This window comes from Muscardinus avellanarius, assembly GCF_963383645.1.
Source record: "Muscardinus avellanarius genome assembly, chromosome: 11".
Lineage (NCBI taxonomy): Eukaryota > Metazoa > Chordata > Mammalia > Rodentia > Gliridae > Muscardinus > Muscardinus avellanarius.
The window spans coordinates 74990148-75134326 of record NC_137797.1 but is presented as its reverse complement, the minus strand read 5'-3'; the positions used below and the strand labels follow the sequence as shown (position 1 = coordinate 75134326).

General features: G+C 43.4%; 1 protein-coding gene across 1 annotated transcript; it reads right to left on the bottom strand.

Moving 5' to 3' along the window:
- Positions 1-80410: 80410 nt before the first annotated feature.
- Positions 80411-143309, bottom strand: SLC38A1 (solute carrier family 38 member 1; the record flags this gene model as incomplete). The annotated part of the gene is made up of 15 exons (XM_080706380.1): positions 80411-80512; positions 82683-82780; positions 83128-83269; positions 84146-84264; positions 87364-87464; positions 89481-89560; positions 91541-91657; positions 91777-91835; positions 93653-93735; positions 95286-95367; positions 95674-95766; positions 97982-98055; positions 123663-123778; positions 131498-131573; positions 143188-143309. The coding sequence occupies 15 exons, from the start codon at positions 143307-143309 to the stop codon at positions 80411-80413; spliced, it is 1464 nt and encodes a 487-aa protein (XP_080562506.1).
- Between the last annotated feature and the right edge of the window lie 870 nt (positions 143310-144179).

The following is a 144179-nucleotide window of genomic DNA, read 5'->3' as shown; positions in this document are numbered from 1 at the left end:
GAGAGGCACTATGTGCATTTGGGGGACATTGTAGAAATGTAAGGGATTCCCTGATGGGCTTATGAGAATATAATTGGGTCTTTTCTATCAAAGGAATGGCTTGACTTGGGCTTCGTTTTGTAAAACTGCCATCGTATAAGTTATGTGTACTTGTATTTTTGTAAAGATAGCATTTTCTGGAAATTGTGAGTGCCAACCCCTCCCCCAGAACCCTTTTCAGCCAGTGGCATGCCAATTGTGAGGCTGTGTTCTCCACCCTGGAAATAAAATACCCAGCAATTTTCTGCCATGCTGTTCCTGTATACCTGACTTACGGGTGGCAGGATCTCTTTTTGCCAAAAGTAGAATTTGCTTTGCCGAGCTGCTTTCAAATATGTGTCTTTTCTTTTTTTTTCTTTCTTTTTTTTTTTTTTTTTTTTTTTTTTTGGTGGTACCGAGGATAGAATCTAGGGACGTTCTACCTCTGAATTCCACTCTCAACATGATTTTTATTCTTTATTTTGAAACAGGGTCTCACTGAGTTGCAAAGGGCCTCACTAAGTAGCTGAGGCTGGTCATGAACCCGGATCTTCCTGTCTCTACCTCCCAAATGCTGGGGTTACAAGCGTGTGCCACTACGCCTGGCTCAAATATGTGTCTTTTCCTATGACACCACAGAAATGTACTTTTAAATTTTTATGTAATCATCAGAAGTGCTATGAGAGACTGCAGCAAGGATCTTAGAGTCTGAGGAATGTTTGAATGTTTATTTATTTATTTATTTATTTATTTATTTATTTATTTATTTATTGGTGGTACTGGGGTTCCTGGAAGCCCTTCTACCTCCGGGCTACACTCCCAGGCCTATTTTTTTTACATTTTTATTTGGAAACAGGGTCTCCTAATCCAGCGCGCGCGGCTGGCTTCAAACCTGCGCGATCCTCCTGTCTCTGCCTCCCAAGCGCGGGGATTACAAGCGTGCGCCACCACGCCCGGCTATGTTTGAAATGACTACTTAGGGCACAAGAGGAATGGACTAAAGGTGCTTTGAAAAAATTGCTGAACTGTTCCTGGGGTTTAGCTGAATTTACTCTAATAGTCTTCTGAGAAGTTGATGAAAACTAAAATTCTCCCCCAAAGAACAAAAATGCTTAATCATTAGTTATAGATCCTCTAGTCATCTTATGAAGAGAGAATTATGTATATTAGGGTTATTCATGATCAGATCACAATTTGTAGCTATGCATCATATGAAAAAAATTCTGGATTCTAAACAATTAACTAAAAAAAAAACCATTGGCATATAACCCATTAACAGTTCTTCTCTTTTTTTCTTGCCTTGGTATTGGGATTAAATGTAGGGGCATTCTACTTCTCAGCAAGACTGTCATACCTTTTTATTTTCTATTTTCAAACAAGGTCTTGCTAAATTCCTGAGGCTGGCCTCAAACCTGTGATCCTTCTGTCTCGGCCTCTCAAGAACTGGAATTATAGGCATGCACCATTACATGTAGCTGAAAAAGAACTTATTCTTAAAGATTCTGTGCATGGTTCACCCATGATGACTTTAGTCTGCATTGAGAGCTCACTTCTCTGAATTACTGTATCCCGTATAGCTGTACTGAAATCTAAAAGAACCCTTAACTGGGAGTTACTTGATTCATTCTCTCTCTGTAGTTTCTCATGTGTAAATTTTCTCAGACCTCCTTCACTTGTTAGTTGGTCTTTTTATTGTCTTTTATGTGCCAGACCCTGTGCCACGTACTGGATATAAAGTCCTGGTCAAAACAGACATGGTCAGTATTCTACTTCTGGATTCCTCACATTGCACAGTGTAGTACAGAGCTCACAATGGGCCTCTAATAACACCTGTACTTATTAAGGCGTGGGACAAGATAGGTGTCAAGGCTACATTTGGTGTTCATGTTGGAGTCTGGAGGGAGGATCCAGGGCTCCATTGTTCTAGATATAAAGTAACATCCTTTCTCTTGAAAATCCATCAGTAAGCTCCAGATGCTCTCCAGAGGACAAAAAGATGCTGAGTAGAAAAAGACCGACTTTAGGCTTGGAATGCAAACATTTTAGGTGATAACAGACATTTGCCAGACTAATGAATAGGCAGCAAAACCAAAATATAGGCTGCACAAGATTTAAAAATTACAGGTCACCATGCTGAAAAAGAACAGAAAGGAACATTCTGGCTTTCCTGGAAACTGAAAGACACCCCAAGTTTACAATAATTTACAGTGAATTTGAAGGTGCCTATTGAGATGTTTTATAAGTAGTAATAATATAATTTATGGAGGTCCTAGGACCCACTTAAGGTGAAATTAAGCATATTAAAAACCCATGTGCTTAGGCTTAGTTGCTTAAGATGGGAGAAGAGGATAATGACCAAGGACCAAATGGTCCTCATGGGGTCATAGGGGTCTCCTTCTCCTGTGGTCAAAGAGGAAAGGAACTCTGAGATCAGATCAGCAATAGTTCTTTTTCTCTACAGACAAAGTAACTTTATGATGTGATGTGTTGTGTTGTGTTGTGGTGTGGTGTGTGTGTGTGTGTGTGTGTGCTCGCAGAGCATGAGGAATGCTACCTTTGTATTGTGGTGAGGCTTCACTGATAGACACTGATAAATTGTTACAGGACTGATGAACCGACATTAGATTGGATTCTGGGATGAGAATTCATAGGAAAGACCAAATGAAAAGGGAAGGAATGAGTGCAGGAGTTAAGACAAGAACTTTTTCCTCGCCACTCTCTCCCCGTATCTGTTTTTCTTTTTTTCTTGTTCCTTTCTTTTTTTGCAGTACTGAGGATGGAACCCAGGGGCACACTACCTCCGAGCTACACCCCTAGCCCTATCTTTTTAGTGTTTTTATTTTTGAAATAGGGTCTCACTGAGTTTCAAAGCGCCTCGCTAAGTGGCTGAGGCTGTGCACAAAACGCGATCCTCTAGTCTCCACCTCCCAAATGCTGAAATTACAAGTGTACGCCATCACATCTGGTTGTTTTTCTTTATTAATACTTTTTTTGGTGCCTGTTGAAAGCCTCTGCATGTGTGTGTGAGAGAGAGAGAGAGTGGAGCAGAGTAATCCCAGGAATGGGGTCTTGAAAGTAGTCAGGAGAAACTGGTATAGCAGCCTATAGAATTTGACCGATTTTTTGCGGGTCTGGGAATAGAACCCAGGTACATTTGACCTTTGAGCTACACCCTCTGCCCTATTTTTTATTCTTTATTTTGAAACCGGGTCTCACTGAGTTACAAAGGGCCTCACTAAGTAGCTGAGGTTGTCCGTGAACTGCGATCCTCCGGTCTCAGCCTCCCGAATGCTGGGATTACACGCGTGCGCCACCACGCCCGGCTTGGGAAGTGTGTTTTCTTTGGTGTTATGTATTGTGAGTTCAAACAGTGGTGAAGAAGAAAGAGATGTGGGTGCAGTGGCTCACACCTTGGGAGGCTGAGACAGGAGGATCACAGTTTGAGAACAGCTTCAGAGATTTAGCAAGACCTTGTTTCAAAATAAAAAAAAATTAAGCCCGGCGTGGTGGCACACGCTTGTAATCCCCGCGCTTGGGAGGCGGAGACAGGAGGATGGCGCAGGTTCAAAGCCAGCTGCGCTGGCTTAAGAGACCCTGTTTCTAAAAGTAAGAAAAGTATAAAATAGGTCTGGGAGTGTAGACTGGAGGTAGAAGGGCTTCCAGGAACCCCAGTACCACCACCACCAAAATAAATAAATAAATAAATAAAAATAAAATAAATAAATAAATAAATAAATAAATAAATAAATAAATAAAATAGGGCTGGGGATGAAGCTTGGAGGTAGAATGTCCCTGGGTTTAATCCCCAGTACAAAAAAAAAAAAAAAGAATAACTTTACAAGGAAGGTAGTACCATTACTTCTATTGTCTGGACAAAAAAGCTGGTTCCCCAAGTCACCCAGAGCTGGATGGACAATTTGGGAGCTGAACTTCACTGTTGAGCTACACCCTCAGCCCTTTTTATTTATTTTGAGATAGACTCTCGCTAAATTGCCTAGGCTGGCCTCCAACTTTTGATTCTCCTGCCTCAGCCTTCCAGGTTTCGAGGATTACAGGTGTGCACCACCACACCAGGCTATGAATAGTTCCAATGGACTAAAAACGGGAAAGTGCCTCCCCAAACTGAATAACTTTTTTAAATCAAGAAGGCTACGCTAATTGCTTTCAAAGCCCTTTCTAATCCTTCTGATTAGCTACAAGCGTTTCTTCAACTTTCTTCCTCGATTGTTTCTCTGGATGCATTGAAAGTTAACCTTCAGCACTGAGCCAAACTGTACATTTTTATTTATAATGGGCTAAAAATGTAACTAATAAATACCTTTTTTTTTTACCAGAAATATCCAAAAAAATAAAAATAAATTTTGAACCACAAAGTTCTATGTACTTGCATCTGGAGCTGCTAGGATTCTGATGCAGTCCTTGGAATGCAAACACAGGAAGTGGAAAAGAAACAGAAAGTATCTCTTCTTATACATTCATTCAAGTAATATTGATCCAGTAACCTCATGTGGTAGGCCTGCACACAGTGCTGGCACTATACTGGTGAATATGAAACATCAGGTTCCTGCTAACTCTTCTCAGCTTATGTTATTTCTTGTGTGTTGATTGTGAAACTTTGCTCTCTCAAAGCGTGGGCCAGCTGGAACCCTTCTCTCAGGAAAGGTTTAGACCCCTTTGTTTGATACGTGCAAGGTCAATGAGGGGAAAGAGAACAGATTTCTGTCCCTGTGAGAAATACCATTTGGAGCAGGACCATTCTCTCCCCCACAAAATTCCTTGGAGACAGAACATTAGATTTAGTGGACCACCAGCTTATCTTTTCTTTTTCAGTTACCTCAGTCTACATGCTAATTCCCTCCACTAATGTTAAGAATCTTTCAAGTGCTGATGGCTATGTTTAAAACAAGATAATCTAAACATCTTTTCTTGAAGTTCTCTCTCTCTCTGTGCACGTGTGCGCGCGTGCATGCGTGCGTGCGTGCGTGCGTGCGTGCGTGTGCGTGTGTGTGTGTGTTACTGGGGATTGAATCCAGGAGCATTCTACCTTTGAGCTACACCCCAGCCTTTTTCATTTTTGAAATAGGGACTCACTAAATTACTGCATGCTGGATTCAAACCTGCAATTATCCTGTCTTGCCCTTCTAAGTATTGGGATTACAGGCATGTGCTACTGCACTAGACTTGTTCTGAAACTTTTAAACCGTTGTTTGTTTTTTAAGTAATTTTTAAGTGTCCTGAGCTGCACTTTCCTTTAGTTGCCAGTAGGTGGCAGCATATTACTCATTCACTGTTTTTAGCGGTTCTTCAATAAACCCTGTTTTAGAAACACAGTCCTATTGAGAAAAATACAGTTTCCATATCTAATCCTCATTATCTCATAAAGGTACTCCTTTAATCTTATGCATTATTTTGTATTCACAAAGCTTTTATTTTAAATTCCATTCCCATCATCCCATCACCAACATGTCATAGCTTTATTTTGGTTTGAGCCATATAGCTCAAGAAATAAAATCCCTGAGAAATGGGGGATTGTTTTGCAATGTTACCTCTGAGCTGACCTAGTTAGGATATTCTATTCTAGTTTTGTAAAATGCTACCTTTGGTAGAAACTGGGTATGCAAATCTACATTTGTCTAAGTAGCAACTTCAATTAAAAAGTAAAAAGGAACCAGGCATAGTGGTACATGTTTGAATCTCAATACTTGGGAGCTGAGACAGGACGATCAAAGGTTTAAGGCCAGTCTCAGCAACTTAGACTCTGCCACTTAGTGAAATTCAGAGGTAGAATGTTTTTGGTTCCATCTCTAGTACCACACTGAGAAAAAGAAAAACAGAGGAACCAGGCACGGCGCCACCTAGTACTTGCTAGCTACTCAGGAGGCTGAGGCAGGAGGCTCACGGGTTTGATACCAGCCTGGGCAACAGAGTGAGATGCCCATCTCAAAACGAGCATTTTGATAATCAGACCAAGCATTATGCCTTGCTGTTTAGCTGACCTGGTTGACTGCTTAAAAGAGCTGACATGGTTCTGTCATGGGTTTGACATGGGTTGTTAATCCAGCAACTCTGCCGAGCAGGCAGCCTCTTCCTTTGTCAAGCTACAACATAAGATATTTTTTTCCTGTATCTCCAATTTCATGTGGAAATGTTTAGAGCAATGGGGCCTATGATGATTTCAAGCTCTTCTGCATCTCCTAGCTTTAATGTAAGGTCCAATTGAATCAGAGGTCGAATGAAAGAACTTTATATTTCATTTGTTTAAAAAACATGCTCTTCAAAGAATGGCTGTTGTAAGAGCAATGCTATTCTTTGAAAGGCTAGGTTAGGGGGTCTCTAGATTTTGTCAAAATCTGATCTAGATTGGTCGTGACTTGGCTGGTGACATCTGCAGACTGTTTTCTCACCCAGAGGATGTGAGGTGGTCCTTCCAGTGTGGTGGGACCTCACAGCTGGTACCAAGTGGCATCATTGTTGGCAGACCCAGCAGGACGCCGGGGATGGGGCGGTCATAGCTGTTCTTCCGCTTCGCCCGGGCCAGGACACACTGGCACAGCACTGTGAGGAGACTTGTTGTCCTGCACATGTGGCTCCAAGGGGACAGTACCAGGGCACCTCAGCTCTAGTGTGAACAGCCTGCCTTGCCAACAGACCCCAGCTCTAAATAACTTAGCAAAATCAATGTTTTTTGTCTTTTGATCATTTGATGGACTTCATTTTATGGAATCTTTCATTCCCCAAATCTTACTGAAAAAGTAGCCTCTTGATCATTTTGGTAGAGATTATGATTACCACTATTATTTTGCTACATTAGTCCTATAATAAAAAGCACGTGAATATATTGTTTACTGGGAAGAATAGACTCTGGTTTGCACATAACTTGCATTAAATGTGCACATCATTCTCTTATGGTCAGTGTTCAGGATGCTCTTCACACCTGATGCGCCTTCCCTCCAAAACCCTGAACACGTCTCATTTAAACCTAATCTCCCAAGCCAGGCATAGTGGTGCACATCTGTAATCCTAGTACTTGAGAGGCTGAGACAGGAGGATCACAGGTTCAAAAGCACCTCAGCAAGTAGCGAGATTCTCAGCAACTTAGAAAGACTCTGTTTCAAAATAAAAAGAAAATAGGGCTAGGGCTGTAGCCCAGGGGTAGAATGCCTTTGGGTTCAACCCGTAGTACCATAAAAACAAAAACAAAAACTGAATCTTCATTTGGCTGTGTCTTCATCACTTTAAAAACAATTCTTTATAGGAAAGTCTCTAATTATATAAACACTGACATTTCACAGATAACACAAAGATGAAGAGACTCTTTGTCTTAATCTATTTTCTGTTACTAATAACACAGATTAGATAAGTTATAAAGGGAAGAGGTGGCCAGGTGCACACTTGTGTAATCCCAATACTTGGGAGGCTAAGACAGGAGGATCACAGGTTCCAGATTAGCCTCAGCAACTTAGCAAAACTCTCAGCAACCTAATGAGTTCCTGTTTCAAAAAATTTAAAAGTGGAGTAGAGGGAAGGGCGGGGGTTTATCGTAGAGATAGAATGCCTCTGGGTACAACCCCTAGTACAAAAAAAAAAAAAGAAAAAAGGAAAGAAGGAAGGAAAGAAGGAAGGAAAGAAGGAAGGAAGGAAGGAAGGAAGGAAGGAAGGAAGGAAGGAAGGAGAAAGGAAGAATGGAAGATGGGTTTATTTTGGCTCATGATTCTGGCCCAAGGTGGAGGGCTCCATGTAGTGATGGCCTTCTTGCTGGAGGAGCTTGAGGCAGAGCAGAGAACTACTTGGGGAGAGGCAGTACATGAGGGCTAGCTGGATTGGTTCTTGCAGCAAACCCACTCGTAAGGTAACCCATTGGCCCATCAGTTAATTCACAAGATACTAAGATTCCTAACTTCTTGAAGGTCCAACCTGGTTCGACCTTTTAATATCTCATAACGAGGGTTACTAAGTGTCTTGGTAAACAAGAAACTTATCTTCTTGTCTTGAATCAGTGCATAGTTTAGATGTGGAGAGAGACAAGTAAAATAGGAGCTACAATACCGAATAGTAAGGGCAGAGCAGACATCGTAGGTGGCCTAAAGTTGGGGCTTGGTTGCTTTGTGTGTGTGTGTGTGTGGTACGGGGGTGCTGGGGTGGAACCCAGAGGCTTTCTACCTCTGGGCTACACTCCCAGACCTATTTTATATTTTATTTGGAAATAGGGTCTTACTAAGTTGCTGAGAGCCTCACTAAGTAGCTGAGGCTGGCTTCAAAACTGGGTGATCCTCCTGTCTCAGCCTCCCAAGAGCAGGGATTACAAGTGTGTGCCACCATGCCCAGCAGGCCTGGTTGCTTTTAAAGTATGAAACAAAACATTTTTCTTCTTAAGAATCTACTCTAAGCCAGATATGGTGTGCACACTTGCAATCCCAGTACTTGGGAGGCTGAGACAGGAGGATTGAAGTTCACGGACAGCCTCAGCTACTTAGTGAGGTCTTCGCAACTTAGTGAGACCTTGTTTCAAAAAATAAAAAATAAAAAAATAGGGCTGGGGGTGTAGCTTGGAGGTAGAATGCCCCTGGGTACCATCTCCAGTACTGAAAAAAAAAAAAAAAAAGAATCTACTCTGTCCATAGTTGGGCATGGTGGGACACATACCTGTAATCCCAGGATTTGTGAGGCTGAGACAGGAGGATGTCAGGTTTGAGGCCAGACTCAGCAACTCAACAAAGCCCTCAGTAATTTAGTGAGACCTTATTTAAAAAAAAAAAAATAGGTCTAAGGGTGTGGCTCAAAGGTATAAGATGCTGCTGGTTTCAATGCCCAGTACCAAAAGAACCAAAAGAAAAGAAAAGAATCTACTCTATCCATACAAGAATGGAGAATTCAAACGTGGGTTTAAAATCAGATATAGACATATTTGTAAATTTATTTGGTGTATGTGTGTGCCACATTTGAAGTGTGTTAGGGGAAAATGATAGAAGCCATATTGCAGAAAGTAGAATTCGGTATGATGAGTCAAATTTAGTAAAAGAACTTAAGGATAGAGGGAAGTTATTGCTTTACATAAAGTGTCTCAGTAGGCTCTGAATCTACTCAGTCTTTTCTAGCATTCTCGGATTTCTGTGTGTGAATGAAAATTCCTTTTGTTTTGAACTGCAGGCGAGCCTCCGCAGTGGGACCTCCGAAATATTCTATGACAGAGAATAAAGTGCATTTTCTTCCATTTGCAAGAGCTCACAGTGATGCCAGAGCATGGCGGAGATGTCTAGCATCAACATCCAGGGCATGGACAGTGACTTGCCTTACGGTGGGGACCATGCAGGGCTCGGAGTGACTGAGGCCAGGGCAGTGTGTGGCTTCAGCTGTCAGCAGAGGCAGCACTGGACCATCAAGTACCTTCTTTGTGGCATCTCTCTCTCTCGTTTTGCACCTTTGAACACTAGAGTTTCTTGATAATAGCACACACACACACAAATGGTGTGATAGAGACCCATGCAAATGGCGGCCTAACCTGATTCCTAAGTATGCGCAAGGCTCTTCCTGGAACGCCTGTGGTTGGCTGGTCGTTTGGTGCTGTATCTGGATGGAGCCTAGGCCCTGCATGCACACACACACGTGCTAAGTACTTACTCTACCACTGTGCCACAGCCCAAGGAGTCACAGATCTAGTATGAAGGGCTCCAATAAATCTGAAATAAATCTGAGAAAGAAAGGGAACGAAAACAAGCCTGGGTTTAGACTTTAGAGTTCTCTCCAAAGCCAGGCGTGAGAGCATTTGCCTGTAACCCCAGTGCTTGGGAGGCTGAGACAGGAGGATTGCAGAGTCAGTGCCATTCTCAGCAACTCCATCCCTGAGCACTTTGAGTCCCTTGTAAGCAGAATCAAAATTTGGTATGACTATTAACTGCCATTTTCAATCTGAGAAGATTCCTTCCTTCCTTCCTTCCTTCCTTCCTTCCTTCCTTCCTTCCTTCCTTCCTTCCTTCCTTCCTTGGATTAAACCTAGAGGTATTCATTCTACCTTTGAGCTACACCCTCAGCCCTATTTTATTTTTGTTTTAAAACAGGGTCTCACTAGGTTGATGAAAGTCTCGCTACTTGTTGAGGCTGTCCTCAAATCTACAATCCTGTCTCAGCCTCTCAAGTACTGGGATGACAGACATGCCACATGCCTGGCTTTGGGAAGAACTCTTAAGCCTAAACCCACTCCTTGTCTCTGTCCCTTTCCTTCTCAGATCCATTCTCGATCTGCTTGGTGCCCTTCATACTGGATCCATTAGTTGCTAGCTGTCTTTATTCTATTTCAAACAGGAATCCTGAAGGAATGAAGCCAAGGATGGATTTTCAGATGTCCACGTGTCATTACCTGTAGAAAGCAAGGGGAAATAGTGACAGTGACATTTTTTAATGGGGCCACCCTCAGCATCACCTTTGATGTGAGGTCATAATTCCTCTTCAATGTGTAAAAAAGGTGTTTCCCTTTTGTAGGTTGATTGACTTATTCTGACTTATTCGGGCATCTTCAATCATGAAAACAATTCCCCAGTCTAGGAACAGTACTTTGGAATTAGTCCAGCGATAAATATCAGAATTAAATTACATAGACCAATGGGAACGCAATAAAAAGAGGAAAGGACTAAGATTCCATGTTTACAAATGTTTTCTCCACAGTTACACAGTATGAATTTTCATTTTCAGGATAATAAAAGGGTACCAAAGGAAAAGAATACACGTGCAAAACCAAATCAGCTTGTGTTTTGCCGTATGTAAAGAAAGTATGAACTGTGAAAAACATTTTTTTCTTTTGGTGGTACTGGGAATTGAACCCATGGACATTCTACTCTACTCTCAACCTTATTTTATTTTTAATTTTCAAACATAGTCTTGGTAAGTTTATGAGAGTCTCACTATTTGCTGAGGCTGTCCTCGAACCCGTGAGCCTCCTGTTTCGGCCTCCCAAGTACTGGGATTACAGGTATGTGCCACCATGCCTGGCTTGAACTATGAAATATTGATTCAGTTATATTATTACCTAATTAATCCAAATTTTAAAATTACATCATATTATTTTCAAGTTTTCAGACTAATTAAAGGAATATGTCCTATACATTTAGAGGTAGATATATTATTTTAAATAAAAACTATTTAAAGCCAAATTTTCCTCTAATTTATTTTATCAAAATCATCATAGATGAGTACACAGGTTCTAGAAAGCTCAGAAGTTTTCTGCCTCGGTAGGGTTGTTGCCACTTTCCCCACAATCAAATGTCTACAGAGCCTCTTTATTAGAAGCTAAAACGCTTAGGATGAGCAAACCCTAACTCTTTAGTATATGTGGCCTGATTGTGTGTGTGTGTGTGTGTGTGTGTGTGTGTGTGTGTGTGTGTGTGGTACTGGGAATTGACTCCAGGAGCCTTCTACCTCTGAGCTTACACCTCCAGCTCTGTTTTGTATTTTACTCTAAAACTGGGTCTCATTAAGTTACAAAGGGCCTCGCTAAGTAGCTGAGGCTGACTGCAAACCTTTGATCCTCCTGTTTCAGCTTCCCAAGTACTGGAATTAATTACAAGCATGAGCCACCATGCCCAGGTGCCTTGATTCTTTAATGGGTTCCCACCCTTTTGGAAATTTTAAAGTGGGCTTTAGCTGGACATGGTGGCACTTGGGGGGCTGAGACAGGAAGATTGCACAGGTTTGAAGCCAGCCTCAGCTGTTTAGTGAGGCTCTCAGCAACTTAGTGAGACCCTGTTTCCAAATAAAGTATAAAATAGGTCTGGGAGTATAGCCCGGAGGTAGAAAGCCCCTGGGTTCCACCCCCAGTACCACACATACACACACACACACGCACACACACACACACACACACACACACACCAAAAAACCCCCACAAAACCCTGGGCTTTAAGTTCTCTGAGTGTTGTATGCAGGTTTAGCGAGAAATGAGAGACTTGAGTCTAAGGGAATGTGCCAATTGAAGCCTTTATTAGCTGGCCAGGGCAGAGCCCTCAGTCTAGAAATCTAACTAGAGAGGCGCGCTGACTGGCTGGGGGTAGGGGTTTATAAAGACAAAAACCATGAACGTTACATAAAGGACAAGAGCAGGTGCTCATTTCAGTTGAGGTGGCTCAAACCGTGTCGGGCATTGATTAGCTACTGCCAAGGTTCAGGACACCGTGGTCTGGGAATTGCCAAGGTTCAGAATGCCATGGTCTGAGTGCTGGGGCCTCCGAGGCCGGGATCGGAGCCTGCTGAGGGGTTAGGCTGGTGCTGGGGCCAGCGAGGCCGGCATTGGAGCCTGCCGTGAGGCAAGGCCGGTACTGGGGCCTCCGAGGCCAGGATAAGAGCTTGCCGAGGGGTTAGGCCGGTGCTGGGGCCAACGAGGCCGGCAGCGGAGCCTGCCGTGAGGCATGACCAGTGCTGGGGCCTCCGAGGCCGGGATCGGAGCATGCCGAGGGGTTAGGCCGGTGCTGGGGCCAGCGAGGCTGGCATCGGAGCCTGCCGTGAGGCAAGGCCGGTACTGGGGCCTCCGAGGTCAGGATAAGAGCCTGCCGAGGGGTTAGGCCGGTGCTGGGGCCAGTGAGGCCGGCATCGGAGCCTGCCTTGAGGCATGACCAGTGCTGGGGCCTCCGAGGCTGGGATCGGAGCCTGCCGAGGGGTTAGGCTGGAGCTGGGGCCAGCGAGGCCGGCATCGGAGCCTGCCGTGAGGCAAGGCCGGTACTGGGGCTTCCGAGGCCAGGATAAGTGCCTGCCGAGGGGTTAGGCCAGTGCTGGGGCCAGTGAGGCCGGCATCGGAGCCTGCCTTGAGGCAAGGCCGGTACTGGGGCCTCTAGGCCAGGATAAGAGCCTGCCGAGGGGTTAGGCTGGTGCTGGGGCCAGCGAGGCCGGCAGCGGAGCCTGCCGAGAGGCAAGGCCGGTACTGGGGCCTCCGAGGCCAGGATAAGAGCTTGCCGAGGGGTTAGGCCGGTGCTGGGGCCAACGAGGCCGGCAGCGGAGCCTGCCGTGAGGCATAACCAGTGCTGGGGCCTCCAAGGCCGGGATCGGAGCATGCTGAGGGGTTAGGCCGGTGCTGGGGCCAGCGAGGCCGGCATCGGAGCCTGCCGTGAGGCAAGGCCGGTACTGGGGCCTCCGAGGCCAGGATAAGAGCCTGCCGAGGGATTAGGCCGGTGCTGGGGCCAACGAGGCCCGCAGCGGAGCCTGCCGTGAGGCATAACCAGTGCTGGGGCCTCCGAGGCCGGGATCGGAGCCTGCCGAGGGGTTAGGCCGGTGCTGGGGCCAGCGAGGCCGGCATCGGAGCCTGCCTTGAGGCAAGGCCGGTACTGGGGCCTCTGAGGCCAGGATAAGAGCCTGTCAAGGGGTTAGGCCGGTGCTGGGGCCAGTGAGGCCGGCATCGGAGCCTGCCGTGAGGCATTACCAGTGTTGGGGCCTCCGAGGCCGGGATTGGAATCCTGCCAAGGGGTTAGACCGGTGCAGGGGCGAATGGCCAGCATCGGAGCCTGGCGTGAGGCAAGTTCACTCCTGCGGCCTCCAAGGTCGGGACCAAAGCCAGCTTAGGGGTTTGACCGGTTCAGGGGCCAGCGAGACCAGAACTGGGTCCTCCCATGAGGCAAGGCCGCTGCTTGAGCCAGCGAGGTCTGGATCAGTCCACTGAGTAGCCAGGCCACTACTGGGACCATCAAGAGTGGGATTGGTACTTGCAATGCAGCATGCATAGAGAAATATCGCAGAAAATATAAATCAGACGCTTCTCTTAATCAGCAATAACTAGGAGGAAAAGGGTAACAGGAAGAGGTTGAGCTATAGAAAGGGCCCTATAGTGAAGCAACTAATGTAACCAATCAGAGGGTATGTAATACTGGAGGACGGAGCCTCTTTAAAACGTAGGAGGTACATAAACAAATGTATCAAAGTAAATCACCAAAGAAGTGTGGGATGGAGGGAGGGGGAGGGAATGGGACGGGGGCTGGAGGAGGGCTAATTGGATGATGTGTGCTTGTATATCCTCTCAAGTCTTGTACTCCAATGTGATTGATATATGACTACAATGCACCAATTTAAAAATAAATTAATTAAAAAAATAAAATAAAATAGATAACCTCAAAAAAAAAAAAAAAAAGAATGCCATGGTCTGGGAAACAGAAAGTTGGTTAGTTCTCCAGGCTCCTGGGGACCTGACCTTTAAGCTGATTGGCTGGCGAAGGTTTAGGGGAATTTTCAGTTACTGCAGGTTGAAGGCAGGGGTGAAAGTGGGCCAGACATGGAGTCATTCTGGTTTCTAGTATAGTTAGGTTAGGTGGCTGCCTTTACATGACTCATCTTCCACTTAGAAAGCACCTGTATTTCCTCCTGAACCTGGGGAATTTTGAGAGGAGTAGAGTGTAAAGGGTGCTGTGTGGCTTCTGTGGCTAAGTCCCAACTGCTGTGCCGCTCCTGTCTTGTGTTTTGGAGGCATGAGCAGCCATGTGAGAAATCTCACTACCCCGTGATCACCACGTGGGAGAGGAGACACGCAGATCCCCTAGAGGGCAGTACCAGCAGAGCCCAGCCTTTCAGACATCCCTGCCAAAGAGTCAGATTTAGGACTGAGCCAACCTGAATCTTTCCAACATCCCCTCTGCCAGCTGACTATTAAGACCATCAACATCATAAGAAATCATGCAAAATGCCTCAAAATGTTGCCTCTGCATCTAATCTGAATTATTGCACAACATGTCATTTAAAATGCTCATTTTGGGGTACTAGGGATTGAACCTAGGGGTGTTTTACCTCTGAGCTATACTCCAGCCCTTTTTATTATTTGTTTTGAAACAGGGTCTTGATAAATTACTGAGGACCTATTTAAGTTGCTGCAGCCATCCTTGAATCTGAAATCTTCTTGCTTCGGCCTCCCAAGTACTAGGATTACAGGCATGTGCCACCACGCCTGGCTTAAAATGCTTATGTTTAATTAAACATTTAAACTGTGTGTGTGTGTGTGTGTGTGTGTGTGTGTGTGTGTGTGTTTTACTGTGGATCGAACCAAGAGGCAATCTACCTCTGAGCTACACCCCCAGCCTAATTTCATTTTATCTTATTATGTTGAAACAGGGTATCACTAAGTGGCTGAGGCTGGTCTTGAACCTGTGATCCCACTGTCTCAGCTCTCCAAGTACTGGGATTATAAGCATGCACCACCATGCCTGGCTTAAATATTTTTTAAACACAAACCTTAAGTTGAGAGAGTTGCTCCTCAAGCCTCTGACCCACAAAATTATAAGTTATAACAAAGTTTGAGCCACATATTTTGGGGATAGTCTGTTACCTTGTAATGGATAATTGAAAAAAATTCTCTTAGGAGCCTCTTTTGGGGAAGCCTCTTGTGCTATGGAATGATATGGTCTTGTTAATTTTTTTTTTTTTTTAGTCCTGAGAAATACATCTTTTATTTGGATGAAATAAACTGAATGCAAATTTAATATATTAGAAGTAAAGGTAATTTCATTCTTCAACCTGTCTGCTGAGTAGAGAAACGAGGCTTGGACATGCCCACCCCTCTTTCTGCCACAAACATTAACAATGTTGTAAAGGGAAACTAGATTAATGACTGATGTTTTTGTTTTTGAAATACAAAATTGCATTATGTGCAGTATTACATGTATAGAGTTAAAAGGTATGGAAGCCGTCTCTGTACCCTTGTGGCTTAAATCAGCTTCGACTGCCTGGTTCGGGAAGCTCATCATGGACAAGGGTAGGGGTTCTGAGGGCCTAATTCGCCTTGATTGTTCAGTTGGGAAAGGTCTACACTGAGAGCGGCTGCGGCTTTGGAATAAACTCAGCTCCACAGGCCAGTGCTGTCTGCTGGCTCCATCCACCTGCCCTGCTTCTGCAGCCTTCTCCAGGGAGCCCCTTCCCCTCTTCTCACAGCCCTCAGGCGCTCGTTCTGCCTTCAATTTTATTTATTTCTGTTTACATGTTTTCCTCTTTTCCACTCAGTATAAACTAATTGAAAGTGGGAGAGGTCAGTTATTTGGCCCGCTGCCTTACATGACAGATAAATATTTGTGGACTAAAGGAGGTTTCTTTCCTAACATGACTGCAGTGGCCAGAAGAAGATGTTCTATCTCTAACTTGTCGGCCTTGTGGAACTTTCCTTCTTTTTCTTCCACCTGCCCGGCAAGTTAGGGACCATGTATAGTTGGAAGAAGTACGAACAGGGGCTGCCTCACAAGTGTGGGCACTGGGACAGGAGCCCGGTCTCCTGACTCCCAGCCAGGGCTGCTTCTGCCAGGCTCAGCAGCCTTTTCACCTAACTGATGTACCTGTTATCTTCATTCTGACAATAGTGAAAATATACCACTGGGAAGCTGCTCTGAGCTGGGCATGGTGGCACATGCTTGGCATCACCGTATTTGAGAAGCTGAAACAGAAGGATTGCGGGTTCGCAGCCTTAGCAACTTAGTGAGTCTGTCAGAAAATTAGCAAGAACCTGTGTCCAAGTAAAAAATAAAATAGGACTGAGGTTATAGCTCAGAGGTAAAAATCCCCAGCACAGAAGGAGGAGGAGGAGGAGGAGGAGGAGGAGGAGGAGGAGGAGGAGGAGGAGGAGGAGAAGCTGCTCTACAGATTTCTCTCTGACCAGTTTTACATCTACATCTTTGGCCATTGTCCCAAATCCCCCAATTTTGTTTTCCCATCAATTATGGAAATGATTTTTAATTATTGTTGTTACAAGGATTTAACAACTCATTTTTAAATATGAACTTGATAGAGGGTTTCCTTCGAAAAATCAAGTTTTCTTATGTTCTCAGGCCCACTTTACAAACATTCATCGACTCAGCAGGGATGCATGACATTAGTACAATGGAAGTTTGCCCCAGGATGCTTGCCTGTTTGTCATGCTATGATTAATTATTTTGTAATATACTCAGTATTATCATTTGTTTCAATTTCTTACTCAAAAAATGTGTGCTGCTTTTTTGGGGGATGTGGTATTCAATCATAGATTCATTCACCAATAAAGAATCGCGTGTGGGAGCCAGGAGTGGTGGCACATGCTTGTAATCCCAGCATTTGGGAGGCTGAGACAGGAGGATCATGGTTTTCAAACAGCCTCAGCTACTTAGGCCCTTTGCAAATTAGTGAGACCCTGTTTCAAAATAAAGAATAAAAAATAGGGCTGGGGGTGTATCTTGGAGGTAGAATGCCCCTGGGTTCCATCCTCAGTATAGCAAAAAAAAAAAAAAAAAATCATGTGTGGGTTCTGAGTTAATTTCATTCGGCAGATATTTGTGGGGGCACATGTATGTGCTACCTGAGCCCTGAGAGGAACAGGCACAGTCCTGTCTTTACGGAGATTACAGTTCAGTCTGCTACCTTGGTCTGTCTTTCCCTCTGCCCCATCTTTTCCTAACCTGAAATTCCCTGGAGTTTGGACACATTTCCATTTTCTCCCATTTTTGTCTTGCATCCCAGCTCTGCTTCTGCTCCAGTGTGAATACGCCAGGCTCTGCACTCACGGGCAGTGCTGTTTCACAGCCCTGTGTCTTCACGCGAGCCGGTCCCATACCCTGCAATCTCCTCTGCAGAACACCCACACCCTTCATGGTCTCACTGAGGCGCTCCTGCTCATGGAGCTGTTCACTCCTCGGCTACATGAGCCACTTTTCAAGTGCTCAGTAGAGCAGCCCAGAATGCACATGAACTTACACGAATGCAATTCAAATCGGAACACTAAAGAGTTATTTAAAAAGAAAAATCAGGTGGGTGCGGTGGCTCACAGCTATACTCACAGTACTTGGGAGGCTGAAACTGGAGGATCATAGGTTTGAGGCCAACCTTGGCAACTTGGTGAGTCACTGTTTCAAAATTAAAAATTAAAAAAGGGCTGGAAGTGTAGCTTAGAGGTAAATCCTCCTAGTATCATGAAAAAGGAGGAGGAGGAGGAAGAATGAAAGAAGGGAGAGAGGAAGGAAGGAAGGAAGGAAGGTCGGTCAAAAGAAATTCTCATGCATGTCTATTATACTAGGGACTGAACTCAGAGGTGCTTGACTCCACTGAGTGCCACCCCAGCCATCTTCTTCCTCTTCTTCATTGTCATCGCTGCCTTCTTCTTCCTCCTCCTCCTCCTCCTCTTCTTCTTCTTCTTCTCCTTCTTCTTCTCCTTCTTCTTCTTCTTCTTCTTCTTCTTCTTCTTCTTCTTCTTCTTCTTCTTCTTCTTCTTCTTCTCTTCCTTCTTTCTCCTCCTTCTTCTTCTTCTTCTTCTTCTTCTTCTTCTTCTTCTTCTTCTTCTTCTTCTTCTTCTTCTTCTTCTTCTTCTTCTTCTTCTTCTTCTTCTGCTACTAGGGGAATTTAAGGGGATTTTACCCCTGAGCTATACCTCTAATCTGATTTTTTCATTTAGAAACAGAGTCTTATTAAGTTTGTAAAGCTTACCTCGAACTAGTGATTCTTCTATCTCAGCCTCCCAAATACTGGGATTTACAGGCGTGCCCCATGGTGATTTTTTTTTTTTTTTTTTTAGTACTGGAAACCTTTCTACCTCCGGGCTACACTCCCAGACCTATTTTATATTTTTTATTTGGAAACAGAGTCTCTTTAGCCAGCGAGGCTGGCTTCGAACCAGCGTGACCCTCCTGCCTCCGCCTCCCAAGCATGGGGATTACAAACGTGTGCCACCAGGCCCAGCCGATTTTTTTTTTTTTTTTTTTTTGGTGGTACTGGGGATGGAACCCAGGGGGCCTTCTACCTCCGGGCTACACTCCCAGACCTATTTTATATTTTATTTGGAAACAGGGTCTCTTAAGCCTGCTGAGGCTGGCTTCGAACCTGCGTGATCCTCCAGTCTCAGCCTCCCAAGGGCGGGGATTACAAGAGTGCACCACCACGACCGGCTACGATTTTTTTTTTTTTTTTTAATGTTAGAAAATTCAGTTGAGCCAGGTATGGTGGTGCACGCTTGTAATTCCAATACTTGGAAGGCTTAGCCAGGAGGATTGCAGGTTTGCAGCCAGCCTTAGCTACTTAGTGAGGCCCTCTGCAACTTAGCGAGATTCTGTTTCAAAATAAAGAATAAAAAATAGGGCTGGGGGTGTAGCTTGGAGATAAAGTGCCCCTGGGTTCAATCCCCTGTACCACAATAAATAAATAAATAAATAAATAAATAAATAAATAAATAGTTGAAATTCCAACCTGTTCCTCTTCATAGAGGAAATCATGTTTACAAGCCTGTTTTAATCTCTTCCAGATACATTCTCTGCATGCATAAATAAGAATCTTGTGAATTTTGTGGAAAAAAACTAAACAGAAAAAAGCCAAGCACTACAAAGTAAGGATACCATGAATAAGAACGTGAAGGGTATCATGCCTTTCCAACGGATCACGTCTGCTGCTCATCACTTACTTTTTGCCACACTCTTTTCAAGTGAATTAGTCAATGAATCCCCTCAAAACCCCATGACTTAGGTAGCTACTATTATTATTTTATGTATGAGGGAGGTACTGGGGATTGAGCCTAGGGACATTCTACCTCCAAGCTATACTCCAGCCCTATTTTATTTTTATTTTGAAACAGGGTCGCACTAGGTTGACAAGATTCTCACTGGTTGCTGAGGCTGTCCTCAAACCTACAACCCTGTCTCAACTTCCCATGTATTGGGATTACAAGCATGTGCCAGCACTCCTGGCTAGGTAGGTACTATTATCATCCCTTTGTTTTGTTTCGTTTTGTTTTTTGGTGGTGCTGGGGTTCTTGGAAGCCCTTCTACCTCTGGGCTACACTCCCAGACCTATTGTATTTTTTGGAAACAGGGTCTCTTAAGCCAGTGCAGCTGGCTTCGAACCTGCGCTATCCTCCTGTCTCCGCCTCCCAATTGCGGGGATTACAAGCGTGCGCCACCACGCCTGGCTATCATCCCCTTTTTATAGATGAAAACATTGAAGTAACTAGGCCAGGATTACAAAGTTGGTGACATCTGATCTAAATCTTGACCTTGGGATTCAAGAGTCCATATACTTAACCCCACTGCTGTCTGGTTTAAGATTTTTTTTTTGTGTGTGTGTGTGTGTTACTGGGAATGGAACCCAGGGGCATTGTACCTCTGAGCTACACCCCAACCCTAGTTTTTAGTCATTTTATTTTATTTTGTGGTACTGGGGATGGGACCCAGAGGCATTGTACCTCCGAGCTACACCCCCAGCCCTAGCTTTTAGTCATTTTATTTTATTTTATTTATTTATTTGTGGGTCTGGGGATGGAACGCAGGAGCATTCAACCTCCAAGCTACACCCCCTGCCCTATTTTTTATTCTTTTTTTAAAATTTTTTTATTGGTGCACTGTATTCATACATCATAGTGGGATAAAAATAATACTTTTGTAGACACACATGCACACATCGCCCATTAGCCCCTACCCGATCCCCACCCCGTTCCCTCCCCATCCCTCCTTCCCATGCTTGGCTTAGTGGTTGACATCTAGTATTATAGCAATTTATCCACAATTAAAAATGATAATCTCACATAACAGTTTCATTTTTCTGATACCAAGCTTTTGATGACTTAAAGATAACATTTCAATATTTCTTTTTGCTTTCTTTCTTACCAGAGAATATTTCTTTCTTTTTCTTTTTTAAGGTGAAACTATTATATATTTATTTATTTATTTTCACAAAAAATCTATCCTAATATGGAATATGGACTCTAGATACCCAAAGTGATCTCAAAGAAGAACAAAGCTAGAAGATGTATATTTTCTGATTTCAAACCATATAAAGCTACAATAATTGAAACAGTGTAGTACTGTTCTAAAGGCAGATATATAAACCATTGGAGTTAAATAAAAGCCTAGAGATACATTCTTCCATATATTGTCAAGTTATTTTTGACAAGGTTTCCACGAACATTTGGTGGAGGAAATAATAATCTTTTAACTAAATATTGTTGAAAAATAATAATTACATGAAAAAGAATAAAATTGGACCCTTACCTAACACATATACAAATATTAACTCAAAATATATAAAAGACCTAAATATAAATCTTAAGACTATACTTTTAGAAGAAAATCTGGGTCATAAAACCTCACAACATTGAAATTGGCAGTGATTTCTTGGATATGATTTCAATGGCACAGGCAACAGAAGAGTATACAAACTCCCTAAAAAATAAAAAATAAAAATTGTATATCCAAAGACAATGTAAAAAGAGTTAAAAGTTACTGATAGAATGGGATAAAATATTTCCAAATGCTATATCTGAAGGTATATTAATATTCCAACTAGAAATACTAAAAATTAGCAACAATATAAGCAAACAATACAATTTAGAGATAGGTAAAAGACTAACATAAATAATGAACCTCCACAGATCAGATGACCAATCTTTGTTGGATGGAAAATCTTGTTTCTCTGGTTCTAGTGTGTGTTACCTATTTCTTCTTTGTAGTTAATCTCTTTGAGTATTTTCTCTAGCGCTGGTTTTGAAGACATAAATTCCTTCAGTTTCTCTTTGTCGTGGAAGTTTCTTATTTCCCCATCTAATTTGATAGAAAGTCTTGCTGGGTAGGAAATTTTTGGCTGGAAGTTGTTTTCTTTCAGATTTTGGAATATGTTTCTCCAAGCCTTTCTGGTTCTCATGACTTGGTTTGGGAAGTCTGGAGTGATTCTAATTGGTTTGCCTCTGAATGTCACTTGGCCCTTTGTTTTTGTTGCCTTTAATATTCTCTGCTTGGCTTCCACATTGGTCATTCTGACAATTATGTGGCGTGGGGATCCTCTTCTCCGATCCTGTCTAAAGGGAGTTCTATAAGTTTCCTGGACCTGTGTATCGACCTCTTGCTCTATGTTTGGAAAATTTTCTGCTATTATTTCTTTGAAGATATTATTGATCCTTTTGGTTTCACCTTCTTTTCCCTCCTCTATTCCAATTATTCTTAGGTTACTTCTCTTAAAATGGGCCCATATTTCTTCAATGTCAGATTCCTGTTGTCGGATTTTTTTTTCTAAATTAGAAACTATGTGTTCATTTTTGGAGTGATCATCTTCTAAGAGCGAGATTCTATTCTCCATGTGGTCCAATCGGTTGTTTGTACTTTGAATTGAGGCCTTTACTTCATTAATTGCATCCTTTATCTCTTTTTGGCTCTCTTTGAATTCTTTTCGAAACACCTCTATTATTTCTACAGTTACTTTCCTGATTTGATCTTCTATAAATCTCTGAATTTCTGTTTTATCAGGTTCTGATGTTGTGGGGTTGTGGGCATTCATTGCTGTATTGTTATTCCTCTTTACCATGATTTTGGAAGTTTGTGCCTTCTCTGGGTTCTTCCCTTGGGTCACTATGACTTCACTTAATGTGCTCTGGATCTCGAGTCTTGGTATCTCAGACCCCACTACTCCTTTACTGGGTTGTATTGCAGAGTCTCAGACCCTGGGAATCTATCGAGGCTGCTTTATACCATGGGGGGTGCCAGGTTGGGCGTTCTCCTATGGTGTGATATCTCTGCCACCGCCACTCCCCCACTGTGTCAAGTCCCAGGGAGTACAGTACTGGGATTTCTCCTCTAGGGGCTGCAATTTGACTCACTGTTGTTGAGTGCGCAGATGCAGCTGTAGTGGACTCGATGAATTCGCTGATTTTGCCACCAGTGGCAATATGGTGCCGCTGCCATGCCCTTGGCCGTGAGGCTGGTGTATTTCTTCTCTGTTTTTGAGCTCTGCTCTGGGTCCCTGCAGGGTGTGCTGAGCCCAGCCCCTGGGAGCTTTAGATGCTCCCTGCGCTAAGAAATCTGCCAAATTCCTCCCGGCTGTTCCGCAGCGGCTCACCTCGGCTCGCTGTCCACCACTCCTCTCTGGAGCCTGGTGGGCTGTTAGAACTCACCACTGCTGTGGGCAGTAAGGCGCTGCTGCCATGTCCTCGGGCATGAGGCTGGTGTATCTTCTCTGTGGCTCTGAGCTTTGTTCTGAGTTCCCCTCCTCTCTGGGGCCTGGTGCTGCAAGGGAAGATGGTGCCCGCCACTTCACACCACGGCTCCGGCCACAGCACTGCGGTCTAGTTTCTTTCTGGTGTCTCATTTTTCCAGCCCTCTTTTTCTCTGACCCTTGTAATTACATTTTTTGTTTCTCTGCTGATGGTGTTTTCTGGCTATGAAAGGCGCTGATTTTGTGGTAATAGAGATTGGTTGTTAGCGAGTCTCTTAAGCCCCGCTTTTCTCTGTCACCATCTTCTTCTTTATTTTAAAACAGGGTCTCACTGAGTTGCAGAGGGCCTCACTACTGAGGCTGTCCATGAGCCAGGATCCTCCCATCTCAGTCTCCCAAATGCTGGGATTACAAGAGTGTACCATCCGCCTGGCCATTTTATTTTATTTTAAATTATTTTATTTTATATTTTTATAGTACTGAAGATGGAACCCAGGGACAGTCTACCACTAAGCTACACCCCCAGGCCTATTTTCTTTTCTTCCTTCCTTCCTCCCTCCCTCCCTCCCTTCTTTCCTTTCTCTTTCTCTTTTTCTCTCTTTCTCTCTTTCCTTCTCTTTTTATGGTACTGGGGCTGGAACCCAGGGCCATTCTGCCTCTGAGAGACACCCCCAGCTCTAATTTTTTATTCTTTATTTTTGAAACAGGATCTCAACTGAATTGCAAAGGGCCACACTAAGTGGCTGAGGCTGTCTGCCATCCGTGATCCTCCTATCTCAGCCTTATGAATGCTGGGATTACAAGCGTGCACCACCCCACCTGGCTCTGGTTTAAGATTCTTAAGACAGTTATAAAAGATACAGCAACAGAAGGTACCCTAGCGACACCAAACCAATAAGTGAATTGCTGAAACAGAACAGAGTCCAGAAACAGATCCACAGTAAAGGGGACATTGCAATTTATTGGGAAAGGGTAGAATATTTAGAAATGAGGCTGACATAGTATGATATGCCTTTAAAAGAAATCAAAGTTAGATTCTTTCCCAGATCATATTTAAAAGTTTAAGTGAATTGAAAGCACACAATCCAAAACAAACTAACAATATAAAAATTTCAAGAGGAACTCAAATGTCATAAAGGAAAAGACAGGCATATGTGACAATGTGGAAATGAAATGAAATAAAAAAATTATAGATTGAGAAAAATATCTCAGTTATATATGAAAGAAAGACTTTCATAAAATGGCTAGATAAAAATGTAACAGGAAGTAGCATGCCAGACACCTGGAGAAACCAGGCCGAGTACCCTGGTCCCGGGCGGGGGTCGTGTGGGGCACGCCAGCCGGGGCCCGGGTCACGGGATGCTGGGCCCCGGGTCAGACCGCGCGTAGCACACCGGACCCAGTAAGACCCAAGGTCCCAGGCAGGGGTCGGATGGGGCACACTGGACCCCGGAACAGCCGGGGCCTGGGTCGCAGGACTCTGGGCCCCAGGCAGAGTAGTGCGGAGCACACTGGACCCATGGGGAAACTGACTGGGTCACAGTGCTACTGAGTGCTTGATCCCACTACCTCCTCAAACCACATATACTGTCTTCTCTTATTAAAAAAAAAAAAAAAAAAGGAAAAGAAAAAGAAAAAGAAAAAATGTCAGAGAGGGGTTAAGAAGGCCGTGGTGGATGCCAGGACACTGGAGATGCAGACAAAACTTATCCAAATGCACTGGAACTTATGGAAAAATTCCCCATGAAGGAGGACTGCTATTTCTCTATATTGTTAAGAATCTTGGACATCACCTGTAAGGAGAGAGTTTAGCGTAGACCAAGGAGAAAGGTGGTGTTGAAAGTGGTCTCCGTGATGGCGGTGGAGACTTGTATTCAGTGGAAGCAGAAATTGGATCCTACCAACCTTATTTTTTTGGAGAAATTACACCAAATGTCAAATGCTACCGTCACACATGCTTAGGAACACTGGACAACATTCAGAGTGAAAAAAGAGCTTGGGAAGGATTTTTTTTTTTTTTTTTTTGGTGGTACTGGGGTTCCTGGAAGCCCTTCTACCTCCAGGCTACACTCCCAGACCTATTTTTTATACTTTTTTATTTGGAAACAGGGTCTCCTAAGCCAGCGCGCGCGGCTAGCTTCGAACCTGCGCGATCCTCCTGTCTCTGCCTCCCAAGCGCGGGGATTACAAGCCTGCGCCACCACGCCCGGCATTTGGGAAGGATTTTAAATGGTGGAAGAAGTGGCAATGGCAGTGGCCAGTACTCAGAGGAGGCAGAGATATGATGCATTACACCTGGAACCTTTGAAATAATAACCCCAGAGGCAGAATGCTACCACCATGCACCCTCAAAAACATGGGACAATTGGTTGGGCAAAGAGGGTGCTCGGATTGGAGCCTGCCGAGGGGTGAGGCCAGTGACGGACACAGCAAAGCTGGGATTGGAGCCTGCCGTGAGGCAAGGCTGGTGCTGGAGCCTCCGAGGCCGGGATTGGCCTGCCAAGGGGTTAGGCCGGAGCTGGAGCTTCGAGACAGTGATCAGAGCCTGCTGAGGGGTTTGGCCGGTGCCGGGGCCAATGGCCGACATCAGAGCCTGCCGTGAGGCAAGGCCATTACTGGGGCCTCCGAGGCTGAGATCAGAGCCTGCCAAGGGGTTAGGCCGATGCTGGGGCCAGTGAGGCTGGGATCGGAACCTGCCGTGAGGCAAGGCCGGTGCTGGGGCCTTCAAGGCCGGGATTGGAGCCTGCCGAGGGGTTAGGCCGGTGCCAGGGCCAGCAAGGCCACGATCGGAGCTCACCGTGAGGAAAGGCCGGTGCTGGGGCCTCGGAGGCCTGGATTGGAGCCTGCCGAGGGGCTAGGCCAGTGCCAGGGCCAGCGGCCGGCATTGGAGCCTTCCGTGAGGCAAGGCTGCTACTGAGGCTTTCGAGGCAAGGATCGGAGCCTGCCAAGGGGTTAGGCCAGTACTGGAGCCAGTGAGGCCGGCATCGGAGTCTGCAATGAGGCAAGGGTGATGCTGGGGCCTCTGAGGCCAGGATAAGAGCCCTGCCGAGGGGTTAGGCCGGTGCCAGGGACAATGGCCCTCATTGGAGCCTGCCATGAGGCAAGGTCGCTACTGGGGCCTCCAAGGCTGGGATCGGAGCCTGCCAAGGGGTTAGTTCGATGCCAGGGCCAGCGGCCAGCATCTGAGCCTGCCGTGAGGCAAGGCCAGTGCTGGGGCCTCCGAGGCTGGGATAAGAGCCTGCCGAGGGGTTAGGCTGGTGCTGGGGCCAATGGCCGGCATCGGAGCCTTCCATGAGGCAAGGCTGCTACTGAGGCCTCCGAGGCTGGGATCGGAGCCTGCCAAGGAGTTAGACCGGTGCTGGGGCCAGCATGGCCGGGATCGGAGCTCACCGTGAGGCAAGGCCGGTGCTGGGGCCTCCAAGGCCAGGATCGGAGCTCACTGTGAGGCAAGGCCAGTGCTGGGGCCTCCAAGGCCGGGATTGGAGCCTGCCGAGGGGTTAGACCGGTGCTGGGGCCAGCGAAGCCGGAATCAAAACCTGCTGTGAGGCAAGGCCGGTGCTGGGGCCTCCGAGGCCAGGATAAGAGCCTGCCGAGGGGTTAGGCCGGTGCCGGAGACAATGGCCGGCATCGGAGCCTTCCGTGAAGCAAGGCTGCTACTGAGGCCTCCGAGGCTGGGATCGGAGCCTGCCGAGGGGTTAGGCCTGTGCCAGGACCAAGGACTGGCATTGGAGCCTGCCGTGAGGCAAGGCCGGTGCTGGGGCCTCCGAGGCTGGGATCGGAGCTCACCATGAGGCAAGGCCTGTGCTGGGGCCTCCGAGGCCGGGATTGGAGCCTGCTAAGGGGTTAGGCAGATGCCGGGGCCAATGGCTGGCATCGGAGCCTGACAGGAGGCAAGGCCGCTACTGGGGCCTCCGAGGCTGGGATCGGAGCCGAGGGGTTAGGCCAGTGCTGGGGCCAGCGAGGTCGGGATCGGAGCCTACCATGAGGCTAGGCCAGTGCTGTCCTCCGAGGCCGGGATCGGAGCCTGTTCAGGGGTTAGACCGGTGCCGGGGCCAATGGCCGGTATTGGAGCCTGCCGTGAGGCAAGGCTGCTACTAGGGTCTCTGAGGCCGGGATTGGAGCCAGCTGAGGGGTTAGGCTGGTGTTGGGGCCAGCGAGACCAGAATCAGGGCCTCCCATGAGGCAAGCCACTGTTTGAGCCAGCGAGGTCTGGATCAGTCCACCGGGTATCCAGGGCACTACTGGGGCCGTCAAGAGTGGAATTAGTACTTGCAACGCGGCATGCACAGAGAAATATCACAGAAAATATAAATCAGATGCTTCCCTAATCAGCAAAAACTAGGAGGAAAGGGGCAACAGGAAGAGGTTGAGCTATAGAAAGGACCCTATAGTGAAGCAACTAAGTTGACCAATCAGAGGGTATAGAATAGGGGAGGATGAAGCCTCTTTAAAACGCAGGAGGTACATAAACATATGTATCAAAGTTAATCACCAAACAAGCATGGGATCGAGGGAGGGGGAGGGAATGGGATGGGGGCTGGATGAGGGCTAATTGGATGATGTGTGCTTGTATATCCTCTCAAGTCTTGTACTCCAATGTGATATATGATTACAATGCACCAATTTAAAAAATTAAAAAATAATAAATAAATAAAGTATTAACTAGTCAACAAAAAATGTAACAGGAAAATGCATAAAATATAATAAAGAAAATATTAACAAAATAGGAACTCTAAAGGACCGATAAACATAAGAAAAGGTATTCAACCTCCATGTATCCAGGGAAATTTTAACTAAATAGTATAATTTTTCAGCCATCAGGTTAGCATTTTTTTTTCTTGATACTGGGGATTGAAATGGGTGAGGAGAGTGGGGAGGAGAGATGGTAACCATGCCTTAGAATTACTGGGTTATTTGATGTGCTACAGTGAGGACAGACTACTTTGGTAAAATTTAAAAGCCTCTTTTTGACCAGCCTCATCAACATAGACTCTTTTTTTAAAATAAAATATATGAAGGCTGGGGGTATATCTTGGATATGCAGTGCCCCTGGACTCAATCCCCAATGCTAAAAATAAATAAGTAAACAAATAAACTGAGACTAGAGAGAAATGTAGAAAGGGAAGAGCTACTATGGGTAGACAGAGTTTGGGGAGGCTTAGAGTCCTCTCAGCCCAATGTATGTATGTATGTATGTATGTATGTATGTATGTATGTATTTATCTATTTGCGGGTCTGGGATGGAACCCAGGGGCTTTCAACCTCTGAGCTACACACCTGCCCCATTTTTTATTCTTTATTTTGAAACCGGATCTCACTGAGTTGCAGAGGGACTCACTAAGTAGCTGAGGCTGTCCAAGAACCGCCATCCTCCAGTCTCAGCCTCCCAAATGCTGGGATTACAAGCGTGCGCCACCACACCCGGCTCTCTCAGTCCAATTTAAAGCCATGGAAGATGCCGGGCGTGGTGGTGCATGCTTGTTATCCCAGAGTTTGGGAGGCTGAGACCAGAAGATAGCCTCAGCTAATTAGTGAGGCCCTCTGCAACTTAGTGAGTTCCTGTTTCAAAATAAACGATAGAGCAGGGGGTGTAGCTTGGAGGTCGAATGCCCCGGGTTCCATCCCCAGACCTGAAAATAAATAAATAAATAAAATAAATAAATAAAGCCATGGAGGAACTCACAGGGAGAGCGAGCGCTCCTAAATATATTGTGCAAATATCTTCATATATAAGAGCTCACTAGGGCTGGTGTGTAGCTCAGTGGTGGAGTACTTGCCTGGTATATGTGATGCCTTGGGTTCAATCCTCAGCACGGGGGAAAAAGACATTATATTGAAACCCTGTAAATGCAAACATAAGGAGCTTTCAATTTAACACTGTCAAAGTCTAGTGAAACCAATGTTTTGAAATCATAAGTCTAAAAATACAAAATGCTTCATATAAACTAACATGGGCATATTGTTCACAGAAACTACAACTTGACGGAAATGTTTTAAAAGCTGTGAATGATTTATCAGTGACTCACTCATGAAGTGAGTTTCTCTAGCATGAATTTTCTAAATCTCATTCTCATAAAGAAACAATGAACTGACTGATTCTCTTTAAGTATCCAGGACATAATAGTACATGAGTTAGTGTTTTTCTCTTGTCAGTTAATAAAATTCTTCCTATTCCATTTTATGTATAAATCCACTGGTGAAGTAAAATATAGTTGTATTATGTGGTAATTTTAATTTTTATGTAATTTAAGTTATTGTGATTAATGTACTGACCCCTGAAAAATTGATCTTTGTTTATTAGTTATTATTTTTATTTGGCTTTTTAGTGTTTTTGAAACAGGGTCTTGTTATATTGTCCCAGCTGGTCTTGATCTCCTGGGTTCAAATGTTCTCCCTGAGTAGCTGGGATCCTAGGCACCACAGCTGTGCCTAGTAGATATTGGGATTTTGTCACAGGCTACAAGTAGCAGTGTTTTTTTGTTTTGGTGTGTGTGTGTGTGTGTGTGTGTGTGTGTGTGTGTGTGTCACTGAGGATCGAACACAGGGGCATTCTACCTCTGAGTGACACCTCCAGCCCTATTTTTTATTCTTTGTTTTGAAACAGGGTCTCACTGAGTTGCAGAGGGCCACACTAAGTAGCTGAGGCTGGTTGCGAACCTGCAATCCTCCTGTATCAGCCTCCTAAATACTGGGATTACAAGTGTGTGCCACCATGCCCGGCTCAAGTTATTTATCTTTATTTTTTTTGTGGTGCTGCAGATGGCACCCAGGGACCTTTTACCTTGATACTACACCTCCAGACCTATTTTATATTTTATTTGGAAACAGGGTCTTGTCAAGTTACTGAGGGCCTCATTAAGCTGCTGAGGCTGGCTTCGAACCTGTGATCCTCCTGTCTCAGCATCCCAAGTACTGGGCTTATAAGCATGTGCCACCATGCCTGGCTCGAGTTATTTTTTTAAGCCTCTTATTTGAGCAATCCAACCATTGAGTATTTTCCATCTGACTTTCTTTCATGATGCCTGAGAACACAACTTCTTTTTTGTCACCCTACCCCACCCATCTCCATTGAAGACAAACATTTCCATCTTTCCGGGCCCAGCTCAAGAGTTACCCCATTACGGAGCTTTTTCTAACTTGTGCAGGTAGACTGTCTTTGTACTGCCATGGTTTGTCATTGTTAATGCAGCACCATCAGAGTTACTGTTATTATTGTTGTTGTTGTTACTCTTTTGGCACTGGGAATTAAACGCAGGGACCTTCAACTTCTGAGCTACACACCCACCTTTATTTTACTTTTTATTTTGAAACAGGGTCTCACTAGATTGCTGAGGGTCTCACTAAGTTGCCGAGGCTGGCCTCGAACCTGTGCTGCTTCTGTCTCAGCTTTCCAAATACTGGGATTACAAATATGTACCACCACTCTGGATTCAGTGTTACTGTTGTGTGTTGATTCATCTGCTCGCCCTTTGCAAGAGAGTAACCCTTTTAAGGGAAGAGACCGTGTTTCATGTATTCAGTGACCTCTATGGCTGGCATAACAGATGTGTGGTCAGTGGGAACTGTCTTTGAAGGAGAGACTTATTACACACAGTGAAGCTCATGAGCCTATTTATGGTGCATTATAAATACCATTGTTCCAGTCAGCAACCTTTAGAAAACCTGATGATTTAGGAAATTATAAACACACGTCTGCTGAATATTAGTGGAAAAAATCCCTAGGAATGTTATACTTAAATTAGCCTTGAAATGTTAAGTACTCATAGCAAGTATTTGCACTCTAATAAAAATAGACTTTCCCCTGGTGCTGCATTCCCTCTTCTGCCCACCAATACATACAAACATTGCAGACAGACCTAAGTGACAGGGATCGGGGTAACGGTTTGTCATCATTTAACTTTCAAAGTCTACTCTATTGATTTCCCCGATGGAAATAACATCTTAAAAATGTTAGCTGGGCACAGTGGTGCACGCTTGTAATCCTAGTTCTTTGGAGGCTGAGACAGGAGGATTGTAGCTCAAGATCAGCCTCAGCTATTTAGTGAAGCCCTCCACAATGTAGTAAGACCTTGTTTCAAAAATAAAGAACAAAAATAGGGCTGAGGTGTAGCTCAGAGGTAGAGTGACCCTGAGATCAATCCCAGTACCACACACACACACACACACACACACACACACACACACACAACACACACACAAGCTATCTAGTCACTATTACTAAAATACATGAAATATAGAAATTCATTGTTTTAAAAAAGGTGCCTTGGTATACTGTAAGTACTTAGGTCACTAGGTTATTGGAGTGATAGTGGCAGCAGGGCAGTGTGGTGACAAGTGCCTGTAATCCTAGTACTTAGGAGGCTGAGACAGGAGGATCATAGGTTCAAGGCCGGCCTCAGCAATTTAGCGAAATTCTCAGCAATTTAGTGAGACCCTGTTTCAAAATAAAATCGGACGCTGGGCGTGGTGGGGCGCGCTTGTAATCCCCGCACTTGGGAGGCGGAGACAGGAGGATCGCGCTGCTTCGGAGCCAGCCTCGCTGGATTAAGAGACCCTGTTTCCAAATTAAAAAAATATATAAAATAGGTCTGGGAGTGTAGGCCGGAGGTAGAAGGGCTTCTAGGAACCCCAGTACCACCAATAATAAATAAATAAATAAATAAATAAATAAATAAATAAATAAATAAATAAAATTTTAAAAAAAATCGGGCTGGGGGTGTAGCTAAGAGGTAGAACTCACCTGAGTTTAATTCTCAGTCACACACACACACACACACACACACACACACACACACACACACGATAGTAAAGGAGGAAAGGTGATATTAGATCTTAGAGGATATTTATTTGTGGCATTCAATTGACATAGTGGCGAAGCTTGGCCTTTGTTCTGTCCCTAGCTGCACTGCAGAGGTCCACATGGCTCAGTGCATGAGGCTGATCTTGGCAACTGGGTGGATCACGGAGTGTTCAGTTTTAAGGCTGATTTATGGAAAACAATGGCAGTTAAGGCCATTGACTAAAACATCCTAATAAAATACAAGGAAATGATTGTCTTGAGTGTTGGATGGAATTTTTGACTCTTGAATAAATTGCTTTGTTCCATTCATGAGAATAGCAAAAAAAAAAAGTTTTTTTTCTGGTACTAGGGATTGAATCCAGGGAAATTCTATATCTGAGCTACACCCCCAGCCTTATTTTATTTTTTGTTTGGAAACAAGTCTCGCGAAGTTGAGGAGAACTTCATTAATTGCTAAGGCTGGCCACAAACCTGCGATCCTCCAGTATAGCCTCCTAACTACTAGAATTACAAGTGTGTGCCCCATGCTTGGCTGAATAGCAAGAATTTTAACAAATGTCATCCAGCGTTTTCCATTTTTGAAGAGCTTAAGGTTTTGCATAACCGAATGAACTGTTTAACAGAGCTGTATTTGGTCCACATGTATATATCTATAAATGCAGGTATATACCTATAACTGTATATATCTATAAATGTTAGTGGTTCAATGAATATATATAGTAATGAGAATAAATTAGCCTATCTGTGTAGTGGCTAAAATTGCTTTACAGATTTTTTAACTTTTAGAGGTTCTATTTTGTTGTCCAACATGAGCCCTGGATAATCACTACTGTTGAGGGGGAAAAAAGTGAGAAGTTGAAACATCATGCTTGTTTAGCATCAGGGTTTTTTTATTTAGAAGAAAATGCATAGCAAGGAAGATATAAAAATGAATCCCTGTTGAAATGTTAATTTTTAAAAACATGAGCTTTAAAGAAAATCATATAAGCATCTGATACCACTAAAATCAGTCTGTTTCTAAAGGACATAATGAACATAAATCCATTAAAGGAGAGGAGGAACACAATAATTTTTAGTTTGATGACAAAATTCTGCTTGCATTATTTTTTATCTGTAAAAGCTCTCAGAAAGTGACAAATTCCTCTTCTTCCATGTAAATCAAAACAAAAACCTCATAAATATATTTACTGCACAAACTATGAGGTACCAGATGGTGGTGCTGTTTTCACGGAGGAAAATATCCCTTCTATAAATTTTTATTCTTTTTTTTGTGTGTGTGTGTGTGCGGGTCTGGGGATGGAACCCAGGGGCATTCGACCTTTGAGCTACACCCCCTGCCCTATTATTTATTCTTTATTTTGAAACAGGGTCTCACTGAGTTGCAACCTTCCTACCTTCCTGTCTCAACCTCCCGAATGCTGGGATTATAAGCTTGCACCACCCGGCCTGGCTAATTTTTATTCTTTTAAAAGTTAAGTTAGACCGGCCTGGTGGCACACACTTGTAATCCCCGTGCTTGGAAGCCTGAGACAGGAGGATCACACAAGTTCAAAGCCAGCCTTAGCTACTTAGTGAGGCTCTCAGCAACTGAGACCTTGTTTCCATATAAAATATAAAATAGGTCTGGCAGTATAGCTTGGAGGTAGAAAGCCCCTGGGTTCCACCCCCAGTACAAAAAAAAAAAAAAAAAAGTAAGTTATATAAGCCCGATATGGTAGTACACACTTGTAATCTCAGTACTAAGACAGGAGGATCAGGGTTCGCAGCCAGCCTCAGCTACTTAGTGAGGCACTTCGCTACTTAGTGAGACCCTGTTTTCAAATAAAGAATAAATAATATAGGGCTGAGGCTGTATCTCGGAGGTTGAATGCCTGTGTTCAGTCCCTGGAACCATACACACACACACAAAAGGTAAGTTATAGCCTGGTGTGGTGGCGCATGCTTGTAATTCCAGTACTTGGGAGGCTAAGGCAGGAGGACCTCAAGTTCGAGGCCAACCTCAGCTACTTAGTGAGGCCTTCCGAAACCTAGAGAAACCCTGTTTCAAAATAAAGAATAAAAAATAGGGCTGGGGGTATAGTTTAGAGGTAGAATGCCCTTGCGTTCCATTCCTAGTACCATAGAAAAAAGGTAAGTTATTATCATTACTCTTTTATCTATAAATTAAGCTGTTAAAGTGACAAAATAATACAATTTTTATTAGTTTTTAAAAAACTACTGTTTTTGCCGGGCGTCGTGGCGCACGCTTGTAATCCCCGCGCTTGGGAGGCAGAGACAGGAGGATCGCGCAGGTTCGAAGCCAGCTTCACTGGCTTAGGAGACCCTGTTTCCAAAAAATAAAAAATAGGTCTGGGAGTGTAGCCCGGAGGTAGAAGGGCTTCCAGGAACCCCAGTACCACCAAAAAAAAAAAAACAAAAACAAAAAACTACTGTTTTTAAATTGGGTTTTTGTTTTTGTTCTTGGCACTGGAGATGGAGCTTGGGAGCGTTTTACCTCTGAGCTGCACCCTTGTGGGGAGCCATGTTGGCCCACGCGCTAAGGTTACCATTTCAGACCGACTTAGCTATGTACATAGTACACGCTGAGTGGACACTGTCTGTAAGCACACACATTTCCGTGGACTGGATGGGATCACAAGATGGACTTTGATCATCTCCTACTCTCCCAGAAATGTTTACCTTGCCCCTCCCTAAACCTGGCCTGTCACCCTAAACTCACGACTGCCCTGCCATTTATTCACTTTTAGAAATGTTTTGTTAAGACCCTCAATAGAAAAAGATGCTGGTGGAAGAAGCAAAAGCTTGATCAGCCTTTTCCCCAACTGCCCCACATGTCTAATAATAATAATAATAATAATAATAATAATTTTCTAAAAATAATCATTTTGAACCGGGCATAGTGGTGCATGCTTGTAATCCCAGTTTTGGGGAGTCTGAGACGGGAGGATTGCAGTTCGTGAACAGCCTCAGCTATTACTTAGTAAGACCCTTTGCAATTCAGTGAGACCCTGTTTCAAAATAAAGAATTTAAAAAAGTAGAGCTGGGGTATAGCTTGGAGGTAGAATGCTCCTGGGTTCCATCCCTAGTGCCGCAAAAAAAAAAAGAAAAAAAAAGAAAAAGAAAAAGAAAAGAAAAGAAATAATCATTTGACTTCATTTTATGTGAGAGACTTCTAATCAGTGGCAGCTTTCAGCAGCAGCTTTCCATGGCAAAAACGTGGAACAAGTAGTTAACTACAAGTAGTGTCCACTACACACACCCAGCCCTATATTTTATTCTTTGTTTTGAAACAGGGTCTCACTAGGTTGTTGAGACCCTCCCTACATTGCTGAGACTGTTCTTGAACCTGTGATCCTCCTGTCTCAGCCTCCCAAGCACTGTGATTACAGGTGTGCACCACCACACCTGGCTAAATTAGAGGTTATTTTGATTAAAAGAGTGATTCAACGCTGCGTGTGGTGACACATGCTTATAATCTCAGCATTTGGGAGGCTGAGACAGGAGGATCTGGGTTTGAGGCCAGCCTCAGCTACTTAGTGAGGCCCTTTGCAACTATGTGAGACCCTGCCTCAAAATAAAGAATAAAAAAATAGGGCTGGGGGGTGTAGCTTGGAGGTAGAATGTCCCTGGGTTCCATCCCTGGTACTGAAAAATAAATGCATACATACATACATACATACATACATACATACATGATTTATCAGTAATGTACTTAGCAAAAAGATAGTAATAAATGTATTTATGGTGGGTAGTGACATAAAAGGGTGTATTACTGCCCAGCAAGGAGGTACCTGCCTATAATTCTAGCCTCTTGAGAGGCTGAGGTAAGACTGTAGCAAGTTTGAGGCCAGACTTGGCAACTTAGCAAGACCCTGTCTCAAAATAAAGATTAAAAAAAGGGCTGAGAGCCGGGCGTGGTGGCGCACACCTGTAATCCCAGCATTCGGGAGGCTGAGATCTGAGGATCGCAGTTAGCGGACAGCCTCAGCTACTTAGTGAGGCCCTTTGCAACTCAGTGAGACTCGGTTTCAAAATAAAGAATAAAAAATAGGGCAGGGGGTGTAGCTCGGAGGTTGAATGTCCCTGGGTTCCATCCCCAGACCCGCAAAAAAAAAAAAAAAAAAAAAAGGGCTGAGGATGTCGTTCAGCAGTAGAGGGCTCCTGCGTTCAATTCCCAACACTGGAAAAAGAAAGTGTATAGCACCATTCTCCGCATTTGAACAGAAAAATATCCAGAGAAAGCCCTTATCTTTGCAAAACACAGCACTGCATTTATAAAGATAGAAAAACCTATAGAAAAAGAGCCAAATTCAAGACAAATCCTTACTGAGGTGGCTAATATGGAAATGCCATTCAGATTCAAAGAAGGAAGCAAACTGGTAAAGTCATAAGACATGTACCTGCCAAGAGCTCTGTCTATATTTTAAATAGCATTTTGTTGTTGTTTTAGTTTCATCTGCTTGGTGTGAAAGTCATAGAGAAAAGCAAGTGATCACATGGCTTTGTTCTCAGAAGTCACTTGCTGAGAGATATATATTTTTCTTTCTTTCTGCAAAACTTCCTTTTATGAAATGATGCCCAAATATGTGTCTGTGGCTCTCTGAATACTTATGGATACTTAAGGGGGAAATGTCACCACATCTTTACTTAAATTAGATAAAAGCCACATGAAAGACCTTGTCCAGTGTCTGCAGCAGTTCTGTGAATCTGGGCAGGGCACGCCTCTAATGAGTGTCAGCCCATACGAAAATGTTGAATGGATCTCCCACTGTGTGAAAATCAGTCATTCCTTGTCAGAAGATTAGATACGCCATGTCCCCTTTTCTCACTCAAACCGTTCTGAAAGTGTCTGAATTATTTTCTTCTTCCTCTCTCTCCTTCTCTCTCCCCCTTCTTCTTCCCCTCCTCCTTCTCCACCTCGTCTTTCTTTCTTCTGGTTTGAACTCAAGGAGCATTCTACCTCCAAACTATATCCCCAGTCCTTAAAAAATAATTTTTTTTGAAGGAGTCTTGCCTAGTCACCGAGGGTATGGCTAAATTGCTGAGGTTGGCCATTCTCCTGTCTCAGCCTCCCAAGTACTGGGATTACAAGTCTCCACCACCATGCCTGGCTGAACGATTTCCCCTTTTTATAGAAGTAGACAACACAGTGAGCTCAGAAAGAAATTCAAAGGCTGGGATTCTAGAAACCATCAACCACTCACTTTTTTTTATGGTATTAGGAATTAAAGCCAGGGATTAAAGCTTGGAGTTAAACCCCAAGCCCTATTTTTTATTATTTATTTTAAGACAGGATCTCGCTAGGTTGAAAAGGGCCTCACTAAGTAGCTGAAGCTGATGGACAACCTGTGATCCTCCTATCTCAGCCTCCCAAATGCTGAGATTACAAGCATGCATCATCATACCCAGCTGTTATTTACATTTTTTTTTTTTTTTGTAGTACTAGGGATAGAACCCAGGGGCACTGTACCTCTGAGTTACACCTCTAGCTCTATTTTTTTAAGTCTTTTTATTTTTGAAATAGGGTATCACTGAGTCGTGAGGGGCCTTGCTAAGTAGCTGAGGCTGTCTGCAAACCATGATCCTCCAGTCTCAGCCTCCCAAGTACTGGGATTACAAGCATGTGCCATCATGCCCAGCTAACCATTCACTTTTGAACTTGGTCAAGGTGCTTCATGTGTCTAAGCAGTTATTTATAAATACATGAAAGAAGTGGAATAAAATATTTATTACTTTTGAGGCCATGTTCAAATCTATTGATAGGTCGAGTCCCTCCCTTCCCCCATAGAACCCCGCAGTGGGGACAAAAGGCGGAACCCCTGGAGCCAGAAGTGGAGACATTGCGAGACTCCAGACATCAAGAGACTCCGGATATCGTGAGACTCCAGACATTGTGGGGGCAGACTCCAGATTTCGGGAGAGGACCAGCTACTAGCTCCACCCCAAGACCCCTGCTATAAATATCCCCTCACTTCCTCTCTGCCGCTTGACTCTGCCGACCGACCGTGACTCTGCTGACCGACTGTGACTCTGCCGACCAGCTGTGACTCTGCTGACCACGTGACTCTGCTGCTCGGTCATCGGTCCCTTCCCCCATGGTTGGCAGACCTCACCCAAAGGTGCCAGTTGACTAAAGAGACCTTTTATAACTTGGCTAGTGTTTGCCTCCTTCGCGACCCCCAACTCAATTTCAATGTTACATCTATGATTTTAAATCTAAGAGATTTATATATATACACACATATATGTGTAGATTTACATAGATAGATTGTTTCTTATGCTGGGCATGGTGATGCACACCAGTAATCCCAGTACTTGGGAGGCTGAGACAGAAGGATCTAGGTTTGAGGCCAGGCTCAGCAACTTAGCAAGACCCTCAGCCACCTAGCAAGACCCAGTTTCAAGAACAAAAATAAAAAGAGTGGGGGGTATAGCTCAGAGATAGAATGTCCCTTGGTTCAATCTCCAGTATAAAAAATGTTTTTTTAATTTATTTTAAGCAAAAAATAATGTGAGGAGGGGGCAGAAATGAGTAGGCAACAGAGTTTGTCATCCTGCTAAAAAGTGATTATTTGATGTTATCATGCCCATAGGCTAGGATCAGAAATATATTTCATGAATTTCAACATCCCATGTTTGTAACAGATTTAATTAATCAGTAATGATACGACTCTTGGCTGAGCCAGTGATTCAGCATCACAGGAGAGAAGCCTCATGGGAGGGTAGAGCAGAGACGTAGACTGAGAAGTAATAGAGCTTCATGTACATTAAGGCGTTTTTTTTCAGAGAATAGAAATTTGCATACAGTAGACTCTAAGTAAACATTTGTTGAATAATACTGACCTTTGGGTGGAGTATGATGGAAAAACCTTTAGTAAACATCAAAACAAAAAAGTAGGAAATAGTAAAACTATTGTAGCAAAAAGTTAAAGAATAGCAGGGTGTGGTGGCGCACTCTTGTAATTCCAGCATTTGGGAGGCTGAGACAGGAGGATCCAGGTTTGCGGACAGACTCAGCTACTTAGTGAGGCTCTTTGGAACTCAGTGAGACTCTATTTCAAAATAAAAAATAAAAAACAGGGCTGGGGTGCAGCTCAGAGGTAGAATGCCCCTGGGTTTCATCCCCTATACCACACACACACACACACACACACACACACACACACACACACACACACAGAGTCAAAGAAAGACCAGCCAGATGAGATAGAAGTATTTTTTTTGTTTGTTTTTTTTTGTTTTCTATTTTCTTTTACTAGGGATTTAACCGAGGGGCATTCTACCTTTAAACTACGCTCCCAGCCCTATTTTATTATTTATTTTGAAACAGGGCTGCTGAGGCTGGTCTCAAACCTGTGATCCTCATATTTCAGCCTCCCAAGTACTGGGATGACAGGTGTGCACCACAAGACCCAGCTATTCTCTAATGAAGAGTTAAAAACCAACACGAAGTTCTGATGTTACAGAAATGATGAAGAGAGAAAGCAGGGGACACTTTTACTTCCCTTTCTAACCAGTTTTGTCTCTTGGGAGGCCTTGAAGTTCACCCTCGACCAAATTTTAACGAACAAAAAAGAGTCTGTCCATTAAGGCTGTAGAGCAGGAACCTCGTGAGAAGGAAGTGACATCATCTCGGAGGTGTTATAATCAAAGAAGGAGCTGCTGGGCATAGTGAGACTGTGCATGGGCCTGGGGAGCAGATGGAGAAGTTCAGAGGAAAAACTCATCTAAGATGTGTCAAAAATGTCTGATAATGTGAAATGCTCCCTGGGAGTGTTCAAACTTGAGATTTAGAGAAGAGTGTCAAATTGGTCCTCTCTAGGAATACCAAGGCCAAACGACTGGGGTGGGTTACTCCAGAGAACTTTGGAGTCTAAAAAAAGGTGTGCACACAAGTCAAGCTTCTATCCAGCAATACAACTATCAGAACTAATAGAACTATTAGAACGAATAGAACTATTCTATTCAACAAGAGGTAATAAATATCACATTTACCTCTCACAGTATACATGAAGTTCTGCTTTGCAAAACAGAATAATTTATTCACAGGATGAGATATGTACACAGCAGGAAAACTAATTTTTCTTTGAAGAGCTATGCATTACAGAATAAATCTTGATTGGCTAAAAGACCTACTGGTCTTTGGAAACAATTAGTAAAACTTAGGCTATGGAGTTACATCTGCGTTTGTCCCTGCAAATCCAAAGGCATCCTGCAGCAAGACACCATGCTACAGAGCCATGATAACAGGGTATGTTCCATGGTCGCTACACAACCATCTTTCACAGTTCCTGACCTTCCCAATTAGAGCTGGATGAAAGTGAGTAGGCCAAGACTAAATGGCATCACATTACCTAGCCCACACCTAGCTGACCTCTTCCCCAATTCCCAAGTCATGTGAAAATACTCAAAATATAATCTGTAGTAGGTCATAGACCAAAATGTAGTGGCAAGAACTATAAAACCTCAGAGGAAAACAGCAGTAAGTCTTCGTGACCTCAGGTTAGGTGATGATCTCTCGGATACGGCCTCAACAGCACAAGTGATAGAGAAGACTTACAGCTAAACTAAATCAAAATTTTAAATGTTTGTGCTTGGAGCCAAGTGTGGTGGTCCATGTGCATTCTCTCAGTCTGTAATCCCAGTTCCTGGGAGGCTAAGACAGGAGGATCCCAAGTTCAAGGACAGTCTTAGCAGCATATTGAAACTCTTAGCAACCTAGCTAGACCATGTTTCAAAACAACAACCACAAAAATAAAGGGAGCTGCAGGCATAGCTCAGAGGTAGAATGCTGCTGGGATCAATACCCAGTACATAACTAAAATAAAATTAAAAAATAGAATAAAATGCTTATGCTTCAAGGGACACCATCAGAATAGTGAAAAAACAGGAGAAAATGTTTGCAAATTACATATATGTTCAGACACTTGTATAATAAAGAACCTCAGTAGTTGAAAAAAGTTAAAAAATGGACAAAGGACCTGGATGTGTTAGTGCATGCCTGTAATTCCAGTATGTGGGAGGCTAAAATATAAGTATTACAGTTATTTTTTTTTTTTTTTGTGGTTCTGGGGATGGAACCCAGGGACATTGGACCTATTTTTTAGTCTTTTTATATTTTGAAACAGGGTCTCACTGAGTTGTGCAGGGTCTCTCTAGGTAGCTGAGGCTGTCCGCAAAATGAGATCCTCCAGTCTCCACCTCCCAAATGCTGGGATTATAAACGTGTGCTACCACACTTGGCAGGATTACAGGTTTGATGCCAACCTCAGAAAATTAGTGAGGCTCTCCGCAACTTAAAGAGAGTCTGACTCAAAATTAAAAATAAAAAGGGCTGAGTATATAATTCAGAAGTAGAATACCCTGGGTTCAATCCCCAGTACCAGAAAAAAATAAGCAAATAAATAATTAAAAATAGGTAAAAGATTTAAACAGACACTTCTTCAAAAAAGATATATAAATTGCTCATAATCTCATCATTAGTCATTATGGAAATGCAAACCAAAACTACATTGAGATACCACTTCAAATACCTATCTAAAATACCAGGTGTTGGCTACGATGTGAAGAAATTAGGACTCTCATACATTGCTGGTGGGAATGTAAAATGGAACAGCAACTTTGGAAACAGTTTGCCAGTTTCTCAAATGATTAAACATAGACTTCCCATTTGACACAGCAGCTCTGCTCTGAGGTATCTTTCTAAGAAATGAAAGCACATGTCCATACAGAGACATGTGCATGAGTGCTTAGAGCTTCATTATCTGTAATAGTCAAAAAGTGGAAACAATCCAACTGTCCATGTAATGGAAAATTACTTAGCCATAAAAGGAATGAAGTACTGCCGGGCTTGTGGCACATGCCTGTAATCCTAGCACTTGGGAGGCTGAGAAGGGTGATCGCAGGTTTGAGGACAGCCTCAGCAACCAGTAAGAGTCTCATCAACCTAGCAAGACCCTGTTTCAAAATGGAAAAAAAAAAGTTTCAAATACTACTTAAAACATGTGGATGTGGGCCTGGGATGCTGGGATGTCGCTCCATGGGGCAGCACTTGCCGAGCATACATGGGCCCTGGATTCAATGCCTAGTGTGGGAAGAAAGAAAAATAAACAGGATGTCAAGGGAAGAAAAGCAAGAGTTGGTTCTGCTGCTTTTCCTAGCTGTTGCGACCTCAATTTATTCACTGAGGACAGTGAGAATCCCTGCTGGATGTGTTCTGTGGTGATGAACTATAACCGCAAAGTGAAAGTACCTGGTGAACACCAAGGACCTACTAAGAATTTATTATTTTTCTTATTAACTAATGCCTCTGTCAGACCTCAGGTAGGGGAGATAGAGAGTAGGGGAACATCAGAAAGGACTAAGGAGGGCTGGAAGTGGTGGTGTACACCTGTAAACCCAGCTAGTTGGGAGGCTGTGGCAGGAGAATCATGTATTAAAGGCCACCTGGGCATTCTACCTTTAAGCTTCACCTTCAGCTCTATTATATTTTTTATTTTGAAGCAGGGTCTCAATAAATGGCTGAGAGTCTAAGTTGTTGAGGCTGACCACAAGCCAGCAATCCTCCTATCTCGGCCTCTCATGTATCAAGATTACAGACTATATTTTACCGCTCCTGGCTCTCCTGCATTATAAGATGAAGACAGTTGGGTGTGGTGGCACATGCTTGTAATCCCAATACTTGGGAGGCTGAGACAGGAGGATCACAGCACCTTAGTAAAGCCCTCTGAAACTTAGTAAGACCCTGTTTCAAAAGAAAAGAATAAGATTGGGCTGGGAGTATAGCTCAGAGGTAGAATGCCCCTGGGTTACATCCTAGTACCACTGAATGAATGAATTAATTAATTAATAGGTAGGTAGATGGATGGATGGACAGATAGATAGATAGATAGATAGATAGATAGATAGATAAAGACATCTTGTGGTCAGGATTTGGAAGGGATTAAACTTAATTAAACCAGGATCAGGCTAAGAGGCTGGATGACATCTGGGGCTATTTTCAGCTAGTTGAGCCAGATTGTTATTGACCTAAAGCCACCAGCTTTTCTGTAGCCTGCACAAAATGAATATAGTGAGCTCAGCCAAGTCTCAGCTGACAGGGTCCCAAACTTCTGGGCATACCAGCAGTGGTTCCCTGAATTTAAATTTCATGGGGAAGTCCAATGAAAAATAAAATAAGAGCTGGGGGTGTAGCTCAGTGGTAGAGTGCCTACTTAGTATATACAAAGTTCCTGGTCCAATCCCCAGTACCACAATCAATCCATCATTAAATAGGAAAGAAGTATGAAGATATAAGGCTAAAAAAAACTTAGAATAAAAGCTATCCCTTTAAATAAATTAACTTCAAATAAATGGAAAAACAAAACGAAACACATGCACTTCCATGCCCTTAATTTTTTTCATTTCCCCTGACCAATAAAAAGATCCCGGACCAGTACTAGACACACACAGATGTTTCAGAACCATGTTTTCTAGGCTTTAGTAGTCTGGAACTGTTTAATCTCAAATCTGCTCTGGACAGTTGGAGAGCATTTTCATGTGGGAACACAAATGTGAATAAATGTCTCTATTTTAAATATACAAGTGCAGCCCATTATTTAGAACACATCAACAGGGTATCACTTCAGTTCATCCTTCTTTCAAACAAGACATGGATTCATGCAATTATAGTCACTCAAAAACCATTTTTGGTTTATTTATCATCATCATTATTATTTTTCGTGGTACTGGGGATTGAGCCCAGGGGCCTTCTACCTCTGAGCTCCATCCCCAGCCATTTTTATTTTGAAACAGTCTTGCTATATTGCTGAGGCTGGCCTTGAACCTCTGGTCCTCTTGTCTTAGCCTCTCAAGTACTGGGATTATATGTTTACGCCACCACACCCTGGTTATTGTTTTCTATCACGAATCTAGCCCTGAAGGAGTAAAATATCAAGAGTGTTTTGCATTTGAGCTGATGACTTTAAAATAAACTTTCTGCAAAATCAAGAAAGGTAAAGTTTTAAGAACTAAAGAAATTATACATCTTGGGGGGGGTATGTTTAAACAAAAAATTGAGATCCTTGACTTATACTTCGCATTTCTAACTTCTTTAGTTTCAAATCTTCCTTAAAACATGTGGATTTGGGCCTGGGATGCTGGGATGTAGCTCTATGGTGAAGCACTTGCCAAGCATACATGGGCCCTGGATTCAATGCCTAGTGTGGGAAGAAAGAAAAGTAAACAGGATGTCAAGGGAAGAAAAGACTCATCTCCAGACCTTAGCAACCACTGGTTAACTACTTTCTGCTTTTACTAGCATGTCAATCTTTCTTTGGTTCTGTGCGTGTGTGATAAAGAAGCCAGAATTCAGATAAATGAATTGTGATCTTAATAGCATGCTCTACGAAAGCCAAGCCTGCCCATTGATTGCCCAATTAAGGAAACGTTGGCGGAAGGTGAGTGAGGTTTCAATGTTCCTGCTGCAATTACTCAAAAAGCAGGTTTAGCAGGCTGAATGGGAGCAGAGTGCAGGTGGCTGGGGGTATCAAGAGACTGCTTTTGTCCAAGTATTACTGGGCATCTGCCAAAGACATTAAAAAATAAAAATAAAATAAAACCACTCAAGGGTCTAACACCATGAAGAACAAGATGGACGTGTTGGGGCTTGCAGTTTTCGTTATAGCAAACTAATTACAACATGCAGAATTTCTTGTTATGGATAAGTGGCCATTTGTGCAGCAACTAGTACATTTCCTATTATCTTAACCTATAATCTGGACATTAATACAGGTCATATTTTATTATGGAGAAAGTTTGAATCTGGCCTTGATGTCAGACCCTGAAGGAGCTGAACAAGCTGTCCCTCAGAACATGTGATTTTTCATGCTTCTTGGGGCCTGGAGTTCTTAAAGTTCTACCAGCCTTTTTTTTTTTCTTCACTTTTTTTTTAAAATTTGGAAACAGGGTCTCTTAAGCCAGCACGGCTGGCTTCGAACCTGCACGATCCTCCTGTCTCCGCCTCCCAAGTACGGGGATTACAAGCATGCGCCACCATGCCCGGCTACCAGCCTCCATTTTTACTGGCAAGATTCTTCCCTCCTGGCCCTGTGTGTGACTCTGCTGCCCATGGAGCTGCTGTCACAGCATAATGCTCTCTGTCTTCTGTGCCCTCTGTCTGTGCTGTGGACACACTTTCCTGGTGAGACTGCCCCGCTCTCACTCTGGATGGCACTGGTCTCAAGCCATTGGCCATGTGAAAAAATCTTTTTAAAGCATGCAGTAAGCCCGGTTTTTTTTTTTGTTTGTTTGTTTTGTTTTGTTTTGCTGTATTGGGGACAGAATCCAGGGGCATTCCACTTCTGAGCTATACCTCCGGTCCTATTTTTTAGTCTTTTTTATTTTTTGAAACAGGATTTCACTGTGTTGTGAAAGGCCTCGCTAAGTAGCTGAGGCTGTCTGCAAACCATGATCCTCCAGTCTCTGCCTCCCAAATGCTGATATTACAAGTGTGTGCCACCACGCCTAGCCAGTAAGCCTGGTTTTTATACAATGGTTTAGCCACGGGCTTTCTGTGACAGCTCTACCTGGAATTCAGGTAGAGCTATTGGGAATTCAGAAGAGCTGAGGTTGTATTTGGACTCTCAAACTACATTATTTTGGCTTATATTCTAGCCTCAAAAAAAAAAAATCTGTTCTGAATAATGATTGTATATTTTCCAAGCAGAGTTTTCTCACCACTCTCAAAGGAATCATGGGATATGGGCCCACAGATAAGATCATCGTAAGGGTAACAGGTGATTTTTATTGTGGGCTTCCCAGGTGACTTATACCACATTAAGAATTTGGTATTTACTTTCTGATCTAATTTATTCCTTATGACCACTCTCTGGGGAGGCCACTATTTCCCCCATTTTATGGTTGAACAAACTGAGATTGAGAAAGATTAAGGAAACCCACCAGTGTTGCTTTGCTTGGGTAAAGAGCGGAGGAAGGGGCCCAGACAAGGTCAGCCTGAGTCTGAATCCACATCATTCCTGTATTCTTATACTTTCTCCCAGATGGGCCATTTGTCCTTGGGTTTTGTGAAGAATCCTGGGAGGGAAGGGAAAGAGGCATTACCCCTCACCCCGCCACTCACACATACAACCAGACCTGGGATTAGTATTCTAAAGCTGTCTGAAAGGTTGCTACCTGCTGAGGACACCAGATCTTCCTAATGATAGCTGCTTCACATGGTGGTGGGTGCTTCTGACATACTGTTTGTTTATTTTGTGGTACTAAGGTGAAACCAGGGGCATTCTACTTCCAAGCTATACCCCCAGCCCTATTTTTTATTCTTTATTTTGAAACAGGGTCTCACTAACTCACTAAGTTGCAGAGGGCCTCACTAAGTAGCTAAGGTTGGCTGCAAACTGATCTTCCTGTCTCAGCCTCCTAAATGCTGGGATTACAAGGATATGCCATGATTCCCGCTTTATTTTTTTGCTTTGAAAAGGGTCTTGCTAGGTTACTGAGAATCCCACTAAGTTGCAGAGGCTGGTTTCAAACCTGCAATCCTCCTGCTTCAGCTTCCCAAGTCCTGGGATCACAGGTGTGCACCACAAAACCCAGCTTGGGTTAATTGATATTTGGAGGGATGTTTTAACCTGAAATTCTGCTTAGTTCCTAAACATGATATGAAATTGTCCACTTTCTCCAGGAGGCAACCCTTAAATTAGCAGGAATTATTAGTCTGGTGTTGGGAGCTTTCTCAGCCCGCAGCACTGAGGTCACCTTGGACTGGCTTGGGTGGGCACATAGTGCTCTGCCAAATGGAACTTGTTTGCATGCCAACAAGTTTTTAACGACCAGATGGGACTGATAAGCAGTTGTGTACCTTGATGCAACTTTTTTATTTCTCAGAATTGTTTACCCTTTCCTTCCCTGAACTTACTTGACTGCCTTGCTGTTTTTCCTTGGATTTATCTCATGACTGCTTTATTGGCTCCGGTGTTTAATCATTTTTATAATGCTTTGTTTAAACCCTCAAAGTTTAAACTTGGTTTAAACTGATTAAAGGGGAGCAAAAGATTTTCTGTCTTCCCTCCAGCTGCCTGTATCTCAGATAACGTCGAGTCCAAATCATTCATGCTCAGAGACTTCTAATCACAGCAGCAGCATCCACGGTTAGTGGTACCTGAACAGGGACCTGAAACTTGAAGGTTCATGTCAATGAGTCTCTGGCATCCCTTAACCTGCCAGAGAGGCTAAGGTTGTGACCAGCTTGGAAGGGGAATCCAGTTGTTGGGTAACAATGGGGATTTGTAAAAATAATAATGTGTCTTATATGCCACAGTATTCTCTCTCTTTTTTTTTTTTTTTGGTGGTACTGGGGTTCCTGGAAGCCCTTCTACCTCCGGGCTACACTCCCAGACCTATTTTTACATTTTTATTTGGAGACAGGGTCTCCTAAGCCAGCGCACGCGGCTGGCTTCGAACCTGCGCGATCCTCCTGTCTCTGCCTCCCAAGCGCGGGGATTATAAGCGTGCGCCACCACGCCCGGCATATGCCACAGTATTCTATGCTACTTTGCTGCTGGCTTAAACAGGGGGGAGCTAGTGTCAGTCAGCAGACTATAAAAGAATATTAGATTGGGGTATAGAAGCTTGTCCTTGGTTTCCTGATAAAGAAATAGTGGTCCCCTAGGTGTGTGACTGCGTAAGGTTATCTCTAAATGCCAAGGGATGAAGGTACCTATTACTGTTTTCTCTATCTGGACTATACCCTGCGCCACTCCACAGCCTTCGGCTCCCACTAAGCCAGCTGTGGGAGAAACCAAAAGTAAAAGTAACAATAATTTTTCTCCTTTGCCATCGGAATACTCTCCTAATAATCCTTTTAAATGCATTCAATTATGTGTAGCTATTAAGAAGGGTCCAGATAAGGGTCAAAGTGATGGAGATTCTATCTTTTAACAGATGATGTCTGCAAACCCTATTATTCGAGCTCCTAATCCAAATAATCCACAGTATTTTGGGGGGAAATTGAACCCAGAGGCATTCTACCTCTGAGCTACACCCCAGCCCTATTTTTTATTCTTTATTTTGAAACAGGGTCTCACTGAGTTGCAAAGGGCCTCATTAAGTAGCTGAGGCTGTCCTTGAACCGTGATCCTCCTGTCTGTCTCCCAAATGCTGGGATTACAAGCATGAGCCAGCATGCCGGGCCCCAGTAAATTTTAAGAGAATGTATTCCCTTTTTTTTTTGGTGGTACTTGGGGTGGAACCCAGGGGATTTATTCTACCTCTGGGCTATATTCTCAGACCTATTTTATACTTTATTTGGAAACAGGGTCTCACTAAGTTGCTGAGAGCCTCACTAAGTAGCTGAGGCTGGCTTCGAACCTGTTGCAATCCTCCTGTCTCAACCTTCTAAGTGTTGGGATTACAAGTGTGCACCACCATGCCCAGCTCTAATATATTTCTTTGGATTTTAAATTATGAAAAGGCCCTCACTTGGTTTGTTAATAGAATTATTACCATCAACTATGTGTATATATGTGAAAATACTAATGTCAAACTCAGTACTCTATACTGGGAAGGGGAAAAATAAAAAGGAGGGGCCAACAAGTATGCCACTGTCAACATGATTTACATTATAATGTAAGACTCTAATGCACCAATAGAAGTGTATATATATATATATATATATATATATATAATTTTTTTTTTGATGGCCTGGGGATGGAACTCAGAGGCATTCGACCTTTGAACTACATCCCCTGCCCTATTTTTTATGCTTTATTTTGAAACCGGGTCTCACTGAGTAGCAGAGGGCCTCACTTAAGTAGCTGAGGCTGTCTGTGAACCGTGATCCTCTGGTCTCAGCCTCTCAAATGCTGGGATTACAATGCCACCACACCCGGCTAGAAGCTTATTTATTTATTTATTTATTTATTTATTTATTTATTTATTTATTTATTTGGTGGTACTGGGGTTCCTGGAAACCCTTCTACCTCCGGGCTACACTCCCAGACCCATTATATATATGTTTTTTAATTGGAAACTGGGTCTCTTAAACCAGCGTGTCTGGTTTCGAACCTGTGCGATCCTCCTGTCTCTGCCTCCCAAGCGCGGGGATTACAAGCGTGTGCCACCACGCCCGGCTAGAAGCATATTTAAAAAAATAAAAATAACTAAATAACTCTCCCACCCTCAAAAAAAAAAAAAAAAGGCCCTCACTCACCCTTTACTGTCTACTCAAAATAATGTTTGGGCCGGGCTTGGTGGCACATGCTTGTAATCCCCGCGCTTGGGAGGCGGAGACAGGAGGATCCGGGCAGGTTGCTGGCTTGAGACCCTGTTTCCAAACAAAAATATAAAAAATAGGTGTCTGGGAGTGTAGTCCAGAGGTAGAAGGGCTTCCAGGAACCCCAGTACCACAATAATAATAATAAAAAAAAAAGTTTGGCTTTTATAATATACTGAGGGATGCATATCTCAGGCTTTAAAAATTTATAATTCCATTTTCTAATGTTGTTTGTTCTCTTACACTCGAAAAGGCTGTATTCTAACCTCTCCCTAGCAAGAAGGAAAAACAAGCCAAATTTGCAGTGAAACATAGCTTTTTACCACAGAAATGGACTTTCCTTTTTTTTGGCTCATAGATTTTTACTAATTTATCTGAATTTGTGCACATACACTTTTTGTTCTGATTTAATTTTGTTTTGTCTCTGATTTATTTCTGTTTTGTCTAAGTAAAGGCCTTTTATGTCCCTATTTTTTGTTTTATTTTTTCTCCTTTTACCCAACTGCTATTCAAGAGTTAGTTTTCTGGGTAATACCCTAAGAAAGGGATAAGTGGTGGTGAGGTCTGGTATAGAATCTTCCTCAAAGCGTGACAAGAGGCCACCTACATCATGTGATTCAGTATCATTCTTGACGGGTGGACCCTGTCCCAGATATCCCTTGCTAAATAGGTTTCCATATTTACATCCTTTATTTTGTGGTTCATTACTCTTTGTGTCACAGGACAAAGTTCTATACTTCTATAACAGGATATATTTCGATATCTAAAACTTTTTTTTTTTTTTTTTGGTGGTACTGGGGTTCCTGGAAGCCCTTCTTCCTCCGGGCTACACTCCCAGACCTATTTTATATTTTTGAAACAGGGTCTCTTACGCCAGCGCCGCTGGCTTCGGACCTGCGCGATCCTCCTGTCTCCGCCTCCCAAGCGCGGGGATTACAAGCGTGCGCCACCACGCCCGGCTAAAACTTTTTTTTTTTTTTAATGTGTGGTACTGGAGATGGAACCCAGGGGCATTCTATCTCTGAGCTTCACTCCCAGCCCTATTTTTTAGTCTTTTATTTTTTGAAACAGGGTCTCATTGAGTTGCGAAGGGCTTTACTAAGTAGCTGAGGCTATCTACGCTCTGCGATACTCCGGTCTCCACCTCCCGAATGCTGGAATTACAAGTGTGCACCGCCATGCCCAGTAATATACCTAAAACTTTATTTTTTTTATTATTTTTTATTTTTTGGTGATACTGGGGTTCCTGGAAGCCCTTCTACCTCCTGGTTACACTCCCAGACCTATTTTTACTTTTTTTTTTTTTTTTTTTTTTTTTTGGAAACAGGGTCTCCTAAACCAGCCCGCGAGGCTGGCTTCGAACCTGCGCAACCCTCCTGTCTCTGCCTCCCAAGCGCGGGGATACAAGCGTGCGCCACCATGCCTGGCTTACCTAAAACTTTAAATCTGGAACTACATTTAGTAATTATCTATAAAAATAAAGTGACTGGCAAATTAAAGTTATAAGACATTTGTTTTCTGCCTATTTTATACATGTTTATATGTATAAATGTACTGTTTGTCTATTGTTTACATGATCCCAAAATTGACTTGTAAATAAATGAGTACTCATAAATTAAAAAGAATAACAAACAAGCTGGGCATTGTGGTGCACACTTGTAATCCCTGCGCTTGGGAGGCTGAGACAGGAGAATCACAGGCTCACATCCAGCCTCAGCTACTTAATGAGGCCCTCTGCAACTTAGTGAGACCCTATTTCAAAATAAAAATACAAAATAGGGATGGGGATTTAGCTTGGAGGTAGAATGCCTTTGGGTTCAATCCCCAGTAACACACACACACACACACACACACACACACACACACACACCAAAAAACAATGAAATCAAATACCTTTTAGTTCAATGACTTAAATTCTTAAAAAATAAGTTAATTTAAGCCGAGCTTGGTGGTGCACGCTTGTAGTCTCAGTACCTGAGAGGCTGAGACAGAAGGATCGCACAGGTTCAAAACCAGCCTCAGCTACTTAGTGAGGCTCTAAGCAACTTAGTGAGACCCTGTTTTCAAATAAAGTAGTTCTGGGAGTATAGCCCAGAGGTAGAAAAAAGTCCCTGGGTTCCACCCCGCGTACCACAAAAAAAGTTAATTTATATTTGTTGATAAAAATAAGAGTAAAAGACATTATTAAGTATTATTAACATGATTCTTTTCCAGGATGCTTGCCAACAGGAATAAATCTATTTTCGTTAGATGTTTAAAATATAATGACCATTTTTGTTTAGTTTTTTTTTACTTTACAGAAAAAAGGCTTAAAATTCTAACTGTGCTTGGTTGATATCTTGGCTTTTGCTGATTATCTAAAACAATTATTAAAATGGGTAAATGAAATATAAATGGTAAAACATTTATAAATATGTCTATCTTAAATTTTTCTAAATTGTATGTAAGATAAAATATTAGACATTAATTGCTAAATATAAAGCATTCTTGGCTTTTTTTTTTTTTTTTTTTTTTTTTTGCAGTACTGGGGATTGAACTCAGGGGCATTCTACCTCTGAGCTATACTCCCAGCCCTATTTTTTATCCTTTACTTTGAAACAGGATCTCACTAAGTTGCTGGGGGCCTCACTAAGTAGCTGAGGCTGTCTGCAAACCTGAAGTCCTCCTTTCTCAGCCTCCCAAGTACTGGTATGTGCCACCACAGCTGGCTGCATTCTTGGCTTTTTGACATCAGCAAGCCAGGTGTGGTGGTGCACACTTGTAATCTCAGCGTTTGGGAGACTGATACTGGAGGATCGCAGTTTGCAGACAGCCTCAGCTACTTAAAAAAAAAATCAGTAAAGATAATATGTGTGAGCCTCAGTTACTTAAAAAGAAATCAGCAAAAGACAATGTTTGAATCTGTTGAATATGGTGTTTTGTTTTGTTTTGTTTTGTTTTGCGGTACTGGGGATGGAACCCAGGGGCATTGTACCTCCAAGCTACACCCAGCCCTAATTTTTCATCTTTTTTATTTTTGAAACAGGGTCTCACCGAGTTGTGAAGGGCCTCACTAAGCAGCTGAGGCTGTCTGCGAACTACGAGTTTCCAGTCTCCACCTCCCAAATGCTGGGATTAAAAACGTACACCATTATGCCCGGCTTGAATATGTTTTTTACATATGTAAACAACAGTTTAAGATTGCCTGTCTTTGGACATTAACTAAACATAAATTATTGAGTTAAAATTCTAATTAAAATATGATTCTATATATAGTGGCTAAAATTTATTTTATTTTATTAAATTTTTATTTTATTGGTACACCATAGTCTCACCTCGTAATGTGGATCATATTGACAGTGGCATCCATTCACACAGTGCTTGGTGCCCTCCCCTACCACTTCCCCTGCCCCAACAATGAGCGTCCAGGTCAACCAGCTACATTCACACTTGTATACATATTCGAATGTAGCTTCTCCATTGATTAGTAATAACCTCAGCCTTCTTCCTCCCCTCCCCTTCCTTTCTGGCTTTGCTGAGGTTTCCCCTCCATTATCTGGAGTCCTTCTGGTATCCCTAATACTCCCTAGTTTGGGCATATTAGAGAAAACAAATGTCCCTTCTCTTTCTGTGCTTGGCTGATCTCCCTTAATTTTTTATTTATTTATTTGGTTTTTTTTTGCTACTGGGGATGGAACCCAGGGGCCTTCTACCTCCTGGCTATACTCCCAGACCTATTTTATATTTTATTTGGAAACAAGGTCTCTTAAACCAGTCGAGGATGGCTTTGAACCTACGTGATCCTCCTGTCCAAGCACAGGGATTACAAGTGTGAGCCACCATGCCCAGCTCACTTAAATTTTTTTTTTTTTTTGGTGGTATTGGGGTTCCTGGAAACCCTTCTACCTCCGGGCTTCACTCCCAGACCTACTTTATACTTTTTAATTTGGAAACAGAGTCTCTTAAGCCAGTGCGGCTGGCTTTGAACCTGAGCGATCCTCCTGTCTGCCTCCCAAGCACGGGGATTACAAGTGTGTACCACCACGCCTGGCTCACTTAAAAATTTTAAACTGTGTTTTAAGCTGTGTTAAAAAAAAACTATTGAAAGCAAAGTATTTTACCTTACTTAAAAAGATAACTCATCTAAGTTTTTAAAAAGATTATTTAAAAGGTCTTCTTTTTTTGTGTGTGGTACTGGGGTTCCTGGGAGCCCTTCTACCTCCAGGCTACACTCCCAGACCTATTTTTTATATTTTTATTTGGAAACAGGGTCTCTTAAGCCAGCGCGGCTGGCTTTGAACCTGTGAGATCCTCCTGTCTCCGCCTCCCAAGCGCGGGGATTACAAGTGTGTGCCACCAAGCCTGACTAAAGGGTTTTCTAAGTCAGGCATGGAGACACATGCTTCTTAGCCAGAAGAATTTCAGGTTCGAAGCCAGCCTCAGCAATTTAGTCAGGTTGTCAACAACTTAGTGAGACCTTGTTTTCTAATAATAATGATAATAATAATAATAATAATAATAATAATAATAATAAATAAGGAGCCCAGTATGGTGGTACACACTTGTAATCCCAGTATCTGGGAGGCTTAGACAGGAGGATCCAGGTTTACAGCTAGCCTCAGCTACTTAATGAAGTCCTCCGCAACTTAGTAAGACCCTGTTTCAAAATAAAGAATAAAAAATTGGGCTGGGGGTGTAGATGGGAGGTAGAATGCCTCTAGGTTCAATCCCTAGCAACACACACACACACACACACACACACACACACACACACACATAAATAAAATAAAATAAGGGCTGGAGATGTAGCTCAGAGGTTGAATGCCCTGGGTTCAATCCCCACTATCATACACACACACACACACACACACACACACACACACACACACACAGGGTTTTCTAAAAGTCACATTTAATACATTCATTCCATAATTAAAGTGATTGGGTGTTCTTGGGGCTTTTTTGTTGTTGTTGTTGTTACTGAGAATTGAACTCAGACATTCTACTCTGAGCTACACCCCCAGACCTATTTTATTTTTTATTTTGAAATAGGATCTCACTATGTTGCAGAGGGCCTCACAAATTGCTGAGGCTGTTTGTGAATCTGCAAACCTCTTGTCTCAGTCTTCCAATTACTGGGATTACAACAATTATGAGCCACCACACACCACACCCAGATTTCTTAAGTTATTGATATGCTCTTTGTAAAGTTCCACAAAAACTGGTCTAAAAGTTTTGCATTTTATTAATGTAATTTCCTATATGTTCTGCTATCACTTTTTTTTTTTTTTGGTAGTGCTGGCAATGAAACCCAGAGGCTTTCTACCTTCGGGCTACACTCTCAGACCTATTTTCTATTTTATTTGGAAATAGGGTCTCACTAAGTTGCTGAGAGCCTAAGTAGCTGAGGCTGGCTTTGAACCTTTGCAATCCTCTTGTCTAAGCCTCCCAAGTACTGGGATTTCAAGCGTGTGCTACCACACCAGGCCAGCTATCACTGTTTTTTTTTTAAATAATGTGCTTTTATTGGTGCATTAAAATCTCACATCATAATGTAAATCATAGTGACAATGACATACATGCACACAGCAATTGGTGCCCCTCCCCTTTTCCCCCTTCCCAACACAGAGTACCGAGAATGACATTGGTTTGTAACTTTGGGTTACTATATATTTTACACCCTATATATCTATGACCATAGATGTATACATTTGAGGGCTAAGTATTATTTGCATCTAAGATTTACCTGTTTTATAAAAGCTTATATTATATATGGATTTACATACTTACAGAACAACCAATAAGTGATCTCTATGCCATATCCATTCTACCTGATATTTAGTGATAGGTCAGGTCCCTCACTTTCCCCACAGTATCCCACAGCGGGACAGGAGGCAGAATCCCAAAAGCCAGAAGAGGAGATATCACGAGACTCCAGGTGTCACGAGACTCTAAACATAGCGAGACAGACTCCAAGCATCGCGATACTCCAGAAGTAGCAAGATAATTGGCATTCACACACTGCTAACCCCCCGCAACTCCCCCCCACCCCCCGCCTTAAATATCGGGGTACTTCCGTTCCCCCACGACTCTGCTGACCATATGGCTCATCAGTCTCTTTCCCCATGGTCGGCCGACCCGCCTGAAGGCGCTGGTTGATTAAAGTAGCTTTTAATAACTAGGCTGGTGTTTACCTCCTTTGCGAACTCCCCCGCTCAATTTCAATGTTACATTTAGTACCATTCAAAAATCCCTGTCATTTAAGACCTGGTTTATATCTGTTTGCTTTCACTGAGTGTTTCATTATTTTATAAAACAGATACAATTGTCCATCAGGTAATAATCCTGTTTCTGATCATTAATATCATTCTCTAAACTTATAAAAGGTCTAGAGATATTCTTTCATTTTTTGTGTCAATGCTGTTAACCTACATAAAGCAGTAATTATTGCTATCATACTAAGCAATAAATTCTAAATTTCACATCAGTAGTGTTATTAATAAATACAACTGTGATACTATTACTTCTTTGTAAGCTACATATATTTATATTTCCTAGTTATCTTCTAAAATGCAAAACTTAAAAGTTCAGTTTATCAAGCTGATATTCTCTAAACAAAAAGTTTTAATAGTGATATACCTTTTTAAAGATTTGTATTTATATATAACTAATTGTATTGTGATCTTGTGTGTGTGTGTGATACTGGGGATGGAACCTGGGGCATTCTACCTCTGAGCTACATCCCCAGTCCTATTTTTTATTCTTTATTTTGAAACAGGGTCTCACTGAGTTGTGGAGGAACTCACTAAGTAGCTGAGGCTGGCTGCAAATCACAATCCTTCTGTCTCAGCCTCCCTCCCGAACACTGGGATTACAAGCTTGTGCCCCATGCCTGGCTAATGTGACCATTTTTATACATAGATAACTAAAGGTACTCAAACATTTGGCATTCAAATCATGCCACTCTGATTAAAACTGGGTATCAATAATTATATATAAAAAGTCAAATTCAAGTACAAATTTGTTTGTATCACCAGATATTATCAAAACTATTATACAGCCAGGTATGGTGGTACATGTTTGTAATCCCAGTACTTGGCAGGCTGAGACAGGAGGATTGCAGGTTCAAGGCCAGCCTCAGCTACTTAGTGAGGCTTTCAGCAACTTCGTAAAACCCTGTTTCAAAATAAAAAGAATAAAAAATAGGGCTGGAGATGCAGTTCAAAGATAGAATGCCCCTGAGTTCAATCCCCAGTACCAAAACAAACAAACAAACAAACAAACACAAAACACATATTATACAAACTAAATTTGGTTTTGTCCCTAATAATTTTATTTTATATTTTCCTTCTATATCTTTGTGTTGTCTACTAACATTACAGATATACAACTTCTAACAAAAGAACACAGAAAATTCTTTAATAGCATTACTTAAGAAACATGGATTCCAATTTAAAAACCTATTCTAAAACAAAAAGGGGGAATATGAAGTCATGCTTCTCCTAAGCATTTTTTATCTCTCTTATTACTCTTATTTTTTTTCAAATTGGTGGCAACTATCTTACAGCTTCTCAAAGATGTACAGTGGAGAATCACTCATCGACTCAGCCTGTTCCTCAGGTTTTTGCTTTTAAAGATTCATTAGATGGAAAGTGAGCAGGGGATATTAAAAGTTCTCTGGAACAACATTGAAACCCTGTACAATATTTCATGCCAGGGCTGTTTTATAGCAGTGTATTAATTATACCATTTGGAATAATGTTTCTAATGTTATAATCTTTAAATGATCTGTTGCAGTGTGGATACTGGTTGCACTTGAAGAACCCTGGCAGGAGATGCCCTCAGTAGCCTTCATGCAAGAGCTATTAACACACTTGAAGAAAAGGACAAAGAAGCTTATTTGGCAGCTGATTGCTGGTATTGTCATCGTCACCAGTATCATTGCCTCTGTGTCCACTGCTGCCGTGGCTCTACACCATTCAGTTCAAAATGCCAAATAGTTACAGAAACCAAAAGAATTATATGAAAACTTGTCAGACTTAGATTCACATTAACCAAGAAATACTTGGAAAAATTCAGCAGTTAAAAGAGTCTGTGATTTGGATTGAAGAACAATTGCAAAACTTATGATGATTACAGCGTTAGCAATGTCATTATAATATTAATGAATATTGTGTAAAAAAAATACCTTACAAGGATAATGATACAGAATGCTCTTGGGTTAAAAATCATTTACCAGGACTAGATCCTTTTCGTAATGCGTCATTAGATGTACTAAAATTACAGTCTTAAATTCTGGCCATGGCTAATGCTAAAACTCCAACTTTACAGATGCCGCAGTCTGGAAAAGCATGGCTGATAATATTTCTAGTCTTAACCCTTTTATGTACTTTTCTGCTCATGTGTGGGAACTGCTTGGGATGAGACTGATAAGCAGTTGTGAACCTTGATGCAACTTCCTTATTTCTCACACTGTTTTACCCTTTCCTTTCCTCAACTTAATCTATGATTGTCTTGCTGTTTTTTCCTGGACTTGCCATGACTACTTTACTGGCTCCCATGTTTAATCTCTTCATAAAAGAAAGACACTGGTTGAGGTAAAGCAGAAGATTTTCTATCTTCTTCCCAGCTGCCTTGTATCTCTGATAATTTTGACTTCAAGTTATTCGTGCACAGAGACTTATAATCGCAGCATCTGCAGCAGTCTGGGAATGGGGTTAAGTCAGTTTGAAAGTTCAACAAAAACCTAATTGGGAGAAAAGGGCAATTTGTATACCTGGTTAGGGTATGGATTGGCTCCTTATTCCACACCTATAAATAAGTAAAGTAGAATAAAAGTGGTTTCAGGAATTATTGAATCAAGTACATTTCATTATTTATTTATTTATTTATTTATTTATGTATTTATTTATTTGGTGGTACTAAGGTTCTTAGCTCTTCATATTTAGGTGATTCTCAGGCCATCCTTTGAAAGACACTGAGCTGTACTAGAGGAAATGCATGTCTATAGATGCTGGTACAGCAAGCTGAATTCCCTTAGGGAGTGAAACCTTAGGAAGGGCTGGGAAGACAAGCCTGAAGAGAAACTCTGGAACTGTCTTTGGTCTGGAGTTTGCACAGGGTCTCATTCCCTTTGGATTATATAAACTACATTCAGGAGATGATGGAAGGCACCAACACTAAATAGACACATGTGTTTAATCATTTCTGGACACACAAATATCTTCTACACACAAGTGCAGAGAAGTTTATTTAATCATTAGGAAAAGCTTTCTCTAATCACATCAATGAATGAACTCTTGGGTTGCATTATTTTCATCTTCATGTTTGGTTCTTGAAGAATTCTCCAAACTCTAACCAATGCTGACAAGGACCCACAGGTGAGCTTATACTACTCTAAGATTGGGGGAGCTGTGTCCTTTCTCCACTTTCTCTGAATCTATTCGAACTTAACTAACCTCTCCTATGCCTCTCCATCCAGGTAGATTTCACATTCTGATCTAGTCCTTGGTTCCATTTTGTCTGAGACAAGCAGGATATGAACAGATTTAGATTCCTCAAGATGGAGCCAAGACCATGGAAATTATACCAGAGACTTTGCAATTGCTAGAAAAGGGCATAGCCTCATGCTCCAACATATAGGCCCTTGTAGAGTCTTTCTGAATAAGATCTCAAAAGCTCAGGAAATGAAACAAAAAATCAACAAATGGGAGGGCACCAAACTAAAAAGTTTCTTGCAGCAAAGGAAAACATCAAGAGTCTAACGAGAAGCCAGGTGTGGTAACGCATGCTTGTAATCCCCACGCTTGGGAGGAGGAGACAGGAGGATCGCACAGGTGTGAAGCCAGCCTTGCTGGCTTAAGAGACCTTGTTTCCAAATAAAACTGTAACAATGGGTCTGGGAGTGTAGCCCTGAGGTAGAAGTGTTTTCAGGAATCCCAGTACCACCAAAAAAAAAAAAAAAAAAATCTAAAGAGAGAACCTACAGAATGGGAGATCTTTGCCAACTACTCTTCTGATAGAGGACTAATATCTAAAATATACCAAGAACTTAAAAATGTAACACTAAAAAAATAACAACAAATGACTCATTCAAAAAATAACTCATTCAAAATATGGGCAACTAGGGTGGGTTTAGTGTCACACACTTGTAATCCCAGTACTTGAGAGGCTGAGATAGGAAGATCCGGGTTCACGGCCAGCCTCAGCTACTTAGTGAGGCCCTCCACAACTTAGTGAGACCTTGTTTCAAAATTAAAGAATAAAAAATCGGGCTGGGGGTATATCTCGGAGGTAGAATGCTCCTGAGTTCAATCCCCAGCACTACACACAAAAAAGGGCAATTAAACTAATTAGATACATCACAAAAGAAATTCAAATGGCCAATAAGTATATTAAAAAGGCTCCAAATCATTAGCAATCAGGGAGATGCAAATCAAAACTACATCTAACCCTAATTAGAATGGCAATCATCAAGAATACAAAAAATAAATGCTGGTACGGATGTGGAATAATAGGAACCTTTATACACTGTTGGTGGTACTGCAAACTAGTATAGGTCCTTTGGAGATCAGTGTGGAGATTCCTCAGAAGACCAGGAATGGATCCACTATATAATCCATCTACCACTCTGGGTATCTTTACAAAGGAACTGAAGTCAGAATATTATAGTGATACATGTACATCCATATTTACTCCAGCACAAGTCACAACAGCCAAATCATGGAGCCAGCTAGTTGTCCATCAACAAATAAATTATGAAGTTATTGTTATACACACAATATAATTCTACTCCACCATAAAGAAGAACAAAATTATGTCGCTTGCAGAAAAATGGGCAGAGCTATAATATCATGCTAAATGAGATTAGCCAGTCAGAGACAGTGAAGAGTCTTGTTTCCCCTCATATTGAAAGCTAGCAAGAACTTAGAATACAAAAGGGACTCCTCCAGATGAAGGAGGAGAAAACTAATTGGAACAATGGAGGGAGACTAGAAAAAAGAGGTAGAAGGGGATGGGAGATTCTGTTATACTTCAGTTGACTCTATACATATTGAAATTATCAATGCCAATTTCAATATCTTGTACGGGGAAGATAAGGGAGTGGGATATGAGTACTGTGTGCATGTATGTTCCTATCACTCAGAACTTCACTATGATATGTGATTATAATGCATCAATAAAAGTATATTAAATAAAATCTATATACTTTTCTGACATGGTGGTACACACATGTAATCCCAGTACTTGAAAGCTGAGACAGTGATAGGTCGGGTCCCTTCCTTCAACCACGGCGGGGACAGGAGGCAGACCCCAGAAGCCAGAAGTGAAGATGTCATGAGACTCCAGGTGTTGCAGAACTCCAGGTGTCACAAGACTCCAGATGTCACGAGAGGACTGGCATTCCCATGCTGCTAGCCCCACTCCAAGACCCATCTACATAAATACCCTAATTTCTTCTCTGCGGTGTGATTCTGCTGACCATGACTCTGCTGCTCAGTCATTGGTCCCTTCCCCCACAGTCGGAAGACCTCATGCCAGTTTTAATTAAAGAGGCATTTAATAACTTGGCTGGTGTTTGCCTTCTTCTCGACCCCCAACTCAATTTCAATGTTACATCTGGTGCCAAAACCCTCCAAACCCAAGAGGACTTATTTTTTTCCTCTCTTTTTTTTAAACCCCTAATCCCTGAGCCCTGGTGACTCCCCTCGGGAGCCCCCCTCTTTACTCCCAGGAACTTGGACTATTCGACTCTTAATTGGACCGACAGCTTCCACTTTCAAACAGGATAAGTTCCATCCCTTCCTCTGGCCAGCAGGTCCCAGCTTCTTGCCTCTGTGTTCTCTGTTATTGAAACACGCTGCTGCGTCAGAGTTGCCTCTGGATGACCAGGTCGTCCTCCGGTCTTGAGAAGGGAGTAGAGAAATCTCTCTCATCCATGACCCCCATTCCCAGATGTTGATTAGGATAATTTGGGACACCTGTTTCCTGTTCTTCATTCTCACCTGTGGACCAGACATGGGAAGGCAGAATCCCAAAATAATGGGTCACTGTGGCCCAAAAATGGAATTCTGGATTTTAATACCCTGACTGGAATCATCAACTTTTTTAAGTGGTCTGGTAAATGGTTGGAAGTCCTTTATGTTCAGGCTTTCTTTTTCCTGCACTACCATCCTTCTGACTGCTGTCCCCATCAGTTGCCATTTTGTGATGGTGCAGTCGCAACCTGGTGACATTACGAGGTCGTTATCTTGGTCGCCCTATTGTGGTTGGGTGTGATCGCCAGCTTGTGACCTTGCTGGGTTACAGGTGCTGCTTTTTGAGGATACTGATCCCCAGGATCTCTCCTTACCCTCCCCCCACCTAGGACAGCTTCTTACTCTAATCCGCTCCTTTCCCCTGCACCGTCCTCCCTGAAGGGACCAACCCTTACCTCCTCTTTGCCTTCCCCTGTAAGTTACCATACCTACTCCAAGGACCCATCTTTTTTCTTGGCCAGTGCAGAAGGCATAGTCTGTGTCCATGTCCCTTTCTCCCTCCCAGACCTTGCTCAAATTGAAAGAAAACTGGGTTCTTTTTTCACCAATCCATCCAGTTTTATTAAAGATTTCCATAAATTGTGAAAGTGTATGATCTCACATGGTGGGAGCTTCATGTTATTTTAACCTCTGCCTTAACTCTGGATGAACGGGATTTTGTATTGTAAAGGCTGCCAACCAGGCTCATTTAACCAACCCAGCTCTCCCTACGGGAGCAGCTGCAGTAACCTTCTAAAGATCCCCACTGGGAGTATCAGCCAGCCCCAAATGATGGGGGTGAGGGATTAAAACTAAGAGACCATATGATACTATGCCTTCTTGATAGCATGCGGACTGATTCCCATACCCAGCCTTTTTTTTTTAAGTCGGCTTCAAGAGCCTTTGAGTCTCTATACCCGCTTAGATCCATCTAATGAGGCAGGATATGTGGTGTTGGCAACCCATTTCATTGGGCAATCAGCCCCTGATATTTGGAAAAATTTAACAAAAGCTGAGGACGTCCCTCGGACCCATATCTGAAATTTGGTGAACATGGCATTTAAAGTCTTTAATTCCTGAGAGGAACAGGCTGAAATGGAGCATATACTCTGACTTCGCCAAAAGGCAGATCCCTGGTAGCTGCCTTGTGGCTGGCAGTGGCAGCTCAACCCTCTGGATTGTCATCTGGGGGGGAGGACAGCAATGACAACTACCTCCAGGAGGCTGCCTCAAGTGCGGCAAGGCCACACCCACCAACCAGACCATGCCCAGCAAGCAGCCAGGAGGGACACTGGAACAGTGCCGTTGGAAAAGTGGTGAGCCCCAGGTGCCTCAACACAGGGGGAATACCCTCCAGAACAGGCCCTGCTGCTGGCTCTACTCGGCTTAGCCAAAGACTGATGACTCCCAGACTCCTCAACCTCTATGATCCTTGCCAAGCTCAGGATAACTCTCAAGGTAGTGGGTAAGCCAATCTTCTTTTTAGCTACCTACTCTGTCCTTCCATCCTTTTCAGGTCCTAGTTTTCCTTTTCTAATCTCGGTACAAGGGATTGACAGTAAGCCCTCCTGCCCACACACTACAGGCCCTCTTTTGCAGGACAAAATTGCCTTGCCTGAGGCTTAGGCTGAAGCAATCGTTAACCTAATATATAATTCCCTACATGTGGGGTCTATGGCACTTAAACATTTCCTGAACCCCTTGTTTTATTCTCCTCTCCTGCAATAGCTGATTGGTAAAGTCAGTGCCTCCTGTTCTACTTAAGCTGCTGTTTCTCCCCAAGGAGGCCTTCGACCCTCTTCCAACCCACCAAATGAGAGGACATTTGCCAGGACAGGAGTGGCAAATTGATTTCACCCATATGCCTTCTCACAAAACCTTACCATGGTTGACACTCTAACAGGTTGGGTAGAGGCTTTCCCTTCAGAGGATGAGACAGCCAGCATGGTGGCCAATGTTCTATGGTTGGACATCATTCCTCAGTTTGGACTCCCCAATTCCTTACAGTCTGATAATGTACCAGCTTTTATTTCTAAGGTTACTCAACAGGTGGCATAAGCCCTTGGCATTTCTTGGACGCTCCACATCCCATATTGACTGCAGTCATCAGGAAAGGCGCCTTCTTAGGGAACATGCTGACCGATATCTTCCCCAATCAGGACTGAAGAAACAGCTCCACACCCAGCAGCCAAGGCCCTTAACCCGGGAGACCAAGGCCTCCTCAAGTTTCTTCAACCAAAATATCTCCAACCACAGTGGACTGGGCCCTCTACAGTGATTCTCACTATACTTACTTCAGCCTTCTGGGGGATCCCAACTGACATCACCTCACTCAGCTAAAAAGGGCTCCATTACAACAGCCCCATGACAAATTCTCCTGTACAATGTCAGGGCCCACTAAGCTCCATTTTTCTCGGCATAATTCTCTTTAATGCTTTTATTTCAGCAGGCCCACTTGTTTATGTCTGGAAATTCACTGTGCAAGTGACCTATTTGCCTCCCTCCATAAAACATTGGACTGATCACAAGCCCCTTATCTGCTAAGGTTCATTCAAATGTGCATTACCGAGCTGTTCAGAGTAACCTCCAATCAATTCCTGCTGCAGCCAATTCTCCCACTTGCCCACTTCTGAATGACCTGACCTCTCCTGGCCAAGGGGGTCACTACAATGCCCCCTGAAAACAGGAAGTAGTTATTGACTCGGTCATTACCCAATATCACCAAAGGGGCGGGATGATAGGTCGGATCGCTCCCTTCCCTCACAGGACCCCACAGCAGGGACAGGAGGTGGAACCCTGGAAGCCAGAAGCAAAGATGTCATGAGACTCCAGGTGTCATGAGAGGACTGGCATTCCCATGCTGCTAGCACCACCCTAAGACCCAGCTACATAAAGACCCTCACTTCCTCTGTGGCGTGACTCTGCTGACCGTGACTGTGCTGACCATGTCTTTGCTGCACGGTTACCATCCCTGCCCTCACAGTTGGCAGCCTCACCTGAAGGTGCCAGTTTTAATTAAAGAGGCCCTTAATAACTTAGCTGGTGTTTGCCTCCTTCGTGACCCCCAACTCAATTTCAACATTATAGATAGGAGAATTGCAGGTTTGAGGCCAGCCTCAGCAACTTAGTGAGACCCTATTTCACAATAAAAAAAAAAAGGACTGGGGGTGTAGCTGGGAGATCTAATGTCCATAATTTTAATCCCAGTACTAAGAGAGGGAGATGAGAGAGAGAGAGAGAGAGAGAGAGAGAGAGAGAGAGAGAGAGAGAGAGGGAGAGAATATGAAGACCATATCTCTATGCTCCTACATATAGGTTCTGGTAGAGTCTTTCTTAATAAGATCTCCAAAGCTAAGTAAATGAAACCAAAAATCAACAAATGGGAGGCCATCAAACTAAAAAGTTTCAGAGCCTACAGAGTCTACAGAGTCTAAAGAGAGAACAGAGAGAGAGAGAGAGAGAGATAGAGAGAGAGAGAGAGAGAGAGATAGCATAAGGTTCTGGCATGGTGACACACACCTATAGTCCTAGTACTTGGGAGACTGAGACAGGAGGATTGCAGGTTGGCGGTCAGCATACAGTAATTTAGTGAGACTTTGTTTCAAAAATAAAAAAGTAATGCTGGGCGTGGTGGCACACGCTGGCTAGGGTTCAATCCTCAGTAACCCCTCTCCATACAGACACACACATCCACAAAGAGGGAGTAAGAGAGAGAATTAACTTAAAATCTGTGGTGCTCTTGCCTCCAGGCAGCAGGGGTCCAGTTGGTACCTGGTCATTTGTTTACAGTGCAGCTAATCAGGAGGTTGGGTTTTCCCCAGCCATATTTAGATACATAGGCGCAGGCACAGAGTAGGGAAGAGAAGGCATGCTCAAGAGGAGTTAATTGAGAAGACTCTACTGAAGGGACCATATTCCAGGTGCGGGCTGTGTTAATGGAGTGAACAAGGATGGTGAATGGCCAGTGTTAGACCAGGGAATGGGAACCATCCCCAAACCCAGGCTGAAAGGGCAAGAGGTGAGAGCCACCATCAGAGCTCTGTGACAGAGGTAGTGAGCTCCGCAAATAGGAGCTGGTGGTCAGGCAGCAGGATACACAGAATGGAGTTATTGGTGAGGTCATTCCAGACAAGTGAGCGGTGAGGGTACAGTGAAGGACAGGGCGACTGAGGGAGGAGAGGGCCAGGAACGAAGCACCTCCCCAGCAGTCACTCCCAGAGAGCACTTTGTGTTCTCAGGTGGGCCGTGGGGTCGCTCTGACACTTGCTGCCTCCACTGGTGACACCAGCTTTTGCCCCAGCCTTGATGCCCAAGTTCCAGCCCAATATTCTCCTTAATACTCTGGTCCCAGATAGGACCAGTGGCTTGTTCTGAAGTTTGGTTCCATTGCGTGTGACCCGGCTGTCTTAGGAGATGTCGCCTGGCTGATGGTTATGGTCATCCTGGTTTAGGAATCGCCCTGATTATCTGTTTCAGAGTGTTATCGCTGGGAGGAGTCTGGCTGCTTTGCTCCTAGCGGCTGTAGCTGTGGCAGGTGGGGATCACTGCTAGAGCTGGTGGGACCCTTCCTCTGGCCTCCCCCTGCTCCCCGCACCTCCAGAGCCAGCCTTGGCAGCTGTGTGAGTTCCCTCAAGAATTCCTCATGCAGAATCTCCTACCTCCCTACCGCTTCATGCTGCTGGGGCCACTGTGCGCTCAGGCAGAGGGTGGAGTTATGAAAGTTCTACTGAAGGGAGGATCTATAAATGGACACAGTAAAAGCCGCACACATTAGTCACATAATGGTCTTTTGAACCAGATTGTGTCAATGTAAAGTAATTCTATGTCCAAGGCCAAATCCTGCACACCTGGACTTTCTTCTCATAAATATTTGTAAAACGCATTTTTGGCTCTTAGGTAAATCCTAAGCTCTTTCTGGCAAGATTAAATCATGAGCGTTATATATAAAATATATGATATGGAGCAAAAAGAGCTTTCCAAACTCACTGTAAGCTTTTAGTGCTAGAATAATGGTAAATTTTAAAGGAAAAAAGAAATATCAATGATAATTTGATGGGGGAATCAACCAGAAATGCTCGTAATGAGGTGCTTCTTCTACCTGATATAATAAAAATAAAGAATGTAAAATCTGCTGGTAATCAGAAGCAGAGATGGGGAAACATACTCAGTTTCTAGTTGTGATGAAAACTAAAAATATTTTAGGAATAAAATTTAAAAGAAGGGTATAGAAGCGCCGGGCGTGGTGGTGCACGCTTATAATCCCCGCGCTAGGGAGGTGGAGACAGGAGGATCACGCAGGTTCAAAGCCAGCAACGCTTTCTTTAAGAGACCCTGTTTCCAAAGATAAAATAGGTTTGGGAGTGTAGCTCGGAGGTAGAAGGGTTTCCAGGAACCCCAGTACCACCAAAAAAAAAAAAAAAAAAAGGAAAAGAAGGGTATAGAAACTATGCAGAATTGACTAGAACATCTTTCCAAAACATATAAAATAAGATCTACATAAATTGAGAAAGATGCCCAGTGTTGGAATAGGAAGACTCAATATATGAAAAAATTTTATTCTTCCCAAATTAATAAGTTTAATTACTTCTATTCCTACTTGTAATATATCAACTCACAAAGGCCTATGGTCAAGAATTGCTATTGTAGCATTAAATGTTAAAAAAAATTATAAAAATTATAATTCTATTGATAGAGAATTTTTTTCTTTGGTGGTACTGGGGTTCCTGGAAGCCCTTCTACTTCCGGGCTACACTCCCAGACCTATTTTTGTACTTTTTTTAAAATTTGGAAACAGGGTCTCTTAAGCTAGCGCAGCTGGCTTCGAAGCTGCGTGATCCTCCTGTCTCTGCCTCCCAAACGTGGGAATTACAAGCGTGCGCCACCACGCCCAACGATAGAGGAAATATTAGTGGAAATTATATCCCTGACTGAGACATGCCAGGGAATTCTGTGCAAGAATTCATAGAATTCCTAGACTTAAATCTATAGGTACTGTTTTAAAAGGATCTATTGTTAAGTGGAGGGGGGCAGATAATTTACTTAATGCTTATAGACATATATTATTCTAAGTTGCTGCTGTTTTAATTAAGTCACTTAATCCTCACAGCAACTCTGTGGAAACCTCTGTTATTACTTCCATTTTATAAAGGCAAAATCAGGCATTGAGAAATGTGTCTGAGGTTGCTGATCATTTTATTTTATTTTTTTGCAGTTCTAGAGACTGAACTCAGGGGCAGCACCTCTGAGCTATAGCCCTAGTCCTGTCTATTTTTTAGTTTGAGACAGGGTCTCACTGTGAAGTTGATACTGGTTCAATCACCAGTACCACCAAAAAATTAAATTATGAAATTGTTAAGAGGCCCCCGGGAATGGTGGCACAAGCTTATAATCCCAGCATTCAGGAGGTGGAGACTGGAGGATAGCGGTTCCCGGACAGCCTCAGCTGCTTAGTGAGGCTCTTTGCAACTCAGTGAGACACCCTGTTTCAAAAATAAAAACACTAAAAATAGGGCTGGGGGTGTATCTTGGAGGTACAATGCCCCTGGATTCCATCCCTGGTACTGGGTGGGGGGGGAGGGGAGAGGGAGAGAGGGGGAGAGAGAGAGAGAGAGAGAGAGAGAGAGAATAATCTGGGAACAAGATGTTGAGTCCTGCATCTAAGTATTTCATTTTAATGAGGAAAAGCAACTATAGTGTGATTTATTGCACTGTTATTTATTTACTCCTTCAAAAAAGATTTATTGAAGACTTTCCCTGATGTAGGTGCTAGAGATAGAGTAGTGAACAAAATAAACACAAGACCCTATCTTGATAGAAAGACCATAAATAAGCAAACTAAAGCATTTTAGGTGCAGATAAAGCTGATTGGAAAAAATAAAGTAAAGTAAGAGATACAGGGAGTGTGGCGTGAGTGGGATGGGGAGGCAGTTATATTGGTTGTAGACTGGTCAGAGAAGAGCTTGGTGATCAGAGGACATTTGAGAAGACACCTGAAGGCAATGAGGATACCTACCTCATCAGGTGGGTCATCAGGTGGATAAGCCTGTTGAATGTGGGAAGAGTATGACTTCAGAAGGAACAGTGAATGCAAGGTCCCTGAGGTCAGTGGTGCTTGGTATATTTAAGGAATGGGCGCCAGCTTGAGTGGGTGTAGTAAAGTGGAAGAAATCTTTTGGGGAGGCTGGATTAGCAAGACTTTAGCTTTTTCTTTGAGTGACATGGGAAGCCACTGAGGAATTTGAGGCAGATAATTATATAATATGACATACTAACCTGCTATTAAAGAATAGATATCTCTGGGCGTTGTGGCGCATGCTTGTAATCCCAGTACTTGGGAGGCTGAGACAGGAGGATCGCACAGGTTCAAAGCCAGCCTCAGCTACTTAGTGAGGCTCTCAGCAACTTAGTGAGACCCTGTTTCCAAATAAAATATAAAATAGATCTGAGAGTGTAGCCTGGAGGTAGAAAGTACCTGGGTTCCATCACCAGCACCACACACACACACACACACACACACACACACACACACGATAGCTTGGCCATATCAAACTTGAAGGCAGTGTGGCATTTGCTATTTGCTCCACATGGGAGCCACAAACACTGCAGTGAGGGTCCCATGAAAGCATTATCTGAAAAGAGGATGTGGCCTGGAGGAATTTTTAGAGATGTCTGAGAGGGGAACCGTGTGGGGTTCCTGGGAACAGTTTGGAAGCCTGTCCAAGCCCCAGTTGAACAGACCCTACAGAGAGAATGTTCCATTCTATGCAGTTTCTCATGAGGTTATGCCATTCAGAGAAAGAACATTGAAAGATATATAGAGATGGCCTTTGAATCCCAGAAGGGGATTTTTTACTTGTTTGATTTTGAACAAAGGGACAAAGATCCATAGGACTTAGGTGGGCCTGCCCAACACCAAAATCCAAATCCAAATATGACTTGTCAAGAAATCTTAGAACAATTGGGAGGGGTGGTCATTTTAAATATGATCTATGCACTGAGTGTTGGGCTAGTTTCTCAGTAGCAAATCCTAAGACAGAATTTATATGAAGGTGATTGATAAGAAAGCATTATGAAGAAGAATTCACAGGAGACGGGGAATGGGGCTGGGAAGGGAATGAACCTAGCAAGGAAGGGTGCAGTATCCAGCCAAGTCCAAAAGGAAAGTGGCGTGCCCCCTCCTGGGACGCTGCACAGGCACACAAGCCATTTATACATAGCATCTGCCAGTCACTGATTAAGTAAGGGGGGAAATGCTAAATTCCCAGCCGTGTAGATCACAGGGTGGACTCCACTGAAAACCTCTAAGGGAAAAGATCCAGGAATAAGGACATCATTTGTCAAAGGGGTCTTTGAAAACTGTGAGTGGAAAGTAGATCTAACTCTTGCCTTCATGTCGTTCCAATCCATCAGAATTCCACAGGAAAATAAACCTTTACTTTGAATATAAACTTTGAGGTTTGAAAAGTGAAAGCCAACTGCTTGCCTGGGCAGAGAAGACTGCATCAAAATGGCTTGGAAGAGCCAGCCTTTCCAAAGATGGGGACGGTACATGACGTGTCCATGACGTGTCCTCCGATGCCCGGATTCCAAGTGCTGAGCAGCTCACGCAGGTCCACTTTACTTCACAAGTCACTGACTCGTGCTCAGGGACGGGCCTGCTCTCACACTTGTTCTCTTTGGCCTGCATAATATCTTTAAAAACTAGAATTACAATGTTTGCCTTCATCTAAGATTTTTTTTTTTTTTTGCTCACCAAGAATGTATCAAAAGATTACTCTTGTGCTCTAGGTGTTCAAATTATGGATAAAAGACAATGCTGAGTGTGGTGGCCCACACTTGTCATTCCGGTACTTGGGAGGCTGGGACAGGAGGATCACAGGTTCGCGGCTGGGCTTAGCTACTGAGGCCCTCCGCAACTTAGTGAGACCCTGTTTCAAAATAAAGAATAAAAAATAGGGCTGGGTGTGTAGCTCGGAGATAGAGTGCCCCCGGCTTCCATCCTCACTGGGAATGGAACCCAGGGGCATTCTACTTCTAAGCTACACCCCCAGCCCTATTTTATTATAAAACAGGGTCTCACTAAGTTGCAGAGGGCCTCACTAAGTTCTCAGGCTGATCATCCTATCTCAGCCTCCCAAGTACTGGGATTACAGGCATGCACCACCACAACTGGTTAGAAATCTGCCTTTTTAAAGGGAACAAAGAAAAAGATGCAGTGACAAATTCATTTTCTTTTATGTGCCTATATTTCCATCGAGTGCCCTCTGAGGGCGAAATCACCCACTTTGAGAACCTATGGTAAACATTCTAGTTTAACATATATTTACTTATTTACCCATTCAGATTGTTAGACTGAACTTCACATGGTTATTGTGTCTTTTCTTGGGGGTGGTATTGGGGATTAAACCTAGGGACATTATAGCTCTGAGCTACTCCAATCCCCTTTTTATTGTTTTTATTTTGAAACAGGGTCTCACTGAGTTTCTGAGGCTCAAGTCTCAAGTCCTCAAGTCTGTGATTCTCCTCTCTCAGCTTTCAAAGCACCGAGATTACAGGGAAAGGATGTGATACCGGGTAATTCAGCCAGAGAGGTACCTTGAATTATCTCAGCCTCAGACTCGAGAGGCAGAGCCTATCACTTGTGACACACGTGTGCCAAGGCTTCATTGGTCTCCCATTCGGATTTTGGACGTTTTGCACCATAGCTCTTTTGAATGTTATTAACATTCATGTCATAATCCACTTCTTATTTGCCCTGAAAATATTCTCTGGCGGCGCTTGTGGCTATAGCGTTTACCCCAAGATAACACGTGGATTACAGTCCTAAAGAATTTTCACAAAAGGATAAATGGAAAAGACAGTGACAACGATGAACCAAAAATCTTTTTTGCAGTAATGTGTCTGTGAGGCATTGTGTAGAGTTGGAAATGTTTGGGGTGACAAGTCCTCTTTTGGATACACCTTATCTCAGGGAAATTATGGCTGGTGAAATATTTTTACTTTTATTTTGGTGCCTTCATTTTTGTCAATAATTCTTCCATATTTTCTGGTCAAAGGCTCAGATTTTATTACAGAACAAACCTGTGTTCAACTTTCTTATAAGTTTTCAAGTGTATACACTCCAAACAGAAATATCGCAGTCCATGAATCACAGTCAGATTCGCTTCAGCCTCAAAGAACATGCTTGTATAAAATTAAACAAATATGGCAGTTAAATGCGCTTATTTTTCTTCCTATGTGGGAAAAGGGTTAAAAATATTAAAACCGGGCATGTGGCTCATGCCTGTAATCTCAGTACTTGGGAGGCTGAGGCAAAGAGTATCTCAGGTTCAAAGCCAGCCTCAGAAACTTAGAGAAACCCTAAGCAACTTAGCAAGACCTTGTTTCAAAATAAAAAATAAAGCCGGGTGTGGTGGCCCACGCTTGTAATCCCAGCACTTGGGAGGCTGAGACGGGAGGATCACACAGGTTCGAAGCCAGCCTCAGCTACTTAGTGAGGCTCTCAGCAACTTAGTGAGATCCTGTTTCCAAATAAAGTATAAAATGGGTCTGGGAGTAGAGCCTGGAGGTAGAAAAGCTCCTGGATTCCACTCCCAGTACCACAATAAATAAATAAATAAATAAATAAATAAATAAATAAATAAATAAATAAAAAGGCTTGTGGGTGTAGCTTGTAGGTAGAATGCCCCTGAGTTCAATCTCCAGTACTCACCACCACCAAGTTTCTGCTTCCTGAAACTTGTCTGTGGCTCTGCATTAAATGACAAGCCAAAATCTGGCTCTTCAGCCAGACAGACAGCCCGAGTCTCATGGAAAAGGACTGTGTGCCAAGTACCTTAAACTATTGACACTGCAAAGAACAGACTGTTGGGTACAAGCTTCTGAGCTGATATTACTCAGACAGCTTTTGGGCTGTCCTGCTGTACCTGTGGAGCAAGTGTGTATCCACGGGGCTGTTTTTAGTCGGCCAGCAGACAGCTTTATGAAAGCAAGAGTGCTAACCAAATTTCAGCAGAACAGAATCACAAAGGACAGAATGACCTGAAGAGGAAATCTGTTCTGCGGCTGTGCTGATGCCATTTTAAGCTCTGTGTTTCTGCACATGTAAGGAAGCCATTTCTTTCTTCTTAGGCTCTTTAGTCTAAAACAATTGAGTAGCGTCTGCTTTTGTAAAATGAAATTAAACATACTTTTCTATATCTTATTGAACTCTCCCCATTTCTGAATTTAAAAACTGGGACTGAGTCCCTCATTTTTTTTTTTTTCATGGCAATGTAGTTATTTGCACAAATGCAACAGAATCTCTCTTTTCCAGTATATAATTGGATGGAATTAATTATGTAACCCTGGGCTTTACTTAAAATGTCATATTTAAGAATGATGGTCATTTAACAAGTATGTCAAACAACTTTAAGGAGCAAAGGTTGATTTTACTTACAGAGCCAATGCCTACAAAATTGGACCAACCTTGTAAGTTTGTAATTTATAGCCTAGTTCCAAAGGTACGGCACCTACCTTGTACTTGGTAAGAAAAGGCACTTCCTGGTAGGCCAGGAACCTTAGCAAAGTTTGGGGAACTCAAGTAGAAAGAATTTCACTCAAATTTATAGATAGTACAAGTGGAACACAGGTAGAGTTTTTTGGGTTTGTTTTCCTACTGTGGTGCCAGTAGCTATTCAATACTTCTTAGTTCTAGATTGCAAAGCAAACCCAAGGGAGCCTATGTGGCCAATTAACACTTATTGCTCCTATGCAAATAACCGGGCCAACTAAAGGAGACCAGCCTCTTTATGACCAAGAATAATCGCCGAGACTTTTATGACAACAAAGGGAGTTGTTAGAAAAATTGGAAAGGCTTTAAAAGAGGCAAAAAAGGTTATTGGATATACCTTCAATACTACTTATTTGTTCCTTCCACATATTCATATATATATATGAATCTAGAAGGTAAGCAGGTATGGTGGCACATGCCTGTAATCCCTGTACCTGGGGAGCTGAGACAGAAGGAACACTAGTACACAGTAACCTAGTGAGACTCTATTTCAAAACAAAAAATAAAAGGGCTGGGGGTGTAACTCAGAGGTAGAACCCCCCTGGGTTCAATCCCCAGTTCTCCCCAAAAAAGAGTAATCTAGAAGGTAAGCAAAACCAGGGTCTTTTGAGTTGCAGTTTTCACTAAGCCCATAGTTTGTTCCACAGGGGGAGGGGCATGATAACCCTTATCTGGCGATTATGTGTTCCATAGGGCAGAACAGAAGAATATAATGTTAGCAAACACTCAGGGAGCGATAGGGGAAGGAATGAGTTAGCATCATCAAAGCCCTGCAGATTTAGCACACGACCTGCTTTTTCTCACAGGCCTTTTCAAGATTCCACCTTTATCACTGCTTGAGCTTGGAAGTGGTAATTAGTCGCTCACACCCTTTGCCCTTGGGATTTTCACCAGTTAGGAAGTGGAGACTGCAGGCATAGAAGGATAAAAATATCAGCTTCATTCTTAATGAGGCTAGATTGGAGCACGTGGCATGGACTTTCATGCCCCTTGAGATCCACGTGGTGCCAACGTGGCCCTGCAGGATGGGTGTCATCCCCTGGGCAGCCCAGGGAGAACTGTGGTGAGCCTCACACGCTGTCACTCCAGAAAGACCCAGGTTATCCCTGCACCAACGTGTCCACAAGAAGAATATGCTTACTGGATGCTGGTCAGCTTACTCATCTGCTAAAACTTTTCTAAGATCATGGGGAGTGGCAGGTGAAGGTAAGAAAAACCAGGCTCCGTGGCTCCTCTACCTGAAGTGCAAGTTTTGACAGGATTTCTTATTTTATGGTGGCTGCAACGTGGACAGAGTCCCTTCTACAGCATAGGACAGAAACTGATGAATCTGAGTTAACAAACATGTAGCACGGTGGCTCATGTTACAGTCTAGTACTTGGGAAGCTCAGACAGGACCATAGGTTCACAGCTGGCCTTAGCAGCTTAATGAGACTAGACTGTTCACTTAAAAATAAAACAGGGCTGGGGCCTAGCTCACTGGTATAGCACCCTTGGGTTCGATCTCAAGCACCAGAAAGTGAGAGGGGGGGCAGAGAGAGAGAGGAGAGAGAGAGAGAGAGAGAGAGAGAGAGAGAGAGAGAGAGAGAAAGAGGAAGAAGGAAGAGGAGGAAAAGGAGAAAGGGAGGGAGGGAGGGAAGGGAAGAAAGGAGAGGAAGAAAAAAAAACCCTTATTTTTAATCTACTTATGAAGAATGGAGAAATACGTGTCAGGCTGGATAATTCCTATCAGGTTTTTGTTTTGTTTTGAAGTTTGGGGCTTTAATATATAAAGACCCATAATCTCTCTGCACAAATGTTTGCAAAGACGTTCTCTAGCAATTCTCAGCTGCCTCCAACCCCCATTTTAGCATTGCATCTCCAAAGAATCAACACAAGATTTGTAAGTAGTTTTAGTTCACATTTTTAATGTTTAAAAACTTTGTTAACAGAGCAGTTATAGAACAGAACTTCTTACATTTTTTTATTTACAGACACCACACCCTGGGAAATAAAGGTCTATTTGATTAACTGTGAATAGCCAAGTTTTTTGAGTCGTGACTCACTTAAATTCCCCATCTGAAATTCATTTACAAGGATTTTACATGAATAAAACAGTGGTGTGCTACATGTACTGGACTCAGATGAAGTCTACAATACACTGGACTCTAGAGAGTAGATTATGTACCAACAACCAGGACTCAAGTTTTTGAAAAAAATTATGTAAGACACAGTCTATGTTGGCATCAACACTAAAATAAAAGGCAAACATGCAAAACTTTAAAAAGCTTGATAAAATAACAAGTTTTTTTTTTCTTTTCAAATTTGTGCTCATAGTTAATATTCAGGTCCCATCCCCCCAAAGATCCTAAAGTTTCAGAAATACAGCAATTTGATGTTGGAAAAAAAAAAAAAACACTCAAAAACAAAAACAAAAAAACCTCCTCCCTAACATGTTTTCATAAATACTGTGTAGAGGCATCAATGTTAATAGTGAAAAAACTATAAAGAGACAATTTGTCAATTTAGGTGTATCTCTCTCTATATGATAATGGTTTGGGTCTAAACATTCCTTACTTGTAGCTCAGAGAACTATTGTTTAAATAATTGATCTTAACACCAGCATAAAAAAAATCAATGCCGCTGTTTCTGAGACATTTCTTTTTCTAAAAAAATTAAGTAAGGTTTTTAGGTTTCAACTTAACATTGAGAGAACTAGATTACCTGGGAGAGAATGCAAGATTTTCCCAATCTCCAAACAAAATCACTAAGACCTATGAAAACACTTATTCTTTATATGCAGATACTAAGGACTTCTATTTCAGTGTGGATCGACAACTGCAAAAATATACAGCCTCCTATTTATTTACAGTTTATTTATATACAAATGAAGCATTCCTACGTTAAGCCTCAGCTGCATAGATTCTTCCTTTAAAAACATAAACTTGAGCCCATATACAGATAGGCCCAGTTTCAAAGCCCCTTCTCAGAAAGAACCCTAAAGAAGGAGGACATCTATCATTGCCAACTTTACATTGTCTTCCAAGAATTCTCCCTTTCAGACAGTCATATTTTTCAGTTGGCCACTCCGCCCCCAAGCTGTACCTGAAAGCCTTACATCATTATAAATATTTTATTGTGTTTTAGAGGAAGTAGTTTCTGTTGCTAAAGGATTCTCAGATCTGCCATCCCAAAGGAAGACCATTTATTAGTATTACTAAAGGACAGAGTCTGTAGCTTCTTTGTTTTGAAAGCGACTAGATGTTTCTTTGAATGAGGGAATTATATTCTCAAATCCTATTCCCTTTGAAAGCCTCAAGCCATTGAAATTGGTACACCAAAAGAGATGAATAGGTTCTGCTCCAAGGCATAAAATCAAATATCTGGTCGTATCACATACCTCCACACTCAAGCTAAATGCTGTCCACTAAATGTGTCCTGCTACAATGGAACTAAACTTCTGCTTTCTTTACAGAACAATTTCTAGTTCCTTTAGCAGTGTAGATCTTTTATTAGAGAATTCACTCCACTTTTTATTTTTATGGGCTTTGCACATGCTAGGCAAGTGCTTTACCACTGAGAGAGAATTCACCTCGGGATGAACACAAACACTCCAAAGAACTGATTCCTGACAAGAATTTAGTATTTCCTTCAAGCTTGCATTTAAAAAAAATTCCCTTCCAAAAATGGTGGGGGGAGGAAAAGACACACACACACACACACACACACATACACACACACACACACACACACACACACACACACACACAGCCTCACTTTGATTTTCTCACATTTATAAAAAAAATGTAGTCATCATCATGGCTCAGCCCCAAAGACCCCCTAAGTGCAGCAGCTTACCCTCCTTCCTGGATTGAACCCAGGGGCATTCTACCTTTGAGCTACACCCCCAGCCCTTTTTAAAACAGGGTCTGTCTAAGTCGCCAAGTACTAGGATTCCAGGTGTGCACCACCTGTAGCTGTAGGTAGCAGCCTACATTTTCAAATGGGCACCTGCACAAAGCTCCCTTGCCATCACAGAGACCCTATTGCTGAGGCCCTTTTCTCCCCTAAGTCCCAGCTTTCTTTTCTGGCCTCAAAAATCCTAGCAACTACCTTCTGAAGTAGACTAACGGGGAGACATAATTAGCTTAGAGTGGTCTCACACCTGATGTGCGTGAACATCACCTGGAGGCCTCATTACACAATTCCTGCCCCCCTGAGAGCTGGGGTTCCCCGGTGTCTTGGGCCGGGCCTGGGAATCTGCATCTTAGCAAGTTCACCGTGCTGCTGGTCTGGTGGTGGGGGCATGCTTTGAGACACACTGGCTTGGAGGCTTGAGTCCAACTCCAGAAAGGAGTCAGTTTTAGGGTAACTGAGGTGTCTCTGAAATACTGAGGAATCTTGCCACAGCCCTTTGTTGATCCCAGTTCCTCCCATCACCCATATGTGTCTTTCTTTCTTTCAACAGGATAAATATGAAAAGAATTGGCAGAGAGCTTTTTTACCCTTTCTCTGATTATGGGGCATTAGGCCATGGCTCCTTGCACTGAGACCACTCAAAGTGCTGTGTGCAGGCCACATGACTAGCATTCAGGAAAAGCTATGCCACACTGTCCTTTTCTGGAGTGGCAGGGAAGGAGTTGAACTGTGAGAGCAAAAAGTTATACAAATAGAAACTGGACAGCCTGAGACTTCCAAGAAAAAAAAAAAAAAAAAAAGGCCTGAGCTAAAGAATGTCCCTGTAAGTTTACCCACTGAAGGGTCCCTTTTCAACTGTGTCATCTCCACCAGGCTTTCCAGACTTACTCACCTTTGCCTCAAGCCACTGGGGTCACCTGTACATGGTGGTGACCCTGCCTCACTGCCCAGCAGGTTATAGGTGGCTGGGATGGACAGTCCAGATTCTACCAATAAGAGGCAGTAACATACTATTGGCAGCTCTGAACAAATACCCTGTGGAAATCTGCTTGTACTTGGTGGCTTGGTTGTTTGTAGTCATATTATGTTATTCTATTTCAGCTCAGTTATGGGCTTGATAATCTTTTCTACCTGACCTCCACGTGTAACCTAATTTCTAAAGGAAAATATATTCCAGATTGCAACCAACCAACTCACAAAGTTTTAGAACATGATTTACTTATACACTGGGGACGACCCCTGCCTAAAAAGCATGGATTTTCTTCTGGTGCGTGTTTCACTAGCCGCACTTCCAGTAACACTAAGTAAATTGGGGATTTGAAATATTCTGTGTTACAATCACTAGAAAACAGTTCTAAACCCAAGGAGCAAAGCTGACACTCTTCACTAGTGTAGAGATCCTATCTACCAGAAGAAAATATGCTGCTGCTTCTCATGACTAAGGTCTAGTATTCTTTACTCTACTAATTTAGCAGAAAAAATATTTGTAGCACTTGAATTGTGCTGTTTAAACTCTGCCTAACATCTGGAATACGTGTAATTTTTGCTACCAGTTTGCTACTCTGAACAAGGAGAGCGGTACATTTTACAGCTAATCTCACACAAATCATGTGATCAGTGGTATCTGACAAATGACAGTGGGGTCGATTATAGTCAGTCAACAGCAAACTTGGATAAACATACAAAGAATGGCTGAAAACATGTAATCACAGACACCAACAATGTGCTTCCTCTAAATAAATAGATTTTAAATAATAATAAATTCTCCAACTGACACACAAGATTCAGAGTCAAAACAGTACCACCACATATCCCCGGGTAAATGATAATTTTCTAAATTCACTTTGTGAATGTCAGATGAATTGTGATAGAGCAATGAGGAGAAGCATAGTGTTATCTGTAAAATAAATTAGGTATTCTTTTTAATGTAGGGATATCCATCGCCCTATTTCGTTACTTGGTGTTCTAGACAAGCCCCAAAGGCCAAGGGAACCTCTTTTTGCTCGATTTCTATATCACTGTTCATATAACAGGGAAAACACTTCTGGAGAGGACAAAGATGGCCATGGATTTTACTAGGTTAGGTGTGCGATCTAGGCCAGGTGTACATATCTGTCTGCACTCTGAACCAATATGGCTATAATTCCGCACATTGTATTAAAGGCTACAATGATGCAAAGCAGGAAATAAGCTTTCCTTCTCCAAGAGGACGGCAACAGATGCTTTGATGCCTGCCTTATCTGCAGACAGTGGTCTGTAAAGGAAGGGGAGAGTTTCATGTGACTGACCCTCTGTGAGAGCAATGGCCTTTGGGATCTGAGCTGGGGAGGAGCAAAATCCAGAGCGTGGCTGGAAACTCTGCCAACTGTCTGCGGTTAGACTTGACTTATTTCCAGATAAGAAATCTGTGCCTGGTGAGCTTAGGTGTTTGGAAAATTCCACCAGAATACACACAGATAAGCCCCCTTTCAAGAGATCGGCTTACAGAACGTATCCACTTCCTAACCATGAGTAAGACAGGGATGATCCATTGCAAGCGATGGGATGGCCAGCGTAGGGGGATGTCATTCTGGGCTTCCTTGGTATCCTCTATCCCTCTCCAGCTACTAAATTCACTTTGTGAATGGAAGGTGAATTGAGCAAATGACGAAAACAGAAGGAGTGGAGTATCCTCTAGGCCCTCTGTTTTCAGTCTCTGTAACTTCCCTTTGCTCCCTTTAGGAGAGGGACTGGGCAGAGTAGGGGCAATTCTGTCCTCCGGCAGGAGGCATGCTAGGCTGGGCAGTGCGGACACCAAGGCCTTTCCGTGTGCCCCAAGGGGGAAGGAAGGTACACAGTGAATATGAGAGGTTCTTCATAAAGACTGTCTCTGAGGGTTTATTTTCAAGACTGGATGGGGAGTTAATGGAGAAGAAATAGAAATGAGGCTTAGTTAAGGTACAAAAATCTTGTATTTGTAACAACCTAGATTTATAGATATAAAACAAGTCTTTAAAGACTCTCCTAAAGTACCCAATATAAAACAGGAGTTCCTTATCCTAGATCATCCCTAGTTAAGTACACATTATTCTCTGTTGCAGAAAACTGGTGGACACGACCAAGTGCTGCTGGGCTTATAATCTGATAAAATGTTTCCCATCCCTTCAGCAATGCAGGTGTAGAGACTCAAAGGCACTCTGCATCGCAGGAACATGCTCTTAGGCATGTGGACAAGCTTTTCACTGCAGGTGAGACAAAAAGGGAAACAAAGTTTCATTTGCTAGCTTACCCAAATGTGTGATTTAGTACGTTAGCCATTGTGTCATCCCCACCCTTTGCAACTGAGGACACTCCCAAGGGAATGTCCTTGCATCAGAACAGGATGCAATACCAGCTGGAGAACAGGACTGCCCTGGTCGGAGCTGCCTCAAATATTGGGCATGCTCAGATCCATCCAACGGCAGGCGCGCACCCTGTGACGCTCCTAGGATCATCCCTGTGTGCTATGTTAACCAAAATAGGCAAATTACTTATGAAACCACTTTTTTCTGTAAAGCAAAATAAATATATACAATTCAAGATTATTTTCTCTTCTAAAAAGGTACAGATATGTGTTAGCTGAATGTTGGCAGGAAAATTATTTCTGAGTCGATCTGAACGCATAAGAGACATGACTGACGAGCATGTTTTCAAAGTTCTAAGAGACTGCAAAGCCACAAAATACAGTTAGGAGAGCGGGAAAAAAAACTGGTTGGAAAAGCACTGGAGAATATGATTGCTGGAAGTATGCCAGGGGAGGAGTGAGAGAGGGATCTATAATCCCTAAACAGATCCCAAATCTTGGAGGGACATGAACCATTATAGAGACAGTTCTCCGTTACAAAGGAAGCGTTATTCCATCTTAAGAATCTTGAACATTTCCATCTGCATCTGTAAACTTGCTGGAGAAGTGACGAGGGGTTGCTGATGTGTGGTGACGCCATGGGCAGCGGACTAGAAGGTTTTCTTTTCTTGGCTTGTCTCAGTGGCCTTTTTCACTACTCGATGAGCAGGCCCAATCGTAGATGACCAAGGGAATGCTGACCAAGGAGAATAACACCCCCAGACCCAGAAAAAGGGCAGCCTGGAGCAACAGAAAGGCATGGGTTATTTTCAGTGTAGCTGACATTTTGCCTGAGCACTTGGGGAATAAAAACAGAAATCTTTTCCCTTTCCCTTTATGTCCCCTTATATGTGGGGTTTGTTACAACCACTGCTGAACGGAGGACTCTAAAATCATGTGAACCTGATTCTACAAGAATGGGAAAATAACAGCAAGCTGAGCAGAGCTTGCACTCTGCTCTTTAAATTCATGGCATATTCATCCTGTAGGTGACTAGGTATCCTTATATCTTTCTCTCAAACTAAGATTATAACTTAAAAAAATGTTTTGTGAAAATATCCAGATCATGTGTGTTGTTTTTTTACCTACCAACCTCAGTTAACACTGGCAGGCTCATATTTCCATTTTGGGGGTGGGTGGATGACTGAGGATTGAAACCAGGGGTATTCTTACCTCTGAGCTATACCCCAGCCTTATTTTATCTTTTTGTTTTAAAACAGGGTCTAACTAAGTTGCTAAGACTGGTCTTGAACCTGCAATTCTCCTGTCTCAGCCTCTTAAGCAATGGGATGATAAGCACGCACCACCACGCCTGGGTAACGTTTCCATTTGCAAAAGCAAAACGAGTACATGCAGAAGCAAAGTGGGCGGGTTAAGAGAAATAAAAAAACAGGTGTCAAGAACAAAGTTTCTTAAAGGGCTGATGAAAGCCACAGGTAGACAGAATCCTAAGCCTAGAATTTGGGGAACTCCTGAATCTAGTTGCTAGATAATGTCCAGTGAGAGCTTTGCAGGGGAAGGAAACTGACGGTGAGATAGAGGAAAGGGACAGAGAAGAGGGAAACAGTGGGGGTGACTAGTCTAACTCCTGCAGTCCCTACACAGACAGAGAGACCTTGTCTACTGCTATCTGGTAGAGCCAGCTTTATGATGGGAACAGGAATGGAGAGGCCCATAGAATTCAAGGGCAACAGGCTCCTACCATTTGCAGATGTATTCTGAGTATATTTCACTGTGTGCCATGGTGACCGCCCCTGCCTCTCCATCCCTGTGAAGACCCTACGGGTAAGTCTTAAAGCATCTGGGATTTGTGGCTTCAGCGATAATCCTTTTTTAGGAACTAGATGCTTCCCGTAAATGCACAGGGCTGGCCCTGCCTCTGGCCCTCCTCGGGCTCTGTTGACTCAGGTGACAAGTGCAGTTGCAGTGCTTACACTATCGGGGAGGGCAGGTGAGAAGCCTTCTCCGAGGCCAAGCAAAAGGGTGCTCCAGAAGGGACTCAAGTAGCAGCCACTTCACCCCTGCTCCCCTCACTGTCTCCAAGTGCACCACCTTCAAGATGCCCTTGAACTTCACCAGACCTGGAAACAAGAATCCCAATATAGAAAGGTAGTTTTTGAATCCAGGTCTGCCTGCTCCAAAGCATTTCTGTCAAATCATAAAACGACTCTTAAAGCTAACTCAGACATTTCATTTATGGCCCTGCACGTGCCCTGTGTGGCAGGAAGAAGTTTACTATGTGACAAGATATCGCACAGAAACCGTGAACTGCATCGAATCTTTTTGAGTCTCTACCTCCTATCTTGCTGAAGACAAGACATTGCCCTAATGGAGACACAGCAGTATAAACATCTATTCTCCCAGTGGGCCACGCCCTGGGCCAGAACAAAGCTAAGACACAACAGGAGGAAAAATGGAAAAGATATTTGAGGGAAAGGAGAAAATTTAGATACTAAATTTTATATCTCCCAAAAGGGAAACCACAGGGCTAATGCCTCCCTTCAAGGCAAATGAAAGGAGCAGGAAATGGTACAGAGATGAACTATTTAACTTACTCTTGTGTGTGTGTGTGTGTGTGTGTGTGTGTGTGTGTGTGTGTGTGTATGGTACTGGGGATGGAACCCAGGGGCATTCTACCTCCGAGCTACAGCCCCAGCCCTATTTTTTATTGTTTTTGTTTTGTTTTGTTCACGGTACTGGGGATGGAATCCAGGGGCATTCTACCTCCGAGCTACACCCCCAGCCCTATTTTTTATTCTTTAGCTGAGGCTGTCTATGAATGGTGATCCTTCTGTCTCAGCCTCCTAAATGCTGGGATTACAAGTGTGAGCCATCATGCCTGGCTTTCAACTTGCTAAATTTAAACAAGAAAGCTAATCAGAAAATTTAGAGTAGCTGGCAAGAGACATACCCAGATTCTCTGAGTGCCTTTATCTCCATCCTGGTTTGTGATTTTCAAGTAAAGAGATGAAGGAAGAATGAAAATAAGCATATTAGCAGATGTGACTCCTGCAAAGTAAGAAAAAAAAGAGAAGTTTACACGTTATTGTAAAATATATATATATATATATTGGGTTTTTTGTACCTGTATGGTGCTGTGAATTGAACTCAGGAGTGTTCTATCTCTAAAATACACCTCCAGCCCTATTTTATTTTTTCTTTGGAAATAGAATCTTGCTAGGCTGCCAAGAGCCTCACTAAGTTGCTGAGACTGACTTTGAACCTGTGATCCTCCTGTCCCAACCTCCCAAGTACTGGGATTACAGCCACGCGCCACCATGCCCAGCTATCAAATTTTAACTTTAAACACTGTAGCATGTTGTAGAAAGGTTAAGTGCAAAGTCATAAAGCCATACCTATGACTCCAAAAATATCTTTCATGGAGGGGATGAAGATCACCAACAAGTTGACAATAACCAAGAGTAAGAAGGTAACCAAGATGTGGCGACACATATTAAACTTCGTTTTCTTAGCCAGTTCAAATAAAGATGAACGGACCTAGAGAAAAAGAAAAAGAAAGATTCTATAGAGCCTAAACAGCACGCCAACTTCCCGTTTCTCAGTAGAATAACTGATTTCTTTTTTTTTGGTGGTACTGGGGGTGGCACCCAGAGGCTTTCTACCTCCAGGCTGTACTCCCAGACCTATTTTATATTTTATTTGGAAGCAGGGTCTCACTAAGTAGCTGAGGCTGGCTTCGAACCTGTGTGATCCTCCTGTTTCAGCCTCCCAAGCGCGGGGATTACAAGCGTGCGTCACCACACCTGGCAGAATAACTGATTTCGTGGCATACAGGGATTTGTGACATGTTTTGCAATGCCTAGTGGATGTAGAAAGGAGGGGTGGGGTCCTGATTTAAACTGGAAAGTATATGTATGAATAGTAGTAAGATCTTTCCTTTGGACAGGGTAATTGCTTTAACTTAAATTCTAGTGTTCATTTCTGGTCTTTCTACATTCTCCCATCATTGGTGACTGAGATTCAACCACTCTGTCTATATTTCTCTGTAAAAGAGTGAGTAATTAGAATTCAGATTTAAGCTGGAGGTGGTGGTGCACGCCTGAAATCCCAGCATTTGTGAGGCCGAGACAGGAGGATTGTAGGTTTGAGGCCAGCCTCACCAACCTGTCTCAAAATAAAAAATAAAACAGGGCTGAGGGTGTAGCTCAGAGGTAGAATACCCCTGGGTACAGTCCCCTGTATCAAAGAGGCTACACTCATTCACTGATCCCACTGACCTAGGAGCTGGGTCCTTGATGCAGCCTCAAGGACCAGGGAAGTCAGCAGGGCAGGCTTTCTCTGCAACGGGCTCCTGAGAGTGAAGGAAAGGCCAGAGGCAGTGTCCCTCAGACTGCACTGCAGCCCTGTACTCACCGTGAAAAACAACACGGGCACCGTGAGGATGACAGCGACGATGACGGCCAGCCGCACCGTCAGGATAAGGATGTCGCCTTTATTGGGGTACTGGTGGAGGAGGTCTGACTGCACTTTATCTAAAGGGAAAAGCAACAGGGTTTCAAAGGAGACAAAGAGCCTGAATGAGTTTTTCTGAACAACCATGAATTTGCAACCGAAGGGCAAAGAAGGGAATATTCTGCAGTATCTTTTAAAACAATTTACAGCTGGGCATGGTAATCCCAGTACTTTGGAGGCCAAGACAGGAGGATCGCAGGTTCATGGCCAGCTACCTAGGCCCTCTGCAATTTAGTGAGCCCCTGTTTCAGAATAAAGACTAAAAAACAGGGCTGAGGTGTAGCTCAGAGGTAGAATGCTCCTGGGTTCCATCCCCAGTGCTGCAAAAAAAGGAAAAACAATACCAATTCATAAAGGCGAGAGAACACTCCTTGTGTGAGGCGTACTCCACTGCACATGGGCAAATGTAGCCACAGGGAACGAGGAGCCATCATCAGATGGGCCCTTCCCTGGCCTTAACACCTGCAGACGAAGCACAAGGCCCCTCCATCCAGATGTCCTCCCCCTGGGGCCACTCTATGCCATGCCTGCCAGTCACAGCCTGCTGCGGGGATGCAGGCCACCTTCTTTCCTTCACTTTCCTCTGAAAACTCAACATCCCCTGGCCAAGCAGCAGAGGACCAACCGAGCTTCACCAGCAGCCAAGAGCGCACCGCTCGTGGGTGCTTTTCTTGTAAAAACAAAAACAAAGTACTTGGGTTATGTACCTCTTTGAATTTATCTCAACTCAGAATTTCAAAAAGTGTTATTTAAAAGACTGCCAAGCCAGAAATGTTGGTGCATGCCTAAAATCCCATTACTTGGGAGGGTGAGACGGGAGTATCACAGGTTTGAGGCCAGCTTGGGCAACTTAGAGACTCTCAGTAACTTAGACTCTGTTCCAAATTAAAAAAACTAAAAGGATGGGGATGTAGGTCAGAAGTAGAATGACCCTGGATTTAATCCTCAGTAGCAATAACTGATTAACTGACTGACTAAGGACTACCAATGCTGGAATGAGTCACAGTGCCGTGTGGAAATGAGCACACGGTTAACAGGAGATCATTTTCCTTCTTGTCTTTTTTCATGGCTTCTTACTAAACCAATCTCAAGATTCTGGGCCTTGACAGGCGTGGTGGCCCATGCTTGTAATCCCAGCATTTGGGAAGCAGAGACCGGAGGATAATGGTTCGCGGACAGTCTCAGCTACTTAGAGAGGCCCTTTGCAACTCAGTGAGACCCTGTTTCAAAAATAAAAGACAAAAAATAGGGCTGGGGGTGTAGCTCGAGGTAGAATGCCTCTGGGTTCCATCCCCAGTAACCCCCAAAAAAGATTCTGGGCCCTGGAATTCAAATTCTAATCTGTAAACTAAGTCTGGTGGCCCACAACCGTAATCCCAGTACTCAGGAGGCTAAGATAGGAGGATTGCAGACTCAAATTCAAGGCCAGACTCAACAATTTAGTGAGGCTGACAGCCACTTAGCATGACCATTTCCAAATAAAAGAATAAAAAACAGGGCTGGGGCTGTAGTTCAGAGGTAGAAAACCCTGGGGTCCTAGTAGTATAACAAATTCCCAGAACCATTAAAAAAAAAAAAAAAATTCTAATCTGTACCATGAGGCTTGGTCCCAGAGCTTGGTCCGAGTTTCTGAAAAAGGACTAACAGTTCTAATAATAATAGTAAAAATCTCAGGTCTAATTTTCTTGATTCAAATTCCATAACTATTTTAAAATAGCTACACCCTTTTTTTAAGAATACAAAAGGGTTTGGTATTCTCTTATATGTGGGGAAAAGAATTTATAAAGAAATATCATAGCTTGATGAAGTTAACAGCAGACTATTCAGTTAGTTCTCCCTCCACCCACGCCTGTCCTGTGACTTGTAGGAACCTCAGAAATACCATTTTTATACAAAAAAATTAAATGTAGCAGTTATGGATTCATAAGATAATGCTATTCTCTACTGCTTGCGAAGATAAGAACACGACTACATCAGCCCAGTAGCCTTTCCCTGCACCTGCATGCTGAATGAACCTTTTTTTTTTTTTTGGTGGTACTGGGGTTCCTGGAAACCCTTCTACCTCCGGGCTACACTCTCAAACCTATTTTATATTTTTATTTGGAAACAGGGTCTCTTAAGCCAGCGAGGCTGGCTTTGAAACTGCGCGATTCTCCTGTCTCCGCCTCCCAAGCGCGGGGATTACAAGTGTGTGCCACCATGCCCGGCCTGAATCAATTTTTAAATGTGTTTAAATGATGAGACATTTTTGTTGATGAAAAAATGCCAAAAAGAAATGCTATTTAATAGAGAAGATTTGTGAAAGATATATTTAAATTAGGTCACAAATGATAATGCTAATGAAAGATGTTAAATAAAGATGCAGGAGAAGCCGGGTGTGGTGGTTCATGATTGTAATCCCAGCATTCGGGAGGCTGAGACAGGTGGGTCGTGGTTTGAGAACAGCCTCAGCTACTTAGTGAGGCCCTTTGCAACTCAAAGAGACCCTATTTCAAAATAAAGGATTAAAAAATAGGTCTGGGAGTGTAGTCTGGAGATAGAATGCCCCTGGGTTCCATTCCCAGTACCACAAAAAAAAAAAAAAGATTCAGGAGCATTTAAATAGGAGAGGATGAAGAAGTAATAAAAGCAGAAAAGCAGGCAAACCAGTTTCTTTTTCTTTAAACTTTCTATGTCATTCCTTCCAATCTTTGTAAGGCTCCAACTTCCGGTAAACAATTAGACATTTTATTTTTAATTAATGCAGGGTGTCATGAGTGTGGCAGTCTTCCCTTTCTCACTTTCCACATCTGCCTCTGTCTCTCTTTTCTATTAATGGAATCTGACCCAATTTGCGGCATCAATTAGGAAAGCCTTCTCTGATAGAGTTTTAAACTTTCCTAAGTAAAGATGGCATGTTTCTAAAACGGAATTTCTTTCAAAGACACTATTAGGAGAGAAAAAAATGACAGCATTATTGCGATTATTTTATTCTGCAGTTTACAGAAAAATGTAAAAGGCAACATCAAACAAGAAAGCCAGCAAAACCCATGACTAGTTTTGCTGCTTTCACTGACTCCACGTCAAGAGTAACATTGATATTAATTTTTACAATGTATGTGTCAGCAGAGGCTACTTACCATTGAATGTCAAGTAGCCAAAGATGGCAGTCAAAAAGTACATAACAAACATGGCGAAAAAGGAGATATTTGAAACCATCTGCATTTTTTTCTGTGATCGACTAGAAAGACAAAGAAGTTTGAGAAATTAAAATGTGGGAATTACTTATTACTTAATTGAAGCACGAGGGTTAATTAACACCGAGGAACGTACTAACTTAACTTTCTTCCTATCAGGATCGGGCAGCTCTGATCAGCTAAAATACACTCAGCCATTATGCCACTTGGAACATCACTTTAATTCCAAATGGGTACTGTGAGGAAGAGGACTACAAACTATGCTTCCTTGAATGTTCTTCCCCATTCTTTTGAAAGACATCAAGTTCTCATCTGAAGGGCAGATAGTACTTTTTAATATTTGTGCTTACTATTATCTCTACCATGACCACGCACACACACACACACACACACACCAAAAAAAAAAAAAAAGAAAAGAAAAATTCAAGTGCTCTTGTCTCAGCCCCAGATATCAGTAGCAGAGCTGGAACTTGACCTCACAGGCTCCATCTCTAAAGCTGCTGTTTGGAGTCTGGTTTGCCCACTGAGTAGCCCCAGGGATGGGAGGGGGTGGTCTGTGTGTCCCCAGAGCAATAAGTACCCAGGAGGTCACGGGCAAGAAGCTGGTGGGCTCCATCTCTTAGGTCAAGTTTACTCTGGGGTTGAGATGACCCTTCAAGTTTCTTTAACTGCCGGGATAATGTACAAAATTTGTACTCCATAACAGACGACAGATACTCATAATATCTGGTGGTGTCCTAACAAAGAGCCCGGGATGTCACAGTGTGTAGAAAACAGGGAACACTAAGAAGCACACACTTGAGAAAATTATGAACTCAAAGTTAGACCATTACATTTAAAAGATGCCAAAGACATCTTTAAATTACCCAGATATAGGGTCATACTCTATATGTAGATAGACAAAATATTTCAAAATTTAGCTATGTGTCAACTTAATATGAAAGAAGAAATCCAATGAGAGATAATATGAGAGGGGGAATCCAATGCTAAACGACACCAACTTTTGTGTGCCAAAATGGAAATAGCTATATATATCTTTTCTGAACTTGAGACTATGCTACGGATACTATTTTTAAATGAAATAAACCTAATAACAGTAGGCTAAAAAGAACACATGAAGAAATTTACAAGCAGACCTTTATTCCTCTCTAAAGCAAGAATAAAAAAAAAAATCCACTGAGCGCCGGGCATGGTGGCACACGCTTGTAATCCCCGCGCTTGGGAGGCGGAGACAGGAGGATCGAGCAGGTTTGAAGCCAGCTGTGCTGGCTTAAGAGACCCTGTTTCCAAATTTAAAAAGTGTAAAATAGGTCTGGGAGTGTAGCCCGAAGGTAGAAGGGCTTCCAGGAACTCCAGTACAACCACACACACACAAAAAAATCCACTGAATCATTTCAAATGAACAGCAATATTCTTTTTGCCTAGTTTGTTGTCTCAATATTAATTTCTCATTGTTTGATTTGCCAGCATTTTTTTTCCTACCTAAACCAGAGGTAATGCGTTTAGTGGTTTTCACACCAATTGAACATTATTATCTGCTTGCAAAGTGATCAGAAGTGACAAAAAGCAGCACATTTTTTTTACCCCAGTACTGGGGATGGAACCCAGAGATATTCTACCTCCGAGCTACACCCCCAGCCCTATTTTTTATTCTTTATTTTGAAACAGGGTCTCACTGAGTTGCAGAGGGCCTCACTAAGTAGCTGAGGCAGTCTGCGAATTGTGATCCTTCTGTCTCAGCCTCCCAAATGCTGGGATTACAAGCATGTGCTACCATGCCCGGCTTAGCACAAATATTTGAACTCTTCTAAGAAATACAGTATTGGGAAAATAAAATTAACAAAAAAGGCCAGATGGCTGTCCACTTTACATACTTAACAAGTCAAACAATACTACAGACTTCTCATTTTTCTCAATAGAGCACTAGCTCAAGATTGGCTGAATGTCAGTAAGTGTTGAAATCTGAGGGTTCATTATCTATGTCTGTTTATTTTGATACAGCACTTGAAGATTAATGAGAGGGTAGAAGATGACTAAAATAGAGGAATTAAATCTCTTACTCTTTGAGCTCGCTGTAGATTGGCAGAACTGAGGGATGGCAGACAAAGGCAAATGCAATGGTGGGTAAAGCATACACGGTCTATGTAAAAGAAAAAATAGAAACACTAAGAATAGACATCTTTACCATATAAATTATATAGCTCCATATCCGGACTGGCTTTTCATCTGTCTGACATCGCTTCAGAATCCCTGAATTATTCGGCTGGTAGGAAGGTTTGATCTCTTAAACAGGAGTAGCTTTTGTTGGCGGCCTATCTAGCTGCTGCCATAGGCACTGTCACGGGGTTTTACATCTGGCCCACTTTCAGCGTGTTCTATGCATTTCCAGCATTGCAAACCCATGTTGATGTGGCAATACCCAGTCACATGGCACCTTCCTACACCATAGCAACCCCAAGCAGCAGACAGGTCATTGCTGTTCTAACTCCCTTACAGGTTAGGTGACTTGCCTATATCAAGTTAGGTTAGGTCAGGTGCACAGAAGCATGCTTAACAGGTGACACTTAAGCCATGTGTAGTAGCACATGCCTGTAATCCTGCGAAGGCTGAGAGAGGAGGATAGCAGGTTCATGACCAGTCTCAGTAACTTAGCAAGGCTCTCAACAATTCACCGAGACCCTGTTTCAAAATAATAAAATAAAACAGGACACAAAGGAAAGCACATTTCCAGAGCAAGATCCAGCAAGGAGGACTGAAAGTTGGGAGACCAACATGATCGCTAGGTATTATGTGAGAGAATGGAAGAGGAGACATATGCAAAATCCTGGAACGACAAAGATCATGTTTTGTTCAAAGGACGCAGCAAGTCCAGTGTGACCAGAGCACCGAACCAAGAACACCGAACCAAGAAAAGGAGAGCGCTCAGCAGATTTCAGTTGAGATGAGCAGAATTGCCCTAGAGGGTCCCCAGCCAGATCGTTAACTACCCAAATGATTCCAGCTTTAACCTGATACCACCATATCCAGCTAGTTTCTGTACATCAATGCAGTACTGCACAAAATCCTATGATACAGTGCCCAGGGGGTCTTTTTTGCCATACAGCTTTGCTGTGAATGATCCCAGCATGTTCTTGACACCATAGAATCCAGCCATTTCCAGAATTTCGAAGAAACCTCAAAAGCATATCTCATTCACCCCCAAATATCTGGGAGAGCTGGAGGCTTTGTTTAAATACTCCATGTTCCCAGATAAACATACCCCAAAGAAGCTTGCTTCACAACTCCAACTACAGGAGTGCACAGTGAAGGTATGGCTACTTGGGGTTTGCTGGGTCCCCCACCCAAACCTTTTTCAACTATGCAGCCTGGAAACTGGGCATGGTGGCACACACTTATAATCCCAGCATGTGGGAGGCTGAGACAGGAAGATCCAGGTTCATGGCCAGCCTCAGGTACTTAGGCCCTTTGCAACTCAGTAAGACCCTGTTTAAAAAAAAAAAAAATTAAAAAAAGGACTGGGGATGTAGCTCAGATTTAAAATGCCCCTGGTTTCCATCCCTAGTACTGCAAAAAACAAAACAAAACAAAACAAAAAACAAACAACAACAACAACAACAACAACAAACTATGCAGCCTGGAAATTCACTCCCCAACATAATAACATGTCCTTTATTGAATAGCTACTGAACTAACACCAAACCGGGAAAACCACATATGAGAGTCTCATTATCATGGACATTAAAAGAGAAGAAAATGGAGATTCAGAGGCAAAGTGAATAAAGAGATAACAAGAGAAAAATAAATGAATAAATAAATAAATAAATAAATAAATAAAACAGGAGTTGGGCATGGTGGTGCACACCTGCAATCCCAGTACTTAGGAGGCTGAGAAGAGAAGAGCTGAGATAATTATCCAGAAAGAGATTTCCACAGAGAATGCTAAAGGTTGTCCTAAGTCACATAGGAGGGAGGGTGAAATATATGTGCATTTCAATGGATTGTGGAATATAGAAGCAATAGCACTGTGTGTTCTTTTTAAAAATAATATACTCAAAAGAGTGTCATTACAAGGATAAGATATATACTGCTCATGCTTATTTTAAAAGATAAGGAAACTTACCTTTGAATTGAAAGTAACATATTTTGGTGTACACAGTTCAACGTTTGTTGAATTAGCATTTGCTGTTGAATTTAGTGCTGTAACAATACAGGGAATTTGAAATTTCTTGTAGATAACCTGGCATTAAAAATATAGGAAAAGCAATGTAGATTTTATTAAAGCCAAATAATGAATAATTGTTATATGGCTTTGTACTCTGTATTAAAATCAAACCAACCATTTAAAGCAGTACTTACCACTATTAGGAAAAAAACCATACAGCTCAAGGAAAATCCACTAGTATAGCCAAGATACCCTTTAAAAAGTTAAGAAAAGAAAAAATTATTATTTAAATCATCTTTCTCAATGCGTTATTTCAGGCATAGCTTGGGACTCCAATGATGCGCATACATGCCCATGTAAATATAAGATTTATCATTTGATAGTGCTACTTTATTTAGCAAAAAATAGGACTTATATATGTGTTTTGATTCTGCTATTCCCTGGCACACTAAAGAACACAGATTTCCAAAAAAGGCACCCAGAAAATAGGTGCTTCCCAAGTTTGTGTGTCTGTATGCTCTAATGCAGTCCTAAGGACAAATCCAGTGCTCCTTGATACTCTTGGTGGCTCTTTACTGTGCATTTCTTGTGTAAATGCTATCAAGTATATCATTTCTCTCTCCAGACGAGGCATGCAGAGTGAATGAAGTGAAGTTCTAGGGACAAACAGAGTACCTACGGATCCTACTCGATCCCCCTAGAATGCTCAGGAGAGCTCTGCGCCACTCCCATGAGCCCAGAAAGGTGGAATTAAGTAGTCTCCTGGGGACTGCATCATTCTCTTTCTCAGGAAACATGCCTTCTCTATGTGAACTGAAAAGAGCTACCGAGATAGGTATAGAAAAGTCTACACTGTCCCACAAACCAGAAAATCAAGTACTACAAAAAAGACCCACTTCAAACTCCATAGATATCTAATTTTTTTAACAACAACAACAAAAAAAAAAACAGAAACAAAAAACTGGTTTAATATTATTTTGGGAAGAACTTTAAACGTTTGCCTTGAGTTAGCTCAGATTTAAAGAAAATGTCATTTAGAGGTTTTTGATTGGATGACAACCTGGCCTTATTATTCCATGTATGAAATTCTCATAGTGCCACATTTACTTGTCTCCAACTAGAAGCAAAGAAACAAATGTCAAAATAAAATGGAAATGACTTGGAGATCATCTGTTACTTCTGATTTTAAACTTCTCTCTCTCCCTTCAGCAAGGGACATCACTGAGATGAGATGAGTTAGACTCTAAATTTTAAGAGTGCTTCATCATATATATATATATTTTTTCTTTCTTTTTTTTGATACTGGAGATTATATTCAGGGACATTCTACCTCTGAGCTACACCTCCAGCCCTTTTTATTTTGAAACTTGGTCCTACTAAGTTGCTAAGGATCTTGCTAAATTGCTAAGGCTGACCTTGAACTTGCAATATCCTGTCTCAACCTCCTAAGACAGGGATTATAGGGGCATACCATCCCACCCAGCCATGATACGTCTGGGTATAAATACAAACAATTTTCTGTCTTGATGTAAGATTTGAAAGTCTGCTTGACTAAATAATCTGAGAATTTAAGACCCTGGGGAGAATTCCACTTTCTGAGGCTTTCTTAGAGCAGCCTATAAGTTATGCTATTGAAAATAACAGTATCTGTTCTCAATCTCAGTGTAGTAGAGGGACTGCTCAGGAAATCACAGAGTGTGCTTTTATCTCACATTAACCTCAGGCCTAATTAATACTTGCAACCTATGAATCACTTAATCATTATTCTACAAGTGGAAGCAGAGGCAAAGTTACTCATTTTTATTAGGTTTCGGATTTACCCGGGCACTGTGGGGACTATGATAAAGGTGAGATCTTTCCTCATCTAAATTCTTTTTTTTTTTTTTTTTTGTGGTGGTGGTACTGGGGATTGAAACTGGGGATGTTCTATCTGAGCTACAACCCTAGCTCTATTTTATTTTCTATCTTGAAACAGGGCCTCACTAAATTGCTGAGACTGGCTGTTGAACCCGAGTTCATCCTGTCTCAGCCTCCCAAGTACTGGGACTACAGGTGTGCGCCACCACTTACCTAAGTTCTTCAAAAGACACAGAGGAAGGATTATGCCAAAGGTAACCATCACAACCAGAACTCGGCCATCCACATACCAGGCTCTGAAAGGCAGGCAAGCAGCTGGGTTCTATTTTTTGTTTAGAAAGTGACATTTCTTCCCATAAGTGTAAAATTTTACAACATACTATAATTTTTAAAAGATACTTCTATTGGTACATTGACTCTCATTCCATAATGTAGTTCAGAGTGATAGGGACACATATGCACACAGCACTTGGTGAGGTTCCCCGGCTCACAAGAGATCGACATTGATAATTTTGTGTATGTCCAGAGTATGGATGGAAGTGTTTTTTCATTAATTCTACCATCACCTTCCCCTTCTCCTCCACTGCTCCACTGAGGTTTCTCCTCCTTTATCTGAAGTCCTTCTTGTATCCTGACCACTCCCTAGCTTCACATATGTGAGAAAGCATATATCCCTTCACTTCCTATGACTAACAAATATCACTTAGCATAATGTTCTCTCGATCCATCCATTTTTCTGCAAATGACACAATTTTTTGTTCCTTATTGCTGAGTCCAATTCCATGGTGTGTATATCATATAATTTTGTAGTACATTCATCTGTTGATGAACACCTAGGCTGGTTCCATAATTTGGCTACTGGGAATTGTATTGCTAATAAACATAGACACGCATTTATCACTATAATATTCTGATATTAATCCACTTTTATTACTATTTTTTAACCATCATTACTTTTTAAAACCATATTCAGGTTTAATTCAAACCTTTGAACCCAACCACTACTCTCTTACTACAGCCTAACTCCTACGTAATAGAAGAAGGGGTATTTTTGTTTCCCTCTTCCATTGGCTAAATGTGGCAGTCCTTTGAATTATTTATGTGGTTTCAAAGCTGAATGCATACATCGCATTCTGTCAGATTACAACTTGTCCTATCAATTATTTAAAGAGAAAGTTCCTATTTGTTTTGCTTGGCTAGTATCAGTGAGAATCAAGTCCCCACGGGTAGGCATTTTTCTCTTACTGATCTCTTGACTTTGACCTTGTATCCTGAGGTACAGCACTAGGAACTCTGGCTTCTACCACTCTTCCTTAAGGAAACACAGAGAAGCTAAAACCCACAAGAAGTGAGAACAAGAAGTCAAACATAATTGCTGTGTCAATGCAGCTGATGACATTTTCCAGGGCTAGAATCATCTTTAATGAGGTTGGCTCATGTAAATTTTGTTCCCAAACGCTATGAATTGTCTTTGGGAAAGAGACAAGAGACTAGGGCCTCAATTTTTTTTTCTTCTTATGTTCTACTTCTGTGTTAAAAATACTCTATATTTTTCTATTTCACAGGAACTAGATATAGATTTCAGGGTCTTGGGAAAATGTAGTATCGACTGTTTGCAGCCTGATGATGAATCTACCTTTTAAATGTTCATATTCAAATGGTTTTCTCTGCTTCTTCCATTTATATCATCCCAAAGAAACTTATTGTTGAAACAACAAAGAAAAAAAAAAAGGCCTGGGAAAAACTTTATTTCTGCAATTTTTATAAAATGCAAACTTTGTGATTTTATCTTACATTCAGTTAAAACCATTTTAGTTCTACTACAAAAAAATGGTATATAACTTACGAAAATTCCTCTTCCTCTCCCATGAGAAACTTTATGGCAGAAGGTAGTTCACTTCTTACTATGAAGAGGTAGCTCAGCATTGCTAGAGAAATATGAGAAGATTTTTAGAAAGATGATACTAAGGCTCATGTTGCAAGCTATATGAAAGGTTACCAACCTGTTTTTAGACTAATCTTCACCAAGACACAAAGGTACCTACCCCCAGTAGTATATTTTCCTTTAAATAAATGACTGCTATTTCTGTTTTACTTCCCATGTGCCCATTTAGCAGTAAGAATAACTGCTTGAATCATGTCAAATTCATGTGGACACCCAACTACCAGAATGAGAAAAATTAATAATATTCACATTCTTGAAACTTATGTATAGAAAATCATGTGCCTTTTACCTCCAGTGTTCTGCAGAGACGTGGCTCCAAAGATGACCAGCTTTCCTGTGGTGCCAAACACTTGTTCCCCCAGCTTTTCAAAAACCATGCAGCCTATTTAAAAAGCAAATTTGAGGGCACAAGAAATGACCAGGTTATAAAAATTAAAATAGCCAACATTTCATCCTTCACTTGACTATTCCAAGTTATTTTGAGTCTTTATCAAACATATAAATATGCATCTTGGCTTGGCCAGAGTGTAGGCCTTGTTATTATAAAACAGGCTCTTGTCGGGCATGTTGGCACATGATTTGTAATCCCAGTAATTTGGGAGGCTGAGACAGAATTACAGGTTCAAAGCCAGCCTTAACAACTTAGAACATGTTTCCAAATAAAAACTAAGATAGGTCTGGGGTTACAGCCCAGAGGTAGAAAGCCCCTGGGTTCAATCCCCAGTGCCACAAACGAGAAACAAAAACCCAGCTTCTTGACATTCTTAAAGGTCAGGTCTGATCGCCATTTCTTCTTTTTCAAGCTGACTGCAGAAGCATTATAATTAAACGACTAGGGCATCGAGCTTATTTTTAACTACGTCTACTTTCCTTGAGAGGAAAATCTCACTCTGATCTTTTTCTCTCAGGTTGATGTATACCATTAAAGATTTCACTTTAAAAAGGTCCTGATGAGCTGGGCATGGTGGCACATGCCTATAATTCCAGTATTTGGGAGGCTGAGGATTGCAGATTCAAGGCTAGCCTCAGCAAAATAGTGAGACCCTCAGCAACCTAGCAAAAATCTTTAAAAGGGGGGGGGGGTTGGGGTTGTAGCTCCGAGGTAGAATGTGCCTGGGTTGTTCAATTCCAAGTAACGCGCGCGCACGCGTACACACACACACACACACACACACACACACACACAAGATCCTAATGTTTGAGACAAAAATATTCCTTTTGGATTAATTATATGAGTTGATTAGCCTAACAGAATTATCTTCATAACATCCCGTCAACCTCTCAGTCCTAAATATATCAAGCTGAAAAACATCTAACAGTCACCAAATAAGAATTTTATCATCCATAAAATTTAAATTGAAGACATGTAACTCCTTAAAGAAAGCAGCAGACTAAAGCAAAATTCTAAAGTGGTTAACCATCTCATTTCAATAAATATTAAAATCCCCAAATATTCACGAAAAGAAAAAAAACCAAACTACTGCTTATCTGGCACAGTGGTGCACATCTATAATCTAGCTACTCAGGAGGTTGAGGCAGGAAGATCAAAAGTTTGAGGACAGCCCCGGCAACTTAGTGACCCTGTCTAAATTAAAGTAAGAAGGGCCAGAGACGTAGTTCAATGGTAGAGCACTTGCCTAGCATGCCGATGGCCCTCAGTTCAATTGTATGTACCATGTGCACAGAAAAATTCTACAACACTTTTATGCTTCTTCTTTTTCGGATACTGAGAACTGAACCCAGGGGTATTCTGCCCCTGCACTACATCCCCAAGCCTTTCTATTTTCATTATGAAATAGGGTCTTGCTAAATTGAATCTGTGATCCTCCTATCTTGGCCTCCTAGGTACAAGGATTATAGGCGTGTGCTGCCACACCCGGCTAGTTTACACTTCTTTATGACAGTTCAGTTCATGTTTTCAAAAGGTTCACAGAAAGCAATATGGGCCAGGTTATAATTAAACCTTTGTTTAATCCCTTATAAGACTGGTGTTTAAACTAGACAATGGCTAGATTACAAAATGTTCCAGTCATCTGTATACAGTAATAGCTGGCTGGTGTGGCTTCAGCTAATGTAAAAGTCAAAGCATTACCAACATAATCCAGTGTCTCAGGAACAGAAAATAAACACTTCAGGTATAACACTGCCCAGAGAACTTGAAGTCCTTGGTTGCCTGCTCACCCCCACACGGCCTCAGGAGCAATATTTTCTCCTTGGAATATGCACCAACGAGAATAAAAGGTCTGTTTACTTTGAAAGCCTTGGAGGCCAATATAAAACATGGGATCTTTGTTCATGATTTATAAAGGCCTAAGGAAAAAGTGACGCCTTTCAAATGAAGTCATTTTAAAGTAAAAAATCAGACACAAATGAGGGTTCATTTGATGACAACACTGTATGCTCACTGTCCGTGACAATTTAAACTTTGCTGCTTGTTTCTCTAGGTAAATACCACCATAAGTCTTCTGGTTACTAGAGGTCAAAGGCATCTGTTTAATAATAAAATTGCTGAACAGAAAAGGCATTGTTTGTTTGTAATTTACTATGAAAATTATTCACCCTGGCTTTAACAACATTAGAAGACTTTCTCTGCTTACCTGTTTCCTTGGAACAGATCAATAGAAGGTTTATTGAATATATAGATAGCAATGTCACTGAAGTCAAAAGTATCCTGAAAAAGAAAAAATCATATTTTAACAACTAGAAAACGTGTTCTTTTTTTTTTTGTGGTATTTCCAGTTGAACTCAGGGGCATACTACCTCTGACCTACGCTCCTAGCCCTTTTTATTTTTTATTTAAAAAGGGTCTCTCTAAGCTGGGCGTGGTAGTACATGCTTGTAATCCCAGCATTTGGGAGGCTGAGACCGGAGGATCATGGTTTGCAGACAGCCTCAGCTACTTAGGCCCTCTGCAACTCAGTGAGACCCTGTTTAAACATAAAAATAAAAAATAGGGCTGAGGGTGTAGCTCAGAGGTAGAATGCCCTTGAGTTCCATCACCAATACTGGGGGGGGGGTCTCTCTAGGTTGCTAGGAGTCTTGATAAATTGCTGAAACTGGTTTCAAACCCACGATCCTCTTGTCTCAGCCTCCCAAGTACTGGATTACAATCATACACCACCATAGACAGCAAAAACAACATATTCTGACCTTGTGTTTTAGAAAGGCAAAGGTTTATTTATATGGCTAAAATAATTTGTTAGCAGTATCCAAAATGCGGAACCTATTAGTCACCATCCCTTAAAATCCTCAATAGAAATGTCCTACCAAATAAAGAAGTGCTCATTATAATCTGAGTAACTCTACCAGTTTAAGTCCTTTACGTAATTCAAAGGCCAAATAGCTCTCCGGAGTGTTTCAGCTGAGATGGCTTTAAGACATCAACATTATTAAAAACTGCTTTTGTAGTCTTTGGTATGTATACTTTTCATCTGGGGGAGACACTGGTTGGGGATGAGGGTAAGGGGAGAAGCTTGCAGGGATCTTAGGAGAGTGATATGATTTGTGATGGTATTTGCTCAACTTCCTCCATTTCTAGATTCCTCACCTGTAATAAAAACACCACAAACCCAATGATGTCATCTACAGTTATTTTTTAATCTATACACTATGCCACTAATTTAATTAGCTCTTTTTGCACCTGGTTCCTCTTAGACAAATACGCACCTCTTTTAACTAGTGGGGAAATTATGCAAGTACAATTAGAAGATTTTTTTTTTTAAATGATGAGCTCATGGTTTTGTTTTAGTACATCTGGCTCATTATCAACCCCTTCTCAAGAAAAAAAAAGCACAGTTAAAACGATATGGGAGATTACATAGATTATTTCTGAATCATTTGGTTAAAACAGATGACAACTGGAAATAAAATTTATTTATTAAAAAGGAAAAAAAATTCCATTCCCCAGAGGTTTCATATGTATTTCTTGACCTAGGGAAATACAGACCTAGTATGAGACAGGACTGCAACCGAGTCCATATCTGTGCAGTTAAAGGCAACTATTTTCCTAGCAAGTGCTGTTGACAGGCACTTGGCATGTCCTGCAGTTCCTGGTGTGGGCTGCTAGTTCCTGGCCCTCCCCCACCCCACACCTGTTGAACAGGGTGGCTCAGAGGCCACCTCCCAAGGGCCTTCGCTGGCCCCAGGCAGAACGATTGCTCCTTCCTTTGATCTACAGCCCATGGAGACAAAGAGGCAGTGGAGAGTGGCCACCAGTAGACAGATGGATGACCAGAAGACAAGACAGACAGAGGCCCACAGATGTAAAGCAGACACTGAAAGAGCAGAAAACCCAACACTTGGGTAAAGGCCAGACTGTCCTGCCAATAAAGGGGATTTCAGGTTAATTATGATGATTAAGGTAATGTACTCAGACACACGTTTATTTAGCTAAAAACCTTGAGTGAGGAGGATGATTAAGAGGGTAAGTCCTTTATGATCTACTCCAGGTGGAGGTCAGTAGAAACTGGGAGCAAGCATTTATTAACCAACCCCGTAGTTGTATGATCACAGTCTATGATTTATGACTTGATATGCTCCATCAGAGAAAAAGACACAGGACAAATTGTGGCTTGATGAGTTTTCTTTTATCCTATAAGATAAATAGTATGTGTATCAAAGCTTTGAACTTTACTCAGAGATTGCTTAAGTGAGGGAATTTTACCTATGCATTTGACAGGCCCCCAAGGCACAGAAGGCATGGGCTTCCCTGTAGGGAACAGAAGGGTCTCTTCTCATCTCCCCTCCCCCTTTGGTAGTACTGGGGATTGAAACCAGAGTCATTCTACCTCCTAAGTACACCCCAGCCTTTTTTATTCTTTGTTTTAAAACAGGGTCTCACTAAGTTGCTGAGGCTCTTGCTAAACTCCCACGGCTGGCCTCAAATCTGTGATCCTCGTTTCAGTGTCCTAGATACTGGGATTACAGGTATGTTCCACTGTCCCCAGCCTAGTTTAAGAGATGGGTGCTATCTTAAACCTGCCATGTGCTGTTGTGGCATGATTGTGTGCTCTGCTGGGGCTGACTAGGACAATAAAGGAGACGTTATTACATACCCAGGCTAATTCATAAAGAATATGATCTCGCAGGAAGAAGTGCCTAGAAACAGGGCTTCATTACTAACATCTACAAAACAATTTCCCAAAGGCCCTAAACTTGGAGAATCTGAGTACTTAACAGCAAAGAAACATTTGCAGTGTTCCCTCTGCCAAGAGCCCCTGGAGCCACATGGTCTGGGACAGTTGCCTCTCCACACACCTTATGTAGATGATGCTCAGCTCAGCGGGCCTTTGGCCCTTGGCAAAGAAGTAAGGAATTACTTCACACTTCTATCACCCCTTTCCTTTTTCAAGTGGGAGAAGTGCTGATTAGGGAATGTTTCCCCACACTCAGACACGCAGAATATAGTGCTCCTACAACCATGGAAGCAACCCTCTTGCTCCCATATTTAAGGGACATAGCACCACACCCACATAAACTGACATGCAGTGAGCATCCCACAGTCTTGCCTTTGGTCAGCCCATCTCTGAAGACCCGCTTCTGATTTATTTTATGTGGTGGTAAGGACTGAACCCAGGGGCATTCTACCTTCAAGCTACACTCCCAGCCCTGATTTATTTTTTATTTGGAAACGGGGTCTCACTAATTTGCTGAAGCTGGCTTTGAACCCACGATCTTCCTGTCCCAGCATAACAAGTACTGGGATTACAGGCGTGTGCCAATATGCCCAGTCTGAAGGCCCTCTTCTTCATTCCTCCCAAAATACAGATCTTCTCTTCTAACATGGAAAGATAACAAAAAACAAAAGCCTTTTTCTATCAAGTCACTAAAGAAGCAAACAGTGTTTGTAAAATTCTCAGGATGATTTAGGCTATACCAGAATCTAGCATTAATAATATTAAAATTTAGAAAAGTACACCTCTTTGTTTGGATTCTTAGAAAGAAGCAGTATGTAGTCTAATTGACTACCTAGCATGGTTTAAGATCAAGCCAGAGATGTGTTGAAACCCAGAAAGAAAGAGCGAGCAGGGAGGAATACCCAGAGAGTGTGGTGGCTTATTTAAACACTTCTGTTCTGAGAATAATAATGCTTCTATTTGTCCAAATAGACACTTGAACATATAATTATGTTTTCCTGAAAGAGAAACCGAGCTGGCCTTCTTGTGCTAACAAAGGGGAGCGCAAGCGATGGCCTTTCTCATTTCTTCTGTCTACCACTTAAGCTTCCACACCACTAACCATTGGCCAAACGTTTTCATATGGCTGGAACTACACTGGTTACTGAGATAGGCATTCTAAAGATGGAAATCGGGTTGTCAAGATACTGGTATTTCAGATGTGCATCCAGCCTTGACAAAGAGGATCTAGAACATGTACCTGTACATGGGGGAGAGGTGGGAGAGAGTTAGGGTTGTGAAGAATGTGGTCAGAAACTTTGAAGGAACCTTGTGTCCTCAACACTTGAAAGATGTGACTCTGGGTCATCCTAAGAGATTTCCTGGAGAAAAGGCTTGTTAGGAAACAAGATTCTAGACTCCTGGATCAGGCAGAGATCTCCAGAGACTTCCCAGTCCAGTTTTCCACTGGTACAAAAAATTTCTGTGCCTCATGCCAACACATAGGTACCCAGATCTGCAAAATATCTTCTAACAGGGAACACATTATGCAACTCATTTTGTTTCTGGCGAGTTCTGTGTTCTGGAACTGAGATTGAGCTGAAATCACTGCTGCTTCCTTAACCTTTGGGTTCTTATTGTACCCTCAGGATCTATTTGAATCTACCTGAAATCTAACCCTCTTCTACCTTACAGCCTTCCTTCTGATGGTGACTGTGCTCTTTGACTTAACACTTCGCATCTTTCAACTCTCCCTCTTGCAAAAGACTTTGGATCACTTACATTTCACTTATGGTGCAGTTTCTCAACCATCCACTTCAAGGACCATGTATCAAGACAACCACAATGCCATAACATCAGTTTTGTCCAGCGGTGCAATGCATGATGAGTTTTCATTCTCTGGATTGGACATCGTATATATATTTTTTGAGGTAACCTACTTTGAGATTCATTTTTTTATGGCAGCTACATCACATTCTTCTTTTTTCTTTTTCTTTGAGCTTCTCCTATAAAGTGCTACTAGGCTAAGCCTACCTGGTTCTATTCTGCATACTTTGATTTTTTTAAAGCTAAGTGTAAGAATTTATATTTATTTTTATTACATTTTATCCCTCAAGTGTATACCTTTGAAAAACAGTTTTCAAAAGAGGACTTTGTACTATCTATCCACTTCAGTAGCTTTGTATCTTCGACGTGTCTTCATCCAAGCCAATGGTCCTAACTTTGAATAGAACAAGACCATCTGGAAGTGACCCATCGTCGAGCCAGCTGCTCAAACAGGAAGCCTGAAAGTCATACCTGATCTCTCAACTGCTCTCATCCTTCATGCATAAGTCACCGACAACTATCCTATAATTTCTGTCTCCAATATACATCCCAAATACATATGCTTCCCCCATATCCACTGACACTGTTTCAGAAAATTCAATAATCTTTACTTATCTTTTTTTTCTTGTCTCCTCAGATCCATCTTTCATCCAGAAACAAGAATCATTTTTTATTTCACTGATTTATCCTGTTTCTCCATCATGAGATTATAAGACGAGCCATTGATGGCTGAGTTCAACTATTTACTTCTTACATGCAACACCAAACACACAAGTAATGGGCTCTTAGCTAAGAATCAATGAACTTACAAATGTTAGGAACTCATCTGTAAATTACATAAGACTATACCATTATCCTGTAAAAATCAAGACACACTCTAATGGTAACTGCTCAGAATAAAGACATGTTTGACCTAAGATAGTCCTGTGATGTTTACCCTGATGTCTAAAGATAACCATAGTAGCCAGGTATGGTGGCACATGCCGGTAATCCCAGTACTTGGGAGGCTGAGACAGGAAGATCACGGGCTCAAGGACAGCCTCCGTAAGTAGTGAGACTCTCATCAACCTAGTGAGACCCTGTTTCAAAATAAAAATAAAATAGGTCAGGGGGTATAGGTCTAAGGGAGAATGCCCCTGGGTTCAATCTCCAGTACCAAAAAATTAATAATTAATAAAAATAAAGATGATGATGATAGACTGAGGGAGATGGTACCCACCTATATTTTCAGCTACTCAGGAGGCTGAGGTAGGTGGACTGCAAGTTACAGCATAGCCTGGGCAACTTTGCAAGATCCTGTTTTAAAATATGGGGATAGCTGGGTGTGGTGGCGCACACTTGTAATCCCCGCACTTGGGAGGTGGAGACAGGAAGATTGTGCAGGTTCGAAGCCAGCCACGCTGGCTTAAGAGTCCCTGTTTCCAAATTAAAAAGTATAAAAATAGGTCTGGGAGTGTAGCCCGGAGGTAGAAGGGTTTCCAGGAACCCCAGTACCACTCCCCCCCCCAAAAAAAATGGGGATAGAACCAGGAGTGATGGCATACACTTGTAATCCCAGCATCTGGGAGGCTGAGACAGGAGGATAGCCATTTGCGGACAGCCTCAGCTACTTAGTGAGGCCCTCTGCAACTCAGTGAGAGTCTTTATAAAAAATAAAGAATAAAAAATAGGGCTGGAGGGTGTAGTTTGGAGATCCTTGGGTCCCATCTCCAGTACCAAAAAAAATATAGATAGCTAGATGATAGATAGATACAAACATTCATACATACATATGGGGATGTAGCTCAGTGGGAGAGAGCTTGCCTAGCATGGGTGTAGACCCTGAGTTCAATCCCCAGTACAAAAAAGAAAAAACAAAAACAAAATTAGTGACCATTTAGGAAAGCTCTGTGGCTTCTTTGGAGCAACATTATCTGCAGCAATTAAATATAAGCAAGCTATTTAATGATTTGCTCCAAAAATATTGCTTGGAATCTACTTTTTGTTATTTCTAAAGCTGTAAAGCTGGGATGAAACTTGCCCATTTCTGGTCCTCAGGGATACTCCTGCTCTCCAGATTTTTTGTAACCCAGGGGAATTCTACCTCTGAGCTACACTCCCAGCTCTTTTTATATATTTGTTTTGAAACTGGGTCTCTCTGGTTGCTGAGTTTCCCCAGGTTGCTGAGGTTGGTTTTGAACCGGCAATCCTCCTGTCTCAGCCTCCCAAGTACTGGGGTTACAGGCATGCACCACCACACTTGACTAATTTTTTAAGTTACTTGTGACAGTGATCTATACTGTATTTGCCAAAAGACAGTTTTGACTCATCTTAAACAATGAACTTCTAGACTCCTATTATTGTCATTATTTTGAATCCTATTCACATGATTGTAATTCTTTAGTCTTCCACAACTTAACGTCTGTGTGAATAACTTTATAATAAATTTCATTTTAAAGTAAAGTATTAATATACTAATAAAATGGAAAGCTGTAACAACAAATGCAACCAACACATTGAAGGTGATTTGAAATGTCACTGCTGTAGCCGGGTAAGCTTATCGAATCCTACCCTTGTAAATCAGGGGTATATAAAAAGTACACCAAAAATACAACAGGAAACAAACTAACAACCTTATAACACTCTGAGGGCTATGAGACCATATTTTAAAAGCCTTGTTATACAGCAAGATTCATGTGATGCTCCCAACCCAGAGCTCTCACAAGGGGCGGCACTACTCTGCGTCTAGAAATAGCTCAGGTGGGGGTGTTGGGGCTGCCTCCCAGCTGAATACTTTCAATTTCTCCAGGACTTGTTCCTCTCAAAAGAACAGAACCCTCCTTGGCATAGCTCTCCCTGACCGAAGCTGAAAGCAGCTCTTCTCAAACTTAAATAAATGCACATGCAAATTACCTTTGGATATTTGAATATTCTAATTTGGCAGGTATGGGGCAGAACCTGAGATTCTGCATTTCTAACAAGCATTCCAGAGATTCTGATGCTTGTTGGTCCACTGACCTCACTTGGGAAAAGAGACTAAAGGCCTCTAAAACAGGTGCAATGGCACACTACTGTAATCCCAGTGATTTGGGAGCTAAGGCAGGGGGTGCAGCTCAATGGAAGAACATGACTGGATTCAGTCACCAGTACTGCGAGAGAGAGAGAGAGAGAGAGAGAGAGAGAGAGAGAGAGAGAGAGAGAGAGAAGAAAGAAAGAGAGAAAGAAAAGGAGGTGTCTATGTCATGTCTATGTCAAGAAAAGGAAGTCTATGTCATAGAGCCTCAAGCTCTGGCTCCATGACATCGACTTCTCAGTTAGGCTTCCCATAAGTGATGTCCTATGGCTACATCACCTGCACGCTGTCTGCAGTAGGGTATGATGCGATAGTACTGGGGATTGAACACAGGCACATTCTACCTCTGAGGTACACCTCCAGCCTTTTTAATTTTTATTTTGAAACATGGTCTCACTAGGTTGTTGAGGGTCTTGCTAAGTTGCTGAGGCTGTCCTCAAACCTGCAATCTTCCTGCCTCGGTCTCTTAAGTAATGGGATTACAGGAGCAGGCCATTGCACAGGCTCACATCAACACTGCCAGTCAGTTACCGGGAACACGGACTGTAGTTGCCCAGGTAAGACTGCCATGTAGGGAGCATGCACAGCTGAACCATGTCCACTCCTGGGGCAGCCGACCGGCTCTCAATGTGAAAAGCCAGAGCTGTGGTGTCGGGGGCCAGGGTAGACGTGGCAAGCCATTTTGTCAGTAGTGTCCCTGGGCACAGGGCTTTGGCCATAGTGGAAACCTAGGAAGCATGGAGGGAGCCCCTGGTGTGGGATGAACCTGGATTCTGGATGACTGAAGAAAGTTGTACCCTGGCCTCTTTCAAATCCAAAACCCCAAAGCTAATTCTTCCTTTTCTAAATCCACTTAGAAGCAGAAAATTTGTACCATCCTCCACTAAGTGAACAGAACAGTCCATGGTAAGTCTCACTGAGCTGGGGTGAAGATGGCCCTTAGTTATCCTGTCTTCCATCAACCTGCAGCCCTCACTTCAAAACTTATAGACAGGTTGATTGGCAGGGCATGGTGGTGCATGCTTGTAATTCCAGTACTTGGGAAGCTGAGACAGGAGGACTGAAGGTTCAAGGACAGCCTCAATAAACAGTGAGACTCAGCCAGGCGTGGTGGCGCACACTTGTAATCCCATCATTCGGGAGGCTGAGACCAGAGAATCGCAGTTTGCGGATAGCCTCAGCTACTACTTAGTGAGGCCCTCTGCAACTTAGTGAGACCCTGTTTCAAAATAAAGAATAAAAAATAGGGCAGGGGTGTAGCTTCGAGGTCAAATGCCCCAGACTTGCAAAAAAAAAAAAGTAAGACTCATCAACCTACCGAGACCCTGTTAATGAAGAAGAAGAAGAAGAAGAAGAAGAAGAAGAAGAAGAAGAAGAAGAAGAAGACGACGACGACGATGACGACTGGGGGTGTAGGTAGACCGCATTTGAGCACAATCCCCAGTACCACAAAACAAAACTTATAGATAGGTTGAGGCAGAACATTTATAAGAATTTAAATCTAGTATAAGAGAATTCAACACACTGTAGGAAACATATTGCCTTTTTTTTGGGGGGGGGGCAGTACTGGAGATTGAATCCAGTGGTGTTCTACCTCCGATCTATACCTCCAGCTCTTTTTGTTTTGAAACAGGGTGGGTCTATGTTGCTGAGCTGCTCTCAAACCTGAGATCTCCCTGTTTCAGCCTCCTAGGAACTGGGATTACAGGTGTGTACCACCACATCCAGCTGACACTGCATTTTTAATATTCCCCCCCCTCCCTCCCTCCCTCTCTCTCTCTCTCTCTCTCTCTCTCTCTTCCAGTCTTCTAGTACTGGAGACTGAGCCCGTGGACACTTTACTACTGAGCTACACTCCCAGCCTTTTTTATTTTGAGACAGTCTTGCTAAGTTACCTTGCACTGACCTTGAACCTGCGACTCTCCTGTCTCAGCCTCCCAAATACTGGGATTACCAGCACGTACCACCATGCCCACTAGAAATATACTGCCTTTGTCCAGTCATCTTCACCCAGCCCTTCCCTTCTGTTGCTGGCTTCTCTCGCTCTCTACTTCCTCAACTGTCTCCATTCTCTTCCTGCACCTTTTCATTCACTGTTAACTCTACCTGGTCTTCCACTCCACCTCTACTTCTCCCTAAGGAAAACACAGATGAGGTGAGTAGAGATCTGAACATCGTGTTGAAGAGAGCAGAGCACCACCTGGAAACGACAGCAGGGCCAGGTGTGTGGAAGAGCAACTCATGATGGAGAGTAGGAATTCTCATGCCGCCCGGCTGGAGTTGGAAAGCCAGATTCTGGGGATTTCCATCTGAGTGTGAATGAGGGACAATGGGAAAAGGTAACAGGGCTTGAGCAAGAGAGGATTTTGAGGGGTACGCATAATATCTAAACTAGACAGAGAAGGAGGCAGTGGCCGGAGGTTATCAGTGAGGGCCAGGGACAGGAAGCTGTCGTGGACAGGAAGGTGGGTCCTGGCCTGGGGAAGCTGCACCATGGAAGGCTTCATGAAGAGGCAAGGGACACACGGGATGAATCCTTTCTTTAATGAGTGCAAATGGAAGTGGACGCTTCTGAAAGTCAAGAGGAAAACAAGCATTCTGAGTCTCTAATTCATATAAGTATTTTAAATATTTTGAAAAACCTGAAATTATGTTTTACATGAAAATGAATTCACCATCGGGAGTGGTGGCACATGCTTGTAATCCCAGCATTTGGGAGGCTGAGAAGGAGGATTGTGGTTTGCGGACAGCCTCAGCTACTTAGTGAGGCCCTTTGCAACTCAGTGAGACCCTGTTTCAAAATAAAGAATAAAAAATAGGGCTGAGGGTGTCACTCAAAGGTAGAATACCCCCGGGTTTCATCCCTAGTACCAAAAGAAAAAAAGAAAATGAGTTTCTCAGAATTTTAATTTACTTTAATAGAGATTCTTTATAATTAATAAAACACTTTAGTAGCTATTAATAATAATACATTTTTAATATCTGCTGTATATAAGACCCATCCTGAGTACTTTTTTAATATTTTACTTATAAGCAGTATCATTACTATTTACAGATAAGATCATTGAAGTCCAGAGAAGTTAAGTATTTTGTCTTGGGTCACAAAGCTAGTGTCAGAAGACCAGCACACTAGCAGTATATATGCACTGGATCAGGAATGAAAGGGATGATTTTAAAGGGCTGGCCCACACCACTCTGATAGGGGGCTAATATCCAGAATATACAAAGAGCTCAAAAGACTCCACACTAGCAAAACAAACAACCCAATCGAGAAATGGGCAAATGAACTAAATAGACACTTCACAAAAGAAGAGATACAAATGGCCAATAGATACCTGAAAAGATGTTCAATATTACTAGCCATCAGGGAGATGCAAATCAAAACTATGCTGAGATTCCATCTAACCCCAATCAGAGTGGCAAATATAAAGAAATCAAACAACAAAAATTGCTGGCGAGGATGTAGGGAAAGAAAGAGGAACTCTTTTACATTGTTGGTGGGAGTGCAAAGTAGTTCAGCCACTATGAAGATCAGTATGGAGATTCCTTAGAAAACTGGGAATAGATCCACCATTTGATCCAGCTATACCACTCCTGGGTATCTTTCCAAAGGAGTTGAAATCACAGAACTACAGTAACATATGCATACCCATGTTCATAGCAGCACAGTTTGTAATAGCCAAAATATGAAACGAACCTAGATCTCCATCAACAGATAAGTGGATTGCAAAAATATGGGAAATACACAATGGAATTCTATTTAGCTATAAAGAAAAATAAAATAATAGCATTTGCAAGAAGATGGAAGGAACTAGAGAACATTATGTTAAGTGAGATTAGTCAAGCACAGAAAGAGAAGGGACATATGTTTTCTCTAATATGTTCAAGCTAGGGAGTAGTGGTAATACCAGAGGGACTCCAGAAGATGGAGGGGAAATCTCAGCAAAGCTTGAACGGAAGGATAGGAGAGGAAGAAAGCTGAGGTTGTTCAATGGAGGAGCTACATACAAATATGTGTAATAGCATAAATACAACATGATTAACCTGGACACTCTCTATTGGGGGAGGAGGGTAAGGGAGGGGTAAGGGAATGAAGCACAATGTAAATGTACACCACTCTCAATATGTTCCACTTATAAAAAATAAAAAATAAATTAAAAAAATAAATAAATAAAGGGCTGGCCCAGGAGCAGGTGGGGAATCAATTATTTGTACAATTCCTTCCATGTCTTTCCTTGTAAATAAGCCTAAATTCTATGGTGCAAAACCTTGTAAGCCAGTCTCTCTGTTGGTTGGGTATCTTGTTTTGTCTATGAAAAAAAAAAAAACATATCTCTGGTGTCCAAATCAGATCATATCTAATGCAATACTAAAAAAGTGGTATTCAAGCCGGGCGTGGTGGCGCACGCTTGTAATCCCCGCGCTTGGGAGGCAGAGACAGGAGGATCGCGCAGGTTCGAAGCCAGCCGCGCGCGCTGGCTTAGGAGACCCTGTTTCCAAATAAAAAATGTAAAAATAGGGTATGGGAGTGTAGCCCGGAGATAGAAGGGCTTCCAGGAACCCCAGTACCACCAAAAAAAAAAAAAATGTGGTATTCAAAAGAGGTGTTCAAAAGAAGGCAAAAATAGCCGAGCGTGGTGGCATATGCTTGTAATCCCCGCGCTTGGGAGGTGGATTTAGGAGGATTGCGCAGGTTCGAGGCCAGTCCTGCTGGCTTAAGAGATCCTGTTTCCAAATAAAATATAAAATAGGTATGGGAGTGTAGCCCGGAGGTAGAAAGGTTCCATCCCCAGTACGACCAAAAAAAAAAAAAAAAAAAAAGACAAAAATAGAACTCAAGAAATTTATTTGGTGCTGTGTGAGGTTAAGAAGATAGCAGGAGGTCTAAGTCTGTGCTTACCCGAGGAAGTTGCCCCAGTAAGAGCGGAAGCCACGTGCTACCACCGCTTCCTGTTTTGCCTCTAGTCTGTGGAGTGCTGTGGGTTTTGTGGGTGCTCCATTTATAACTGTTGACATCTCCTTGTTCCTCTTCTGCCATTCCCCAAGGGCAACTGGTTGCTCTTCTCTTCAACCCTAGATTCTTATCCCTTAAAATGGTGCCCCTTTCTCATCCTCTAAAGGTATAAAGTCGCCTTATCTCACTGAAATAATGAAGTACATGGGTATCTTGGACTTCCAGTAGAAAGGCAGGCACAGGGCTTCATCCATACTTCCCCATCCAATTGCACACTGTTGGAAGGCTGGGAGGTGGACATGTTGCCCCCCCCATAGGAATTAGTGCCATCATGGGCAAGCTGCTCTTTAGCCTCTGCATCTCAGTTTCTTTCTCCTCCTCCTTCTCCTTCTTTTCTTCTTCTGTATTGGGGATTGAACCCAGGGACATTGTATATCTGGGCTATACCACCCCTGCTCTTGTTTTTAAATATATATATATATATATATATATATATATATATATATATATATATATATATATATAGTAGTGCTGGGGATTGAACCTTGGGGGCATTCTACCAGTAAGCTACACTCCCAGCCCTACTGTATTTTTAAATAGGGTCTCACTAAGTTGCGGAGGACCTCACTAATTTGCTGAAGCTGGCTGCAAACCTGAGATCCTTCTGTCTCAGCTTCCCAAGTATTGGGATTAAGGCCTGCACTCCTGGCTTTGTTTGTTTGTTTGTTTTTAATTTTGAAATAAGATCTCTGCTAAGTTGCTGGGAGTCTCACTAAATTGATGAGGCTGCAATCCTCCTGTCTCTGACTCTTAAATACTGGGATTATAGGCATGCCCCACCATGATTGGTTCTTAATTTTTTTACCTATAAAAATGAAGATGAAGCTGGGCATGGTGGTACACACTTGCAATCACAGTATTTGGGAAGCTGAGACAGGAAGATTGTGGGTTTATGGCCAGTCTCAGCAACTTAGGCTGTCTGCAACTTAGTAAGACTCTATTTCAAAAATAAAGAATAAAATAGGACTGGGGTATATCTCAGGGGTAGACTCTCCTTGAGTTTAATCCTAAGTATCACAAAAAGGGAAGGATGAGTAGCAGGGCTGTTATAGGGATTTCATTAGATGATGTATCTCTTATAAATATCTTATTCTTTTTAAGCCCTTTAAAAAATAAGAGCCATGCTTAGCTGGGAAGCTGTAGGAAAAGAGACCATGTGGCTTTGATCCACCACTGCTGCACACCAGCCCTCGGTGCAGATGGAAACCTTCAGCACCACGTGCCTGACAGAAGGGGAAGTCCACAGCCACAGAACAGAACAAAACTAGCTGTCCACACCAGAGCAGTTTTCTCATTGGTTAAACTAACTACCACTCTCTGGGTAATGAAAGGCCAAGCTAACATCTCAAATCCAATTTGCTGGACTATATTCAACCTACCCTGTTATGGTGATAGACACCTAATCTACTGTAAACCAGAAGGGGGAAGGGAAAAGGTGTTCTGTGCAGCCCAGAGGGGAATAATGCTGTTAGTAGCATAGATGGAAAAGTCAAGTTGTTTCTTGCAAGCTAAGAAAAATGGAATGAACTGAAACAGGTCACACTGCTGTCCTTGGATAGTATGAAGGCACCTGTTGTAACTGAGCATTGACAGGACTGAGTGGACACTTCAGCACGTGCATACCATGAGCATGCACACACATGCAACCACACAAAACACAAACCCATGCATGAGCATACGCATGCACACGCCTACCTCTTTGGGGCCAAGAGATTTGAATTCTTGGAACCCCTTATCAGATGCATGATAGATGACTCACAAACTAAGCAATAAGTGCGCAACTTTTAAAAACAATGGGTGGGACCCATCTCCTCCACATGCCAGCTCTTTCTGTTTACAAAATAGGGACTTTCTGTTAGCCCAATACCAACAGCTTTCCCATTTCCCTATTTCTAAAAAGCTTTTGAATCTAGTGAATTTCAATAGAGTTGAATGGCACTGCCTGGCCTTGTCACATGTATTTCAGATGCTGGCAAGCCTGAATGTGCCATTTCCCCCTTCAGTATCATTATTCCCAAACCAAAGCCTCTTGAGGCCAGTGATTTTTGCTGCCAGCTGAAGGACAACACTTTTCTCTTCAGATCATTTCTAAGGAACCATGACTATAACTCAAAGAATTAAAAAAAAAACCACAAGGAAATGAATGACAAGATAGAAGATTATGGGACTGTACCCCAGACCTCCTAGGACTATCCGGAAGAGCAGGGTTTTCTTACTGACTTCCTTTCATTAGCCCCACTTTTGGATTGACCCAAAGGGCATTTTAACTCCAAGCGACTCCCCTAGACCTCATTTTGCAATAGGGTTTCACTAAGTTGCTGAGGCTGGCTTCGAAGCTGTGATCCTCCTGTCTCAGCTTCTCCAGTACTGGGATTACAGGCATGTATCACTACTTCCAGTTTAAAACCTCCATTATTATATTACAGATCATATTTGGTCTTTCCTTAGGACTGCCCAGAGAAGACCACTTTAAACATACTACGAGAAACTCAATAAATATCACAAAGACCGTTTTTGTTGCCACCAAGAGTAAAATGATCTTTTTGGTGGGTGTTGCTCCAACTTTTAGGAATATACTTATTTCAATCAAGCAATGATAGTTTACGAGCAGGCAGAATGTTTGCAAAGGTATACTGCAATTTCTATCCAACTTGGAATTGGTAAACAGATATTTAGAGATGGGGAGTAGTTATGCTGAGGCAATTTGTTTTGTTTTGGTTTTGCAGTACTGGGAATTGAACCCTGAATATCCTACCTCTGAGCTACATCTCCAACCCTGTTTTTTAATTCTTTATTTTGAAACAGTCTCACTAAGTTGCGAAAGGACTCACTAAGTAGCCAAGGCTGGCCTCAAACTCTTGATTCTCCTGTCTCAGCCTCTCAAGTACTGGGGTTACAAGTATTCACCACCACGTCTGGCTTTCCCTTTTTATTTATTTATGTATTTATTTATTTATTTATTTATTTTTTTTTTTGGTGGTACTGGGGGTGGAACCCAGAGGCTTTCTACCTCTGGGCTGTACTCCCAGACCCATTTATATTTTATTTTGGAAACAGGGTCTCACTAAGTTGCTGAGAGCCTCACTAAGTAGCTGAGGCTGGCTTCGAACCCGTGTGATCCTCCTGTCTCAGCTTCCCAAGCGCGGGGATTACAAGCGTGCGCCACCACACCCGGCTCCCTTTTTATTTTTTGAAACAGAGTTTCGCTAAGTCATTGAGGGTCTCGCTAAACTGCTGAGGACATCCTCCCAAGTGTTCGGATAAATAAGAACCATGTCTGGCTCTTATTTATTTATATTTGTTGTACTGAGGACTGAATACAGGGATGCTGTATGACTGAGCTCCACCCTCAATCCTTTTCATTTTTCTATTTTGAGATCATGTCTCACTAAATTTCCTAGGTTGCCCTAAAACTTACACTCCTGCCTCATCTTAAAATGCTGAGTGTGGTGGTGTATGCCTGTAATCCCAATACTTGGGAGGCTGGAAGATCCCAGCTTTGCAGCCAACCTCAGCTACTTAGTGAGGCCCTCTGCAAAATAGTGAGATCGTGTTTCAAATTAAAGAATAAAACATAGGGCAGCGCTTGTAATCCCAGCATTTGGGAAGCTGAGACAGGAGGATTGTGGTTCGCAGACAGCCTCAGATACTTTGTGAGGCCCTTTGCAACTCAGCGAGACCCTGTTTCATAATAACGAATAAAAAAAATAGGGCTGGGAGTATAGCTTGGAGGTAGAATGCCCCTGGGTTCCATCCCCAGTACCAATACATACATACATACAACATATATACATACATACATACATATGCCTGTAATCCCAGTATTTGGGAGGCTGAGAAAGGAGGATCCAGGTTCAAGGACAGCCTCAGCAAGTAGTGACTTTCATCAACCTAATAAGACGCCGTTTCCAGCCATGGGGGTGTAGCTCAAAGGCAGAATGTTTCTGGATTCAATTGCCAGTAACACACACACACACACACACACACACACACACACACACACACACGCCAGGTGTGGTGGCACACGCTTATAATCCGGGCGTAGTGGTGCACGCTTGTAATCTCCGTATTTGGGAGGCCAAGAGAGGAGGATCACGGTTCAAGGCCAGCCTCAGCTACTTAGTAAGGCCCTTTGCAACTCAGTGAGACCTTGTTTCAAAATAAAGAATAAAGCCCGGGTGTGGTGGCGCACGCTTGTAATCCCCACGCTTGGGAGGCAGAGACAGGAGGATCGCGCAGGTTCGAAGCTAGCTGCGCGCGCTGGCTTAGGAGACCCTGTTTCCAAATAAAAAATGTAAAAATAGGTCTGGGAGTGTAGCCCGGAGATAGAAGGGCTTCCAGGAACCCCAGTACCACCAAAAAATAAATAAATAAATAAGTAAAAAATAAAAAAAATTAAAAAAAATAAAGAATAAAAACAATAGGACTGGGGGTGTAGCTTGGAGGTAGGATGCCCCTGGGTCCCTTTCCCAGTACCACAAAGAGAGAGAGAGAGGGAGAGAGAGAGACTTCATACTTCGATTTCACTTTATAGATACTTTTATTACCTAAATTTATCCTTGCTAGTGTGGCTATTTACTGGTTGGTTTGTACATACTAGTTAGAAACAATAAAATATTGCATTGTTTTGGTGGTAGGATGATTATAAATGGTCCACTGAGGCAAATATTAGGAGAAAGAGCACAGACTTTACCTACAATTGAAGCGAGCAATCCACCACAGAATGAAGGTAACTGCTGTAAAGTGACAAGGACAATTACTGTTCTTTTTGCAAACAACAATTTAACAACAAATGTCCTTTCCAATACTAATGGTATTTCTTAACTGTCTCTGAATTATTTTGAATTTTCAAATAAAGGAGGCATTCTTAGGAAAGTAATCAACAGCACGTCCCTGAGATGGCCTTGTGATTATTACTGTCACATCTACATTACCTACTAAACACTGGAAGGTGATCTCCAACTTTTCAGCTGACTCTTTCATCTGGAAGGGCAACAGTGATGAAAGCTACTGTTTTGCTCTAAAGCCTTGTTTTTGGTTTTGCACAATCTAATCCTTATTTACCCATTCGATTCATTTCAGTGAACTATTGAGAAATATCTACATGCAAACAATTGTTATAGATTTTCTTGGGGATAGGGAGGATGATCCAAAGGAAGGTTCAGAATTCAATAGGGAAGGTAAAATATATGCCTAAATAATGGAAGTGATACTTATTAGAAACATAGATTACACTGAAGAGAAGAGAAAGAGAGATCTCCTTTCTGCCTAGAAGGATCCAAAAGACACTTGTGGAGGAGATGGCACCTGTCAGGATGCAGATGCACAAAGAGGAGATGGGGAGTGGCAGAGGCACTAGGCACTGCTGGTGGCCTCTAAAATGGGGGGGTTAATGTGCCTGAAGTGGAGATAATGTTGAAGTAGGAGAGAAGAAATAAAAGAAACAGGTAGAAAGGAGACACAAAGGAAGGAAAAGGAAATACTTTTTTTTTTAGTGGTACTGGAATTGAACCCAATGACATTTTACCTGAGTGTCAACCCCAGCCCTATTTTATTTTGAAACAGGGTCTCACTAAGCTATTAAGGGCCTCATTAAGTTGCTGAGGTTAACCTCAAACTTGTGATCTTCCTGTCTCAGCTTCCTAAGTACTGGGATTACAGGCACGTGCCACTATGTTGGGCTGGGATATAAAATTAGAATTCAGAAGTTCTGCATACTTCTCCAGGCATCTCACCCCCTAAACCAATCTCTTCAGGCCTGTCACTTCCAAATTCCTGAGAAATCTGTAATTCTGAATGTTAACCAAAAACTGTAATTACCTGTTCTCTGTTAGTTAACCTTTCCAAAAAGTAGTTTAAGCAAGACAAAACATCTTATCTTGAGAAACCTATAATTTAGGGGATTTTCTCATGTTATCTATTGATCAGACAATGGAGACCATGTCAAGGAACCGGGAGATGACCAGATCCTAATAAACCATCTAGTGATCTCTGGACCAGTGTCATTCTCACATGCCTTCCCATATACACCTTCACCAGGCTTCCTTTAAAAGAAGACCCAGAGAAAGTGTCCACTACTCTGGAGAAGGCCCTGTCTCCCTTGAACGTGTACTCTTCACTTAACCCAAAGGACTCTTTCTTCCTTGAGACAGCCCACGTTCTCCCTTGTGTATGCCTTGCTTTTCTAAATAAATCTTTGTCTCTATTAACATACGCTGAAATTCTTTTCCATCAGGTATGTCAAGGGACCTGCTGGTTGTGAGTCAAATTTTGTATAGATTGTAAATGCAATTGTATATTTAACATGTCAAAGGACAATGTACCAATAAAAATTTTTTAAATGTCAAAGGAATTATTAACAAACTCACTGTTTACAATAAACTGATGTCTCAGAAGTATCATGAATTACACTTTCCTTTCTCATGGTAGTAAATTTAAGGGCTACATTATTAAAATAATAAATAATAGACAGGCATGGTGGTACATGCCTGTAATCCCAGTACTCAGGAGGTAGAGACAGGAGGATTGAAGTTTTGAGGTCAGCCTCATCAATTTAGCAAGACCCTGTTTCAAAATAAAAGAGATGGGGCTGGAGGTTTACCTCAGAGGAAGAAAGGTAAAATCTTTTGGGGTCTAATACCTAATAAAACACACACAATGAATAATAATAATATGTGATGAGAAGTTATGGAAAAATGCAAATCACTCATTGCTTTATTCAATTCTGTATAGTTTAATAAGCATCTCATTTGCCTAGCACTATAGAGATATGTTCTAAAGAGATTAACTTTACATAAAATGCATGCCTTAAATATAAATATTTAGAGATGTAGCAAAACAAATCCTCCCATTTTTCCATGTTAATACTGAAATTATTTTTTGGGGGGTGGCACTGGGGTTTCTGGAAACCCTTCTACCTCCGGGCTACACTCCCAGACATCCATTTTTTATATTTTTATTTGGAAACAGGGTCTCTTAAGGCAGAGAGCCCAGCTTTGAACCTGCGCGATCCTCCTGTCTCCACCTCTCAAGCGTGGGGATTACAAGCGTGCACCACCATGTCCAGCTTGTTAATACTGAATTTTAACTCTGAGTTTGGCTATAGTTAAATTGTGGGAATGCTATATAAAAAGATTAGACACTGGCTTGGCATAGTGGTACATGCCTATAATCCCAATACCTGGGAAACTGAGACAGGAGGATTGCAGGTTCAAAGTCAGCCTCAGCAACTTAGTGAGACCCTATTTCCAAAAAAATAATAAAATAGAGCTGGGGTGTAGCCCAGAGGTAGAATGCCCCTGCATTCAATTACCAGCACCACACAAGCACACAAAAAGATTAAACATAAAAAGAAAGTTATAGTAGCAGGAAGCTTCTTCAGCAACCATGGTCTTTTCTGTAGACTCTCATTCTTGAGAAATCTGAATTCAGTAGGAGCCCTTTACCCTAAGTATATGTGTTTTAGTACATCCCTCATTTTTTTTCCCCACAGAAAAGATATGGCTTCAAAATAATACAAACTGAGATTCTCTATTAGCATGCTTCCTGTTGTTAGGATGGCATTATAGAGCCTCAAAATTTAGAAAAACATAAAAACTAATGGCATTCTCACAATTGTACAGAACTCACTGCATCCCACTGAATTAGCTATGTGCTAAACAGGGATGGCAGCCATTACAACTAGTTAGAGAAAAAAAAAAAGTCCAAAACTCAGCCAAGAAGAAGAAATGACACCAACAAGTTTCCAGATGACCCCATGAACAGCTCCGCAGCCAGGCCCAGAGCGACATGGAGGAGCCTTCCCAGCTGTGTCTCTAAAGAAGCTGGGACCGTCTTGGGCTTCTTCTGTGTTGGCCAGCAAGTTTGGAACAGGACCCAGGAAAGGATGAAATGTCTCCCTCCTGCCAACTGTTTCTTGGCTTGAAGCAGCTGCAGGAGCAGCTGGTTTCACCAGTCACAGAGCGGGTCCTTGTTCTGAAGTAGGAGACGTCTATGTTGTGTGGGACATTTTTGAGTTAGTCTTTACACTCCCACCTTCATAAGCTTTCACTCAAAAAATGTGGCGTGCTGCCCTTGGCTGATGATGTGTCTTGCAAATAACCAAGTGATCCGTCATAGTTTCAAGTCAGGGAAAATCTCCTTTCAACAAGAAAAGTCAAGTGTATCCAATTCTTTGTTTACTCAGAAACTAAAAAGTCATGAGATAGGAGATCTCTTATCCCTATCCAATATAATTAAAAGTCAACGGATTTCCAGGAACCTTGATTAGATACAAGGATTCCTCCTGCTCTCTCCTGATTTACCAATAAAAGAATTTTATTTTTTCTAAAAGTGTAAAGGTAGGCTGGGTGTGGTGGCACACACTTGTAACCCCAGTATTTGGAAGGCTGAGACAGGATCGCAGGGTCACTGCCAGCTACTTAATGCGGCCTTCAGCAACTTAGTGAGATGCGGTTTCAAAATGAAGAATAAAAAATAGGGCTGGAGGTGTGGGTTGGAGGTAGAATGCCCCTGGGTTCAATCCCCAGTACTGAAGAAAGAAAGAAAAGAAGGAAAGAAGGAAAGAAGGAAAGAAAGAAAGAAGGGAGGGAGGGAGGGAGGGAGGGAAAGAAAGAATATGAGAAAACACAACTACAATGTAGTTTTGTCAGCTGAAGGCAGACAGAACCGAATCCCAAATTGTCAGCAGACGTAAGAAACAAAACCAACCTAATTTAGTAGACCATGGAATTCCCCAAAAGGCACTGGCAACATTGCAGGAAGAAGGAACAAGTTCAAATATAATGAATAAGTTGAATTTTCTTGAAAGAAGAGCTAGAATCCCCAGACCAGGTTTCTATTCCATAAAGCTGAGTAGTTGTTCCTCTTCCATCTGGCAAAATCTGAAGATACGAAGCAGTATAAAATACAGATCCCTGGTTGAAGAACTATGCACCATTTGTTGGGAGGAACCTGTCATGAAAACTGGGATCCGAGGGAACACATGCATGCTGGGACGTTCTGCCCAACTCCTTTCCCCAACAGACGTGGCCCAGACAGACAATGACCCTGTGGGCAGGAACTGGAAGACTTTCTCTGGATGATCTGAACAGCCAAGAGGAGCATCCCAGAGACACGGAGACTGTGCACACTCAGGTAAAGGCCCTGCAGGTGAAGTTGCCACTAATGTACCCAGGTGTGCCAGGTCAAGATCACCCTTGTTCCCTATTCCCCACTTCACACCAAGGAAAGAGTCTAAAATGGAAGACACAGCCCACAAACAAACACATATCAGCTTTTACCACAGGAGCACAATCAGCAAAACCCAGACTATAGAGTATAGCCCAGAGGTAGAAGGCCTCTGGGTTCTACTACCATTACCAAGAACAACAACAACAACAAAAAAAAAACCCAGACTTTAGGAAAGACAAATGGCTTAGTTTCTTCAACAAATCAACTGCATAGAAAAAATGAAGAGGAACAGCAGATTCTACACAGATTAAGAGAGACTTAAGGAGCTGAGCGTGGTGGGGCACACTTGTAATCCCATTACTTGGGAGGCTGAAACAGGATCATGCAGGTTTGAAGCCAGTCTCAGCTACTGAGTGAGGCTCAAGCAACTTAGTGAGACCCTGTTTCCAAATAAAATATAAAATAGGTCTGGGAGTGTAGCCCGGAGGTAGAAAACCTCTGGTTCCATCCCCAGTAACACACACACACACACACACACACACACACACACACAGACCCACACACAGACCCACATCAACCAATATCACTGTATGGACATTATTTGAGTATTGATTTAAACAATCCTTTTTTTTTTAAATGAGATAATCAAGCAGGGTGTGGTTGCACAAACCTGTAATCCCAGTACTTAATAGGCTGAAACAGAAGGATCGCAAATTTGAGGCTGGCCTCAGCAACTTAGTGGGGCCCTCAGGAATTTAGTGAAACCCTGTTTAAAAATAAAATAGGGCTAGCCGAGCATGGTGGTGCACACTTGTAATCCCAGCGCTTGGGAGGCTGAGACAGGAGGATCGCATAGGTTTGAGGCCAGTCTCAGCTACTGAGTGAGGCTCTCAGCAACTTAGACACTGTTTCTAAATAAAGTATAAAATAGGTCTGGGAGTATAGCCCGGAGGTAGAAAAGCCCGAGTTCCACCCCCAGGACCACCAAAAAATAAATAAATAAATAAATAAATAAATAAATAAATAAAATAAAACAGGGCTGGGGTGTAGCTCAGAGGTAAGCAGAACATCACTGGATTCCCTCCCCAGGAGCCCCACACACACACACAAAGATAAAGCAATTTAAATATTAGTTGGATATTCATTATTAAAGAATTGTTAACTGTTGGCTTCAGGTATGATATATTAGGGTTAGATTTAGGATTCCTTATATTTTAAAGATGCAGTGAAATATTTATAGATGCAATTATACGATAGCCTGGTTTGATCTAGGTGTGCAGACAACTAAACTAGCATGGCCAAAGGATGAAGGGAACACAAAAATCTCCTATACTTTTCCCTCTACTTACTTTGAAATTTTCCATAATGGAGAAAAATTATAATTAGACTTCTCAGAGAAGACACTGAAATCATAAGCTAGAACCAAAATAACATAAAATGGGACATTTGGAGTATTTTAGAAAGGGCCTGCAAATAAAAATTAATAACAGAAATAAAATATTCAATAAAGAGTTGGGGGGGATGACATATCCCAGAAAGTAGAGTGAAATGTTATAAATGAAAACAAAGAAAAGATTTTAAAAATTAGACCAGTCCAAGCCAGGCGTGGTGGTGCACACTTGTAATCCCAGCATTCAGGAGGCTGAGACTTGAGGATCGCAGTTCATGGACAGCCTCAGCTACTTAGTGAGGTCCCTTGCAATTCAGTGAGACCCTGTTTCAAAAAAAAAGAATAAAAAATAGAGCTGGGGGTGTAGCTTGGAGGTCAAATGCCCCTGGGTTTCATCCCCAGACCCACCCCCACCCCCAAAAAAATAGACCAGTCTAGAAGATCCAAAATCTGGAAAAAGAGAAAAAAGAGACATAAGAAGGAATTTATTAATAGAAAAATATAACAAAATTTCCCCAAATGGAAGCCCAGGGATTTCCAAAAGAAAAGAATGTATCAACTTCCTGACACAATTGATTAAAAAAAAAAAAAAAAGGAGGGAACTACAGAATATGGGCACAAAGAGATTTGGCAAGTTTCCAGAAAAAATAAAAGTTCCAAATCAGGCTATATATAAAAGATTAGGAATTAGAAGCATATAGGCCCTCACAACCGTAAAAGCTGGATGGCAGTGGAGCAATACCTTCCACATTCTAAAGGAAAGTAATTGTCAACATAGAGTCTTTTATCTAGCTAAACTTCTGAAAATAGTATAAAAAAACATTTTTCAGATGGGAATATCTCAAAAACTTGGTATCCATTCATGTTTTCTTAGCAATAAGAGCAAGAAAGTAAATTAAGAAAGAGGAAGAAATAAAATCTAGGAAACAAGGGATCTACCAGAGAAGAGAGGGGAAGGGACTCTCCATAAAGATTACAGAGGTTCCTAAGTGCGCGCTGCACTGTACGTCTCAGGTCCCTTATCTGTGAAACAGGGGACTAACAATAGCCCTGACCTCATAGAGTTGTGTAAGGATGCAGCTTACTTAGAATATCTCACACAAAGAAGAGACAGAAGCATTGTTATCACCACTGAAGAATAGACTTTGTATGCTACATTGATATATAATTTGGCATATTATAATAACAAAATATAAAGAAAAGAAAAATAAATTGATGTAATAATACATGTTTATGAACTAAACAGAGATTTCTAGTTTTGGAATGACTGAAAAAGTCATAGTCGAAGCTGGTTGTGGTGACACATACCTATAAACCCAGTACTTGAGAGGCAGAGACAGGAGAGTTGTAATTTCAGCCTCAACAACTTGGCTAGAGCCTTCGCAACTTAGTGAGACCGTTTCAAAATAAAAAAAATAAAAAGGGATGGGGGTGCAGCTCAGAGGCAGAATACCCCTGGGTTAAATCCCTAGAACCAAATAAATAAAAATAAATAAATAAGGCAACAAATGAACATGACAAAGAGGAGCCTGGAGCAGGGGCAGTGAAGAGCTGGGGCCGGAGCAGGGAGAACAGGAGAGCACGTGCCCCTCACCTCGCGCAGACCAGATGCCTGGGACACTTTGGAGGTGTCAAGGCACCATTGGGCTGGTAAGAATTTTCCGGGTATAAATTCTGTGATCGGTCTCAATCGTGTTCCAACTGAAAATATTTGCAGAAAGCCCCATACAACCGTTTGAGATATAATTATTTAAAAAGAAAATTACCAAAGCCAGTTGTGGTGGGGCAGACTTGGAATCCCAGTACTTGGGAGGCCAAGAGAAGAGGATCGCAGGTTCCCAGCCAGCCTCAACTACTTAGTGAAGCCCTCGGCAACTTAGTGAGATCCTTTTCTAAATAATAAAATAAAAAGGACTGAGGATATATCTTGGAGCTAGAATGCCCCTGGGTTCAATCCCCGGTACTACAAAAAGAAAAAAAAAAAATTGCCCATTTTCTTTTCACTGAATCTTAGAGGAAAGGTACATCTCATTTCCTATTTCCAAAACTAAAATTTCCTTGGTTCTTAAATATGATAAACACACCCATAATGACCTTTGGATACAATACATACTCCACAGAAACCCAAATACTAAAGTAGTGACTGATTGAATTAAATGCCTCTTATGATTTTTGATCATTTAGCTAAGATTTAGAGTGGCAGGAAAATTTTTTTTTAAAAAAGCAGCTACTTTCAAATGTTGTAAACCTTTTAAAAATGCTTATGTTAATTTTTCTTTCTTTCTCTCTTGCTCTCTCTTTTTTTTTTATGGTACTAGGGATCAAACCCAGGGGCATTCTACCTCTGAGCTACACCCCCAGCCCTATTTCTTTTATTCTTTATTTTGAAACAGGGTCTCACAGTTGCAGAAAGCTTCGCTAAGTAGCTAAAGCTGGCCGAGAACCTGTGATCCTCCTGTCTCAGACTCCCAAATATTGGGATTACAAGCATGTATCACCATGTCCAGCTTAAATAAGGGTATTTTCTTCTTCCTTTTTCTTGTAAGCATTAGGTATATTTTGGAAAGTGATTCTGAGGATCAAGTATGTACTGGTTACTTATCCAAGTTAACAAGAACCAAACAAAAACTACTTAAAAATATTTTCAATTGCATCTGTGTAATTACATAAGATACTTTTAAAAAAAGAAAGCTCTCACTTCAATACTCACAGAAAAAGAACGATTCCAGTGTTTGCCAGGGCGAAGGCCAGTCCCAAAATCCCACTGCCCATAATGGCGTTGCTTAGGTTAAAAACAGACATGCCTAGGGAGGTTGTTCCTGGAATCTGAACAAAGAAACAGTCACACTGAGCAAAACAGTCTCCAAAAGTTCATCAGGCAAAGCCTTTAAAACACTATTAAAGCACCAACTATTTAAAGCACCAACATGAAAACAAAATTTAAGAAATCCCTTTTAGTCTAGTTATTAGTATTTTTTTGTGTGGAACTAAGGATTGAACCTAGGGGCATTCTACCTCTAAGCTACAACCCAGACCTTTTTTTTTTTTTTTGGTGGTAATGGGGGTGGAACACAGAGGCTTTCTCCTCCGGGCTATACTCCTAGACCTATTTTATATTTTATTTGGAAACAGGGTCTCACTAAATTGCTGAGAGCCTCATTAAGTAGCTGAGGCTGGCTTCTAACCTCTGCAATCCTCATGTTTCAGCCTCCCAAGCGTGGGGATTACAAGCGTGCGCCACCACGCCTGGCTTCAGACCTATTTCTTATTTATTTATTTTTAATTGGTGCATTGTAGTCATATATCAATCACATTGGAGTACAAGACTTGAGAGGATATTCAAGCACACATCATCCAATTAGCCCTCATCCAGCCCCCATCCCATTCCCTCCCCCTTCCTCCATCCCATGCTTGTTTGGTGATTAACTTTGATACATTTGTTTATGTACCTCCTGCATTTTTTTTTTTTTTTTTTTTTGGTGGTACTGGGGTTCCCGGAAGCCCTTCTACCTCCGGGCTACACTCCCAGACCTATTTTTACATTTTTTATTTGGAAACAGGGTCTCCTAAGCCAGCGCGCACGGCTGGCTTCGAACCTGCGCAATCCTCCTGTCTCTGCCTCCCAAGCGCGGGGATTACAAGCGTGCGCCACCACGCCCAGCTACCTCCTGCATTTTAAAGAGGCTCCATCCTCCCCTATTCCATATCCTCTGATTGGTCACCTTAGTTGCTTCACTATAGGGCCCTTTCTATAGCTCGACCTCTTCCTGTTGCCCCTTTCCTCCTAGTTATTGCTAATTAGGGGAAGCATCTGATTTTTTACTTTTATTTTCTGCGATATTTCTCTGTGCATGCCGCGTTGCAAGTACCGATCCCACTCTTGATGGCCCCAGTAGTGGCCTGGCTACCCGGTGGACTAATCCAGACCTTGCTGGCTCAAGCCTTGCCTCATGGGAGGCCCCGATTCTGTCTCGCTGGCCCCGACACCAGCCAAACCCCTCAGCTGGCTCTGTTCCCAGCCTCGGAGGCCCCAGTAGTGGCCTTGCCACACTGAAGGCTCCGATGCTGGCTGCTGGTCCTGGCACCGGCCTAACCCCTCGGCAGGCTCCAATCCCGGCCTCAGAGGCCTCGGCACTGGCCTTGCCTCAGGGCAGGTTCCAATGCCGGCCATTGGCCCCGGCACCAGCCTATCCCCTTGGCAGGCTCTTATCCTGGCCTCGGAGGCCCTAGCACTGGCCTTGCCTCACGGCAGACTCCGAGGCTGGCTGCTGGCTCCGGCATCAGTCTAACCCCTTGGCAGGCTCCGATCCCAGCCTTGGAGGCCCTGGTAGCGGCATTGCCTCACGGCAGGCTCCGATGCCAGCCACTGGCCCTGGCACCAGCCTAACCCCTCAATTGGCTCTTATCCTGGCCTCGGAGGCCCAAGCACCGGCATTGCCTCACAGTAGGCTCCGATGCCAGCCTCACTGGCCCCAGCAACAGCCAAACCCCTCGGCAGGCTCCAATCCAGGCCTCGGAGGCCTCAGTAGTGGGCTTGCCTCACGGAAGGCTCCGATGCCGGCCACTGGCCCAGGCACCGGCCTAACCCCTCGGCAAGCTCTTATCCTGACATTAGAGGCCCCAGCATCAGCCTTGCCTCACGGCAGGCTCTGATGCCAGCCTTGCTGGCCCCAGCAACGGCCTAACCCCTCGGCAGGCTCCAATCCCAGCCTCGGCCTATCCTCACGGTGAGCTCCGATCCTGGCCTTGCTGGCCCTGGCACCGGCCTAACCCCTCAGCAGTCTCCGATCCTGGCCTCGGAGGCCCCAGCATCGGCCTTACCTCATGGCTGGCTCTGATCACGGCCTCGCTGGCCCCAGCCCCGGTCTAACCCCTAGGCAGGCTCTGATCCGCCCTCAGAGGCCTCAGTAGCGGTCTTGCCTCACAGAAGGCTCCGATGACGGCCTCGCTGGCCCCAGCCTCAGTCTAACCCCTAGGCAGGCTCTGATCCGCCCTCAGAGGCCTCAGTAGCGGCCTTGCCTCACGGAAGGCTCCGATGCCAGCTGCTGGTCCCGGCACCGGCCTAACCCCTTAGCAGGCTCTTATCCCGGCCTCGGAGGCCTCAGCACCGGCCTTGCCTCACAGAGGGCTCCACTGCTGGCTGCTGGCCCCGGAATCGGCCTAACCCCTTGGCAGGCTCCGATCACAGCCATTGGCCCTGGCACCGGCCTAACCCCTTGGCAGGCTCTTATCCTGGCCTCGGAACCCTAGGACTGGCCTTGCCTCACAGTAAGCTCCGATCCTGGCCTTGCTGGCCCTGGCACTGGCCTAACCCCTCGGCAGGCTCCAAATCCGGCCTTGAAGGCCCCAGCACCGGCCTTGCCTCACGGCAGGCTCAGATCCTGGCCTCAGAGGCCTCAGTAGCGGCCTTGCCTCATGGAAGGCTCCGATGCCAGCCGCAGGCCCAGGCACCGGCCTAACCCCTCGGCAGGCTCTTATTCTGGCCTCAGAGGCCCCAGCCCCGGCCTTGCCTTACAGCAGACTCCGATGCAGGCCGCTGGACCCAGCATCGGCCTAACACATTGGCAGGCTCCGATCCCAGCCTTGGAGGCCCCAGTAGCAGCCTTGCCTCACGGCAGGCTCCGATGCCAGCCATTGGCCCTGGCACCGGCCTAACCCCTCGACAGGCTCTTATCCTGGCCTCGGAGGCCCCAGCACCAGCATTGCCTCACAGCAGGCTCCGATGCCGGCCTCGCTTACCCCAGCAACGGCCTAACCCCTCGGCAGGCTCCGATCCCGGCCTCGGAGGCCTCGGTAGTGGCCTTGCCTCACGGAAGGCTCTGATGCCGCCCTCTGGCCCAGGCACCGGCCTAAACTCTCGACAGGCTCTTATCCTGGCCTTGGAGGCCCCAGCACCAGCATTGCCTCACAGCAGGCTCCGATGCCAGCCTCGCTTACCCCAGCAACAGCCTAACCCCTCGGCAGGCTCCGATCCCGGCCTCGGAGGCCTTGGTAGCAGCCTTGCCTCACGGAAGGCTCTGATGCCACCCTCTGGCCCAGGCACTGGCCTAACCCCTCGGCAGGCTCTTATCCTGGACTCAGAGGCCCCAGCATCGGCCTTGCCTCACGGCAGGCTCTGATGCCGGCCTTGTTGGCCCCAGCACTGGCGTAACCCCTCGGCAGGCTCCGATCCCGGCCTCGGAGGCCCCAGCACAGGCCTTTCCTCACGGTGAGCTCCGATCCTGGCCTTGCTGGCCTGGTACCGGCCTAACCCCTCGGCAGTCTCCGATCCTGGCTTCGGAGGCCCCAGCACCGGCCTTGCCTCATGGCAGGCTCCGATGATGGCCTCTCTGGCCCCAGCCTCGGTCTAACCCCTCGGCAGGCTCCGATCTGGCCTCAGAGGCCTCAGTAGCGGCCTTGCCTCATGGAAGGCTCCGATGCCGGCTGCTGGTTCCAGCACAGGCCTAACCCCTCAGCAGGCTCTTATCCCGGCCTCGGAGGCCTTAACACAGGACTTGCCTCACGGCGGGCTCCGCTGCTGGCTGCTGGCCCCGGCATCGGCCTAACCCCTTGGCAGGCTCCGATCATTGCCATTGGCCCCGGCACCGGCCTAACCCCTCGGCAGGCTCTTATCCTGGCCTCGGAGGCCCCAGCACCGGCCTTTCCTCACGGTGAGCTCCGATCCTGGCCTTGCTGGCCCTGGCACCGGCCTAACCCTCGGCAGGCTCCAATCCCGGCCTTCAAGGCCGCAGCACCAGCCTTGCCTCACGGCAGTCTCCGATCCTGGCCTTGGAGGCCTCAGTAGCGGCCTTGCCTCACGGAAGGCTCCGATGCCAGCCACTGGCCCAGGCACCGGCCTAACCCCTCGGCAGGCTCTTATCCTGGCCTCGGAGGACCCAGCACTGGCCTTGCCTCACAGCAGGCTCTGATGCCAGTCTCACTGGCCCCAGCAGGGGCCTAATCCCTCGGCAGGCTCCGATCACAGCTTTGGAGGCCCCAGCACCGGCCTTGCCTCACGGTGAGCTCCGATCCTGGCCTTGCTGGCCCCGGCACCGGCCTAACGCCTCGGCAGTCTCCGATCCTGGCCTCGGAGACCCCAGCACCGGCCTTGCCTCACGGCAGGCTCTGATGACGACCTTGCTGGCCCCAGCCTGGGACTAACCCCTCGGCAGGCTCCAATCCAGCCTCGGAGGCCTCAGTAGTGGCCTTGCCTCACGGCAGGCTCCAATGCCGGCCATTGGCCCCGGCACCGGACTAACCCTTCGGCAGGCTCTTATCCCGGCCTCGGAGGCCCCAGCACGGGCCTTGCCTCACGGCAGATTCCAATGCTGGCCGCTGGCCCCGGCATCAGCCTAACCCCTTGGCAGGCTCTGATCCCAGCCTTGGAGGCCCCAGTAGCGGCATTGCCTCACGGCAGGCTCCGATGCCAGCCTCGCTGGCCCAAGCACTGGCCTAACCCCTCGATTGGCTCTTATCCTGGCCTCGGAGGCCCCAGCACCGGCATTGCCTCACAGTAGGCTCCGATGCCGGCCTCGCTGGCCCCAGCAACGGCCTAACCCCTCGGCAGGCTCCGATCCCGGCCTCGGAGGCCTCAGTAGCAGCCTTGCCTCACGGAAGGCTCCGATGCTGGCCGCTGGCCCAGGCACTGGCCTAACCCCTCAGCAGGCTCTTATTCTGGCATTGGAGGCCCCAGCACCGGCATTGCCTCACAGCAGGCTCCTATGCCGGCCTCGCTGGCCCCAGTAATGGCCTAACCCCTCGGCAGGCTCCGATCCTGGCCTCGGAGGCCTTAGTAGCAGCCTTACCTCACAGAAGGCTCCGATGCTGGCCGCTGGCCCAGGCACCGGCCTAACCCCTCGGTAGGTTCTTATCCTAGCCTTGCTGGCCCTGGCACCGGCCTAACCCCTCGGCAGGCTCCGATCCCGGCCTTGAAGGCCCCAGCACCGGCCTTGCCTCACGGCAGGCTCCGATTCTGGCCTCGGAGGCCTCAGTAGCGGCCTTGCCTCACGGAAGGCTCTGATGCCGGCCACTGGCCCAGGCACCGGCCTAACCCCTCGGCAGGCTCCGATCCTGGCTCGGAGGCCTCAGTAGCGGCCTTGCCTCATGGAAGGCTCCAATGCCAGCCACTGGCGCAGGCACCAGCCTAACCCCTCAGCAGGCTCCAATCCCGGCCTCGGAGGCCCCAGCACCGGCCTTTCCTCACGGTGAGCTCCGATCCTGGCCTTGCTGGCCCTGGCACCAGCCTAACCCCTCGGCAGTCTCCGATCCTGGCCTCAGAGGCCCCAGCACAGGCCTTGCCTCACAGCAAGCTCTGATCTCGGCCTCAGAGGCCCCAGCCCCGATCTAATCCCTCGGCAGGCTCCGATCCGGCCTTGGAGGCCTCAGTAGCAGCCTTGCCTCACGGAAGGCTCCGATATGGCTGCTGGTCCCGACACCGGCCTAACCCTTTGGCAAGCTCCGATCCCGGCCTCAGCACCGGCCTTGCCTCACGGCAGGCTCCAATGCCGGCCATTGGCCCCGGTACCGGCCTAACCCCTCGGCAGGCTCTTAACCCGGCCTCGGAGGCCCCAGCACCGGCCTTGCCTCACGGCGGGCTCCGCTGCTGGCTGCTGGCCCCGGCATCGGCCTAACCCCTTGGCAGGCTCCGATCCCAGCCATTGGCCCCAGCACCGGCCAAACCCCTCGGCAGGCTCTTATCCTGGCCTCGGAGGCCCCAGCACTGGCCTTTCCTCACGGTGAGCTCTGATCCTGGCCCTGCTGGCCCTGGCACCAGCCTAACCCCTCGGCAGGCTCCTATCCCAGCCTTGAAGGCCCCAGCACCAGCCTTGCCTCACGGCAGGCTCCGATTCCAGCCTCACTTGCCCCAGCATCGGCCAAACCAAGGCAGGCTCCGATCTCGGCCTTGGAGGCCCCAGTAGTGGACTTGCCTCATGGCAGTCTCTGATGTCAACAATTGGCCCCACACTGGCCTAACCCCTCAGCAGGCTGCGATCACTGTCTCGAAGCTCCAGCACCAGCCTTGCCTCACAGCAGGCTCCAATCCCGGCCTTGCTGGCCCCAGCACCGGCCTAACCCCTCGGCAGGCTCCGATCCTGGCCTCGAAGGCCCCAGCACCGGCCTTGCCTCACGGCAGGCTCCGATCCTGGCCTCACTGGCCCCAGTACTGGCTCCGATTCCGCCTCACGGCAGGCTCTAATCCCAGCTTTGCTGTGCCCGTCACAGGCCTCACCCCTCGGCAGGCTCCAATCCGAGCATCCTTTTCACCCAACCAATTGTCCCACGTTCTTGAGGGTGCGTGGTGGTAACATTCTGCCTCTGGGGTTATTATTTCAAAGGTTCCAGGTGTAATGCATCAGATCTCTGCCTCCCCTGAGTACTGACCACTGCCGTTGCCACTGCCTCCACCATTTCAAATCCTTCCCAGGCTCTTTTTCCACTCTGAATGTTGTCCAGTGTTCCTAAGCATGTGTGACGGTAGCATTTGACATTTGGTGTAATTTCTCCAAAAAAATAAGGTTGGTAGGATCCGATTTCTGCTTCCACTGAATACAAGTCTCCACCGCCATCGCGGAGACCACTTTCAACACCGCCTTTCTCCTTGGTCTCCGCTAAACTCTCTCCTTACAGGTGATGTCCAAGATTCTTAACAATATAGAGAAACAGCAGTCCTCCTTCACAGGGAATTTTTCCATAAGTTCCAATGCATTTGGATAAGTTTTGTCTGCATCTCCAGTGTCCTGGCATCTGCCACGGCTTTCTTAACTCCTCTCCAATATTTTTTATTTTTCTTTTCCTTTTTTTTTTTTTTAAATAAGAGAAGACAATATATGTGGCTTGAGGAGATAGTGGGATCAGGCACTCAGTAGCACTGTGACCCGGTCGTTTTCCCCATGGGTCCAGTGTGCTCCGCACTACTCCGCCTGGGGCCCAGAGTCCCACGACCCGGGCCCCAGCTGGCGTGCCCTGTGGGACCCCTGCCCGGGACCCAGAGTACAGGTATCTGGCATGCTACACGCGGTCCGGCCCGGGGCCCAGAGTCCCGCGACCCGGGCCCCAGCTATTTTTTATTTTGAAACAGAGTCTCGTTAAATTGCAGAGAGGGCCTCACTAAATAGCTAAGACTGGCCTGGAACCTACTATCCTCCTGTCTTAGCCTCTCAAGTACTGGGATTACAAGCATGCGCCACTATGCCTGGCTAGTTATTATTTTTTTCAAAGTAGGTTTCAGGAGAAAATAAATGGGATAGTTGGGCGTGGTGGTGCACGCTTGTAATCCCCGCGCTTGGGAGGCGGAAACAGGAGGATCGCACAGGTTTGAAGCCTGCTGCACTGGCTTAAGAGACTCTGTTTCAAAATTATAAAATAGATCTGGGAGTGTAGCCCAAAGGTAGAAGGGCTTCCAGGAACCCCAGTACCACCAAAAAGAAAAGAAAAGAAAAGAAATGGGATATATGAGGAATATCCTGGTGAATAGAGATACGCTTTCAGTACTATGCTGCATGAATTAAAAACATATGTCCGAATTTAGATGAATAAATAGGCACACTATATTATAATGACACTTACATATTCATCACATTTCTTTTTTTCCAAATGGCTGTTTGTGAGACTTCTTCTACTTTCACGATCAGAAATAAACTTGCTGTAAAGACATATATAACACATTTAACCTGATGACAAGCTTAAGATCAAGAATAAATAATCTCTTACTTACCAAAACATAGTTACATGTGAAAAGTTATCAGTTGATTACCTAAGAATTTATAGCCCTAATCAAGACCCCCTTAATTTTTATTTATTTTCCCAGTATTTGTTGTCTATATACTAAATTAACTGGTCTAAGCGCTCTTTGCTTCATTCGTTTCTGTATTCTTCACTCTATCTGACACACACACACAAATCAATAATAGGCGCTCATCTTGAGATGTTACCTGATGTGGTGGAGCACTCGTTAATCCCAGTACTTGGGAGGCTGAGACAGGAGGATCACAAGTTTGTGGCCAGCCTCAACTACTTAGTGAGGCCCTCAGCAATTTAGTGAGACCCTGTTTCAAAATACAATAATAAAACAGGACTGGGGTATACCTTGAAGGTAGAATGCCCCTGGGTTCCATTCCAAGTAACACACACACACACACACACACACACACACTCTCTCTCTCTCTCTCTCTCTCTCTCTCTTCCAAAATTCCTCTGAGGCCATCACTTTGCATAAGCTGCACTGGCAGACCTTGTCAGTCACTGTGAGGGACCAAAAGTATATGAAAGAAAACTTGGTCTTTAGAAATACAGGAGCTCATGCTGGAGCTGAAAAGACCATACCAGCTAAACTCAATACAGGAATGTTGAGCTGTGCAAAACTAAGATAAGAAAAGGAATCCAGAAGGAAAAACCAGTTCTGGATGGAATCAGCTAGAGGAAATTTAAAGACATAAACTTGAAAAATAGTATTGCTTGTTCTTAGCAAGAGAATGATGTCATAACAACAGAATCTTTGGCTGCCAATCCTGGCAGTTGCGTAGAGTTGCTGCTAATAATTGGAATGGCTCTTCTTTTGTCTGATATTTTACATCTTTGCATAGAATTGTGGTTACAGATCTAGTTACAGAGGGGCAGGGGAAAACAGCCTTCCTTTTTACATTGGCAGCCCAAGGGAACATGGGTGCTGGGTTTTCCAAACTGAAACTGACTTGTATTTATTTATTTATTTTTTATTTTTTTGGTGGTACTGGGGTTCCTGGAAGCCCTTCTACTTCTGGGATACACTCCCACGGGCTACACTCCCAGACCTATTTTTTAACATTTTTATGTGGAAACAGAGTCTCTTAAGCCAGCAAGGCTGGCTTCGAACCAGCGTGATCCTCCTGTCTCCGCCTCCCAAGCGCGGGGATTACAAGCGTGCACCACCACGCCCGGTGAAACTGACTTGTATTTAAGTGTCGTTGTTCAAAAGACCATATGTGCCTGTATCCCAGAACTTGGGAGGCTGAGACAAGATTATAAGTTCGAGGCCAGCTTCAGCAACTAGCAAAACCCTGTTTCAAAAAAAAAAAAAATTAAAAGATTGGGGTGTAGCTCAGATGTAGAATGCCCCCGAGCTCAAATCCCAGTACCAAACAACAACAACAACAACAAACCCAGTAATAAATGGCCCGTTATGGTAGATCTCAGTTCCAGGCCTGGTACCACTTCCCAGAGTTGGTGGCAGAGGAAAAAGGGATTATTCAACACAAGGGGACAATCAACAGGGTCAAGCATTATGCAATTAAAGGGGATGGAGAAGCTGGGCATTGTGGCTCATACCTGTTATTAGAGTACTTGAAAGGATTTCAGGTTCGACGACAATCTCAGCAAGTAGTGAGACTCTCATCAACCTAGTGAGACCTTGTTTCTATTTTAAATAAAAATAAAAAATAGGGCTGGGGGTGTAGCTCCAAGGTGGAATGCCCTTGAGTTCAATCCCCACGCCACACCCAAAAAGGGGAGGGGGGATGAAGACTAAGGTCCCTGTCTGCTGGCCAGCTGTTTTCTGCAGAACTGCAGAATGAGAAAAATGATCATGACTTACCAAGCTGTTCTAATGTGTAACCATTAAAAAAACACTAAGACTTTGTTGGTGAAGCCTGAAGTGGTGGGCCACACCTGTAATTTCAGTACCTGAGAGGCTGAGATAGGAGGATCATAGGTTTGACGTCAGCCTCAGCAATTTAGCAAGACCTTCAGCAACTTAGTGAGACTCTGTTTTAAAAATATATGTATAGCCGGGCGTGGTGGCCCATGCTTGTAATCCCCGCGCTTGGGAGGCTGAGACAGGAGGATCACACGGGTTCGAAGCCAGCCTCAGCTACTTAATGAGGCTCTCAGCAACTTAGTGAGACCCTGTTTCCAAATAAAGTAGAAAATAGGTCTGGAAGTATAGCCCGGAGGTAGAAAGCCTCTGGGTTCCACCCCCAGTACCACCAAAAAATAAAATATATATATGTATATGTATAAACAAATGAAATAGGGCCAGGGTGTAGCCTGAAGGTAGAATGCCTCTGAGTTCAACTTCCACTAAACAAACAAACAAACCATTGATGGTTGTCTGTGTCCACAATTCTGTCTCTTTTGGTCTACTTTCTGCTGGAAGTAGAACAGATTTCCCCCACAATCTCCACTGGCTCCCTCTCTGAGTACCTCCAGTATCAACTCCTCACCCTGCAATTCCGGGTGTTGCTTAATTTGGTTTTGTCTCATTGTTTTGGATCTTAGCCCCCCTAGCAACTCAGAAGGATCCTCCTAAAAGGTGGCAGAAAGACAGGCGTGGTGGTGCACGCTTGTAATCCCAGCATTTAGGAAGCTGAAACAGGAAGATCAAGATTCACAGCCAGCCTCAGCTATTTAGTGAGGCCCTTTGCAACTCAGTGAGACCCTGTTTCAAAATAAAGAATAGAGCCGGGTGTGGTGGTGCACGCTTGTAATCCCCACACTTGGGAGGCAGGTGTAAGGTTGGGGCAGGGCCAGGAGCTAGAAGGTGGAGCCCTGCGATTCCGGGGAGAATGCCTCCCTCCCTCTCCGGGTCCTCTCTGAACTCTGCTCCTCTTCTTCCGGGGCGGGAGGCCTGGTCCCCGGAATCGCAGGGCTCCACCTCCTAGCTCCCGGCCCTGCCCCAACCTTACAGCAGGGACAGGAGGATTGAGCAGGTTCAAAGCCAGCTCGCTGGCTTAAGAGACCCTGTTTCCAAATAAAAATATAAAATATAGCCGGGCGTGGTGGTGCACGCTTGTAATCCCTGCAATTGGGAGGCAGAGACAGGAGGATCGCGCAGGTTCAAAGCCAGCCGCATGCACTGGCTTAGGAGACCCTGTTTCCAAATAAAAATGTAAATAGGAGACCCTGTTTCTAAATAAAAATGTAAAAATAGGTCTGGGAGTGTAACACGGAGGTAGAAGGGCTTCCAGGAACCCCAGTACCACCGAATATATATATATATATTAGGCCTGGGAGTGTAGCCCAGAGGTAGAAGGGTTCCACCCCCAGTACCACCAAGAAATAAAGAATAATAATAAAGAATAAAAAATAGGGCTGTGGGGGGGGGGTAGAGCTCGGAGGTAGAATGCCCCTGGGCCCCTGGGTTCCATGCCCAGTACCACTAAAAAAAAAAAAGGGGGGGGGTGGGGAGGCGTGGCAGCAAGGGGAGCCCCTGCCAGGTCTTCAGTCCCTCAGGCTGTCAGCCCTTCCTGGCAGTTAAAAGCCCTCAGCTGCTGCGACTTCTTACGCTCCGCTCCAGTTTCAACTGAGTCTTAGTTTTGTGACTCCAACCTACTGGCTGCTTTCTCTGGAGCAGAGTGTGCACGAAACTCATCCTGGATCCACAGCGGTGGTGTAATGAGCTCCCTGTGTCTCAGTTCCTTCTAGTATGGACCTACTCACACCCAGGCAACTCAGAGGAACTCTCCATAAACCGAGTGTACACGTTTTATTGAGGAATTAGGGAGCAACCTAGATGCAGGGAAATTTTGCTAGGTGAGAATGAGGTATATGAGGAACCCCCCCCCCCCCTGTGCTGGAGATGGAACCCAGGGCATTCTACCTCCGAGCTACACCCCCAGCCCTATTTTTTTATTCTTTGTTTTGAAACAGGGTCTCACTGAGTTTCAAAGGGCCTCACTAAGTACCCAGGGCTTCCCGGGAACTGCGATCCTCCAGTCTCAGCCTCGCAAATGCTGAGAGTACAAGCATGTGCTACCACGCCCAGCTGGTTTGAACTTTTTCATTTAATTAAGTAATTAATTAATTTAGTGGTATGGGGATTAAACCCAGGGATGGAAAATTCCATTCCCAAAATAACTAGGTCAAAGAGTTTATGACAAGTTTCTGCTATCGCACCATTTTAAAAACACAACTGCTTATTAAAAGCCCTGACTTCTGACAATGGAATTCACTTCTCTTTATTGACTTAAAATATACAATGGGAGGTGTCTTAGACATGTGGTCTGAGGATGAAAGTATTGTTAAAAAGGAGTTTTCACTGGGTCAATCTGTTCCTGTAAAGCAGAATGTGACCAATCCTTAGTAGCCAGTTGCTCTGTGAATAAAACAAAACAGAACCCCACTACAAAGACCTCTAAAAAGATGTAGCGTTATACTGCAATACAGTGGAAAAGAAGCAAGCAATATAAAGCTATTTTAAAAAACTAAAAATAAACCAACAACAATGCAATTAAGGGTGGGTTGCATAATAGAAAGATAATCTTCTGTTTTGATCTCTACCAATCCAATCAGGTTCTTACTAAGTCTAGTATTTGAGGATTCGTAATATGAGAGATGAGAAAGAGTTGAGTGGTTGAACTTAAATAACCTTTCTTCATCATTTCCCTGAAATACTGTATTTTAAAGTAAAATGGGAGGAAACAAAGCAAGTAAAAGAGGATCCAGAAAAAAGAAAAAGAGTAAGTAAAAGCCAGTGTGGTGACACATAACTGTAATCCCAGTTCTTGGGAGGCTGAAACTGGAGGATTGCAGGTTTGAGGCCAGTCTCAGCAACTTATCAAGACCCTCATTAACTTAGTGAATCCCAGTTTCAAAATAAAAAATAAAATAGAACTGGGGGTAGCAGTATATTTCTATGGTAGAAAACCCCTGGTTAAAAAAAAAAAAAGAGGGTAAGTAAAGCCATATTTGGTGGACAAACTCCACTCAACATATAAAAAAGAGACTTTAATTTTCACCATAATGATAAAAGTGAGGGAAGAATTTTCTGCCATGAATTTTTTTTTTTTTTTTTTTTTTTGGTGGTACTGGGGTTCCTGGAAGCCCTTCTACCTCCGGGCTACACTCCCAGACCTATTTTTACATTTTTATTTGGAAACAGGGTCTCCTAAGCCAGCGCGCACGGCTGGCTTTGAACCTGCGCGATCCTCCTGTCTCTGCCTCCCAAGCGCGGGGATTACAAGCGTGCACCACCACGCCCAGCTGCCATGAAATTTTAATATAGAAGAAATGACAGAATCTTCTTTCCTAAAGTAAATAAAATACATTCAAAGAAAAGGGAGAAAACTTTTCAAAGGTCCTCTCAAATGATAAAAAAAAAAAATTAGTACAACTCAGGGAAAGAAAAAAGGAAAAAAAAAAAACAGAAGAACAACAACAACAAAAAAGGTATAATGCCAAGAGTTGCCCCAAGTTCTTTAAATAATTAATTTTAATGGAAGACTCAAATTTTGTTCAATGTTATCTGGTTCACAGCAACAATGACTATGTATAGACATGAGAACAATTATTATAAAAATATGTGAAGGCTTTTTATGGATACACTTAGGATAACCTGCAAATATTTCACCAAATCTCTCTCTCTCCTCTCTCTCTCTCTCTTTCTCTCTTTCTTTCTGAGTACTGGGGGTGGAACCCAGAGGCTTTCTACCTCAGGGCTATACTTCCAGACCTATTTTCTACTTTATTTGGAAACAGGGTCTCACTAAGTTGCTGAGAGCCTCACTAAGTAGCTGAGGCTGGCTTCAAACCTGTGCGATCCTCCTGTCTCAGCCTCCCAAGCTCGGGGATTACAAGCGTGCGCCACCACATTCGGCCCTCACCAAATTTAAAACAGCAATAACTAGCAGTCATCTGAAACCTAAAGCTACACTGTTTCTCCCTGGGGTGGAGAAGGCTTAGGTGCCAGAGAAAGAGGGTTGTAGTTATCTTGATTATCACCAAAGATACTGCCAAGTACTTGCATAAATTTTCTCATCTATTTTCCTAATAATTACATATGGTCTGTATGATTTTTAGAGCTGTTTTAGAGAAATTAAGTAACTTGACGGAAGTTGCATTGCCAATTACTAAATTGTTAGGCCAGGATTTGAAGCTAAGCAGGCTGACTGTAGAGTTTAAATTCTTAATCTAGACTACATAATCCTCAACAATCCCATACCCCCACTGCCTTACAAGGATGAGACTGGGGCTCAGATCACACAGATTTATAATACATCCAGGACTCAATACAAGACTAAATCCCCCTCCCCTTCCTCTCTCTCTCACGTTCAACAAATAATTTGCAATGTCTATCCTATACCAGGTACTATGATAAGTAAAGGAATGTAAAGATGATTAAGACAGTCCCCTCTCTTGAGGTTCATGTCTAGGAGTCTAGAGCTTGTGTTACTCAAAAGTGTGTTCCAATCCGAGCGTGGGGGCACATGCTTGTAATCCCAGTACTTGAGAGACTGAGATAGGAAGATGGCAGGTTTGCGGCCAACCTCAGCAACTTGTGAGGCTCTCCACAACTTAGTGAGACCCTATTTCAAAATAAGAAAAAAAAAACCAGGCTGAGGGTAGAGCTCAGAGGTAGAATGCCCCTGGATTCAATCTACAGTGCCACACACACACACACACACACACACACACACATACACACACACACACACACACACACACACACAGTGTTCCAAACTGGTTGTGGTACTGCATAGCTGTAATCCCAACACTTGGGAGGCTGAGACAGTAAGATCAGTAAGCTCAGCCAGGCGTGGTGGCACAGGCTTGTAATCCCAGCATTTGGGAGGCTGAGACAGGAGGATCACAGTTTGAGGACAGCCTCAGTTATTTACTGAGGCCCTTTGCAACTCAGTGAGACCCTGTTTCAAAATAAAGACTAAAAAATAGGGTTGGGGGTGTAGGTTGTAGGTAGAATGCCCTGGGTTCCATCCCCAGACCCGCAAATAAAAAATAAAAAAAGTAAGATCACAGGTTTGAAAAAGGACAGCCCCAGCCACCTAGGGAGACTCCCAACAACCTAACAAGATTCTATTTAAAAAAAAAAATTTAAAAAAGATTGGGGGTAGAGCTTGGTGGTAGAAACCCCTGAGTTCAATCCCTAGTACCAAAAAAGAAAAAGAAAAAAAAAAGTGTGGTTCATCGAGCAAGGGTATGGACATCACCTGAGCGCTTGCTTGAAATCAGAGCCCACTGCGGATCTCCTGAATCACCACCCACACTTCAACAGGTTTACAAGCGTTTCATATACACAGCAAAACGTCTGCAACACTGGTCGATGGGTATTTTGAAATGTCTGCCATTCCAGGCATATATTTCTAGGACTACAGCCCCAAAATTAGGGCATTAAATAAAGTCATTGAAGTGGAATAATGGTAGGTATTTTAATGCTCAAATGGTTCTAGTCTACTTTTTTCTTTCTTTTCTGTGGTACTGTGGATTGACTACAGGGCCTCGTGTACATTAAGCAAGCCCTCTATCACTAAGCCACAACTCTGGCCCTTTTTTATTTTTTTATTTTTTTATTTTTTTGGTGGTACTGGGTTCCTGGAAGCCCTTCTACCTCTAGAATACACTCCCAGACCTATTTTTTTAAAAATATTTTTATTTGAAAACAGGGTCTCTTAAGCCAGCACGGCTGGCTCTGAACCAGCACGATCCTCCTGTCTCTGCCTCCCAAGCACAGGGATTACAAGCATGCGCCACCACGCCCGGCTACCCAGGCTAGCCTCCGTGTGTGTGTGTGTGTGTGTGTGTGTGATTTTACCTTCGAGCTACACCCCAGCCCTATTTTATTTTTGTTTTGTAACAAGGTCTTGCTAGGTTGATGAAAGTCTCACTATTTGCTGAGGCTGCCCTTGACCCTGTGATTCTCTTATCTCAGACTCCCAAGTATTGGGATTATAAGCATGTGCCATCATATCTGGCTGGCCTCCCATTTACAATCTTTCTGCTGCAGTCTCTCAAGTCAGTGGGATTGTAGGTATGTGTCACAATGCTGGGTTTCTACTCTATTTTACTAAACTTCAAAAATAATTCTTCAGGCTGACACAGGAGGATTGCAGTTTCAAAACCATCCTCAGTGACTTACCATGACTCTCAGCAACCTACCAAGACCCTGTTTCAAAACAACAAAAATTAAACAATAAAAAGGGCTGGGAGTGTTGTAACTCAGAGGTAGAATGCTCCTGGCTTCAATATTCAGAACCAAAAAACCCCAAAAAAGTACAAAAGATAATCATTCTCATTGGGATTTTCAGACAAAGTTATCAGCTAGATACCAGGTCATCTGAGCTCAACATTGCTTTCAACATTTTCTCTAGATTTCTAAAAAGAGCCACCTAGAAGTTCACTGGTTGGAGAGGGGTGGTTCTCTTGGATTCATGTAAATGGCCTCTCTCCCTCCACAACTATGAGAGCCGCAGAAGAGTAACCAGGATTCACAGTGCCTTTGTAGGAATCATGGATCACTGGACTATGCCAATGCAATGAGCCAGGCCACCCAAAAGGAATCTAAATAAAACTGAAGAGTATAAACTGGGTGTGGTGGCACACACTTGCGATTCCAGTACTCGGGAGGCTGAAAAGGAGGATCGCGGTTCTCGGCCAGCCTTAGCTACTTAATGAGGCCCTCTGCAACTTAGTGAGATCCTGTTTCAAAATCAAATAATAAAATAGCTTGAAGGTAGAACACCCCTGGGTTCAATCCCTAGTACCACACACACACACACACACACACACACACACACCCTGAAAAGTGTCCCCTCTCTCTCTCCCTTCCTTCCTTCCTTTCTTTACTAGAAATTGACCACAGAGACATTCTATCTCTGAGCTTCACCTTCAGCCCTATTTTACTTTTGTATTTTGAAAAAAATCTCTCCAAGATGCTGAGGCCCTCGCTCATTTGCTGAAGCTGGTCTCAAACCCGTGACCATCCAGTCTTGGCCTCCCGTTTGGGGATTACAGGTTTGAGTCATCACACCCAGCTGTCAGGAATCTTCTTAGATTTTCATTTTCCTTTATTTGCTTCATGTCATCACATGTTGTTTTTAATTTAATTGTCCTGAAGCCAGGAATGAAGCAAGATTCACAAAGGATGTCAGTGAAGGAGGGGTAATAAAAGAAAGAAAGGAAGAAATGCATCGGGTCGCATTGGAAACAATGGAGCCAAATCCCATAAAACAAGTGTCCGTGTCTGAACGAGCTCACTGCCCTGTCAGTCTACAGGGTGAGAGCCTGCCTGAGAAGGGCCCAAGTCTGGGTGAGGATGGGGGTTTCTTGCACCCACTGCAAGGGGCAAGGAATTCAGAATGTAACAGTTTTAGAAAGTCTGACTTTTAAAAAAAAGTTAAGTTCGGATTCTAAACTATAAATGATACTTTGAGGCCCTCAAGGTTGTACTGCTTTGAGAATGAACCTCTGAGACCTGGTACAGTGGCACATACCTGTAATCCCAGCTACTCAGGAGGCTGAGGCAGGATGAGCACATACTCAAAGCCAGCCTGAGCAACTTAGGGAAACTGTCTCAAGATAAAAAATAAAAAGAACTGGAGATACCGTTCAGAGGTAGACCAAGTTCAATCCCCAGTACTGGGGAGGAAAAAGTTATTAAAAAAATGAAGCCTTAAGCTGGGCGTGGAGGTACACGCTTGTAATCCTAGTACTAGGGAGTCTGAGAAAGGAGGATTGCTGGTTCACGGCCAGCCTCAGCTACTTAGTGAGGCCCTCTGCAACCTAGTAAGACACTGTTTCAAAAAGAAAAAAAAAAAAAAAATAGGGCTGGGATACAGCTAGGGTAGAATGCCCCTGAGTTCTAGTGCCGCCAAAAAAAGAAAAAGAAAAAGAAAAAAAAAAAAAAAAAGAATGCCTTGTTATAACACCAAAATGCCTGCTTGCCACTTTGCCGCTGTTAAGTGGAGGTCAACAGTGGCTAAAAAACACTACAGAGCAGTGCACAAAATGCACAGAACTATTAAAGCCTCACTTTCTAACCAATGCTCAAGTGTTACATTGCAAACTGAATTTTAAAAGATTCTCTACTGACAGAAGAACATTCCCTTTGCATGATGGTTCTAAGGATATGTGTGACACATTCAAAATGTCCAACATTCAAGACTGGGAGTTATTATTAATATTCCTCAAAGAAAAAGGTGAAAAGAGTACATAAACTTGATTCTAATCCTAAGAATCGTCACCAAGCACAGTAAACACTACTTGGATGGTCATGAAGAAAAGTGTCTGAGTTGGGAACCTAACTTTCATTTATGGGAGGAAAAAAGGAGCTTTTTGCCTGTCTATAAGTGACAGCTAAATCCTCTGCTGAACTTTCAACAGCTAACTAAATCAGAATGTAGAGCGGACTACCAAGAATGATCTCTACAAAGATACCTAGTTGATTGACTTAATGCTCATATCCTGCCAGCTCTAGGGAAGTTGGCATCGCTGCTGTTCTAATAAGCAGCCCTGGGGGGCCACTGTTCTCAGTCTTTCAGGATGGCGTGCCACCAAATCCCAAGCTGGGCAGCTTCCTACCAACTAAAATAAAGTCAGCAAATGCCCCAAATCATTTAAAGGACATATCTTTATTCCCGCCTCCTCCTTCTACTTCTTTTTCTCTTCCTCCTCCTCCTTCTCCTCTTTTCTCCTCCTTCTCTTTCTTATTCTTCTCTTGTGGTCCTGGGGACTGAACCTAAACACATTCTATCTCTGAGCTACACCCACAGCCCTACTGTATTTTTTACTTTAAAACAAGGTCTCACTAAGTTGCAGAGGGCCTCACTAAATTCCTGAAGCTGGCAGTGAACCCATAACCTCTGGTCTCCTCCTTGTAACCCCAGCCTCCCAAGTACTGGGATTACAAGTGTGTACCACCACGCCCGGCTTACTCAGGAGGTGGAAGGACCCGTTCATGGGCCTATGACCAGGCAGGAGGCTCCATCCCAGACCTCTTTCAACATTGCCTATCTATCTTTCTTCCTGCCTCTCCTTTCCTTTTTTTTTTTTCATGTAATGTTTCTGTAATTAAAGTCTTTCATAAAGCCAAGGCTCAACTGTTGTTATTATTACTTCAAATCCATACTGCAAATGGTGCTCGTGACGATGCACTTGTTTTAACCCAGGATCCCTGGCAAATGCAACTTCCATCACTTCTCATTAAAATGCGCGCTGAGAAGGGGAGCGTGCTCGGATGTGGGATGCAGTGAAATGCATAATTCATAAACATGGAGCATTGGAAAAGTTTGGGCTGTTTGGGGTCCAATGTATTTATACATTTTTATTAGACTCAATTAAAAGATTTGAAAAGATGAACAAATTACTTTGCCATTTGCTTCAACTGTGATTACAGACCCTGCCCGACAGAGGTCACATAAGAAATTCAAATTGCATCTTCACATGGAGCAGAATTTCAGTAATGAATAATGCGAGAGAATAACTGAAAACCCCAATGATTTTGAGAGCCATTTCTTTGATTGGATAGAAAGTGCTAATGGAAAAATACTCACCTATTTATTTGCCCATTCTCGACTTCGGTGAAATCGTTGGAATCATTGCTGATGTTATCATCCTCAGGCACTGTCATGTTCTGCAACTCAGTTAATTCCAGTCCACTTTTGAAGTGCATCATGTTTAAAAGGTATTCAAGGTCTAAAGAAATGAGTCTGAATTTCTCCTGTCTTGAGCGTATTTAGAAGCAAACAGCAGAAAATATATTTGTGATACACCTAAAAGAGAGCAAAATGAAGAATATTTTTTTCTTTTATTTTCTGCGGTACTAGGGATGGAACCCAGGGGCACTCTTCCTCCGAGCTACACCCCAGCCCCTATATTTTATTTTGAAACAGGGTCTCACTAAGTTGTGGAGGAGCTTACGAAGTGGTTGAGGCTGGCTATGAACCTGCGATCCTCCTGTCTCAGCCTCCTAAATGTTGAGATTACAAGAGTTGCGCCACCACGGCCAGCAGAAAGAATACTTAAACATATGAAAAACACTAACAATTAAAAACAAACAGTTATGAGTAAACAGCTAATTTACTGACACTGAAAATTTTACATTTTGCTACTAAATGCATTAAGGCAATCTTCCTTTTTTTTTGGAGGGATGAAGAGCACTGGGGATTGAACCCAGGGGCATTCTACCTCCAAGCCACACCCCCAGCTCTATTTTATTTTTATTTGGAAACAAGGTCTCGCTAGCTTAATGAGAGTCTATTTGCTGAAGCCATCCTTGAACTTATGATCCTCCTGTCTCAGCCTCCCAAGTACTAGGATTACAGGTGCATGCTACCACACCCAGTATGAAGGCAAGCATCATATATCAAATTATAGAAGTTTGTCTCTAAACTTTATATGTTTCATAAATTTCTCTCCATTTTTAACTGTAAAGTGAGTCACATCCTTGTAATCTTTATGTTCATGTTTATGGAAATACCACAGTTAGCTGGTACAGAGGTACTCTTTTATGAAGCAGTGTGTTTAAACAAAGGCGACTCACTTA